This window comes from Dromiciops gliroides, chromosome 2 (genome assembly GCF_019393635.1).
Source record: "Dromiciops gliroides isolate mDroGli1 chromosome 2, mDroGli1.pri, whole genome shotgun sequence".
Classification (NCBI taxonomy): Eukaryota; Metazoa; Chordata; class Mammalia; order Microbiotheria; family Microbiotheriidae; genus Dromiciops; species Dromiciops gliroides.
The window spans coordinates 392,470,954-392,611,897 of NC_057862.1; the positions used below are offsets into that span (position 1 = coordinate 392,470,954).

General features: G+C 45.7%; 5 protein-coding genes across 10 annotated transcripts; 4 read left to right on the forward strand and 1 right to left on the reverse strand.

Moving 5' to 3' along the window:
* Nucleotides 1-13,989: 13,989 nt before the first annotated feature.
* Nucleotides 13,990-59,962, forward strand: FAM102A (family with sequence similarity 102 member A). 4 transcript variants are annotated; one of them, XM_043987846.1, is made up of 11 exons: nt 13,990-15,365; nt 44,762-44,882; nt 45,221-45,250; nt 48,445-48,561; nt 50,286-50,332; nt 50,849-50,922; nt 54,101-54,205; nt 54,395-54,752; nt 55,616-55,737; nt 56,051-56,120; nt 57,866-59,962. In XM_043987846.1, exons 1-11 carry the CDS (start codon nt 15,220-15,222, stop codon nt 57,909-57,911), a joined length of 1,236 nt encoding a protein of 411 aa, XP_043843781.1. In that variant the 5' UTR covers nt 13,990-15,219; the 3' UTR covers nt 57,912-59,962. The 4 variants fall into 4 exon arrangements, with proteins under 4 accessions (XP_043843781.1, XP_043843780.1, XP_043843782.1 ...); XM_043987845.1 differs by having other exon boundaries at nt 50,849-51,012; nt 57,866-59,961; XM_043987847.1 differs by having other exon boundaries at nt 50,849-51,012; nt 54,563-54,752; nt 57,866-59,958.
* Nucleotides 59,963-63,323: 3,361 nt separating this feature from the next.
* LOC122738961 lies at nt 63,324-66,012 on the reverse strand. Its single transcript, XM_043980840.1, has 4 exons — nt 65,723-66,012; nt 64,964-65,067; nt 63,582-63,791; nt 63,324-63,475 (listed from the first exon to the last, which is right to left on the reverse strand). Exons 1-4 carry the CDS (start codon nt 66,010-66,012, stop codon nt 63,324-63,326), a joined length of 756 nt encoding a protein of 251 aa, XP_043836775.1.
* Nucleotides 66,013-72,802: 6,790 nt separating this feature from the next.
* DPM2 (dolichyl-phosphate mannosyltransferase subunit 2, regulatory) lies at nt 72,803-80,814 on the forward strand. The gene is made up of 4 exons (XM_043980729.1): nt 72,803-72,902; nt 77,906-77,995; nt 78,699-78,801; nt 79,919-80,814. Exons 1-4 carry the CDS (start codon nt 72,900-72,902, stop codon nt 79,975-79,977), a joined length of 255 nt encoding a protein of 84 aa, XP_043836664.1. The 5' UTR covers nt 72,803-72,899; the 3' UTR covers nt 79,978-80,814.
* Nucleotides 80,815-84,031: 3,217 nt separating this feature from the next.
* Nucleotides 84,032-94,838, forward strand: PIP5KL1 (phosphatidylinositol-4-phosphate 5-kinase like 1). Its single transcript, XM_043988025.1, has 11 exons — nt 84,032-84,085; nt 84,828-84,899; nt 85,213-85,446; nt 86,196-86,246; nt 87,776-87,930; nt 88,379-88,503; nt 88,966-89,000; nt 89,085-89,140; nt 90,922-91,034; nt 91,434-91,587; nt 93,338-94,838. Exons 1-11 carry the CDS (start codon nt 84,056-84,058, stop codon nt 93,693-93,695), a joined length of 1,383 nt encoding a protein of 460 aa, XP_043843960.1. The 5' UTR covers nt 84,032-84,055; the 3' UTR covers nt 93,696-94,838.
* A 10,327-nt stretch (nt 94,839-105,165) lies between these two features.
* On the forward strand, nt 105,166-121,386 carry ST6GALNAC4 (ST6 N-acetylgalactosaminide alpha-2,6-sialyltransferase 4). Of its 3 annotated transcripts, none has more exons than XM_043989891.1 (6): nt 105,166-105,304; nt 106,020-106,083; nt 115,396-115,584; nt 116,439-116,851; nt 117,705-117,812; nt 118,674-121,386. In XM_043989891.1, the coding sequence occupies exons 2-6, from the start codon at nt 106,072-106,074 to the stop codon at nt 118,861-118,863; spliced, it is 912 nt and encodes a 303-aa protein (XP_043845826.1). In that variant the 5' UTR covers nt 105,166-105,304; nt 106,020-106,071; the 3' UTR covers nt 118,864-121,386. The 3 variants fall into 3 exon arrangements, with proteins under 3 accessions (XP_043845826.1, XP_043845824.1, XP_043845825.1); XM_043989889.1 differs by lacking the exon at nt 105,166-105,304 and adding an exon at nt 105,466-105,598; XM_043989890.1 differs by lacking the exon at nt 105,166-105,304 and having other exon boundaries at nt 105,670-106,083.
* Nucleotides 121,387-140,944: the final 19,558 nt, after the last annotated feature.

The window sequence follows — 140,944 nt, forward strand, 5'->3', positions numbered from 1 at the left end:
CTATATATAAATATAAACAACAACCCACTAGTAGTACAGATTGTTCAAGAGAGGGAGAGGCCATCGTGGGCTTGTGTCCTCAGAGCAGGGAAGATTTCATGGAGAAGATGAAATTGAAACTGGGCCTAAGAAGGTGGATAAAAGTAAGACAGAAAGAGAAAAGGGTGAATAGTTCAAGGAAGGAGGCACAGAAAGAACCAATTCTAGGGAGCATCTAGGTGGTGCAGTGGATAAAACACTGGCCCTGGATTCAGGAGGACCTGAGTTCAAATGTGACCTCAGACACTTGACACTTACTAGCTGTGTGACCCTGGGCAAGTCACTTAACCCCCATGGCCCCACCAAAAAAAAAAAAAAAGCTAAGCTGAGAAGTTTGTATTTTATACTATAGGGAAACAGGAAGCCTGAAAAAGTCTTAAGCAGGGAGTGACTTGGTCAGACCTGTGCATTGAGAAGATTAAAATGTGTGTAGAAGAGGAATTAGGGAGTGTGAATCCACTTTAATTCTATAGGCTCCCACTATTATATCTGTAAAATAAAGATAGTGATTTTAATTGCATTCAAGAAATAGTTGAATGTTTTTCTTATGGTGTGTCTAATACCATGGTGAGGACCTGGGGGGAGGGAGAGGCCTGAGGGAGGTACAAAAGAAACACATGATATGGTCCCTGCCAGCAAAGAGCTTATGATCTTTTTGAGAGGACAAGTCCTGGGGCAGCTAGATGGCACAATAGATAAAGCACTGGCCCTGGATTCAGGAGGACCTGAGTTCAAAATCGGCCTCAGACACTTGACACTTACTAGCTGTGTGACCCCTGGGCAAGTCACTTAACTCACTGTCCCGCAAAAAAAAAAGAGAGAGAGAGAGAGAGAGAGAGAGAGAGAGAGAGAGAGAGAGAGAGAGAAAGGACAAGTCTCACACACAGGACAATTGGAGAATGAATACTTCCAACATCTATAGTTTTTTGGGTATGGATACTTTCTCTACCAGTTGTTGTTGAGACTCTTTGTGAAGGGGTTCTACACTCCAGGCCCAACACTTAATTCACTGAGCCAATGCAGACCACAAACTCTCCATATCTCAGCATATGGTCTTCAAGAGTTAACTGTGAGGGGGCAGTTAGGTGGCACAGTGATAAAACACCAGCCCTGGATTCAGGAGGACCTGAGTTCAAATCCGGTCTCAGACACTTGACACTTACTAGCTGTGTGACCCTGGGCAAGTCACTTAACCCCCATAGCCTTCAAAAAAACCATTTGTTACCATTGCCTGAGGCCCACCTAAGTAATGAACCTCTCTCTTTTAACTAGGCTGGTGATACATTTAAATATCTAGAGCTGGAAAGATCTAGGAGCTTAGGGGCCATCCAATATCAATCCCTCATTTTACAGAGGAGAAAACTGAGTCCAGGAGAGGTTAAGTCACTTTCCCAGGGTTATATAGCTGAACAACTGGTAAGTCTCTAGGATAATATTTGTACCCAGGTTTTCTGGATTGCAAGTATAGCCCAGTAGCTCCTCAACTCTACAATCTCTTAGAAAAGAGATGTATAGTCTATAATTGGGCCCTCATTCAAAGTCTTTCCAGCTTGACCTTAGTGGGGAGAATAAACAATACAAGAGATAATATTAGTAAGGACTAAACTGAATATAATTATTATAATATAAAATATAAGGAGGAACAATAATTATGAAAGACACTTAGGATCCCAGATCTCAGAACATTAGATGGGTTAGAAGGGCCTGAAGAGATCAGCTAGTAAATGACAAGCATGAGGACTAGAACCTGTCCTGTGCTCTCCTTGTATCAGGAGAAAAGCCAGAATGATATCACACTCAGGGTGTCTCTGGGAACAAAGGAAGGTCCAGTTCTTAATGTGTCATAGAGTTCTAGAAACTTCAGGGGAGGCTATAAGAAGGCATATAAATATCTCTATTGAATATATTATATTGAATCACATCATATCATATCATATGTACCATATCTTGATTACAGACCTCTTGGTAAGTGTTGTGGCTAGATATAGAAAAGGGAAATTCATAACTGCTCCTTTAAAAATGGCTCGTTTCAAAGCACTGGCCCTGGATTCAGGAGGACCTGAATTTAAATCTGGCCTCAAACACTTGACACTTACTAGCTGTGTGACCCTGGGTAAGTCACTTAACCCTCAGTTCCCTGCTAAAACAAAAAAAATGGCTAATATCTTTTTTTCTTTATGACCTTCATTTCCTCCTCCCTACCCAAAGAGTCATCCCCTGTTATAAAGGATAAGAAAGAAAGAGGGGGGGAAAAGCAGTTCAGGATAATGAAATCAATACATCAAAAAAGGCTGACAATATATGTAATGTTACTCACCCCGAATCTTACTTCTAAAAAGAGAGAGGTGCATTTTTTTGTTTGTTTGTTTCTTCTTCAGGACCAAGTCTGGTCACTATAATTAGACGGCATTCAGTTTTGGTTTGGGTTCTTTCCAATTCCACTGTTGTAAGTCATTGTGTGTATCATTTTCCTGGTTCTGCTCACTTCACTTTGCATCAGTTTATAGAATTCTTCTCAAGTTTTTCTGAATTCTTATTCACTGGCTCTTGTAGCACAGTAATATTCTATTGCATTCTTCTTTTTTTTGTTTGTTTGTTTGTGGGGCAATGGGGGTTAAGTGACTTGCCCAGGGTCACACAGCTAGTAAGTGTCAAATATCTGAGGCTGGATTTGAACTCAGGTCCTCCTGAATCCAGGGCTGGTGCTTTCTCCACTTTACCACCTAGCTGCCCCAACAGTTCCTCTCTTTAGGTCTTTCTTTTAATCCCTTCTTACAATATAAATATAAACTCTTCCCTTTGCTGGCCAGGTTAGAAGTAGAAGACATTGGTAAGACACATCATCTTAGAGTAGGATATGGCATGGATCCCTTTGACAATCTGGTGAAATTGTCATCTACTGTGGTTTTTTGCTTAGTCAGAATTAAAGGAAATGCTAAATTTCAGTTAAAGGTTAGTGAAAATAAAAATGCAATTTTTTCCTCATTCAAGTTCATAGGTTCCCTGCAATCTATGTAGGTCCATGGATCCAAGGTTCCTGTTGTAGACACACACTGGTGAGATACAATATCAGTTTATAACTGGAAAGAGATCTAGAATCCAGTCCAACTCTCCTGTTTTACAGACAAGGAAGCCAAGGCCCAGAGAGGTGACATGTTTTGTCTAAACTCATAAAAGTAGCTAATGGTGGTACTAGGACTAGAACCCAGGCCCACTCCTGTGCTCTTTTCAAAGTAGTATTGAGTGCTCCCCAAGACTGTAAGCTTCTGTACTTACTGGTAAACCCCTTGGAGGCAAGAACTATGTCTCATTCATGCCTTTGAATCCCCAGCTAGCAAAGTGTTTTACATATGGCAGGTACTTATGCAATGTTTGTTGAATTGCATTACTTAGACAAAAAACCAAGCCAGAGTTAAGTGATGATGCTAGCTAACAAAAATGAGAAGGATGAAGAATTTAGAAAATGAATAGGGATGGGTTATGCAAATGAAACATTTTTACTCTACTTAGACTGTTTACTAGAATTTGCTCTACTTTCCATAATGCTATGGAAAGAATACTGGATTTGGAGTCAAAATCTGGGTTCAAATCTTGGTTATCCTACTTCCTACCTTGGACAAGTCACTGGGTCTCAGTTTCTTCATCTGCAGAATAAGGAGGTTGGACTGGATGGCCTCTATAATCCCTTCCATCTCGAATTCTACGACCCGACGGTAATGAGAAGTAGTAACAATGAAATGGGTGGTTAGGACACTGATTAGACGCAAATGTTGCACCAGTCATCCATCTGCCTTGCTTTGGATTTCTAGGTGAAAGGTCCAGTTGGCCAGAGGGAGTTATGTAAGTGTGAGTGAGTGAGCTAGTGTCCTTAACACTGACTTCTGACTGAGAAAGTTGGAGCTCATGGGTAGGGTTTGGAGTTTATTGCTGTTCAGGAGACAAAGTCTCAAGCCTCAGAACACCTTGTGCAATCAGATTTGCCACAGCCCAGTGTGTTTCTAGGGCTGAGTTATTTACCATTCTGGGAGAAAGATTCCCTGCCAAAGGATTGCTCAAGCTTAAACTGGTTTGCCACCCCCCAACTCCACCGTTTGTCCTTTGACCTCAGATTTACACCTCTGAGAGGAAAGTGAAAGACTTCCAGGCTATCTAGGGGCGGCTTCCCGCTCTACCCATATAAAAGGAAGGCAGGAGCCCATCTTTCATTCATTCATTCAACATTTGAATTAAGAGCCTACTGTGTTCAGAGCAGTGTGTAAGGGTGCCGGCGAGACACAACATTTAGGTAAGCCCCAGTCACTGCCCTTGTGAAACTTACAGCTTTTTTTCCCTTTGATCCAGACTTGTGACTTCACTGATGAATGGAACTCCAGGAGCAGAAACTCCCTCCACCAATACGGATCAACAACTGATCTGAAATTTTATAGGCTTAGAGATTCTAAAGGTACTGGGAGCTTAAATGACTCGCCTGTGGTCACACAACCACTAATGGGTTAGAGGAAGGACTTGAACCCACATCTTCCCAATCCCAAGGTCAGACCTCTGGCTATGCTATACTGCCTTCTCAGTTTACAATCCACTGGAAGAAAAGATAGAGCAATAATGATATTAGACACTATTATAGAATCATAAATTTAGAGATGAAAGGGATCAAGGAAGGCATCAAGTCAGCTCCTATTTTGATAGTTGAGGAAACAGAGGACCAGCGATTAAGGAACTTATCCAAATTCAAACTGGTGGTAAGGCAACCAAATCAGGATTTGAACCAAGATCCTTTGACTCTAAATCCACCATAAGGAAGGAACAAAATAAAGTGCTATTTGAAGTTACAGGGGATGTTATTACTGACCTGGAGGGATCAGGTAAGGAAGGGTTCATGGGGGAAATTGCATTATAGTTGGGCTTTAAAAGATAGACTAAAGGATAATTCAACAAGCTAATAAGGGGAAGAACCAGCATTTCGTACATAAGATACAGAGTGAATAAGGGCACAGCCGTGGAAAGCTAACTCTATGTTTGTGAGACAGATCCAACCAGTTTAGTTATAGCACAGTATGGATAGAAGGAAGTGATATAGAGCATCCTGGAAAGGCAGGCTGGTTTCAGAGTGTGCAGGGCCTTGAATGACAGGCAAAGGCTTGACTCAGTAGGCAACTGGAAGCCTTGAAAGTTTTTCGAGTAGAGGAATGATGACTATAAGTATAAGAAGGATTATTCTGGCAATGGTGTAAAGGATGAATTGAAAGGGGTTGAGAGTAAAAGCTGGAAAATCCTTTAGTAGTCAGGTCCTTGTGATTTAAGACAGGGATTCCAAAAAATGATGTGACCCCTTTAGATCCCAGACAAATCCTCAGGGTACCAAATGAATATTGGGTAGAAAAAACTTTTGTTGTTGTTTAGTTCAGTTGTGCCTGACTCTTCCTGACCCTGTGGACCACACTGTCCATGGGTTTTCTTGGCAAAGATGCTAGAGTGGTTTGCCATTTCCTTTTTCAGTGGATTAAGGCAAACAGAGGTTAAGTGACTTGCCCAGGGTCACATAGCTAAGTGTATGAGACTAGATGTGAACTCAGGTCTTCCTGACTCCAGGCCCAGCACTCTATCCACTGAGCCACCCAGCTGCCTCCTTTATTTTACCCCAAAGAAAATGCAAGATAAAAGGGACTCATTGGAGCCCATTAACAGAAAAAGAAACACATAAAGCCCCCAAATAACCCATTAGCTAACCTCAGGAAGGAATAGGATAACCACTGGGGCAACTCTGCCATTCCAGCTGATCTCTAGATCTCCCACTGGGAGTTCTATTAAATCACTCCCAGACACATATATCACCTAGTGGTTTAGATCAGAGGTGACACACAGCTCAACATTCTGTGGTTTCACAGAATCAGATTAAAATATAATTGGGAAATACTTAATAAAATAAAATACAATGTTAATGTGTGTTTTTCTTTTTAAAATTATATTTATTTTTATTATATTTTAAATTTTGAGCTGTCTCCCTCCCTTTCTCCTCAACCCTCTATTTATCAGTTCTTTCTCTGGAGGTGGATAGCATCTTCCTTCATAGGTCCTTTAGAGTTGATTTGAGTATTTATAATATTCAGAATAACTTAGTCGTTTTCACAGATATTCAAACCATATTGCTATTATTATATACAGTATATATTATTGTATAGTGTATACTCTTGGTTCAGCTCATTTCACGCTTCATTATTTCATGCAAATCTTTTTTTCCCCTTTTTTTGGCAGGGCAAAGGAGGTTAAGTGACTTGCTCAGGGTCACACAGCTAGTAAATGTCAAGTGTCTGAAGCCGGATTTGAACTGAGGTCCTCCTGAATCCAGGGCTGGTGCTTTATCCACTTCACCACCCAGTAGCCTTTTATGCAAATCTTTCTATGTTCTAAAATCAACCTGCTCATCAGTATTCCATCACAATCATATACCACAGCTAGTTTAGGCATTCTCCAATTGATGGGCATACCCTCAATTTCCAGTTCTTTGCTCCCACAAAAAGAGCTGCTATATTTTAGAACATATAGGTTCTTTTCCTTTTTCCCTGATCACCTTGGGAAATAGACCTAATAGTGCTATTGCTGGGTCAAAGGGTATATACATAGTTTTATGGGCATAATTCCAGATCGTTCTCCAAAATAGTTGGATCGGTTCACAGTTCCACCAACAGTTCCATTAGTGACCCAATTTTTTCATATTCCCTCCAATATTTGTCATTGTCCCCTTCTATCATTTTAGCCAACCTGATAGGTGTGAGATGATATATCAAAATTGTTTTAATTTTCATTTCTCTAATCAATAATAATTTAATGCATTTTTGTATAACTCCATATAGCTTTGATTTCTTCTGAAAGCTGCCTGTTCATATCCTTTGACTTTTTATCAATTGGGGAATGACTAATATTCTGTGGTGTGTGTGTGTGTGTGTGTGTGTGTGTGTGTGTGTGTGAGAGAGAGAGAGAGAGAGAGAGAGAGAGAGAGAGAGATTTGGGGTTAAGTGACTTGCCCAGGGTCACATAGCTAGTGTCAGGTGTCTGAGGCCAGATTTGAACTCAGGTCCTCCTGAATCCAGGGCTGGTGCTCTATCCACTGTGCCACGTAGTTGCCCCAAGATATAAAGTCTTTATCTGAGAAACTGTCTTTAAGATTTCCCCCCCAATTTTCTGCTTTCCTTTTAATCTTGGTTACATTGGTTTTATTTGTATAAAACCTCTTTAATTTAATGTAATCAAAATTATCTATTTTATACCTTGAAATGTTCTTTATTTCTTATTCCTTCATAAATTCTTCTCCTATCCATAAGTCTAATAGGCAATATGTTCCATACTCTTCAAATTTACTTATATCTCTCTTTATATCTAGGTCATGTATCCTTTTTGACTTTACCCTGGTAAATGGTGTGAAATATTGGTTTATACCCTATTTCTATCAGACTGCTTTCCAGTTTTCCCAATGATTTTTATCAAATAGTGAATTCTTATCACACAAGCTTAAATCTTTAGATTTGTTAAACAAAAGGTTGCTATAGTTATTTACTGCTGTGAATTGCATGTCTACTCTGTTCTATTGTTCTACCTTTCTATTTCTTAGCCAATACCACATAGTTTTGATAATTACCACGTTATAATAATGTTAAACTTCCTTCCTTTACTTTTTTTCCATAAAAATTCCTTTGATATTCTTGACCTTTTGTTCTTCCAAATGAATTTTGTTATTTTTTTCCGAGTCCAATAAAATACTTTGTTTTGGTAAATTTTATTGGGATGGCATTGAATAGATTAGTTTAGAATTGTCATTTTTATTGTATTAGCTCAGTCCACCCATGAACAATTGCTATTTCTTCAATTATTTAAGTCTGACTTTATATGTATGAAAAGTGTTTCATAATTATGTTCATGTAGTTCCTGGGTTTGTCTTGGCAGATATACTCTAAGGTATTTTATAGGTACCACATTATCTCTTCTTGCAGGATTTTGTTGGTGATATATAGAAATTCTGATGATTTATGTAGCTTTATTTTATATCCTGCTAATTTGCTAAAATTATTAATTATTTCAACTTACTTTTTAGTTGAATCTCTAGTATATTCCAAATATGTCATCACATCACCGGCAAAGAGAGAGTTTTATTATCTCATTGCCCATTCCGATCCCTTCAATTTCTTTTTCTTCTCTTATTGCTATTGCTAGCATTTCTAATACAATATGAATAATATTGGTGATGATGGGCATTCTTGTTTTGCCCCTGATCTGATTGGGAAGGTAATATGTGAGTTTTCTAAGTCAATATGTAGAGGCAGAGATCCTCATGTATTTGTCTAGTGACTCAGTTTCTATTTGAGTTTGACACCATTGGTTTTGCTTGTCATGAGGAGGCAAACCCATTTTTAGGGCTGCTGAACAAACGAGCAATCTCTTCATTGGAACTGTGTTGTCCAACTAACTCAGTGACTTTTGTCTGCAAGTAGGCTGCTGTTTAGCAACTATGAAGGTGAATTTCTTTCTGCAAGGAGCATGATGCCTGAGGGAATCCTTTTTTCTTTCTAGAAGGTCTGAACTCTCAAACTTGAGGCTACTGAAGAGGTAGGCTACAAGGTTGGGAGTCTCCTCTTGGGTTCAGTAGACATACACATGTTCACTCCTGCCATGTGCTTCTTCTATTGAAAATCTCTCAGTGTCTTGGCTGCTGCCATCCCTTGAGACAGAAAAGTTCATTTTCAGGATCCCTTTTCTCAGGCCCTCTGCAAATAAATTAACTTCCCTCATACTTCTACTGTTGTTCAGTCATTTCAGTTGTGATCGACTCTTTGCAACCCTATTTTGTGGCTTTCTTGGCAAAGATACTGGCATGGTTTGCCATTTCCTTCTCCAGCTCATTTTACAGATGAGGAAACTGAGGCAAACAGGGTTAACTGACCTGCCCAGGGTCACACAGCTACTAAGTGTCTGAGGTCAGATTTGAATTCAGGTTTTCCTGATTCCAGGCCCAGCACTAGGGTTCTCCTCAAAAAATGCTTATGTTCCAGTTTGATCAATCTTCTCACTATCCCTTGTATTTTCCTCCCATACTGCTTTTGCTTTTGTACTGGAAATTTCCTTCTTCCTGAGTCTCTGAATCTTATGATCTTTCCAGGCCAAGGTTGGGTCTAACTTTCTCCACAGAGCCTAATTGGACTACTCAGACAAGACTATGAGGGGGGCGGGGCAGGGGGGCCCTATGTCAAATCATGATTACCAGATGAAGGGATTGGGACTTTATGCTATGGGCAATAGTGAACCACCGAAGAATGAAGAAGTATGAGGATGAAAAAGAGTGCTTTAGGAAGTTTGCATGGTAGTGTGTTGGACTAGAAGTCAGAAAACCTGGGCTCCAGGCTCAACTCCAACACTTCCTAACCATTTAACTTTGGGCAAATCATTTGATCTGGAGTCAGAGGAGCTGCATTCCTTGGTCTGTTACTACTTCTTACTTGGGCAAGTAATGCAATTTCTCTGGCCTTGATTTCCTAGAAGAGGGGGTTGCCCTGGATTATCGTTAAGGTCTTTTTCAGCTGTAAATACTAAGATTCTATGACCCCCTTTGATCCATAGTTTCCCTTTTATGGAAAATGCTGATAATAATAGCTACACTATTCCTGTGAGGTAGGAGGTGCAAGAAAAGCTCACTGAATTGAATTGAAATGAAAGTAAAACCTAATAATGCTATTTCAGTGTGAACCATTACTGTCAACATGCAGAATGGAGGGACTTGAAGGCAGGCTGAGAAATGACACAAACGGACTCCTGAGGGTCTGTTCAGTCCAGCTGAACATTCTCCCTGGTTCTATTCCAAACATGCTAATGTCCGGAGAAGGGGGGTGGTGGAGGGGGAAAAGTCTTGGCTTTGGTTTTTTAGCTCATGAGTCTGAATCAGCAGGTTTACAGTGGAAGCAGCACTGGAGTCACCAGGCTTGGTTCAAAACCTGCCTCTGATGTTTACTACCTAGGTGACCATGAGCAATTTACAACCTCTCAGGCCTTCATCTATAAAACGAGAGGGTTCAGCTGGATGATCTTTATGGCCCTTCCTAACTCTAACTCTAGGCAGTACAGTGGTTAGAGCACTGGGCCTGAAGTTAGGAAGTCCTGAGTTCAAGTATTGGCTACTTACTAGCTGTGTGACCCTGGGACAGTCACTTAAGTTTTTCTGCCTCAGTTTCCTTAACTGTAAACTGAGGATAATAATAGTACCTACCTCTGTGAAGATCAAATGATGATACTTATAAAGCACTTAGCATGGTGTCTGTCACGTAGTAAATACTTAATAAATGCTTGTTTCTTTCCTAAATCTCTTATTACAACCTGACTTTTTGGGGGAGGGTTAAGTAACTTGCCCAGGGTCACACAGCTAGTAAGTATCAAGTGTCTGAGGTCAGATTTGAATTCAGGTCCTCCTGAATCCAGGGCTGGTGCTTTATCTACTGTGCCACCTAGCTGCCCCTAAGCCTGATTTAAATTCAGATGCTCCTGATTCCAGGACTGGTGCTCTATCCACTGTACCACATAGCTACCCCACAACCTGACTTCACAGGCAGAAGAAAGAATATCTCAAAGCTGAACATGGCTCCTCTTCATGGCATTCAAAGGCTAGAATTAACAATTGGGATTAGCAATTATTGACCTATTACAGGAGAATGTCTATATACTTTGCTCCCCAGAAAACTTTAACCTAATTTGATCTGGTCTCTTACTTAAATTTTACTGGGAAGTCTACTTTGAAATTCCTCAGACCTAGAGTTCAATAGAGTCCCTTGGAACCAATTCAACCACAGTGCCTCAACCTTTCCTCCACCAAATGGGGAAGTCATATATACAGTGCAGGGTAGAGGTGGGGGGCAGGGAGCCTTCTCTGCTTCGGCTCCCTGTGAGCTGAGTAAAGGTTAAGTAGCCCTAATGATGTTGGCACTGGCCCTGCCTGTTCTAAAAGAGGCACAAATGGCTGATTAATGGGAACTGGTACACACAGAGATGGGAGTCCTACATTCAATTAAGAATAGCTCTTTAAGAGTTATATGAAACCTTTATCTCCTGTTCAAATATTAGCAAGGTTCAGGCCACAAATCAATAGGTGTTTCAGCCTATGGGTGGATAGATCTATCTTGAACTTGAATGCTTCATCAGCTCTGTAAATAGTCTGAGTAACAACCATCAGTGATTCAGCACTGGAGAGCCTAGCCCCATCTTCACTAATGGGGGTGGGCAGGAAGAGAGACTGCTTGGTGTGGTTAGTGGAAAGACTAGAAACAATGATTTTCAAACTTTTTGGTCTCAGGTCTATTTATAATCTTAAAAATTAGTGAGGGGGCAGCTAGGTGGCACAGTGGATAAAACACTGGCCCTGGATTCAGGAGGACCTGAGTTCAAATCTGGCTTCAGACACTTGATACTTACTAGCTGTGTGACCTTGGGCAAGTCACTTAACCCCCATTGCCCTGTAAAAAAAAAATTAGTGAGGACTCCCCCTAACGAGCTTTTGTTTATATGGGTTACGTCTATCAATATTGATCACATTAGAAATTAAAACATTCTAGTATTATTATGAAAATAGTTTTCACTTCATGGACCCCCCTCAAAAGGTCCCAGGTCCCCCAGGGTCCCTGGATCAAACTTTGACAACCACTGGACTACAGTATTTGGAATCAAGAGCCCACCGTTTTAATCTCAGCTCTGTTACTAATTCCCCATATGACCTTAAACAAATCATTTCCCTTCTCTCAGTCTTATATGAATCAGATAATCTCTAGGAGCTCTTTCACCTCGAAAATCTTAGGATTTTATCTACTGAGCCAATGGAAGGACCAAATTTCTGAGCTCCCTTTTCTGATCCAATCAAACTGGAATACTAACTGTTCCTAGAACTCAGCATTTGTCTCCTACTTCTCTTCCCATGCCTGGAATATAGCCACTACTCTTCACTAGCTTTTGGAATTCTTCTCTGCCTTCAGCTCCCTAACCTCTCTTTCCAGGAGACTGCCTAGACTCTTCCAAGTGTCACTGTGTCCTCCCTCTTCAAATTCCTTCACATTTATGTATATGGTGTATGCAGCCAGTAGAATGGAAGATCTTTGAGAGCTGGGACTATTACCTTTTTTGGCCTCTGTATCCAACCAGCACAGTTCCTAACACTCAATAAATGATTAATAAATATTTATCAAATTGAATTGAATTGATCCACACTACCTCTCCCCCAACACACTGGTCACTTGGTTTCATTCCTGCTCTGTAAAAATATGGGAGTCTGACCATTTGACTTTTAAGACAGAACAGTCTAACTCAACCCTACCATCTTATGACTTCAAATTACTTAGTATCCTTGTGTGTGCTTGAAACAGCTTCAGAGAAAGATAACCAGGCCCTGGCCTTCACTTTGACTACAAGGACTGGAGGACAACAGCAAACTGAAACAGGGGGATGTTCTTTGTGAGGAGGGGGGGGGGGCTGCAGAGCCCTTTTGGCTGGGATGCTTCCAAACTGCTTTGGATCTTTAGGGGATGATCCCAGCTGGTGTTCGACTGCACTCATGAAAAGCCTTCCAATAGCTCACACAACCCTTGCCTGTACCAACCCTATTACATATTCAGATAGAAAGCAGTTACAATCAGAGTCCAAGAATCTATTCCCTCATTCCTCGGGGTCTGGGAAGTCAAACACCCTGATGAAACCTGCTGGCCCCCAGCTAGGAGCCCCAAAATGAAGGGGGAGGGGGGAAAGGCAGGGAAAGCATCCAAGAGCCCAACCCACATGCCATAGAAGGATATCTGGCAATCAGAACAGCTCTGTTCTGTTACTGTGGTTACATGTACAATCCTAGTGTTCACAGGCAAGAGGAGCCAGTTAGCCCAGGGATGGTCCTTGGCTATTATTTATCTCCTTACAAATCCCACTTCTGGGGTCAAGAACTGCAGGTTCCTTACTTTTAGCCAGGCGGAATTGAGCTGAACCTGATAGGTGGGGTGGGGAAGGGAAGGAGAAACAATCATTTGTGAAGTTTGAGGATTACTGTAGGAGAGGGATGTCCACCAGTGATTCTGCTTATGTAACAGATGGGAAAACAGCTTCAAATAAGAAATGGACAGACAGAAGGTCTCTGAGGAATAACTAAAGAGTCCATCTAGTGGCTCCTCTTCTTGTAAGATCCCAGGTGCCAGGGCCAATATCTTATCAAAATTAATTATACCAAATTAGCACCCATTTACACAACGTCTACTGTGGGGAAAAGTCAGCGCTAGGCCTGAAGAAGAAATAGGGTTAGCTGCAGTCAAGAAGCTGGAAAAAACCCGTAAAAATTTAATCACAACACAAGATTTAAAGACCCTTCATAAGAAGTACTAATTAATTACTAGAGTTCTTCAAGAACCGGGGGATGGGGAGGCGCTGAGGCTGGGGTAGTTATCCCCATCAGATGGGGTGGTCTAGGGATGCTCTGGGTGGAGAGGGTTTGGAGTCTTTCTGTTGATTTTGGCTTCCCGCACAGATCGGAACTTAGAATAGGCATTTATTTAACACTGAAGGCAGACTGAGTACATCCCAAAGTTGTTAGCCTCTTCATTCCTGCCCCTACTCCACTTTCTCTCCCATTGTCCCGTCTCCTTCTCCCGCTTCCCTGCCTGCCCACCTCCCCCAACTCGACCTCCCACATCACTCCTCTCCCTCAGCCTCTCCAGCTCGACTCCCTTTCTTTTCCACTGAGCTAAAGGGAAGGAGGCGGGCAAAGTCTCCTCCTCCAACCAATCACTCAAACCTAATCAACCTATTCCTCACCTGGGCCCTCCCACCCTGTCTCCATCCCACCAATCCCTGGCAGCGCTGCCCCTTCCCTCCCTCCCCTTCTGACCGGCCAATCCTGGGCTTATATTCGGGTCTCCTCCCCGCCCTCCCCTCCCTTCCCCACTTTCCTTCTGCTACGCGGGAGGCCACGGGGCCGGCATTCTGGAAGGGAAGCTGTCCGCCTCATCGCTTCTCCCGCGGGTGCCGGCACTGCGTAGGGAGCGCAGCGATTGCGGACGGCGGGGCGCTGCTGCGTGGGGGTGCCGCTGCTGCGTGGGGGCGCTGCTGCGTGGGACTCTGCTGCGTGGGGGCGCTGCTGCGCGGCGCTCGGCTGCTGGGCTAGCGCCTAGAGTTGCTTTGGTGCGAGCCCGCAGCTTGTCCCGGCCAAGGCCCGGGGGCAGGAGGGGTGGGCTGCTGGCGCGGGCCGTGGGGTGCGGTAAAGCTCCCCGGGTCCTTGCATTCTCTCGTCTCACCCGGGGCCCAGAGTGGCCTGCGGTCCGGGAAGAAGACTGCTGAGGCTGGACCCAGCTGTCCAAGGAGGAGACGCAGCCTCCGCCCCCCCGGGAGGAGGATTGGAACCTCGGTGCCGCCACATCCCCTACCCCAAGGCAGCTGCAAACGACCCCCTTCCTCTTGCCGTCGGGGCTCCCTCCCCTGACGATCTTGAAATCCCAGAAAGAAGGGCGAGCGTTGTAGGTGCCGTCGCCGCGCGCGGCCGTGAGCCGGGCCTCGCTCTCTCCATCCCAACAGGTTTGGGGGCGGGGGGCGGGGAGGAGGAGCTCAGAGCGGGCTGGACCCACATTCTCCCGATTTCTTCCTCCATGGGGCTGCAGAAGCCCTCCTGGAGCCCCTTCCGACAGATGAACTGAGCTCGGGGACGACTCTGGAATTGGCAGGGCATGGACTTGGGGACACTTGGTTAGACCCGATGCCGCGAAGTGCGCCCCTCGGGGGACTACCTCAGAGTCTCTGACCTGGGAAGCCTTAGGAGTTTTGTTTCTTTCTTCTCCCCTTGGAGATGCACAGATTGTTCCCTCCCTGCTCCTCCTCCTCCTCCTGCGAAGCTTTTGGAGGCTGTGAGCTCGCATCCAGGGCCAGCTCCACGAAAGTGAAGAGACCCAGGCATTTGAACTTGAGACTTTGTGCTTATTCAAACTGAGACTTCCCTACCCCCACTCTACTATACTAAGCACCCATTTCTCTGACTGTTTGCATTTGACTGACGACTTTTGGGCCTATTTGATCTCCTCTCTCCTTTTTAAGAAAAAGGGGTGGGGAAGGAGCCTTTTTTTTTTTGGTTTTGTGTTTTGTTTTGTTTTAAATCTACGGTACAGGGCTTAAGTCTCAGGGAATTTGCCCATGGCTTTCTTGATGAAGAAGAAGAAATTTAAATTTCAAACTACTTTTACTCTCGAGGAGCTGACTGCTGTCCCCTTCGTGAATGGCGTGCTGTTCTGCAAAATCCGGCTGTTGGATGGCGGAGATTTCGCCAGCTTGTCGTCCAGGTAGGAATTGCGTGCTTATTGTTCTCCTAAGCGTGCTGTACTGGGCTACAGTACAGTTCCGACCTGTCTGCCCCATTCTCGTGGAGGGAAAAGGGGGTACCTGTTTGGGGTCCCAGAGGTTCCGTCTTTTAGGGAACTAGAGGACACATCTGGAAATCCCCAACGCAGGGGTGTGTGGCTTCGGATAAGTGGGTCAGAGACTTGAGAAATTATTTTGTATTATTCCCAATTGCAGCAGCCAGGGGCAGATTTTTAAACGCCTTGATGTGCTTAATGAGAGGCTTGGGAGCATTTTGGGCCACATTGCCTTAGCGTTTTAAGAATCTTTGCTCACAACACCCTCAGAGGTGGGTAGTAGGGGTAGTTGCAAGTATTCTTATCCCCTTATTGCAGCTGACAAAACTTGAGGCTCTCACTCACTAGCAAATGTCAGAACCCAGTCTAGAACTCAAAGGCTCTTTCCACTGCTCCTTGATGGTCTCTGCTCATTTCAGGGCCTTTTGAAGGAACCTCTAACAGGAGCAAAGTGTTTAGCATTCATCGATTGTCAGTAGTAGTTCCAGTTAAACGGGATGTATTAAATATTTATTTCTACTTTTTTTCTTCCCTTGAGACTTTTAAAAGCACTTCACCAGTAGACACTGAATAAATATTGAGTAGATATAGATGGATCAGCTGGTTTGGGAGAGAATGGGAGGCCCCAGCTCCTCCATCTTGCTCTCATTCATCTCATCCTCCCCCTTCTGTATTTCCAGACTGGACTCTTGTTTTCAGAAACCCCTTCAGGTCCAAGTTTCCTGAAGCTTTCTTGAATTTAGAACATAGATGGAGCTTAATAAATGCTAGCTGGCTGACTTGCTGACTGAAATAATTTTGCTCAGTCCTCCTCTGCCCCAGAGAGTGTAAGGTTCCCAGATTGCTTCTGTCCCCCTCCCCCTTGGCATTACTGTCCTCTTAGGGCTGCAAAGGAGTTGTTTTGCATTGCAAATGGCCTTGTAAAAAAGGACTGCTTGTTGCCAGGATTTTAGGAGTCACGGATTAGCTTGGTGAATTATGCTCCCCACCTGTACTGATCCAGCTGACTAACCACCAGCTGGGAACAGTGTGTAAATGGGGGTGAGGCCTTTTGAAAATATATGGGCAGTCTCAACGCTGCACCTTGCTGTGCACTGTTACCTGGTGCTGGGCCCCAGCAGGACTGCCCTCACCCCAAGTGTTTCAGAGACCTTCCTTCTATTCTCCAGTAATTCAGCCCTCCCTCGAGTAGAACCTGCCCCAGATAATCCCCTAAACTCCTGATCCGTTCCATGATTGCCTACTTAAAGCAGTGTGGGAAGAACAGGACTGGGCGGCCTTGAAACCTGTTGCTCAGTTTTCCCAGAGGACAGTTTATCCTCCTTAGAGTCTGGGGCCCCTCTGCTTTAAGGCAAATCACAGAGCAGCAGCCCTTCACTGTTAGGGGAGTGTGGCCAGGGACCTTGTTTCAGAAAGAGTGTCCGGATTTACAAGGTGGAAGAGATTTGCACATCCAGAGAGGAATGTGTGGGTCTGTCTCCTCTCCCTCCCTCTCCTTCTCCCTCTCCCTCCCTCTCCCTCCCTCTCTCTCTGTCTCCCTCTGTCTCCCTCTGTCTCCCTCTGTCTCCCTCTGTCTCCCTCTGTCTCCCTCTGTCTCCCTCTCTCTCCTTCTCCCTCCCTCTCTCCCTCTCCCTCCCTCTCCCTCTTCTTCTCCCTCCCTCTCTCTCCCTCTTTCTCCCTCTCTCTCCCTCCCTCTCCTCTCTCTCCCTCCACCCTTCTAGCAGCAAAGCTATTGCCCAGATAGAAATCTGCTTTGGGAAGAGTCACATCACAACTTTTCCTTATAGTCTCCTTCCCTGGGGATTTGATTTCTCTTTCAGAGTGGTAGAAGCTGCTTATCTGAGGAATGCTTGTTGCTTGCCTGTGCTGCCTGGGGTTTAGGCTTGGGGGAGGGACGGAGATGTTTAAGGTCTGAGAAGGCTTGTGAGGACCACCCAGGCCTGGGCTGCAAGATTGCCGGCTAGGGTTAGCTAAAGTGGTGTTTCTTCCCTCCTAATCCTCCCAGTTGCAGAATGCAGGCAGACAGCAATCACTTGCATTGCTTGCCAGCCCTGGGGTCTGGCTGGCCCAGCTTCAGGCAGTGGCTCAGCAGGCGATGGGGTGCCGATTGCAGCTGGGCCCTGGTAGAGGACTTGGCTGTAATTTAAACCAAGCCCACGGCAGTGGTTTTTCAGCTGCCCGGGCCAGTCATAAAGCAGCCTCTGGAGCAGGGGGGTAGCTGGCTGGCTTGATGCTAGAGATTGCTCCAGCCCTCGTACCTGTCTGGCTTTTCTAGACGGCATGTAAACCTCCAGTCTGCGTCTGGAAAGTTACTGGTCTTGGCGAGAGCTGCCTGGATTTCACCTTTTCCTAACCTTTCTTCTCCTGGCAAGGCTCTGTGCCTTCCCAGAAACTGGCTGAGTTTTCACAGCTCTGTATCAGAACCTATTGTCTGATCTCTGATGTATCTTTTCTCTATTTGGTCACCTTGAGGGCAACAAGAGGTTGAAGAAAGCCTGGGGAGTTGGTCCTTTCCTTGGCTAAAGCAGGATTGCCCGGTCCCAGAGCAGGTTTAGGGCTGCGGGGAACCGGTGAGGGCCTTGCTAGAGGCAGTCAAAGTCCTTAGGAGGATGGTAGGATCTTGGAGGCCTCTACCCATGATTGTTTCAAAGGGTGTGGGAGAATTTGGAAGGGCCTGCTGCTTTGAGAGGGGTGGCCAGTGATAAGTGAGATAGTTAAAAAGGGAAATGATGACCCCACCTTTCCTCCTTAGGCGGCCTGCAATATCCCTGAACGCTCCATGTCACTTCAGTGCGATAGGTGGTTTTGCAACCAGGCCCATTTCTTCTCTGGAGGCAGATTCAGAGCCACACCTCTGCAGTGCCTGTCTTCCTAGCTCTCTCTAAGTCCGTTCAGCACCACAGCAACTCCCTGGGTACACAGCTTTCTTGCCTGACCCAATTTGAACAGGTAGAACAGGTGGTAGTGTTCTCATAGGATGGAGGCTGACTTGTTTGTCATCAGCCTGTTGGGCTTGGGAGGAGCAGTAGAGATGTCAGGTAGATACTGAAACAACACCTGCCTTCCTCTGCTCCGTAGGGGGGCTTTTAGGTGAGCTGCATTATGTAGCGATTCCCATACTTGGATGTTTCAGGGACATGTGAGTAGGTCAGAACTGGTCCAGAGAAGAGAATGAGCAACCAAGACCAGGAGGGGTTAGGGAGTTTGGGAGGTTGTGGGAGGCTGCTGTGGCACCAGACAGCACACTGGATTTGGAGTCAGGATCTGGGTTTGAATTCCTGGCTCTGCCACCAACGACCTGTGTGACCTGGTCTCTCCTGCCTCTCTGGGCCTTGGCTTTCTCATCAGTGAAGTGAGGGGGGTGGGCTCCGTGGCCTCTAGGCCCCTTCCATTTCTAAATCTCTGAGCCTATGATTTCCTTCCCCCTCCCACCTTACCCCCAGAGGGTCCAGAGCCCTAAATTAAGTTCGGAAGGTTGCCCTCAGTCAGCAGTCATTAATTTAGCACCTACTTTGTGCGTCAAGTACTGTGCTAAATTCTAGACACACCAAGGCAAACACCAGAGCGAGTCCCTGCCCTCAAGTTGCTGGAGGAGGACTTTGAGGGAAGGATTGGATCCTGGCCACCTCACCGGCAAGTTTCTAGGGCTTTGGAGCATTTTGAAAAGAGTGGGTCAGTCAGCAGCTTCCTTAATCAGCAACTGACTTAGCAAAAGCCAAGTTCCCGGACCTTGGAGGAAAGCCGTCCAAGTCTTTAAAAGCTCTTTAATGCATAGGCCATCTATCCCACATGTCCTGGAATGGGTTCCTGCCCTCTCAGCCAGGCTGGCTTGCCCTGTTCTGTGTAGCTGATGGTGCCTCACCCAGTTGAGAGAACCACCAGATGCCCAGTGGTGAGTGGTCAGGTGTGGAGAGCAGACTGGTTCTGGAATGTGTGTGCTGGTCTTTGTGGAGAGGGACAGGTGCCTGTCTGCTTTGGAAGGTGGTTCTTGCCCTTGTTTCTTTCTCTTCAGCTTTGACTCCTGAGCAGGTTTCTAATTATCCTTTGTCCAGGTGTTTTCTGGTCCCTTTCAAAGGGTCCTGATGATAGTTTTTGTTGTTCTAGTTGTTTTCAGCCTTGTCCGACTCTTTGTGATCCGTTTTGGGCATTTTCTTGGCAAAGATGCTGGGGTGGTTTGCCATTTCCTTCTCCAGTTCATTTTACAAATGGGAAAACCGAGGTAGACAGGGTTAAGTGACTTGCCCAGGGTCACACAGCTAGTAAGTGTCCAAGGCCACATTTGAACTCAGGTCTTCCTGATTCCAGGCCTGACACTCCATCCACTGTGCCACCTAGCTGTCCCAACCTAACAATAGTGCCCATCATTCTCATCTGGTTCGTGGTTCCTCAGGTCATTGAACTTGGTGTTTTGCACACGCATGCACGTGCACACACACACACACACACACACACACACACACACACACACACTACCCTATCCTACCCTACCCTAGGCCAGCAAGGCATACCTGGCTCCCCTCACCTGATGGACCATGACCTGACCTGAAATAACCCAACTTCATAGGCCAAAAGCATTGGCCTCTCACCCCCAAAGCATTCTGGTGGTTATTTTGTTGATCTGAAAAACATGATTGAGACCTTTTTGTCATAATTAGGGTAGTTCTTCTTATCATGGATTGGATAACGTGAGCGTATAATTACTGACAAGTATATTTAGTGCCCGGAAAAGCAGCATGGCATAGTAGGGAGCCGGCCTTGGAGCCAGCAGGGCCCTGGTTTCAGTGCTGCCTCTGACATATACTGGCTCTGAGCCCCATGGCAAGTCAGGGCTCTGGGCAGCTCTTCTAAGATGATAAATTGGTAGCAGCTAGATGGACACTTACTAGCTGTGTGACCCTGGGCAAGTCACTTAACTCTCATTCTCCTCCACCCCCCACCCCCCCGCCCCTCCCCCAAAAAGGGAAAAACATACCAGATCAGCTAAGATGATAAATTGCAGAGAAGGCACTGAAGTGCATCGGCAGGGGGAGTCTTCTCATATTAAGAGCTCCCTATTAGGCTAATGAAATCTCAGGTCCCATCCCTGCCTGACCAGTTAAGTTTGCCTAGTATTTCATGCAGGTTATCGTGTTATAATTACTCATTTGAGGTGTCTTAGCTCCAGGGGGTGGCAAGTCCTCATCCCTCTGGGTTATTCCTCTCTGGATCTGGAGGAAGGATTGCCTTTTGGTTTTAGGGTGCTGAGCTCCTGGCCTTGGGGCATCTCCACCTCCTCCTCCCAGCAGAACTACCTGACCAGGAGCAGGGAGAAGGAACTGTGTCCTCTAGCTGGACTCGTAGGCTGTGCTCTGATCAGTCATAAGGGAAGATTCAGTTCAGTTAGAGTATTTGTTAATGCCTGTGTGCTATGTATGCACTGTGCCCTCAGGGAGCTTACATTCTGTTTGGAGTGGGGTGGGGAGAAGATGTGAGTATGCCTAGCTGCTAAATCTAAGTAAATCCAAAGCAAGTAAATTACTAAGTTAAATGCAAAGTTTTGTAAGGTTTTACCCACTAAGAAAATACAAAATGAGGATAACAAGGACCGGCAGGAAAGACCTGAGTAGGACACCAGAGCTTTGCTTTGAAGAAAGCTAGGAATTCAGCAGAATGGAGGAGAGGGCATTCCAGATCCAGGGGACTTTGGACCATTTATACAAAGATACAGAGGTGAGAGGTAAGATGTCATGAATGAGAAACAGCTGGTCAGCCGGACTAGCACAGAGAGTGTATGAAGGAGAGTGATTGAGACAACATTGGAACAGGTAGATATGGCAGCCAGAATATGGAAGGTTTTAAATGCCAGGGTGAGGATTCTGTATTTTATCCTAGCAGCAATAGGGAGCCATTGAGGATTTTTGAGCAGGGGAAGTAACATTGTCAGAGCTTTGTGTTATGTCATATGATCATTTTTATAGCTCTATGGAGGATGGATTAGAGGGAGGAGAAGCTGGAAGATGAGATCCATTAGGAGGCTATCTAAATACTCTGGCTCTCATGTAATGCTCATGACAACCCTGTGAGGTAGATGCTATTATCTCCATTTTATAGTGGAGGAAACTGAGTGAGAAGTTAAGTGAAGTCAAGGATTAACTAGCTAGTGCCTGAAGCTATATTTGAACTCAGATCTTTCAGATTCCAGGCCCATGGCTCCTGATGGGTTTGATAACACTTGGTAACAGATTAGTTAGTAAATTCAGATTAGATATTGAGTGTGTGAGAGAGTGAACTCTAGGATGCTGCTGGGACAGGGATTTTATTTAAATTTGTTCTCTTTAAGGAAAATAACACCAGTGTTAAACTGAGCCACTTGGTGTGAGGCCTCTTGCCTTCTGCCTGGATTGCTTTAATATCTTTTTTTCTTTTCTTTCTTTCTTTTTTTTTGGTGGGGTAATGAGGGTTAAGTGACTTTCCCAGGGTTACACAGCTAGTAAGTGTCAAGTATCTGAGACCAGATTTGAACTCAGGTCCTTCTGAATCTAGGGCCAGTGCCTTATCCACTGTGCCACCTAGCTGCCCCGACCTTTAATAGCTTTTTTGTGTGTGTGTGTGTTTTTTTTAAGTGAGGCAATTGAGGTTAAGTGACTTGCCCAGGGTCACACAGCTAGTAAGTATTAAGTGTCTGAGGCCAGATTTGAACTCAGGTACTCCTGACTCCAGGGCCGGTTCTCTATCCACTGCGCCACCTAGCTGCCCCCCTTTAATAGCTTTTAATAGTGCTGTTCCAGGTTCAGTCCTTGGCTACAAATCCCTGTTACCTCATAGCTAGTAGGGACAGGTGGATGATGGACATTGGTGTCTGCATGCAAAGTAATGACTTGATGAAAACCTCACAGAGCCACAGATTAGACCTTGTAAGGTGCTAAATTTGCCTCCCCTCTTTCCTCTTGGGGCCTCTTTCTCATTATGGAGAATGGCAGCAAATCTTTCCTGTGTCCTCAGTCTAGTTTAGAAAGTCCAACAAACCCTCCCAGATGGCTGATTATGAGTGACATGAAGAGAGAATAATGTCTCTGGGAACCAGACACAGTTCAATCAGCCCAGACTGTACAGGTGCCTGGGGTGAGGCTCAGAACTGCTCAGGAGCCAGGGTGGATGGATGCCCTTTCTAGAGGGAAGGGTTGGTACTGGTTTTGTGCCTTGTGCTACCTTCAGTCCGCTTTAAACCTGTGTTGTATATGCTTATTTAGTGATATGTCATCTCCCCTGTTAGAATGTAAGCTCAATAAGGGCAGCATGGACTAGTTTCCCCTATTTTTTGGCACTGCTAGCACTTAGCACAGTGCCTGGCCCATAGTAATGGCTTAATAAATGCTGATGGGCTGACTGATAGAGGGGGAAGGGGTGGGGGCAGCAGTGGAACTGGGGACAATAAATGGTGGACCTAGATGGGTTTGGAATATCGCCATGGGTCTGAGTCACTGACTGTGGGCAAAAGTTGGTCATGGCTGGCAACAGCTAAGACCCCTCTGAGACAGTCTGACTCTCCTATTGGCTTCTGCCAGCTCCTTCAAGCTGGACCTGACTAAGTTGCTGACTCTCTGTCTTGTGATTTAAAAAAAAAAATCTTTTTGTGAGAAGGAAAGGGCACCCCCCCCCCCCCGACTGTCTTTGCACTGGACTCCGTAGAGAGAAGGAGAAAGGATCTATCGTTAGGTGCAGGTTTAATTTCTTGGGCCTGAGCCCCATCTGGGTCAGGGGCTCTCCATCTACCCCCTGCCTGGGACCTGTGGGGAGCCGGTAGCACAGAGAATTCTCTTACACGCTAGCCTGTGAAAGGCTATTAAAAAAAAAAAAAAGGCCTGCCCCATGTTGAGTGAGCCAGACAGAGGGTCCTTTGTATTGCGATCATGGTGCTCGGCTCAAAGAGGGTGAGAACTGGAGTTCTCCACTATAGACTAGGGGCCGGGAGGGAGGGGGACAGGGAGAGAGAAGAGGCATTTTCCATACTGTCTATTAGAAAGTGCTCTATGCTCCTGCTCCCTTTGGTTGTTACCTTGGCAAATGGGCTGGGAGCCCCCTAGAGGGTTAAACTATTGAGATGGAGCCAGAAAGAAAAGAAAAAAGGAGATCCTTAGCTGAGATTCCAAAGCAAGGGGGAAAGGGGCTTGGGTACCAGTTGGCCAAAGTGGAAACACATTTAAAAAAAATATATCAACTGGTATAGACAATCACCCTGAATATGAGAATGGGCATAGAGAAACCTACCCTGATATTTCAGGGCTGGCCTGCTGTCTTACACCTCATAGTTGTCCTGCATCTGCAGTCCTGGGTTAGGTTTCCATACCTGTATTTTTTGGTCTGTAGCTGGCATCTTGCTAAAGTCAAGTCAATGGCTTACTTGAAATTTGTTTTAAATTATTCCTTCTTCATGTCCTGCTGGGCACAAAAAGCCCAGTTCTCCCCATCCTTTTTTTTTTTGGAGGGGGGGGTGAGGCAGTTGGGGTTAAGTGACTTGCCTAGGGTCACACAGCTAGTAAGTGTCAAGTGTGAGGCCAAATTTGAACTCAGGTCCTCCTGAATCCAGGGCCGGTGCTTTATCCACTGCGCCATCTAGCTGCCCCTCCCCATCCTTTAAAAAAACAACAACAAACAACATCACTTCACGCTTCCATTCTGTTATGTCTCTTTTCATGGCCAAACTCCTAGAAAAAGCTATCTAACCTTATCTTCATTTCTTCTCTTCAAACTTCTCAACATGGATTTGGAGTCAGGAATAGCTACCAAGGTTCAAATCCCATTTCTGCCACCGGCTACCTGTGTGATTTCTTGTAAGGTATTTAACCTCCCTGAGCCTCGATTTCTTCATCTATAAAATGGGGCTGCTGGACTTGTTTGTTGTTGGGTCGTTTTTAGTTGTGTCCGATTCTTCATGACCACACTTGGGGCTTCTTGGCAGAGATACTGGAGTGGTTTGCTGTTTCCTTCTCCAGCTCATTTCACAGATGAAGACACAGAGGCCAACAGGGTTAAGTTACTTGCCCAGGGTCACAGAGCTAGTAAGTGTCTGAAGCCAGATTTGGCCTCAAAAAGAGGAGTCTTCCTGACTTTAGGCCCAATACTCTATCCACAGCAAAGCCTCTTCCAGTTCTAAATCTATGATCTGATGATCCTTTGAAATCTGGCTCCTGACCTCATCACTCAGCTGAAGCCTCTCTCTCCAAAATTACAAATGATCTCTTAATTGCCAAGTCCCATGGTCTTTTTTCCAGTCCTCATCCATTTCGACCTCTTGCTCAGCATTTAATGCTTGCTTTCTTCGCTGCTGCTGCTGCTGCTGCTGCTGCTGCTGCTGCTGCTGCTGCTGCTCCTCCTGGGTCTGCTTTATCTGAGTTTTTATGAGCCTGCTCTCCGGATTCTCCTGCCTGTCTGACCGCTCTTCTGTAGCCTTTATTGTTCCATCACCCTTATGCTGCACCCTGACTGTGGGTGGAACCTTTAGACTCTGGCCCGAGTCTCATCTTTCTCTCTCATGAGTTCAATGATCCTCTCCATGCAAGTGACTGTGTACTTAGATATGCATATCTCTGTGTATATCATCTCCATCTGTCCAACCCTGCTCTCTCTCCTGAGTTTGTCTCATATTACCAGCTGCCTAGTAAATGTTTCCCATTGGATGTCCCTTAGGCATCTCCACCTCAAGACCAAAACAGAGTTCATTAGCTTTTCCCCAGAAGCCACTTCTTTACTTTCTGATTTGAGCCCAGGGCATCCTTCCAGTCACCCAGCTTCACATCCCCCAGAGTCATCCTTGACTTTTCCCAATGCAATTTGTTGACAAGCTTTGTCAATTCTGCCTTAACAACATCTATTGCATCTGCCCCCTTGTCTCCACTTAAATAGTCATCCTCCTCTTGTAGGCCCTTATCACCTCTTTGTTATAAGGATTTTATCAAAAGGATTTAGAGTTGGGGCAGCTGGGTGCCCCAGTGGATAGAGCACCGGCCCTGGAGTCAGGAGGACCTGAGTTCAAATCCAGCCTTAGACACTTGACACATACTAGCTGTGTGACCCTGGGCAAGTCACTTAACCCCAATTGCCTCACCATTAAAAAAAAAAGGATTTAGAGTTAATAATCTATACATGTACAGGGATTAAAATTTACAGAAGAGACTTCTGGACTAATTTTTAATTTGTTCTTTTCCTAGCTTTTTTAGTTGCATGCCCAATTCATTGATCTCCTCTTTCTCTATTTTATTCATGTAGGCATTTAGAGTTAGAAAATTTCCCCTAAGAACTGCTTTGGCTGCATCCCATAAGTTTTGGTATGTTGTTTCATTGTCATCTTCTCCTGGACTATTGCAGTAGTCTTCTCCTTGCCTCCCATCTCTCCTGCCTCTATTCCATCTTCCACTCTGCGGCCAGAGTGATTTTCCTAAAGCATAGGTCTGTTCATGCCACTCCCTTGCTCAATAAACTCTTAGGGCTCCCTTTTATCAATAGGCTCAAATAAAAACTCTTTGATTTGATGTTTAAAGCCCTTCACAATCTGGCTCAAATCTACTATATTTCTTCCCATCTTGCTTTCTGTTTTCCAGACCCAAATGACCTTGCTGTTCCTTACACTTGCAATTCCTTCTCCTATCTTTCCTGAGGGCACCCCCTCCCCCCAAGCCTGGGAATACATTCTCTCCTCACCTCTACATGTTTGATTCCCTACTTTACATCAAAACTCACCTCAAGGGCTGCCTCTGACCAGCCGGTGATGCCTCTTCCTGGAATCTCCTTTTTCTGTATTTATTATGTATGGACTTATATGCATAGATGTAATCTTCCTGGATAGGCTATAAATTGCTCGAGAGTGGGGATTGTTTCGTTTCTGTCTCTTTATTCCCAGTGCCTGGCACATAGTAGGAACTTAATTGCTCACTTATAGATTGCTCTCTCTTTCCTCCCCAAAACTTTCAAGAGTATTGGTGGCTTATGTAGAATTGATATCATATGATGTGGTCTTTCAAGGGGTAGAGGAAGGGCCGGATGGAGGGAGAGATTTGGGAACTCAAAATTTTAAAAAATGAATGTTAGAAAATTTTAAAAATGTAATTGGGGGGGCAGCTAGGTGGCGCAGTGGATAGAGCACCGGCCCTGGATTCAGGAGGACCCAAGTTCAAATCCGGCCTCCAGCACTTAACACATACTAGCTGTGTGACCCTGGGCAAGTCACTTAACCCCAATTGCCTCACCAAAAAAAAAGAAAAAAGAAAAATGTAATTGGGAAATATTTAACTATATACATATACATATATGCACACACACATATATAGATATATATATGTGTATACATACATACATACACACACACACACTTTTTTTTTAATTAATAAAGTATTTTTTTTTCCGTTACATGTAAAGATAGTTCTCAACTTTTGTTTATACAAGCTTTACAATTTCAGATTTTTCTCCCTCCCTCCCCTCCCTCCCCCCTCCCCTAGACAGCAGGTAATCTGATATATGTGTTATATATATATAAAACATTAAACATATTTCTGCGTTAGTCATGTCATAAGAGAAAAAATCAGAGCAATGATGAAAAACCTCAAAATAGAAAAAAACAACAGCATCAAAAACAAAAGAAATAGTATGGTTCATTCAGCATCTATACTCTGCAGTTCTTTTTTTTTTTTTTTCTTGGATTTGGAAATCCTCTTCCATCACAAGTTCCCTGGAACTCTTCTGTGCCATTGCATTGGTGAGAAGAAAAAGTTCATTACAGTAGATCAACACTCAGTGTTGACACACACACTTTTAAAAAAAGGGTATTGGGGGGGCGGCTAGGTGGTACAGTGGATAGAGCACCAGCCCTGGAATCAGGAGTACCTGAGTTCAAATCTGAACTCAGACACTTAACACTTACTAGCTGTGTGATCCTGGGCAAGTCACTTAACCCCAATTGCCTCACTAAAAAAAAATAAATAAATAAAGGGTATTGGTGGTCACAGGACCTTATTTCCTGAAGTTAGGCCCATCTCACTCCAGAAAAAGGGAGATGTTGGCCCCCAAGAACAGGGTGGAACAGCTGCTGCTTATGATTGCTTTATAAAAAAGCAGGTGTTGGGATCTGGTCTTCTTCCTTCCCTTTTGCTTTTCTTCTTGGTACCCAGCTCTCTCTTCCCACATCTGTTGTGGGGTATTACCCGCCTCTCACCATTATCAGTCAGTGTCAGGAACAGCTCTTCCCCTTGTCCCAGGCAGCTGGGCTCCCACTCCCATCCCAGCCTCATCTCTGAGCTCCAAAAGCCCCTCCCCCTGCCACATAGGCAAGTTTGTGTTCTCCAGCCGTGAGCAATGATGCCCTCAGCCTGCTGGTTCATGGAGCAGAGAGGAGGGTGTGAGATGTGGATTGTTCTTCTTAGTGCTGACTTCCATCAAAGTTGCCTAGTCTCTTATATCCCAGCCTTTTGGGATCAGACTGGCCTCCGACAGTCAGAAACTGGGTGACTTCATTTGAAGTAAGCTTAGTCTGTGACCCTGAAAACCATTCTTGCTTCTGTTTCTTCATTAGAGAACTGTTTATATTGACATCGAGGGATTGAATTGAGTATCTGCGTGAGGACTTTATCACAAGGGAGAGTATGGAAATGGGCCTAAATAGTTGAGTGAGAATGGATCTAGAGCTCTGTGTGTGTGTGTCTTATGTTCATATAGCAATTTTATTGACAGTTCATATCTGTTGTCAAGACACCAAGAGATACGCATCTGGCTCTCAGTACATATATCTTAGGCAGACACTATAGATGAACCTCACCTGAATAGGAGGAAAAGTATGACTTGGATCATGTTTGAGAAATTCCCCCTCACTTTCAGCAAATGCATGTTCTCCTTGAGACAAAACCTCTTTTTTTTTTTTTTTTTAGTGAGGCAATTGGGGTTAAGTGACTTGCCCAGGGTCACACAACTAGTAAGTGTTAAGTGTCTGAGGCCAGATTTGAACTCAGGTACTCCTGACTCCAGGGCCGGTGCTCCATCCACTGCGCCACCTAGCTGCCCCATATTTTTTTTAAAGTAATTTAATTTAATTTTTTTAATGTAATATACCTTTTTATTTGTAGTACTATGTATTGTAGTACTTTTTATTTGTAGTTTTGGGTTCCAATTTTTATCTCTCCTTCCTTCCCTCCCTCCCTTCCCCCCTCCCTGAGGCGGCAGGCAATCAGATATGGGTTATAGATGTATGATTATGTAAAACATTACCATATTTATCATTTTGTACAAGAAAACTTGAATAAAAGAAAAAATGAAAGTGAAAAATAGCATGCTTCAGTCTGTTCCCTCAATATCAGTTCTTTCTTTGGAGGTGGATAGTATAAAACCCCATATTTTTTAATGTCACCATTCTTCCTGTTATCTTACATGGCTGTGAATTCTAGAATACCACTATCTGACAAATGAGAATTGTGGATCACCCATAGGGCAAGGGAGAGATTTATGGTAGGTATAAATGGGCTACCCCGTATGACTAATGCAGATTTGCCCAGGGAGATCTCAGCATTAAGAGATATCATCAAAGAGAAGATGAGAGAAGAAGCTGTAGACCAGTCATCATAGAGTGAGAAGGAGAAGTAATGGTAGGGCAGCCTGTGTCTTGCATGATAACTCTACAATGTTAAAAGGAATGTTACAAGAAGGTCCTTAGGACTGTTAAGGGCTAAAATTCTAGCTAAACTGTCTAAAATATCTAACGAGTGGTCGCCAATAAATTATAAGCTTTAGCAAGAGTTAGACTTTTAAGCATTTATTAAGGAGAATAAGAATTTGGTAAAGAGAGAGAAAGGCCTAGATTCCTATCTATTAAAGGGAGAGCACATTTCTAGCTCCACTCTCCACCAGAGTCCTCAGGAAAAAAAAAGCATCAGAGCGAGCGCCAGTCTCTTCCCTCCTCCTCCCACTAGCCCGCGTCACTTCCTGACGCCAAAGAAAAGACTCCTGGTCTTGCCCTCAAAGACCTTTGCTTCATGGGCGGAACTCTTCTACAGTAAGTCTCCAGCAGGTGGCGTCATTCCAATCGTTACAGGACATTGGGTAGGACCCCCCCATGAAGGATTATAGTGAAGTATGTGGAAGCCTAGGTATGCATGGGTTCTGACTTACAACATTGATAAGTTTTGACTTTCAACAGTGGAATGTTGCATGGTTACAAAGCACTTCAGGGAGATTCTCTCCCCCTCCCTCTTTCCTGACCTTCACCTTCCAATCCAGGGAGCTAGATAATGCTGATTGTGAAGGTCTTAGAAGGTCTGGCATGGCCAAGGTCACATAAATAAGTAGGGGCTTGGGAGGCCGGTGTATTTTCCACAAGAGCATCTTTTTAAAAAAAAGTTTTGTTGGTGCCATTTTAAAAAATATTGTCACTTCTCAGTGACTCCTCCCCACAACCCACCTTGCAGCCTCTCTAACAAATATGCACAGTCAAGTAAAACGTTGGCCATGTTTGAAAACGTATGCCTCATTCTGCTCTTTCTGCTCTTTCTGCTGACAGGTCAAAGGTTTGTTTCACTTTAGTTGTTCATTGTGGCTCCTTGAGACTGGGGAGTGTTTTGTCTTTGTAGCTCCAGAACCTGGCACATAGTAGGCACTTAAAAAATGTTAATAATAATCAATCAGACACACACACACACACACACACACAGTCTGTTTCAGCCATTACCTTCACTGGTGGGGGACCCATTTTCCTCCCAGTGCTTTGTTGCTACTACAAAAGAGTTGTAAATACTTTTTTTATACGTAGGAAAGCTTTTACTATTGTTGTTTAGTCATTTCAGTTGTATCAGACTCTTCACGAACCCTTTTTGGGGTTGGTTGATTTGTTTTTGGCAAAGAGAGTGGTTTGCCATTTTCTTCAGCTCATTTTACAGATGAGGAAATTGAGGCAAGCATGGTTAAGTGACTTGCCCAGGGTCGTGGAGCTAGTGAGTATCTGATGCTGGATTTGAACTTGGGTCTTCCTGACTCGTGGTCTGGCCCTCTATCTATCCACTCTGCTGCTTGGCTGCCCACTATAACCTATTGCATAAGACTATCTACTCTGTTCTTCTGAGGCAGAAGTTTGATCAGACATTTTCTAAGCCCCCTTTGGGTGAGAGGATGCCTTTGAACCAGGGTCCTGTTTTGTAAGTAGAAGATGGTTTGGAGGCATGGTGGCTCCAGTTGCATGAGAAGGGAGGAGGTGGGATCAAAGATTTGGGGAATTGGTGGTGGACTGTTCTGTTGTAAGAATGCAGTATTCTATGACAGGAGCTGGGGCTTGAGGTCCCTACACCTCTGGTCTTCACTGCCTTATCTCCTCCAGTTGCATGAGAATGTTCCATGATGTCTGTGCCTCATTGCATGAAAAACAAATTTGACTTTAGCTACTACTTCCTCTTCTATCCTCTTTGTGAACAACAGGAAATGTAGGTACTGAGCTGGTAAAGTAGCTTTTAAAAGCTCCTCTGAGAAGTCTATGGTTATTTGACTAAGGGATCTTAGACCTAATTCAGTTTTATTTATTTATTTATTTATTTTTGGGAAAACGAGTCAGAATGGGATGTTCCTAAACCCCCTATTATTTTGAAGTAGGCATGTGGTATGGTGCGGGGGAATTTGTGCTGTATTTGGAAGGCCTGGGTTCAGATCCCGACTCTGCTTATCACTCCCTAGGTGACCTTGGGTGAGTCATTTCTCTCCCTGGGCCTCAGTGTTCTCATCTCTAAAATGTGGAGATTGGATTAGATGACCTTGGGGTTCTTTCTAGCTGCACATCTGAGCCCAAGTTGATGTTTGAATGGGAGATGATTGAATGGACCAAGCCAGAAGCCACAGCAAGTAAGGATCTGCGATTGACAGCTAGCAGGGAACTCAGAGGCCATCTAGTGAGACCCCTAACATTTTACAGATGTGGGAACTGAGGCCCAGGGAGGCCGACTCACCCAAAGGTCATACAGGTGTCAGAGGCAGGAATTCGAATCTGGGGCCTCTGGCTCCAGAGCTGTGCTGAAATGAAAGTTCTTTCTGGATGGTGCTGGAGGAAATCAAAGGATAGTCATTTATCCCCTGTCTTGTGTAATTTTTTAAAACTGCTGAAACACACAGGGTCTGTGAACCTCAAAGCCTTTTGATAAAATCCTTGAATCATAAAACCCTTGGAAGACTTCACCAGGTTATGAGTTCACCTCCTCATTCTCAGGCAAGATGATACTTGAACAGTTTCTATTTTAACAGGCCTTATTTTTAATAACACGATTCAGGATCTGCCGGACGACAGCTGTCACTTCCTACAAAATCTTCCTCGTATCTAACCTAAGTGTCCCTCCTGTCAGTCATTGGTTGGTCCTGAATGCTAGTAGCCCCTAGGGCTCATGAGGCCTAGGGTAGGATGTAGTTGTCAGAGCTGTGGAGCAGAAAGGCCCAGCTAAGCCTGTAGCCTTTTTCCTCATTCAAATTCTGCTCTGTCACTACTGACTTGCTTTACCTGTAAAATGGAGCTATGAATACTTACTCTTCCCTTGCACTTCCTGCCTCGCAGGGTTGCACAGTGCTTACTAGCTGCTGCTTGACTGACTGACTGACTGGTTGGTTGTGAGGACAACCCTTTGTGCAAACCATTTAGAAATTGTAGATCTGCTCTGAGGCTGAAGGGGTTAGTGCTTTGGACATGGTAGCTCTCTCCCTCCTGTATGTTGCTTGTTTCCCTTGTTCCCCAGAATTTTTACCTTTCTTCCCTCCCTGTGGAGAAGCACCCCCCACCCCTCACCCATCATCTGTCTTCTGTTGGAGCTGGGCCTGCTTACTGGGGATAATCTGGTACTGTCTTTGAAAACTAGAGAGAGGAAAAGCTGTTGCTTTGTGGAGTTTTATCCTAAGGATGCCTGACATCTCTTAGTGCTCAGAAATCTCACTGGCTGTTTCCCATAGAGTCCCCAGCAGTATTGTAGGTTACAGGAAATCAAGGAAGGTCAAATCTCTCTCTCTTTTTTTTTTTTACTCTAATGTTTTTTAAAAATTTCTTTTAAAATTTAACATTCATTTTTTAAAATGTTGAGTTTTAATGGAGGGAAGGCTGAGGACCTGAGAATGGAAGGGATTTGTCTAGGATCACATGGTAAGTGAGCCGTGGAAGGAGGCCTTCTGTGGTGTGACTCTCAGCTGACTGATCTTGTCTCCTTCAGAGGATTAGCGTTTGGACCTCTGTTTTTCACTGATACAAAGAATTTCTGTATTCCAGTGACCAGTGCATGCTAGCGTGTGAGGGTTACGTGAGAGCCAGGATGTGTCAACGGCAAGACTTGAACCAAGGTCTTTGACGCTGAGGCCAGCTCTCTCTCCACTGCACACACCACTGGCTCTTCCTGTCTCTTCTGTGCAATTAGCGTGTGAGGGAGTTATCAAGAAGAAATGGGGGGCAGCTAGGTGGTGCAGTGGATAGAGCACTGGCCATGGAGTCAGGAGGACCTGAGTTCAAATCCGGCCTCAGACACTTAACACTTACTAGCTTAACCCCAATTGCCTAGAAGAAAAAAAAAAGAAGAAGAAGAAGAAATGGGAGAACTATGTGACTCTTGATCAGCACACAGAAGCGTCCTATCAATGGCCAGCATAAACAGGAGACCCCAGCCCAGAGAGGTCTTGGCTAGGACCTGAGGCTGGACGGTGATTGATTCAGTGTCCAAGAGATCTCAGTAGGTTGTCCCTTCTGTGGAGTGCATGTTTGGAAAGAGACTCAAAATGTGTTTTTCCATTTCTGTGGGGGAAGAAAAACACTCATCAGTATGATGATGGCCACCTGGTCTCCATGGGGAGACTTCAGGAAGAGCTTCTAGAGAAACAGGGCTTAGATTGCCTTGGGAGGGATTAGCATTACATCTGGGGAGCCACTGCATCTCTAAGAGATTATCTGACTTCAAGGCAAGCTGTAGAATCTCTTTTCCCAAATGTCTTTACTTTGTACAAGGAGAAAGGTACAGCTCTTTTCTTGAAACAGGGATGTGAGTCTGGGAGTTCCCAATTCCCAATTTTCATTCCCTTTCTGGAAAAAGAGAGGGAGGGGGCAGCTAGGTGGCACAGTGGATAGAGCACTGGCCCTGGATTCAGGAAGACCTGAGTTCAAATCTGGCTTCAGACACTTGACACTTACCAGCTCTGTGACCCTGGGCAAGTCACTTAACCCCAGTTGCCTCGCAAAAAAAAAAAGAAAGAAAGAAATAGGGAAAAAGAGAGGGAGGAGTAAATGAAGGGTATAAATAAGAATTCCTTTTCTCCAGCTTCTCCTTGGACTAACAAGTCTAGCAGTTGTTGGGGCTTCAGGATCTTGCCATATTCATTCTTTGCCCCCTGCCTCCACCCCTTTTGCTCCCTGGGTGGCCGGGTATTTGGCCAGTACTTCTTCCAGGTGCTGTGCCTGCCTGAGACTGGGGCACCACCTGGGAGTGACTCAGGAGGAAGCCTGCCTGGGCCTGTGGGTTGAGCCCCTCCTTCAGGAGCTGAGCTGTCTGCTTTCATGTCAGGCAAGGGGGCTCCTAAAACTTTTCTGGGGGTGAGGGGTGGGGCAGGAACAGCACTACATTCTTTATACCTCTGTGGCTACCTGGGAGTCTCCCGACTAACCTTTGGTCTTAGGAGACATTTTTGACAGTGTATAAGTAGTGGTTTGGAGGATTTTAAGGGGTCAGCTTCCTACATTACTCACCGCATACACTTTGGTCATTTAAGCAGTGTCAGGCAAAGTCTCTCCTTGTCCTGGTTGCAGTGATATGCTGGGGGTCCAGAATTGGCCTTTGTTGCTAGCTCCTTGTAAGTAGCTATCTAACCTGGCACATAGTAGAGGCTGTTGCTTGATTCCATAGGGTCATGTAGGCTCTTAAGATACTTTTCAGGCAGGAGTTTAAAAAAAATCTTTTCAAATGTTTTATTGAAGATCTTTTTTGTCACTTCCCGTGAGTTACCCCCATCATAGAACCCTCCCTTCCAACAAAATCAGTCTGTTCAGAAGCAAAACAAATTGGCACGTCTGAAAGTCTGTCTCATTCTGTGTTTTCTGGCCCACCACTTCTCTTCCAAGTGGAAGGGGGGCATGTTTCTCCATTGAAGTCACGATCATTGATCATAGTTCTGAACTTGAATGCCATTCCTTCCAGTGACATACTTCTCTGATGTATCACTAGCCTTACTCCTGTGAGAAAGATGAAGCACAGAAAGATGATGGGAGCACGAGGGGACTAATAGAGATGGAATCTCAAATCCACTGTCCGCCATGTCCCTGAAAGCCTGTGCAGTTAGGTTGACATTGCAAGAAGGGCTCTCTGGGAACACCAGGCAGCCAGGTTGGAAAAGGTAAACACCCCAAGTAGCCATAGCTAATACCTCTGCTCCTCTTTAGCAATAGTAGGCCGGCATTTCATTTTCTTACATTTCTATGGTCTGTGGAAAGGTAGAATCTCTTTCTCCTCTTCGGTTCATCTACCCTTGCGACAGCCCCCTCTAGCCTTGCTTTCTTGTTCTCTCGCTCTTTCTCATCCACCTAACAATTGGGCTGTTCAGACGTGAGCTAGAAACCAGGAGGGAATGTAGATTTTTCTCCCCTCCTTATCCCTAATATCCTTTCACTGAGACCCCAAGTCCTGACAGGTTTGACCTCAGTCTGTGATCTGTGATAACTCTACCTCCTGAATCTGGGGACGGATCCCCTAAATTCATGTCTCCCATTCCTGGAGCTAGTGTGTTTAGAAGTCAGCACCAGACATTCTGGAATCAAGATTCAGGCTGAAAGGTTCTTTGTTAAGTAAATTTAACTATATTGCCTGGTGGCTTTTTTTTTAATAGGTCCAGCAAATATTTATACAAATGCTAGGCTCTCAAGGGAAAAGTACTCCTATTTTTATTAATAAATCAGTGCTCTTTTCCAGCTTGTTAGAATCTGTAGCTTTCCATGAGTTAGGTATATTGATTTACTTTGGAATTTAAATGGATCTGGGCCCTGAATATCCAGAAGGGGTAGATCTTTACAAAGCCACCAGTTTCTCTTGGATCCTAGAAGTCTTAGCTCTGTCTGCAGAGCCAGAAGAATGAGTCACTGGCCCTGGTGTGAATGACATTTACGGGTACCATCATCTAAGGGTTGTCAAGTCAATCTTCATTTTTGGGAGGGCAGAGGAGCTGGTATTGCCTGTTACTCCCAAAGCAAGTTGTTGATGTAGACCCCATTTACACTCAACAGAGTGTCCATCATGGCAGGTATTGTAGGAAAGTGTTGATTTCCTTTCCCATGTAGGTATGGCTGCCCAGGGTCAGAGGCCTGGATCAGATATTCTACCCTTCCAGCTGTGATTCTCTCTAGATGAAATCACCTTACAAATGTGGGTTATTATCTTTCTCATCAAATTTAACATCACCTTTTTTTTGTTTGCAACTCTAATGCCCAACTATGGCTAACACCGCCCCCCCCCCCTTCCCCCAGACTCTACCTCTACCTCTAGTGAGAGGTTTTATAGGCTTCTCCAGGGCATGATTTGAGGATTGAAGAAAGCATTTATGTCTGGAATGGTAAGAAGTGCTTGTGTCTGGCAGCCCAGAAGAAGAAGTTCCCTCTCTGGAAGCATTATCTGTTGGAATCTCTGAATGCCACGCTTATCAGAGAACATAGTGACTTCCAGAGACTATTCACTGAACATTTTCCAATTGACATAATTTATGTTTTGGAGGATTGTCTGTGGGGCAGGGAACTGATAATGTCAGGTTCAGAGCACCACCCTACATTCCCGTCCCCTTCCTGACAATGCATAGCCAGGAGGAAGCAGATGTGGACTGTGGCTGCAGTGTTAACGCTTCAGCCCAGTGCTTTCTCAGCTCAAGCTTTAGTGAGCCCCTTGCTTAGGACCCCTATGGTAGCAGATGTTCTAGATTTAAATTGTTTCCTTATTAGACATTTGCATCTCTGGGCTGATCTGGCTTTCATCAGTCAGAAGCTCCTATTGCATCATCATTGCTGTGCTGAATTTGCCAGGGAGTTAACCAGCCAGCCCCTGTTCTTGGGAGAATTGAATTGGGGTTGTTGTTGTTATTTTGAGTATATGTTTGTGTGCATGTGTGCCCAAGAGCGCAGGCACACATGAGCTTATCAGAGGCTACAGAATAGAAGTTCCTTTTTTTTTTAATTTTTTTTTTTTCTAATTTAGTGAAGCAATTGGGGTTAAGTGACTTGCCTAGAGTCACACAGCTAGTGTTAAGTGTCTGAGGCCGGATTTGAACTCAGGTACTCCTGACTCCAGGGCCGGTGCTCTATCCACCGCGCCACCTAGCCACCCCAGAATAGAAGTTCTAATCCAGGCCCTTGATTGGATGAAAGGTTTTCCCAGACCCTTATTGACTGCGGTATTTTTTCAGCTCTTTGGTCCAGGGGAACTGAGGAGTGGCAGTTCAGTGGGGATAAAAAAATTGGAATCAGAGGACCCAGGTTCTGTTCCTTACTCCTTGTATAAACTTGGGCATCAAGTTGCATGGGCCTCAGTTTCCCCATCTGTAGGATGAGGGTGTGGGTGAGGGAAGGGAGGCTCGAGCACTGCTGAGATTCCTTCCAGCTTGAACATTTTCTAATCTGAGGCCTGAGGTTATTTTTATGCCATGCACAGGTGAAGAGTTTGAGAGTAAAATATGGTTGTTCTTTGCTCCTGACCCAGTGAACTTCACTCCCTAAATTCTTTATAAGATACAGGGGTAAAGGCAAGACCTTCCCATCAAAGACATTGGAGACTTTGTTACATTGAATTAACCCATTTGAAGCAAACCCCCTGTTAGCCGAAGTTGGCCAGCCCAGTGCAATTTAAACTGTGAGATTCTGTAATTAGAAAAAATGACTTTTCCCCTCCCTCCTGCGTGCCTGCTTCCAGCTTCCGTGGCTGGGTATATAACCAGTGGCTTTCTTTCAACCTGGTGGAAACCAGCTTGAAAAGGTGTGGGACTGAGAGAACAAAAAGCCACAAGCTTACACTTTGAAATGGAGCCCTTGTTGGTCATTTTTGGGGTGACTGATTATCTTTGGGGGTGCCCAAATTGAGGTCTTACCCTGCCCCCTTAAGATGGGGACCTGGAAGACACATGTTCACAATTTTACCCTCGGACACTTAGGCACCTTGACTTGAGCTTGCTCATCTATAAAAGGAGGATAATAATTGCAGTTGAGGGGATCAAATGAGATAACGTACGTAAAGTGCTTTGCCACCCCTAAGATGTCACATAAGTGCTGGCTCTTATTTTTCTGCACGCTCACCGGTTGGGCGAGAGAGAGTGCTTCAGGGTGTCTCCTTGTCACCCAAAGGCTTGTTCTCCTTTTCTACTGTCATAGGACCCAGAAAGGTATGCTCAGGAGCAGCCAGGTGCTGAGTGGCAGACGGTGTGGCTTCTGAATTCTCCAACTGTGGGGGTGTCGGGTCGGGGACAGCCACTCTTAAGGAAGGAATCCTGGCCTTTAAGAACAAGATTCCCTTCTCCCTTCTTCCACTAGGGTGAACCTATCAGAATGTGAACATGTGGCAGTAAAGATGGGTTTTCCTAAACGTTTTCAAAGTGTTTATGGGAAGGTTTGTTGGACAGGAGTCTCTCCAGCTTGGTGTAACTCTGTCTATTTCAGTAAGACCCAGAAATAGAGCTGGGTTTTGTCCCTGCCTCTCTGGTTTGGGTCAGGCCCATTGTGGCAAGAGGCCTGTGATTATTGAGGTGGGCTTGGGGGGGTGGTCCCCTGTGTGACTCTTGACCTCAGGCATCCTCGGCCTTACAGTCCTCACCTCCCTGGGGTTTGATCTGTCTAATTGTATATCCAGAGAATCTCAGAGTTGAAAATGAAACTCTTCTGAAGTCACTTGAAATACTGTCTATAATTACCTGCCCCGAGACAGCAGACAGGACATTTAGGCACCCAAAATATCAGGCTCTTGGGATAGCTAAAACAACCTCTCCCAAGCTCATAGAAGATCCCTTTCTTTCCTGTGTTATTTCTTTTTTTTTTTTAAAGATATTCTTATTACTTTTTAAAAAATTTTTTAGTATTTTATTTTTTTCCTGTTACATGTAAAGATAGTTCTCAACTTTTGTTTATACAAGCTTTCCAATTTCAGATTTTTCTCCCTCCTTCCCCTTCCTACCCCCTCCCCTATAGGTTATATATGTGTGTGTGTGTGTGTGTGTGTGTGTGTGTGTGTGTGTGTGTGTGTGTGTATAATTCTTATTACTTTTAGCATGTTAAAAACAATGACACAAAAAAGTATACAGTTAAAAACTGTTATAGGTGACATAAAATATTTCATATATATAAAATCTACAATATTTACCATTGTTGAGATACACACACACACACACACACACACACACACACACACACACACAAAATGTTGGGGGAGGCAACATAGGTGCTACTAGCATAAAGTAAATTGTCCTCTGTTTTATTTCTATTCTTCCATGCCCCATATACAGAAGAGACTTCTAGAGTATTAAGAGAAAAGATATTTAAAATTTAGGATGTCAGAATTTTTCTTTTTTTGTGTGTGTGTGGGGACAGGGCAATGGGGGTTAAGTGACTTGCCCAGAGTCACACAGCTAGTGTCAGGTCCTCCTGAATCCAAGACCGGTGCTTTATCCACTGCACCACCTAGCTGCCCCCTCAGAATTTTTTAAAAAATTAAATTACCTTCCCAAAAGATAGTTCCTAGCTCAGCTATCATATCAGTTGAATGAAAGGGAAATATCTGACATTTGGCTGAGGAGTTGCTTGCACCCCCCACAAGTTCTGCAAAGGAGCAGTCATTTGTCATTGTGCTGAGTTTCACAGACCCACTTTCAAAACTGGTGTCCTCCATATTGGCTGCCATTTCACTAAATAACCAACTCTCTTCAGTTCTTAGGATGACAGATCTAGAGTTGGCCATCATGTCCAACCCTTTCATTTTCTAGATAAGGAAACTGAGGCCCAGAGGGGCTGACTTGCCCAAAGTCATACAGGTTGTGTTGGGGAGGTAGGATTTGAATCTGGGTCCTCTGGCTCCAGAATCAGAGCTTTCCCCACTGTACCAACCTACTTTCTGGTTCCCTTTCACTTTTTTTTTTTTGCAGGGCAATGACTTGCCCAGGGTCACACAGCTAGTAAGTGTCAGGTGTCTTGAGGTCGGATTTGAACTCAGGTCCTCCTGAATCCAGGGCCAGTGTTTTACCACTGCAACATCTAGCTGCCCCCTCCCTTTCACTCTTAAAGTAATGCCTCTGATTTATTAATTATATACTTGAATGTAATATTCTACTTTCCTACATCCCTTAATCCTTTCATAGCACATTCTTTTTTAAAGTCTTATTTTATTGATACCTTGGTTTTTATATAGCCTTTGTTTCCTAATATGTCTTTCCCTTCTTCCTCAAGAAGGGAACCAAGAACCATTCCTTGTAACAAAGAATAAAAAAAGAGCATATTCAGTATTCCACACCCATAGCCCCCCACCTTGGCAAAGAAAGGAGGGGACCTTTTGTGATGGGAATCTTCCGGTTTAGGGAGGTCTCTTATCTCCCAGGATCACTGAGGCTATAGAGAGTTTTTCCTTGCCTCTTATTAACCTCATCACCAACCTTCCATTACTTTTCTCCACCCCAGTATTAATATCAACAGTGACAGCTCTTTTTTGTCTACCTTGCACCCCTGAGCGGCTGACAAATTACTCATTACTTCTCATCACATCTTGTGATGGGAGTGCCCACACTTCCTCTCTCATTTTTATAGGTGGAGAAACTGAGGCTGAGGCCTTCATAGCAAGTCAGAAATAGACCCGCTTTCATTACTCAAGAACCCAGGCTGTTCAGTCCAACAAATATTTACTGAACAAACATTTACTGGGTGAGCCGACTGAACTTGTACTGGTCAGGTCCACCCAGGATTATAGCTCAAGTCCTCCTGAGCACAGTTGGTAATTGTGCCCATGCCACAGACTGTGTGGCCTAGCTCCATGACCTTTTGGAAAAATAAAGATGGGCAGGCTATCTCCTTCCCAGGGGAGTGGTGATAAATGAGTGTTTATCAACTTGGTGGAAATGGGAAGGAAGTTACAGTGCTAAGCCAACAAACAACCTGCTTGTTCCATAGTGGGCAAAATCTGTACAATGATTTGGGTTCATTTTCCCAGGAAAGAAAGAGACTGTTACCTAAGCCTGGGGGACCCTCAGATGTCTTGAATCAATGTGCTTTAATCGGATCAGCCTTGGCAGGAGAGATTTGAATCATGTATAGGCCACCGCCTTACCTGCATTCAACCCAAAGCTAGTCCTTTACAAAGAAGGAGGAAAAAAAATCCCACAATTCTGTTAAGTGTTTTGTTCCAAGTGACTAATCTCTTTTGGGTGTTCCAGCATGTCTAACCTAGGATCCATTTAAGTCTTTTGGAGTCTGTCATCTGACTCTCCAGTGGGGAGGGCCAGGTTGGTAGGCTGAGGAAGAGGGGAGGAGGAGGTCGCACAGCTCAGTTGTGAATAGTCTCGGATTCCAATCTCAACACAGAGAAAATCCATCTGCAGCCTCCAAACAGTGTCGGCTTTCCAGCTTCTTATGAAGGGCTGAGCTGCAGGTTTCCATTGGTTGTTCTTAGCCATTGCTTTCAATGGTCCAGTTTCTGCCCCTCCTCTTCATTGCAGGGAGACCATCCTTGTATCTTCTGTAGCCTTTCTCCCCAGCCTCCATGCAGTCCTTGATTCACCTAAATGTCCTCAAGTTCTGAAAAATGTGTCATGTGAGTAAGGGAGTGTGAAGGGGAAGGACTGGAAAAAATTCAAGAGAGACCAGAAAGAACAGGTTCTTGGCTGCAGGTTGGATAGACATTGATAAGAAAGTTCAAAATACTGTGATAAGAAAAGAAAAAGTCATTGTATGTGTTGCTAAGACAAAGTTTAGTTGTCCAGTTGTGTGTGACTCTTGATGACCCCATTTGGGGTTTTCTTGGCAAAGATACTGAGTTATTTGCCATTTCCTTCTCCAGCTCATTTTACAGATAAGGAAATTGAGGCAAACTGGCTTAAGTGACTTGCCTAAGGTCATACAGCTAGTAAGTGTCTGAGGCCTGGTTTGAATGAAGGTCTTCCTGACTCTAGGCCCAGCACTCTATCCACTGTGCCACCTAGTTGCCCTAAGACAAAGTAGTCTAGTGGAAAGGGCACTGAAATTGGAACAAGGGGGTCTGGTTTTGTATCTATCATCAGCTAACTTACCTAGGTGACCATGGGGACTATGATCCTGATGAAAAGCCCAGCTTTAAAACACTGGGCTTGGAGTCAGGAAGACCTGAGGTCCAGTGCTGGCCTAGACACTTAGCAGCTGGGTGATCCTGTCTTAGGCCTCATTTTCCTCGTTGGTAAAATCACTATATTACCTTGAGATTTCTTCCATGTCAAGACCCTGTGATGATGCAGTGACACCCAAATAAAGGCTGTTCTCCTTCCCCTCTAGCATTCTGCCCACCCCACTGCCTTCTTGGAGTAGCTATAGATCAACCATCCACTATATTGAGGGCCCTGCCCTTGCTGAGGAATTCAAGTACGAAGCTCAGCTTCCTGTGGAAGTTAATAGCTGACTTAGTTTATCAGGCAGGTCATTTTCCAGGGAACAAAAAATGGATATGTGATAGTGAAACTCTGGGAAATCCTGACTGAGCAAAGACAAAGTAAGGGAGGGGTGAGCATGTAATTCACTGAGGGTGGAGTTAATCAGGGAAAACTTCTTAAAGGAAGTGGTGATTATGGACTGACCAAGAATTGTGACTAGGAGTGTTTAAATTCCATTTTAGACATGTCTCAGCTGAACTAGTCAATTAGCCTCGAAGCCTCAGTTTTCTCATCTGTAAAAATAAGAGAATTGGCCTTAGTTGCCTTTTCGGTCTCTTCCAGCCCTAAGTCTATGATTCCTTGAGATAAGCCTCCTTTGTACAGAATGGTTGAAAAAGACAGGCCCCACTTAGTCAGCAGGTCTTTATTAAGCATTTACTATAGGCCAGGCACTGTGTTTAGTGCTGGGATCATAAAGAAAGGCAAAAACACGGTCCCTGTCCAGTGAGGGAGACAACAGGCGGATGATCACACACACAAAAGGTCAATGCCCTGTAGTAGGTGGGAGATCATCTCAGAAGGAAAACACTAGAAATGGGGGGGGGGGGGAAGGGCCTGGTGTTTCCATGACTCATCAATAGATGAGAAGTTTTGAGTCACTCCCCAACTGCATCATCATCTGGGTCTATGCATGCCAATTTCCTAGAGAAGTAGAGGCACGGAGAGGGCCAGGGTCCTCGTCAGTGGTGGAATGGGAATTCACATCTGGTTCTTCGGGGTGCCTCTGACCCAGGAGCAGGATTAGGCCTTTGTTCATACTGGTCCCAACGTGCTCTAGCTGTGAAATTAATTGTGACGCCCTGAAGTTCTCCTGAGAGCCCAGAAGTGCTTGCACAACGGCCATATTTTCTACAATACTAACATAAATGGGAAAGAAAGATGAGTGGGAATGGAGGGCGTTTGACAAATATCCCCAGCTTAAAAAAGGGGGCCCAAGAGAGAATCCTCTAATGAATGTGTAAAGCTTAGGGGCTAGCTATATTGCCTGCTGGCTGCGGACCAGTTCTTCCCGGATGGTTGTTTTCTAAGGTGGCATTCCACAGAAGGGAGGGCAGAGGGTCCTTTCATCCTTACCATTATTTAAGCTGCTATGACAGTTGAAAAAAGGCTTGGTTTCTGAGTGTCGTTACTCTTCACTGGGTTCCATGGGATCCCCAGATGTTCCCTAAGGATCATCAGCTTCCCATCCCTGGGGATTTTCAGGGCATCTCCTAACCTGAAAACAGGCTGCTGGGAAAAAGCTCATTTGGTTATCTCCAAGGTCATCCTACCTGGGAGGAGGCCTTATCTTCTCTCCTCCCTGTGACCTGGCTGGTAACCTGGACTCCCTGTCCCGGTCACAGTGGGTGTGGAGACGTTCGTTTTCTCAGCTGCCCCAGCTCCTCTCCACCCTACCTTCTCTTCCCTTTCCTGTTGTGTTAGATGATCTAGAGATAGTTGTCCTCTAGCTGATCTTCCTGTTTGGATTCATGGGGCTTCAGGCATCCCTCCCTGCATATTCTTTTTTTTTTTAATTTCTTTTTGTTTTTTTTTTGCAGGCAATGGGGGTTAAGTGACTTGCCCAGGGTCACACAGCTAGTAAGTGTCAAGTGTCTAAGGCCGGATTTGAACTCAGGTACTCCTGAATCCAGGGCCGGTGCTTTAACCACTGCGCCATCTAGCTGCCCCCCTCCCTGCATACTCTTATCAGTCAGCTCCACTAAAAGGATAGGTTTGGTAATGTGAGCAGCTTCTCCCAGTAAGTACATATGAGCCTGGCACGCTTGCTTCTGCCCATACTGGGATCCAGCACCCTCCTTCTCTCACACAGGCAGATATATGGCTCAGCGCACGCCCTGCTCAATACTTCCAGGCCCAAGTACACGCGAGGCCCTTCACAGTGGGTATACTTGTTCTCATGTAACCCAGTCCACCCACAGAGCCTTCTCTCTGCATCTAGCCCACCCCCAGATCCCACTGCACGCTGCTGGGAGAATGTTCCATCAGCCTCCCCTGCCTTCTCCCCACACACCCTCCGCCCTACTCCCACGTCCTCTCTGAGTTTCCAACAGTCAGGAAATAAACTCCCTGACAGCTAAAATGGAGCTGATTTTCTCTGCTTTTGGCTTCCTAAGCATTCACCCCACCCTGCTGAAGAGTTCCCATGGACAAATGAGACTATGGGGACCATGGGGCTGAAAACTCCAACGGGTCTTGGAGTCGGGCAGACGTGAGGTCTGGTGCCTCCTCAAACACTTATTGACCGAGTGACCCTGGGCAAAGTTTCTTTATCTCTCCTGGTTGTAGCTTCCTCATCTGTAAAATGGGAATAATGATAGCACCTATCTCTGTCGCTTGTTGTGAGAATCAAATGAGATTATATATGTGGGAAGCACTTAGTACTTTAAGTTTGTCAGGGATTACCAGTATTCCCTTGGGTTGATCTGCTTTGTTCTGAAAGAAACACATTAGGGCAGCTAGGTGGTACATAGGATAAAGCAATGGCCCTGGATTCAGGAGGACCTGAGTTCAAATCCGACCTCAGACACTTGACACTTACTAGCTGTGTGACCCTGGGCAAGTCACTTAACCCCAACTGCCTCACTTAAAAAAAAAAAAAAGGAAACAAGTTGTACCTTTACTGCCCTCCCCCCCCACCTCCTCCCCCATCCTCTAGGCCTAATTTTGTCCATGTTCTTCACCCTCAGGGAGGAAGTGCAAGAGAACTGTGTCCGATGGAAGAAAAAGTTTACTTTTGTGTGTAAGATGAGTGCCAATCCAGCCACCGGCCTTCTGGATCCCTGCATCTGCAGAGTGTCTGTCCGAAAGGTGAGCTGCTTTTTGTGGGAGGCAGGGATAGTGCCTGTGACGAGGAGGTGTGAGGGCTCAGGTGCTGGTTAAGTTTAAATGAGACCCATTGAAGTCAAAGTTCGTAGGTTCTGGCTGAAGTTGTGCCCTCTGATTCACTGTGATTTTGGACCCTGGTTTTCCTAGATTGTCTGTGGAAGCCTAGTTCAGGCTTTCCTTTTTTGATCTCAAAGATGTTTCTGAGGGCAATCCAGTTGGGGGTGGTATGTTCCCAGGTGGGGGCCTGGGAGATAGCTGAGTGACAGGTTCTTTCAGTTGCCTTAGGAACCCCGCTAACATGTCCTCTCCTCTTTTTGTAGGAGCTGAAAGGTGGGAAGGCCTACTCCAAGGTAAGCAGTTTATAAAACAGTCCCCTAGGGCATGGTTTCCCTGGGAAGGAAATTCTAGAGGGAAAGAAAAAGAAATCCCCCTAAATATCCCAGATTAACTGCTTTTTCAAAGCCCTTTGCTTCCTTCCCCGCCCTCTTCTGGAGTTCCATTAGAAGGTTCTGGATTTCTCTGCTTTTCTCTACTTTTCAATTTGTTGTCCTTACTCAATAGTTTTCAGTCATATCTGATTCTCTGTGAGCCCATTTGGGGTTTTCTTGTCAAAGATACTGGAGTGGTTTGCTGTTTTCTTCTCCAGCTCATTTTTACGGATGAGGAAACTGAAACAAACAGGGGTTAAGTAACTTTCCCAGGGTCACACAACTTAGTAAATGGCTGAGGGGCAGCTAGGTGGTGCAGTGGATGAAACACAGGCCCTGGATTCAGGAGGACCTGAGTTCAAATCCTACCTCAGACACTTGACACTAGCTGTGTGACCTTGGGCAAGTCACTTAACTCTCACCGTCCCGCCAAAAAAAAAAAGAAAGAAAGAAAGTAAATGACTGAGGCTGGATTTGAACCCAGGAAAATGAGTTTTCTTGACTCCAGGTGTGGCACTCTATCCACAGTGCCACCTAACTTCCCCTCCTATTTAATAGCCCATTTTATTAGAGCTCTTCCTTATGTGTAAGAACTTAAATTCCTCTTCTTGTACTCAAAGCCTGCCATCTATTCTCAGTAGAGATGGAGGGTCTCTCTCCTGACTAGTGGGGGCATCCTTTTCTCTCACTCCTTGTTGAGGAGAGAGAAAGAGGCCAAGGTTCTTTCATCTATCTCTCTCTTTTTTTTTTTTTGGGTGAGGCAATTGGGGTTAAGTGACTTGCTCAGGGTCACACAGCTAGTAAGTGTCAAGTGTCTGAGGCCCGATTTGAACTCAGGTCCTCCTGAATCCACGGCCATTGCTTTATCCACTGTGCCACCTAGTTGCCCCTTCTCACTCCTTGTTAACAGACTAAACCTAGGTATCACTTTTTGGCAGTGCCAGGTAGGACCAGCTCTGTTCATCTCCATCATTCCTGTCCCAGTTTGAGTCAGAGAAATGGCTTTGCTGGTCTGTATTATGCCCTGGTGGACTTGGCTGGGTTAGACTTGGCTTTGGCTTTGACCTTCTCATCCCTACTCAGGAGTTGGGACGGTGTTGCCAAGGGTGCATCCTTCAGCTGGGCAGGCTGCCCATTCTGCTGATTCCCAGCTGGAGGTCAGGAAGGAGAGTGGGGCTGGGATCAGCTCTCTGCCCTCTCTCTGATGTCACTGGGAGTGGTGGTCTCTGGAACCCGGCTTTCAAAATGGACACTTTCCCTCCTGAGACCTCTGTAAGCTGGATGACAAGAGTAGTTCCTACCTGGTAAAGAAAGCCCTAGTCAGCTTGAGAGTTCAAGACTAAATAAATTGTATCCTTCTCCTTCCACCATCCAGTGCCTCCGGGCAGGCTTCTCCTTTGGGAAGCAGCTCTTTGAGCAAAACATTGGTCCCTGGAGCCCTAGAGAGAACAGTGCTTGATCAGAACAAGGGGGGCAGGGAGAATACAGGGGCTGCAGTGCTTTAGGTAGAGGGTCTGTACACACCAGCAGTAGTCAAGGTGAGCGCTACCTTGGATGTTCTGATAAACCTCTTTCCCCATGTGGTCCCTTTCACTGGAGCAAATTATACTCAGGAAGTGATGAAAAATGCTTCAAATACTGTATCTTATGCATGATAGAGGAACAATATTTTTTTTTTTGTCTTTAAGGTAATGGTACTGAGTTAACTCACTTAAATGTGACTAGCATCAAGAGAGCTTTTCAATTTGGAGACCCCACCCACTCTTCCTCTACCTAACTCAGAATGTGTGTGGGCTCTAAAAAAGGCTGTGTTCAATCCAATCCAAGGCACTACTTGACTAATTCCTCAGAATTCTCTTTCCATCTCTTGACTAAAATGGGAAACTGGGCATCAGCATAAAAGCCATTCTCTAACTTCCTCCCTAAGAGGGTATAGATTCAGCTTGAGTTGGTACCACCCTGCCTCATCACAGAGGGGCACTAATTCAGAACTAATTCATTTGGCTTCTTGGTAAAGGGAAATGATATTGTTTCGACTCAAGGGGGTTTTTCAGCTTGGGTTTTTCCCCGTGCTTCTACCTTCTTTCTATACCATCATCACTATCACTGCCACCCCCTTTCTGTTTTAACTCTTTTTCTTTACTCTCTAACTTGGTCTGGTTCATCTTGAGATGCCATCACCCAGTGACTGCTTCTAGGAGAAGGGGTTCTGCCTGCCTCTTCCTACTTTTGTTTCTTCAGACAGACAGGGTAGGCTGCTCTCCACAAGTTCCAAGAATGGCCTTAAAGAGCAGCATAGGACTCCGGATATTAGCACCTGATCTTGAACTGTCCCCTAGCCATATTCACGAATGAACTCTTAACTCTAATCAGTTATGAGGATAATCTATTGGAAACATTTAAACCTCCTTCCTTCCCTACCTGTTCAGACCAGTTTGCCCTTTTTATTCTCCGGTGGATACTTTTTTCCTAGCTGATCCTTATTTCTTGGGGATGGAAGGGGGATGTTGAGTTCTCAGGTGTGTCCAGCCCAGGAAACATTCCACCAAAAATCTCCTATTGGGACCTGCAGGCTTAAAGCTGATTCTTTTATTCCATGGGTCTCCCGCCCCCAGATTCAGTAGCTGCTTCTGCTACTACTGTTGGCTTCTGACAGACCCGAATTCTTGTTTCCAGGGAACAATGTGTCAGTTTCATCGACAACAATATCCTTTCATCTCTTGGCGTGAGGGCCAGGGTGCATGCTGGGAAGACTGAGGACAAAGAGGGCCTTATTATGTGGTGTGGATGTGTGATTCTTTTTTTTTTCACATCATTGACCTAGTGCCTTCCCTGTCCTTGGTTATGCAACAGCCCCAGGGCATTTTAACCCTTTCCTAGCTGGCTTGGAATTTGCATTTCTCCTTGTTCCTCCCAGCCTTCCAGATTAACCTAGCATCCAGGGCAGAGGTGCCCAGATATATCCTCCAAGTACACTGCTTCCTACTCACCACAGCTGAGTGTTAGTCTCTGCCCCTTTATTATCTCTTTCCAGGACACCTGCATTTTCCTTCATTGACTAACCATTTCCCTCCCCCCACCTGTCTCCCCTGCCCCCCTTCCTTCCTCCCTTTCAGCTAGGATTTGCCGACCTGAATCTGGCTGAGTTTGCTGGCTCTGGTTCCACTGTTCGATGTTGCTTGTTAGAAGGCTATGATACCAAGAATACACGGCAGGACAACTCGATCTTAAAGGTATCTCCAGTGACAGGAAGACCAGGTTCTTCCCTTTCTTTCCTCCACCTCCTCCTGCTCCCCCCCCCCCCCCCCAATTACCTCTTCCAGCTGCCGGTATGGCTGTAACAACGTCACCTACCACTGGAGCTGAAAGACTGAAAGAGAGCTTAGATTTGAAGCTAGAAGGGACCTTTGGAGATAAGCAAATTCATTTCCCTTACTTCATAGATGAGGAAACCGAGACCACAGAGGTTAAGCTAGACTTCCAAAGGACTCTTCCCATACCTTTTAACCCCCTTGGGTGGCAGCCTAGGAGTAAAACAAAGGAGAAATCCAGCTTTTCTGTTTCCCTGGCATAAATTGTGATTGCCCCCACTGCCCTTGCCCCCTGCCCGGAGTGATGGTTTTGAAGGTTGGCAGAGTCACCTAGTCTGTATCCACACACCCATCCCTCCCTGGCCCGGCCTTGTGCTGGCAGAGGTTTTTAAAGGAGGCAGGTTCCTCTGAACTCTGTTGTCTTGGCTGCCTCCCCCAGAGGAGCCCAGTCCCTCCTTGCCTAAGAAAACAATCTGGCCCCAACAACGTCCTCCTTGAGCAGATAAAATACGAGCGTCTTTGTCTCCCTGGAGAGTCTGGGGGATGTGTAGGAATAGGGAGCTCGCTGGCAGCCCTGGCTGCCGGAGTCAGACCACTGCCAGGCTCTCAGGAAAGGATGAAGGCCTCTTAGGGTCCTCTGTGCCTGGGCACAGAGATGAGTCAGGCTCTGCCGTCAGCATTTGGTTTCAGAAAACCCGATGTGGGGAGGGCGGTTTGGTCTTTGTTTCTGAACTGAGGAAATTAGTATTAAGAGGAAGGAAAAAGTAGATAGTAAAAGAACTCCAAAAATAGAGAACCAAACTTTCAGTATTCTGTGTACTTAGGAATATAGACAGATGCATTCCAAGGCTAGAGAAACTAAACAACCTGGTGAGCAGGACTGCCCCAGTGGAACATCTAGTGATGAGATGGGGGACGGCGGCTCCACAGTTCTAGAGCAAGATCTAGAGTGGGGCTTCATAACCTTTTTGTGGAATGGAACCCTTTGAGAGTCTAATGAGGCCTACTGATGATCCCTTCTCAGGGCATTGTTTTAAATGTACAAATTCTAAAGTATTTATGATTAAAAGGAAATCAACCATAATGAAATCATTATCAAAATATGTTTTAGAAACCAAGTTCACAGACACCAGGTTAAGAACTCCTGGTCTAGAGTTATGATCTGGGCTTGAAACTTCTAGGTCTTTGCCTTAGAGGAGGTTCAGATTGCTATTGATTAGTCATGATCGTGGTTAATAAACCTGTGAGGCCCGAGACATTTAAGAGAAAAGCATCGTGTAAACACAGAATTATAGATGTATGTGAATTAATATTTGAAGTGTTAGCTCCTTTAGGGAAACTAGGTGTCAGGAGTAAATAACAATCGCCTGCGTTTTCATATTAGTGCCTTTGCAGGGCATGGTGCATCCCCTCTGTGGGATAGATGTTCTCATTCCCATTTTACAGATGAACAAACTGAGGCCGAGAGACTCTCCCATGGTCACACAGCTAGTGATTGACTGAGCTGGGATTTGAACATCCAGCACTCTTACTCACTGCACCACCTCACTGCCTCAGGGAAATGAATTTATCCATAGTCAGTCACTCTTTCCATCTACCCTTCTTCCCTTGCTCTGATTCTGATGTCTTCGTTTTTCCCCTAACAGGTCACCATTGGGATGTCTTTGCTCTCTGGAGACCCCTGCTTTAAGACGTAAGTTTTTAACCCTTCTTTGGTGTCATGTCTTCTGTTCTGGGGGATAAAATATTGAAATGTGAAGGATGGAAGAGTCCATCAGTGGAAAAGGTGATGACTTGAGGATGGTCAGGCTGGAAAAAGAAGTGGGGGGGGGGCGGGGAATCTTGGAGGTGTGGATTAGAAGATGAATTACTTGAGAGCCTCAACTCTCTCTCCAGTGCTCAATACAGTGCTTGGCCCATAGTGAATGCTTAACAAATGCTTTTTCCTTCATTCATTTATTGTAGTCCTACCTGGAAGCATTAGAAAGTAGATGGGGGAGGTTATATCTTCTCTCAGTTTTGATCAGTCCCCATAGCTTAGGAAAATCCGGGGTTCTGCAGAGAAACTGGAAATTGAGTTTCCACTTAGCCTTTGGATGTTTTCTAGTTTCATGTTCCCTGGGGGTTCCCTTCAGACTAAGACTGATGGAGCCGTGTGTCAGCAGGAGTGACAGGGGGGCATTGATGCTCATCACCTCTTACCTTACAGGCCACCTTCCACAGCCAAGTCCATCATCATCCCCGGTCAGGACACGTCGCTGCAGCTGACCTGTAAGGGTGAGGGTACGTGCAGCAGTAGCAGTGTGGCCAGTGGGTCCGCTACCCTCACAGGGCCTCGGCAGGCCAAGGCGAGACCCACCATCCTTGGATCAGGTAGCAAGTCTGGCCTTTCTTCCTGAGCCTTTGCTCTGTGTCTTCTGGCACATGATTGACCCTCATTGGGTACTGGCTTTCCCAGGTGCCAGATGACGTAGTTGTCATGTGCTTCCTAGAGAACCCCTCCCTGTTCTCCAAAGGAAAGCGTATGACTTCTATTAAGTACTGGGTTGGATGATCACTATGCTAATTCAGTTCCACAAATAGTGAGTGGCTTCTCTGCTCAGGGCATGGTGTGAGGGGGAGATACAAAGATAGGCCAATACTCTGGGGTACCAAAGTAGTGTACAAGTGAGCCCCTGAAATTTCTCTTTACCTTCAGTGGCTTTTTACCTGCTTAACATTCAAACAGCTTCTTTGCCTGGCATTCAAAGCTTTCGACAGTCGGGTGCTACCTTGTTTTTCCAGTCTTATCTTATATTCTTCTTTTCTGTGTACAATATATTCTGTCCAAATTGTTTTTTTCTTTGGCTCCTGAATATGCCTCGTGCCTTCCTTCATACCATTTCCTGTTTCTGTAATGCCCTTCTCTTTCACCTGTTGAGTTCCATTCTCATTTTTACTTTAAAATATTATCTTTTATTTTTACATCACTTTCATTATGAACATATACCTTCCCCCACCCCTACCCAGTGTATCATCCCTTACAATGAAAACAAAGACAAAAAAACAGAAAAGGAAGAAAAGCAACTCAGCAAAATCAAAGTATCACTCAAGTCTGACGGTGTATTCACTGTCTCATACCCATAGTTGCTCTTCTCTGCAAAAAAGCCTACCCAACCTTTCCGGCCTAACTTTAAAATCCAAGAAACCTCTCCTGACCCCCAGAGGGTAATGATCTTGCCCCTCTTCTGCTCCACACAGCACTTGGTTTTGCAAATAGACTTAAGGCATAATATTGTACATCATAGTTGGAAGTGTCTCTGTTAGCCTGAGGCCTATAGCTAACTCCAGGAAACCAAGAGTTCTGAGTTTTGTATCTGCTCCAGCAATTAATAAACGTAGGGAATGAATAAATGACACACATTCCTTGTTAGAAAATCAAGGCACAGGCATATGTGAGACAGAGATATATGATAATGTTGAATAATGTGACAGTGACTAGAGAAAAAGACCCTAAAAATATAGGCACTTTCCAGCGGTTTGGGGAGTTAGTTGGCTTGGCCTGACCAGGTATATTCTGGGCCCTGTTAACCTCAGGGTTCCAAAGTTCTATAGCCCTTCCAGAGCTAATCCATTTCAGCAGTTTAAGGATATATAAAGTGGGGCAGCTAGGTGGCGCAGTGGATAGAGCACCAGCCCTGGATTCAGGAGGACCTGAGTTCAAATGCAGCCTCAGACACTTGACACTTACTAGCTGTGTGACCCTGGGCAAGTCACTTAACCCCAATTGCCTCACAAAAAAAAAAAAAAAGAATATATAAAGTGGGTGCTTATCTCCCCCTTTGTCCATTGACAAAGCTTTGCAAATGCTGCCTTTAAAAAATGGTGGATCACTCTGATTCCTGAGAGCACTGCTCACCCAGAGCTCCCTCCATTGGACCCATTGAGTTATTCCTGCACTTGCTGTTGGCCAGGCCCAGTTCAGTGTGGGAGCAAGTTCATAAGGAGCTGGCCCATCACTGGGAGTGTTGGCAGCTGCCATCTGTAATCTTAAATAGGAGGCAGTAGGGAGTACTAGATAGAGCATTGGCCTGGAGTTGAGAAGATGACCAGGGTTTGAATGCCACCTCCGAAGTACCAAGCTATGTGGGTACAGAGCTTCTTAACCTCAGTTTCCTTAGCTGTAAAACAAAGGAATAATAGCATCTTCCTTTGGGGCAGTTGTGAAGATGAAATGAGAAAATGTGTGAAGTGCTTTGAAACCCTCAGAGTGCTAGATGAATGTTGGTATTATATGTAAAAATGGTACATAAGAATGAGCTGGGGGGCAGCTAGGTGGTGCAGTGGATAAAGCACCAGCCCTGGATTCAGGAATACCCGAGTTCAAATCCCACCTCAGACACTTGACACTTACTACTAGCTGTGTGATCCTGGGCAAGTCACTTAACCCTCATTGCCCCACAAAAAAAAAAGAAAGAAAAAAGATGAGCTGTTCTTATTATTATAAAGTATGGGGGCAGCTAGGTGGTGCAGTGGATAAAGCACTGGCCCTGGATTCAAGAGTACCTGAGTTCAAATCTGGCCTCAGACACTTGACACTTACTAGCTGTGTGACCCTGGACAAGTCACTTAACCCCCATTGCCCCGCAAAAAAACAAAAAACAAACAAACAAAAAACCCACCAAAAAACAAAGTAGGCTGGGCAGGGATGCTGTTCTTTCAAACCTCCTATCTATTTCCTCCTTTCCAGACTAGATTTTCTTCCTTGGTTTGGCCAGACTTTTGCTCTGTTTTGTTCTTTCTCCCTTAAAATAAACCCTGACCTTTTCCCCATAGAAAATTCCTTCTGATAAGCTCTTACTGCCTCCTCCCCCAGCTCTCCCTGGGGGACCACATTTTCTGACCTCCAGAGGTAGAGTAGATTGGTGGACGGGGGAACCAGACCCTGGGGAGGGCAGGTCTTGGCTCTGCTCTCTCACTGGATGACCCTAGAGAAACAAACTCGGTGACCTTCAGTCTCCCTGTTTGTGCAGCGGAGAGGACTGGAGAGTCTTGACTTTAATATACTTCAGAATTCAGAGAAGCATTTTTTGTTCTGTCAGGAAAAGGGCTTTTTGGCTCTCTGAGTCCTTGTCACATTGGTCAGGATTCCCTATTGCCCAGAGAGCTTAGAAGCCTCAGGTTCCTGGTCCTGCTTGTACCTCTCGCAACGAGTGTGGACCCTTGAACGTGTGCTGGCAGGGAGTAGGGGTGCTGGCCAGACAGAGACAGAGACAAAAACAGAAACAGAGATGGACAGAAAGGGACAGAGGTAGAGAAAGAGGAATAGAGAGAGACAAGGACAGGGGGAGAGGGGGATAGAGATCTGAGACAGATAAAGAGGGACAGAAGGGGACAGAGAGAGAGAGAGAGAGAGAGAAGGGCAGAGGGGGAGAGACAGATGCACACAGTGTCATAATGAACGTGAATGCTTTCTTCCCAGGGGTCCCTGAAGAGCCAGATCAGAACTTGTCAAGTCCAGAGGAAGTGTTCCACTCTGGCCATTCCCGGAACTCCAGCTATGCCAGCCAGCAGTCCAAGATCTCTGGTGAGTGACTTAGCAGGGGCCTCACGCAGGCAGCCCCATGAGGTTATTGCTTTGGGATTGGTCTCAGAGAGGTTAAGGCCCACACAGCCTGTATGTGGCAAGGGTGGACCTGGACCCCTGGTGTTTCTGACCCCTGAGGCCAGCTCTTTGCCCACTGTTCCTTGCCCCTTTTCTTTTCCTATTTCATAGGCACTCAAGAATCAGATTCCGAGCTGGGACTGAGCCCTTCTACCCACTTCCTTAAGTTTGGGGCTTCCTGTTCTGTCTGCCCCCAGCCAAGGAGTCCCCACCCTAGCACGACCATAGGGAGTGGTGGTCACCGCTGCTTCTCTGTCCCCTCCCCTGCCCTCCTCCCAGGTTACAGCACTGAACACTCCCGATCCTCCAGCCTGTCAGACTTGACTCACCGTAGAAACACCTCCACCAGCAGTAGTGCCTCGGGGGGCCTCAGCATGACCGTGGAGTGCCCTGACGGTGAGAGGGAGCACAAACCAGAAAAGCCCCCTCGGCCCCCCAGACCTCTGCATTTATCAGACCGATCATTCAGGTAGGCTGGGGAGGGGCATGGCAAAGGTGAAGGGACCCTTGGGTTTCTTCCCAGAGGTCATTCTTGGTTCTGGATGGTAAACCAAGTTCAAGGGTTGTCCCAGAAGGGTGGTCTGCGTGTCTGTGGTAGTCCACATGAGGACATGACAGCTCCTCTGAGGTAGGAGTGTTATTATCCCCATTTTACAAGTGAAGAAACTGAGGCCAAGAGCTATGAGGTGGCTTCCTTTAGGGTCACACAGCTAGTGAGAATCAGAGCTCAGATGAATGGGATCATGGGATTTAGTGCTGAAGGGGCCCCAGAGATCATTCGGTCCAACACCATCCTGTAATAGATGAGGGACTTGAGGGCCTCAAAGCGGTCAATGACCTGTCCCCTGATGCCAAAGGGCTATAATGGAAGGAATACTGGACTTGTGTTCGGAGGACTTCCATCTGCTGCTGTGATATCAGACAAGTCCTTTCCCTTCCCTGGACCTCAGTCTTTTCTTCTAAAGAATGAGGAGACTGGACAGGAGGCCCCAGTTCTAGATTGCTACAGGTCCCACAATCCCTATTCCTGCCACTCCAGCACCACACCTCTTTTTTTTAAATTAAAAAAAATTTTTTTTGTGGGGCAATGAGGGTTAAGTGACTTGCCCAGGGTCACACAGCTAGTAAGTGTCAAGTGTCTGAGGCTGGTTTTGAACTCATCCTTCTGAATCCAGGGCCAGTGTTTTATCTACTGTGCCACCTAGCTGCCCACCATGCCTCTCTTAAAGGAGGTGAGCATCAGCAGCATTTCCCATTCAGCTCCTGAGTTTTCTCAGCTGGCTTTATTAGTGTTTGGGGTTGTATGCCATCATTTACCCCTTCTCCCCCAAGGAGGAAGAAGGATTCAGTGGAAAGTCACCCAACGTGGGTAGATGACACAAGAATTGATGCAGACGACATTGTGGAGAAGATCATGCAGAGCCAAGACTTTACGGATGTCAGCAACAATGAGGGTGAGTTACCCTCGAGGAGAGAGCTTGTCCCTGCCTGACTTTGGCCTTCTACCTAACTTGGGCTGGTGTTGACGTTGAGTGGGGTTTGAGGCATGAGGAACAGCATCTCCCAGCTGCCTTACAGAACCCCTAGAGCTACTGCCCAATCCCCTTCTCCTCTTGGGTGGCATGGGAGAGCTGGGGGGTGGGGGTGGGATGGGAGAGTTGAGTGGGGATAGAGTGTGGAATGAGATGGATGGGTGGATAGAATGGGATGGATAGGCAGGCTCCCTCTGGAGGCCAACCCTAACTGGCCTTCCCTTTCTCTCCACAGACAGTAACCTGAGGTTGTTTGTGAGCAGGGACGGCACCACCACCTTGAGTGGTATTCAGCTGGCAAACAGGTACAGTGGCTCTTTGCTTGCCCAGGCTGTGTGCAGGCACCTGTTAGGCAGGCCACGGGTGGTTTTCCTTCACTGGGGAGGAGAATGCATCAATAGAAGAGGTAGATGGGGCGAAGGGAATCACTAATGAAATTGATGAATTTAATTGCAAATCCCGGGACGACTGTGCAAAATACCACATCAAGCTTTTATAGTACTGTGAATTAGACCGGCCCTCCAGCAGAAAGGCCTTCCACAGGTGTTGGGGAGGGCCTTGATGGGGCTCTGGTGGGTCCCATTCCTCCACAGGTCAGACTGAGAGAAAGACTAGACACCACAGTGGAAGGAACAGAGGATAGATTTCAGCAAGGACCCTTAGGTGGCAGGGCATGCAGGCAGGCACCAGAGGAGATTCTAAAATCTCCTTTCCAGCATTCCAGCAGAATGGACTGTGCTCAGGGACGTGGAAGCAGCTGTAAGACGAGACTGGTAACAGGTTCCTTGGCCTTTATGTCTCCGGATGAACAAATCGACTTACCATATGCAAAACAGTGTGTTGGAGTAAAAAGAAACTAGATTTAGGGTCAGGAAGAACTGCTTTCAATCTTGACTCACTCTCAGTCTGATCTTGGATGAGTCATTTCTCCCTCTGGGCCTCAGTTTTCCAACTTGTTAAATGGGGGGGGGGGGCGGTGTTTGGAATGTATGGCCTCTCGGGGTCCTGTGGCCAGGGCTGGGCCTAGGCCTGGGAGAAGCTGCAGGGAGGATTTGAGTGATGTGCTTGGGAAGGACTTGGGTGCCCTCTTTTGGTCAGAGATGGAACTGCAGTCCTCTTAGAAACAGGAATGGAGAGCCAAGCTTGAGCCCAACTCCCATTTCTGTAGTGCTTTAAGGCTTAGAAAGGGCATTCTGGGGGCAGCTAGGTGGCGCAGTGGATAGAGCACTGGCCCTGGAGTCAGGAGTACCTGAGTTCAAATCTGGCCTCAGACACTTAACACTTACTAACTGTGTGACCCTGGGCAAGTCACTTAATCCCAATTGCCTCACTAAAAAAAAAAAAAGAAAAAGAAAGGGCATTCTTCATAAGAATCCTGAGGTCTGGTAGTACAAATATCATGGCCCCATTTTATAGATGTCAATGCAAATTTGCCAGAGTAGAGATACAACCTCAATCAGTGCTGAAACTGGGACCTAAACCAGATCCTCCAGCTTCAAATCCAGGGGTCTTTCCACGGTGCTGTGTTTGCCTCTTAGTCTTTAGGGCTGGAAGGAACTTAAGAGATCATCTAGTCCAGCCCCGCCCTAAATTTTACAGATGGGGAAAATGAGGCACAGAGAAAAAGTCAAACTCTAAATTGGTGGCACAGCCAGGATTAGAATTCAGTTTGGAGGGAAGCTAGGTGGCACCGGCCCTGGAGTCAGGAGTACCTGAGTTCAAATCCAGCTTCAGACACTTGACACTTACTAGCTGTGTGACCCTGGGCAAGTCACTTAACCCTCATTGCCCTGCAAAACAAATTCAATTTGGCTAACATTGATGGAGCCCCTAGTTTGTGTAAGGCCTTGTTGGGTACTGGGGATACCAAGACTGTCCCTGCCTATAAGGGCCTTGCCTCAGTCACCATGTCTTCTTTATGATAACCTGCCAAAATGTGGTTCTGCTATTCCCCCCCCTCCCCCAACCCCCCCATCAGCTTCTTGCATTGTCACTGGCACAGTCTTTGGATTTGATGACTAACCAGTTTTTCTCCACTTCCCTCCTACAGAGTCTCCTCTGGAGTTTTTGAGCCTGTAGTGATTGAAAGCCATTGACCGCCATGACCCTCTGACCTGAGTCATTCCAGAAGGGAGGGTCCCTTCTTTTCCTGGGGACCACTTCTCCATCCATCTCAATTTCTGTCAATGTTCTCATCTAATTTTTGCACTCCGGACCAGTCCTGAGGCCGGGCTGCCCCAAGCTGGCATTGGGCCCCGCCCCCCTCATCATTATCTCTCCTCCATCCACCACTCTTTATCTTCTCCCCAGAGCTGGACCTCATTCCATGGTGTTCTCAAGAGTATTTCCCAGGACTCTGGATGCAGTCTGATTGTACCACTGTGAATATTCTCCAAACCACTAAAGAGCAGACATCCAGACAGGAAGAAGAGCCCCAAGGCAGCCTGACCTTCTAGGGAACCCTGCTTGTACACTCCAGAGCACCCCATAAACAGATCCTTCCTCGTCATAGGAAACTATTGGCCCAAGTGCCAGTTTAGAAGGCAAAGGGAATAGGTAGAGTCTGGTTAGGGAGCTAACTCCTGCAGGACTATAGGCCCACTGCTGGGCAGGGTTGTGGCCTCTTGGATTTTGGATGTGGGCAGGCACGATTCTCTAAAAGCAGGAGAAAAGGACTCTGTTTGGTGTGGCCTACCTCCTTGTCCTGCCCTGCAGCGCTGGTGCTTCTGACTTCTCTGGAGTTAGTGTGTGGAGGCAAGGATCTTCCTGCCCCATCTTCCTCCCCACCTGGAAGTTGTACAGACCAGCCACCCTGGTTCCAGCAGCACCTTGGAGGCGTCTCAGATTCCTGCCACCACCAACTCTTCAGGGGAGGAGAGATGGGCCTCTTGGAGAAACTGGAGCTGCCTCCAAGAGCTAGCTGGGAAACTTTGCTATTCTCGGTCCGAGCTGAAGACTGGCTTCCCTCTTGAGCTCCCTGCCTCCTGCTCATAATCTTGCTCATCTTTTTGAGAACTTTTGAGCCCTGAATTCCTGCCTCTAGGAATTCAAGGGCTCTTCGATGGACTTGCTAGGTGGCCTTCGGTAGACCTGCCTTCCCCATCCCTAGCTTGTCCTGTACCACATCCTTTCAGCTTATAAGCTATTCCTTTCGCCTCCCTCTTCCCTTTTGAATTTGCCTGCCTCTGTTTCTCACAGCGGCTCTCTGCACTTTGCACATATTTCCCTAGCAGAGCCTCGGGGGGTTGGCGGTTGGCCACCCCTCTCCCTACCCTAACAACGCACACAAATCCTTCTGCCAGCCCCGCCCCCCCCCAATTGCCTTGAACCTTTTTGAAAGCTATGCTTCTGCCTGCTGGCCAGGTTAGTCAAGCATCATCACCATCGCCTGCCCCCCCCCAAATCCTCTCATCTGTCCAGAGATGGGGAGACCACCTAAGTAAGGTGGGAGAGCAGACTGCCCAGGTGGTAACTGCTACCCCTAAACTTCCCACCTACTTTGACTTTGTTTCAGCCCTCTTGGGTAAGGCCTGTGACAGGATCACGTCCCCAGTTGGGGACTCTCTCCTTCTCTACCTTGGTGTACTCTCTGCTTGGGGCTGGGTCTTAGGCAGTTGACGCAACAGAGAAATTAAGGGAAAAAAAATAGTAAGTTGGACAGGGAAGGAGGGAGAAGTGTCTACAAACTCCAAGAGGCTGGAGGTGTTGGAGGAAGGATATTTGTCTCCTTCAGGAACAGGAGGAAAGAACTCGTCTCCTTTCAGCAGGGCCGGCCTAGGGGGGCCATAGAGCCTTCACAGTTGGTGATGGGGAAGGGGCAGAATGAGAGGTGCTCACTCCATCCGTTACAGCCTGGAGCTGTGTTCCCACAGGACAGAGCCCCTTCATCAGCTCATGCCTTTAGTGTCTGTGTGTCACCTCCTGCCACTGCCAAAGCTTCTGTTCTTAGCACTTTCTCTCCCCACGGCAAAGGCCCAGGCCACCAGATACAGAGCCTGCGACCTCCTCACTCAAACCACTGGTTTAACTTTTTTTTTTTAAATTTCAGTTGCCAAGTTGTAATTTTTAATAAACCCAGCAGGCTGGTGTTTGGTTTTGGGAGGGGTGGGAGGGTTGTTTTTTTTTTTAAGTTGATAATGGTTTGGGTTTTTTGTTTGTTTGTTTGTTTTTGACTATTTTATTCCCCGAAAGAGAGAAATAATTTCCCTGGTTTCCTTCCTTCTCTTCCTTCTCTTCCCCAGGGGAGCTGTCTGGTCAGGACCGGGCATGCAGAGAGCTGGCCCTCTCTCTTAGGTGGGGAATATGGGGAGAAATGGTTTTTCTGAGCAGCGGGAATGGAGCTGGGCTCTAGTCTCCACCCTACCTTCCCCTGGTCCCAGAAGGACTCAGTTGCCCTTTTTGTCCTACATCTTAGTTTCTGGAACCCTGCTGGGGTGGGAGTTGGAGGGGAGGGGGTTGGATCCAGGTTGATACCTTTCATTTTTCTTTTTTGTTTTTTTACTAACCTTTTAGAAAACACTCATCATACCTTGCCTGCCAAATCAGGACCGAAAATTTGTTGAGTAGAATTGTCCTAGGTTCAGGAAGGCACCAGACTCAGCGCTGAGGGAGCTCTCCCTCCCCTCCCCTTCAGTGAATGACTAGCACTTTAACTGGGAGCCGACACTGGGGGGGGGGTCTTTAAGTGGGTGGGGGTGCCCTACCTCCCCTCGAATTCCTTTCTTCTTTCAACAGTTGGATCTAAGATCTTAAAAACAAAAACAAAAACTTGATGAAGGAGGAGGAGGGATCTGTGGTATTTGAATGTTTTGTTTTGCTTTGGGTTTTTTGAGTGTGCAGCTGGCCTCCACACTTGCTGGGAAATCCCAGGGGGGCCTGTGAGGTGGGGGCATGCCAGTCCCTCTGGGAGAGCTCCCTTAAACCTGTCATCCACAAAGGCCTCTCCCATCTCTACCTCTCTCAGTTGGCAGCTTCAAGACTGGGCTCCTCTTTTTTCCTTCCCATTCCCCTGTCATCTAGCACGGGCTATTGCCGTGTGCCTAAATGCTGCAGAATGAATGGAGTCCGGGATAGGAAAAGTCCCTTAGACTCCCCACAAGTCTTCGCCTTGATGGACCTGTAGCTGATGACGCTTCTGGGAGAAGTAAGAACCCAGGCAGCCAGAATGCAGTTTCAGACCGGAGGACAACCTGAGGGATTAGGTCTTTAGGGAACAGGAAATTAGATGAAATTTGCACTGGTCTTTTTCAAACTTTTTAGTGAAATAACCCCCCCACCCCCACCCCACCCCTACTCGGTCTCTCCTCTTAAGGGTAGTGTCCTTTCTGATACCTGGACCTTGGTGGTTCTAACTAGTGCTGTCAAAGCTTTAGATTCAAATTCTATATAGAGAGAGATTATATTAGAGATATTTTTGGAAAGGGCATAGGTCTATGCAAAACAGTTTGGAAATCTGCAAGAGAGTTTTATCTTTTTTTACACAGAGATCTAAAAAAGAGTTAACAAAAGTTCTAGGTCCTCAGCCCACCCCCACTTTCCTTTCAATCATGAGTCCCATTCCCATGAGGAACTACCTTGGGGCAGGTGTCTGGTTGGGTTTGGGTGATTCTCAGCTTCCTGAGATGGAGTGATCTGCTCCAACTTTTTTAAAAATGGGTGGGAGGAGGGAGGGAGACAGGGAGCTAAATTCTTTTTCCTCTTTTTTTTTTTAAACCCCCTCCCCTTATGGAATATCATCTCCATCTTTGATTCAACCAACGGTATTTGTATTTCTGTATCTTGTTCCTATTATAGAAAACTACAATGTAAGGGGAAATTCAGTCGTTTGTCAAATTGGCATTATGATTTGGGGCCAATTAAAAGTTATGGGGTTTTGTTTTTTGGGTTCTTTTGTGTGTTATTGAGTGTACTGCATTCCTAGAGGGGGGAGGTGTTAAAGACATTGGGAGGGGGTGGCTAGGTGGCACAGTGTATAAAGCACAGGCCCTGGATTCAGGAGTACCTGAGTTCAAATCCAGCCTCAGACACTCGACACTTACTAGCTGTGTGACCCTGGGCATTGCCCTGCAAAAGACATTGGGAGATGTTGGGCTTCAGTTGATCTGGGTTTCTTACCAGTAGGAATAGAGAGCTATGGAAGAAGCTAGGGTGAGTTCAGGAGTGTCAGACAGACTCTCCCCTCCCCATCCAAGCATCATCTCTAGACTTGGGACAGAGCTAGTCCTTTTGTCCAGGTGTGTTGTAGGGGTGAATTCACATCCAGGTGCAATTTGGACCAGACATCCAGTGAAGCCCTTCTGTGTGGTCAGCCTTCCACATGGTTTTGTCTCCTATTCCTTCTTTCTTGGTCCCAGGTCCTAAGGGAATCTGGCTTCTGCACAATGTTTTTCCTATCTGGTGGGCCAGGAATGTGGGTATTGAGCAATAGCTTTTTGCTGACAAGGCTCAGGTTTAGCTTCTCCCTTCCCTCCCACTTGCTATCAGTTTTCAAGACAGACACCTAGGAACTGATCAGGGACTAGAAGGAACCTCCAAAGAACGTTGGGTCCTTCCTCCCCCGTGCTTTACACAGGACCCTATCTTGGATGTTTAAGAACCCTCTGTCAATAAACATCAGTAATTCAAGATTATCTGCCCTTTACTACCCTACTTTTGTTGTTGTTGTTTACTACCCTACTGAGCAGCGTGGCTCAGTGTTGGATCTGGAGTCAGGAAGACCTGAGTTCAAATCCAGCCTTAGACACTGTGTGACCCTGGGCAAATCACTTGACCCTGTTTGCCTCAGTTTCCTCATCTGTAAAATTAACTGTAGAAGGAAATAGACCACTCCAGTATCTTTGCCAAGAAAACAACAAATAGGGTCACACAGAGTCAGACACAACTGAAATGACTGAACGACAACACATCTCTCCACTCCCTTCCCCAGTTCTATTCACCTTGGTTTGTGTCTTATCTGCCCTCCCAGTAGGATTACTTTACTTTCTCATTCCCCTCCCCATCTTGTTCCCCTTCCTGCTTCTACTTCCTTCTCCCCTGATGCTTACTTGCACCTCTCCCTCTGTTGCTAGGTAGCCAGATGTTAGGTAGTTCTTAAGGATATGAAAATGTCTCCCTTGCTGGGTGCTGCTGTCTTCCTAATCTCTCACTATGACCCAGAAGGTGACTTGAGTCAGGAGGGAAGATGATTTATTCAAGGTCACCTCAGCGCCCAGTTCTCCAGCCCTTTTATCCCAGTGTCTTATGAGGGTGCTGTGGTACGTGGGCTGGCTGTGAGCCAAGGATCCTGGCCCAGCGGGACTGGACAGCAGCCAAGGCCGAAGGAGGCGTAACTTGTGACTTCAGAATTCTGAGGCAAAGCTAAGACCACCCAAGGGAAGTTTAGTAAGGAAATGACAAGTTGTCCTTTAAAGTCAGGCACATCTAGTTCCCCATCCCCTGCCTTCAGCCACGGCCTACACATCTCCTTTACGTTGCAGAGGAGATCCAGGCCGGGAGGGTTCCAGAGAGTTCTAAGTCCCAGAACCTAGGCTTATAAGAGGGATGTTTTCTTTGTTTTCCTCTGACTTCCCACAGCAAGAGGAACAGGGGCTGCACCAGAGCTGGTCTTGAGGGATGAGCTGGCTTCCTCTTTTGATGTGGATGGCCTGCAGCCCACAAACACCTGCAATGAGATAGGAAAGGGTGGTTAACTACCTCAGCCTTCCCAGCTACCCTCCCTCTCTCCCCCAAAGAAGCTCCTCCCAGGCTGAAGAATCCCGAGAATTTACCCCAGAGAAGGTAGATGCCAAGGGTCACAAAGAATGAAATGGCGATGAGGAGGCTAGGTTCTGGGCTCCACGGTTGGCAGTGGTCTGGGCAGGCACAGGGAGTCTGGATGAAGACCTCCAGGTGGGTGGGCAGGAGGGACACATGGGCTACCGTCCTCATTGGGCTGCAGTTAAAATGGACCAGGGTGTTCAGGGAGCTGCTAGGCCAGGCTAGAAAAGATAAAGGGCCCAAGTTGGGGCATGGGGAGCTCTCAAGATTCCAGCCTTCTGATTCTAAGTATGCTCATTTTCTAACCCCTCAATAGGCTTCTCTCAATAATTACCCACATGGCAGATCCCAACCCTTTTCCTAACAATAACAGAATTTATGTAACATTTTGTTTTCTAAGCACTTTATGTATCTCCTTTTATCCACACAACAACCCTACGAAGTAGGTGTTGTCCCCATTTTCATATAGGGAAACTGAGGCAGACAAGTTAAGGGACTTGTCCAGGGTTACACAGCTAGTGTCTGAGGCTGGATTTAATCTCATCTTCCTGACTCCAGGTCCAGCGCTCTATCCACCTTGCTGTCAAGGTGGCTTCTGATTTCCCAGAGTCTCATCATCTACTCTACTTTCAGTACAAAAGATTAATCCACCCTTAAGCCCAGAAATACAACCCTAGGCTTCTACCAGCCCCTGAAATAGGCATCTCCCACCTGGACTCCCACTCCCAAATCAGATCTTCCAAAAAGATCCTTGGGTGCGTACAGTAAGCATTTAATATATGCCTTTTCATTAATTCTTAGAAGCATTTCCCACATCCCTTTTCTCTCTTAGGTTTCTGACTCACATCATGGAACCAGATAGTGTTAGGAACAACCAAAGTCTTACCCTCCAAATTTAACAATTGAAGAAAGTGGTGGCTTAGAGGGAAGGACACGTGCCAGGAACTATGCTAAACATTTTTATAAATATTGTCTTGCATGATCTTCAAAACAATCCTGAGAGGTGAGTTCCATTATCCCCATTTTACAGATAAAGAAACTGAGACTGATAGGTTAAAGTGACTTGCCCAAGGTCACAGCCATTTAAGTGTCTGAAGTTGGATTTGAACTCAGGCCTTCCAGACTTGAAGCCTGGTGCTCTATTCCCTTCAACACCTAATTGCTTCGAGAAACTTGCCCAGGGTCACACAATGGCAGGGCCAAACCTATAACCATCACAGATCACATTTATATAGTACTTTGTAGTTAACTCTTCACAAAAATCCTATGCGGTAGATAATGCCCACTATCATTCCCATTCTGAAGAGGGGCTGGTGGAAAGCTAAGACTCAAAAATGGTAAATGATTTACAGTTCCCATGGGTCCTAGCATAGGCCAGCCAGTCCCTCCTCACCGGGGTATGAGATAGTCAAGACACGGGTGCTGTTGTCATAACGAAGTTCGCTCCTCTGGTGCCTGCCGTAGGCAGTGTGGTGAAGATCCCCTGAGCCTGCCTGCCTGGAGGAGGGAGACAAAGACAGTGCCTTGTTTAGCAAATGAGACTGAGCTGGAAGCTCCCTTTATCATGGGTGGGGAAACCGAGGCAGAGAGAAGCGTTAGGCTCAGTCTCATAGTCGAGGCATGGTGAAGGTAGCTGGCAAGCCCCTGGCATTCTGGGAACCCTCCCAATCCCCCTTGTCAATATGAAAGGAATAAAGTCTTGAGTTTGCCATGCCCGTAAGCAGAAGAAATAAAGATAAGGGATCTGTTTGTGTTTTTTTTTTCATAAAGAAAAGGAGCTAGACTTCTCCAAGGGCTCTTAGAGAAAAAGTATAACCGCTCTGAAAATCAAATCATGTTCCCTCTGCCCCCTGCTAACCTCGTAGCTCAGCTCAAGAACTCTTGCTCTAGAGAGAAAAGGGGTACTCCCGTCTCCCGGGGGAGGAGGGAGCCCGGACAGCCTGAGGCAGAATTCAAACTTGGGGTCTTCCTGACTCCAAGTCCTCACTCCACCCCCTTCATTTTATGAGATCACATCACACAGGAACCTCAGCGGAAGAGGGACTTGAACCCGGGCCTTTTAAATTCCAAAGCTAATCCTTTTTACCCTCTGCCGCAACGCGTACGATTTCTACGCAGGATGAGGAGGCAGGCGAGGTGAAGGTCTCCTTACCTCAGGGTCACACACGCAGCCACCTGGACACAGTCCGTGGCGGTGAGGTTAGCGGGTTCGCTGAATGGCTGGCAAGGGCTGAATTGAACATACCCTCCAGGCTCCTTGTCGGGGGCCAAGGGGATGGTCAGGGGTCCCATGGCGGCCAGGTTGATCATCTGGTGACTCTCCTGCAGGAGGCACCTGCAAGGGTGGAGCTGGACACAGTCTAGGTCCTGGGACAGAACCCCTGGCCCCCAGGGCAAGAAGCTCAGCAGAAGCTGCAGCTGCAGGGGCCCCCCATCCTTCATTCTGAACAGGGGCCGACAGAAACTGGCTCCTGCCACCAGGGTGAGAGAAATAGTAGGTGAGGGTGAACCAGTCCCTAGGGAGGAGGCTGGGTGGGGAGGGGAGCAGGAGGGGCCACTCAGAGGGTGGGGTTGGAACGCTCTGTCCTTTTTCTGTCTTTCCAAATTCTATCCATTCTTCAAGATCCTCTTCTCCCTCCTCCGCTGCCCGGACCACCCCAGCCTTCAGTCATCTCTCCCTAGTCCTAAATCCTCCGAAGGCTCTGGGGGCTTCTCCCTGCGCACCAGTTAAACACTGCCTGGCTTGGGGAATTTTCTTCATCAGTTCTAGATTCATGGGTCAGTTCTTGTCCCTTCTCTGCTCAAAAGTTGTCGGTGGCACCTTCTCATCTCCCTAGCCTGACATGCTAGACCTAGCTGGAACGGGCTCCCAGTGGTAGGAAAACCAGAAGGTGAAAGGTGGGATGGAGGGGTCGGGGCCGGGGTGTGCTTAGAATAAGGCCCGGAGTGGTTCAAGCTTTTCCACCTTGGAAATGCTACCACCAGGGTCTGGTTTATTGTCTTGTTCATTGTCTAGTCACACGAAAGTGATGGAGAGTGTGCTAATAATGCCGACTAAGCTAGAAAGTGTGTCGATTGTACAATTTCTGTGTGTTGTTAGACAATTGTTCCGTTGTATCCCACTCCCTGTGACCTCATTTGGGGTTTTCATGGCAGAGATACTGGAGTGGTTTGTCACTTCCTTCTCCCGCTCATCTTACAGATGAAGAAACTGAGGCAAAGGGGGGAAGTAACTTGCCCAGGGTCACATAGCTGGAAAATGTCCGAGGCTGGCTTTGTACTAATGAAGGTGATTCTTCCTGAATCCAAGCCTAATGCTCTGTCTACTGCGCCACCTAGCGGTCCTGTTAAACAACTACCAGCAGCCATTTAAGGCTTTCCACAGTGTGGTTCCAGTCTATCTTTCCAATCATATTTTATACTACTGACCTTCACATACACTCCATTCCAACTAAACTGAATTACTGGCTGCTTCCTGGTCTTTGGGGGTTTCCTGGTATTTGCACAGGACATTCCATATAATAATAGCTAACATGGGGGGCAGCTAGATGGCGCAGTGGATAGAGCACCGGCCCTGGAGTCAGGAGTACCTGAGTTCAAATCCGGCCTCAGACACTTAATACTTAACTAGCTGTGTGACCCTGGGCAAGTCACTTAACCCCAATTGCCTCACTAAAAAAAAAAATAGCTAACAATGTATATAGTGTCAGACACTGCTAAACACTACAAATATTATCTTGGTTGAGCCTCACAACAGCCCTGGGAGATAGGTGTTATTACTACCCCTTTTTTGTAGATGAGGAAACTGAGGCAGACAGGTTGAATGACTTGCCCACAATCACACATCTAGTGAGTATCTGAGGCCAGATTTGAACTCAGGTGTTCCTGACCCTCAGCTTTATCCTCCGAGCTACCTCACTGCCTCTAGTATGTCTCATCTTGGGGACAGGGATTGGGCCTGGGATTTCACTGGAAGATGGATTTCCCTCAGTGCCTTTCTAGCTTGTGTAGTCTTAAGGAGTTAGGTAGGGCCCTGAGAGATAAGCTAGTACATGAACCTGTGTCTTTTTGGTTGTCAGAAAAAATTATTAAGCACTTACTATGTACCAAGCTAAATGCTAGGGAAACAGGAAAAGGCAAAAAACCCCAAACCCCAACCCTCAAGGAACTCATCCTAATTGGGAGATGGAAATATTCAGGTACCACGAGAGATGTACAAGGTAGGTGGGAAGCTAACAGAGGGTGTAGGGTCAGTGGCTGGAGGGACCAGGAAAAGCCTCAGCCAGAGCAAAGGAAGAGAGAAGCAAGATGGACAGCCATGTCCAGGGAACAGTGTAGCTGAATTAGAGACTTAGTGAAGGAGATGCAAGTGTAAGAGACCAGAAAGGTTGGTGGGAGCTAGGAAGAGTTTTAAATGCCAAACAGGAGCATTTCTCTTTGATCCTAAAGGTAAAATAGGGAATCCCTGGAAGTCATTAAGCTAGGGAGAGAGTTAACATGGTCTGACACTTTATTTATTTATTTTTATTTAGGATTTTATTTTTCCCCAATTCCATGTAAAAACCATTTTCTTCTTATGTATTTTTTTGGGTGGGGCAATGAGGGTTAAGTGACTTGCCCAGGGTCACACAGTGTAAAAACCATTTTTAATATTTGTTTGTTTTTATTTTGAGTTCCGGGGCAGCTAGGTGGCACAATGGATAAAGCACCAGCCCTGGATTCAGGAGAACCTGAGTTCAAATCCAGCCTCAGACACTTGACAAAAGAGAACTTATGTTGGGGGGGTCCCCCCCATCTCTCCCCCAACCCCACCCCCTCCCCTCTTCCCAACTTTTCTATTACTGTCAAGGGTGGTTACCTGGGCTTGCAACCTTGCAGCCATCCTCAGCACCTCACTCTCACCCCACATATGTAATTCTCTGCTAAATCTTGTCATTTCTCCTCCCCCAACTTCTCTCATGTCCAGCCCCTTCTCTCCACTCCAAGAGCCACCACCACCCCCTTGGTTCAGCCTTCCTCATTTCTTAGCTGTATTATTGCAATAATTCTAGTCTTTTTCCATCTCAATCCATCCTCCATGCAGCTGCTAAAGCAACTTTTCTAAAGTCTAAGACTGAAAGCAAATCAAAGCATGCTTTTAAAATTTTGTTTTTTTAGTGAGGCAGTTGGGGTTAAGTGACTTGCCCAGGGTCACACAGCTAGTAAGTGTCAAGGGTCTGAGGTCAGATTTGAACTCAGGTCCTCCTGAATCCAGGGCTGGTGCTCTATCCACTGCGCCACCTAGCTGCCCCGATCAACAGTGTCAAATGCTGCAGAGAGAGGTCAAGAGGAGGATGAGAAAAGACCATTAGATTTGGCAATTAACAGGTCACTGGAAATGGAAAATAATTCTTCCTCAACCAGACGGTTTAAATTTCAATATTAGTTATATTGCTATTTTCAGAATCTCTAACCCTCAGTTTCTCTAAAAGTAAAATGGACACAGCAACACTCTAGGGGAAATCTGGGTAAGAAAATCGGCCTTCGATCTCTGCAATTTGTGCCTGTTCGAATGCGTCGGTTTTATGTTCTGATGTTTGGTGTAAACTATAGTGAGGAGTCTCCTCTCTTTGAATGTACCTTGAAAGATGAATACATGTGTATTTGTAATATTGTGGATAGCAGTTTCAGTTGAATGGTAAGGTCCAAGTAGAGAATTTGGAGGAGAGGCACAAGATATGAAGGAGACATCTACCGTGAATAGCCTTTTTTTTTTTCTTGCTAGGGCAGTGGGGGTTAAGTGACTTGCCCAGGGTCACACAGCTAGTAAGTGTCAAGTGTCTGAGGCTGGATTTGAACTCAGGTCCTCCTGAATCCAGGTCAGGTGCTTTATCCACTGCGCCACCTAGCCACCCCTACGAATCGCTTTCTAAAGGAGTTTGACTGTGAAGGAGAGATAGAGGATGAATAGGAAGGAGGGATGGTTTGATCAAGTGAGGATTTTTAAAGGATGGGGTCAAGAAATGGGTTGGTTTGTTTGGTTTTTTAGAGTCTTGGCAAAGATACTGGAGTGGTTTACCATTTCCTTCTCCAGCTCATTTTATAGATGAGGAAAGTGAGGCAAACAGGGTTAAGTGACTTGCACAGGGTTAGTGTCTGAGGCTGGATTTGAACTCAAGAAGAGGAGCCTTTCTGACTTCAGGTCCAGCACTCTATCCACTGCTCTATAACTCCCATAACTTTGCCTCCTACCTTCCTATTCATGTGCTACTTAAAAGAGCTGGAGAAAATCACAAAACCCATGTTGATTCAGTACACTTCGAATTTATCATATTTAATCTTATCTGGACCTTACTGCCACAAAGCAAACATTCTTTCCCTTCCTAATCGACTTACTAGCTTGCTCTCCCATAGCATCATCTCTTTCTACCTTCTCAGCTGAGGACTGTGCCTCCAAAAAATTGAAACCAATCCCAGAGAGCTCCCCCTTCTCCCCTTCTCATCTCACATCGTTTCCACACATCTCCATTGAAGAGGCAGCTCTTCTCTTTGCCAAGGTTAGCCTTCTACATGTACCCTGGATCCCAGCCCCTCCTGACTTGTCCTGCATGTTGTCCCTACTATCATTCCCACTTTTTCTTTTTTTTTGGAGGGGCAATGAGGGTTAAGTGACTTGCCCAGGGTCACACGGCTAGTAAGTGTTAAGTGTCTGAGGCTGGACTTGAACTCAGGTCCTCCTGAATCTAGGGCCGGTGCTCTATCCACTGCGCCACCTAGCTACCCATTCCCACTCTTTTCAATCTTTTCCTAAGTACTGTTTCTCTACCACCTACAATTGGGCAAGTCACTTCACCTTGTCTGCCTCAGTTTCCTCATCTGTAAAATGAGCTGGAGAAAGAAATGGCAAGCCACTCCAGTATCTCTGCCAAGAAGACCCCAAATGGGGTCACAAAGAGTCCAACATGGCCCAAATAAACAATCACAAGGTCTAAGTGCCTGAAAATTTAACAGTGAGCTCATGAGAGCTGGCTCCAATGTACCCCTGGGTGAGAGAATTTATATCATCAGGAGGGAGCTAGTTATTAGTAAGGGCCAGAAAATGGAAGGAGTGAGACAGGAAGATGTTTAAGATAAAAGGAAGATTGTTAATTATGGAGTAGGCATTCCAGAGGGCACAGAAAGGTCAGGCAGATCTGGAAGAAGATGTTGGAGGGGTAGTGTTGAGGTAGACAGGAGTAAGGGAGCAGCCAAGTGGGGATAGGATGGCCTGGGGCTCAGAATAGTTGGGATGGGTGAGTATAAGAGGTTGGAATTATGTTATCCATTGAGGAGTGAGTCTAGGCAGAGCTTCTGAGATGCTTTGAGGCAGGTATCTGATGATACTATTTGAGGGTATCAGTCTAAAGGAGTACTATTATTTTAATTTTTTTTCTCTGTGGGGCAGTGAGGGTTAAGTGACTTGCCCAAGGTCACACAGTTAGTAAGTGTCAAGTGTCTGAGTTCGGATTTGAACTCAGGTCCTCCTGAATCCAGGGCCTGTGCTTTATCCACTGCGCCACCTAGCTGCCCGGAGACTGTGTTTTTAATCTTTGTAGTTCCAGCATGGTGCACAGGGTCTTTCACGTAATAGACACTTATTAAAGGTTTGTTCAAGGAATGGATCTTAGAACTGGAAAGGATCTCAGTTTAAGAGGTCAGCCCTTAGTAACACCCCCACCCCCAGAACTGTTGATTTTACTGCAGGCACCTGGTAAATGCTTGTTGCTACTCCTAGGGAGGGGCTTGGTGACTTGAGCCCAGCTTGTGTAGGAGAGCATAATGTACTCCTAGGGGCACACTCTAGGTGGCACAGTGGATATAGTGCAGTACTTGGAGCCCCCAATACCTCAGATACTTATTAGCTGTGTGACCTTGAGCAAGTCACTTAACCTCTCTTAGAATCAGTTTCTTCATTTGTAAAATGGGGATAATAATAGCATCTACCCCTAGAGCAATGTTGTTATTAACATATATAAATTGCTTTGCCAATTTTAAAGTGCTATATTGTTCATTTTTATTTAATTTTTAATTTTCCCCAATTACATATAAAAACAATTTTTAGCATCCATTTTTAAAACTTTGAGTTCCAAATGCCCTCCCCTCCCTTTGAGAAGGCAAGCAGTTTGAAATAGGTTATAATGTGTAGTCATGCAAAACATTTCCATATTAGTCATGAAAAGTGCTATCGCATTAAGTCATGTCAGACTCTTTGTGACCCAATTTGAGGTTTTCTTGGCAGAGATACTGGAGTGATTTGCCATTTTCTTCTCCAGCCCATTTTACAGATGAGGAAACTGAGGCCAGCAGAGTTAAGCCCAGGGTCACACAGCCAGGAAGTATCTAAGGCCACATTTGAACTCAGGGAGATGAGTCTTCCTGACTCTAGACCTGGCACCCTATTCACTGTGTCACCTCGTTGCCCTTAAAGTGCTCTATAAATGGTAGCTATCATTATGCAATGGGAAAAGCTAGTACTGGAAGTTATGAGACCCAAGCACTCCTATTTCTAAACTAAGTTGCTGAGTGACCTTGGGCAAATTACTTCTCACTTCTGAATCTTGAGCTTCCTCTTTATAAAATGAAAGGTTGGATTAGATGAGTTCTTAGCCTGGAGTCCATGTACCCCCAGATTTCAGGGGGTCTGTGAATTTCTATGAGGGGAAAAATCACATCTTTATTTTCACTAACTCCTAACTAAAATTGAGTATTTCCTTCAGTTATGATTTTTTTGGGGGTGGGACAATGAGGGTTAAGTGACTTGCCGAGGGTCTCACAGCTAGTGTCAAGTGTCTGAGTTGGGATTTGAACTCAGGTCCACCTGAATCCAGAGCCAGTGCTTTATCCACTGCACCACCTAGCTGCCCCCTCATTTATGAATTTTTTAAAAATTACTCAGAGAAAGGGGTCCATAGACTTCACCAGACTATTAAAGGAGTGCATGACACAAAAAAGACTGAGAGTCTCTGGACAAGATGATCTTCCTCTTAAGGTCCCTTCCAGCTCTAACATTCTACATAGCAATATACCTAGCCCTCCCCTTGACTCTGTTTCGCTTTACCTATCCAAGGAAACTACATTTCCCACAACGCAACGCTCTTCGAGTGGGTGGGACTCGCTAATCATCTACTGTCAAGCGCTGCTTGAGACCGGCCAACTCTGGGAGGTGGAATTTCAGCATCCAATGATACGTGTATGATTTCCACATGAGAAGGTGAGAAACTACGACTCCCAGAATACATCGCGCCTGGGCACCGGAAAATCGACTAATCCGGAAGTGGCATGTGTCCTGCTCCAACTAGGATCCGGCAGAAATGGTGAGCCCGGGGTGGGGGGTTGGCATCTTGGGTGGGGGTGTTCAGCAATCTTGGTGTCAAAACGAGAAGGGTACGTGAAAGAAGTGGCATTTGAACTGGGCCTTAAATATCACCTAGTCCTGCCGCTCCATTTTACCGAGGAAGAAACTGAGGCCCAGAGAGGGGTAGTGATTTGCAGCAAGTTCACACGGCGAGTTTGCGGCATTGCTAGAACTCCCAGGTCTCCTAATTAACCCCCTAACTACATCGGAGGCAGTCTCTCTGGCCCTGAGGTATCCCTTTCAGCTCACAGCCTCACGGCTTTTTTCTGATGGTACATTAGGATGGTCGGGGCCTCCAACAGGCTGTGCTGGCCCAGAGAGGATTAGGAACTTTTCCCCCAGTCATGCTGCCGTCCGGTTGGGAAGGTTTTTTTGTTTTGTTTTGGTTTTTTTGCGCAAGGCAATGGGGGTTAAGTGACTTGACCAGGGTCACATAGCTAGTAAGGGTCAAGTGTCCGAGGCTGGATTTGAACTCAGGTCCTCCTGAATCCAGGGCCGGTGCTTTATCCACTGTGACACCTAGCTGGCCCCCCTCCCCCCATTGGGAAGTTTTTCTTTTAAAGGATAACCTTTCTTAATAAACATCCCGCCGCCCCCCCAACCCAGCAAATTCTCAATTGAGTCTCCTACGATGCATAACGGCATAATAATTGACAGTGTAGGCATCATAACTTTTAGTAGGTTTCTTTTCCTTAAAAAATGAGCGGGTGTGGGGGCAGCTAGGTGGCGCAGTGGATAAAGCACCAGCCCTGGATTCAGAAGGATCTGATTTCAAATCCCGCCTCTGATACTTGACACTAGCTGTGTCACCTTGGACAAGTCACTTAACCCTCAATGCCCTGCGGGGCCCCCCCCCCCCCAAAAAAAGAAAGAATGAGCAGGTGTATGCTTTACAAGTAAAGATCTGTGTTGTCCAGTGTTTTTGGTCATGACTTTGTTTGCCATTTAGTTGGTCTTCATTTACAATTTAAAATTCAACTTTTTGTTAAGGAGGGAGAGGTGAAGGAAAGGTTTTGACCCTCTGCAGGCAAGCAGGCCTCAGGGCACAGTGGTAAAACACACTGACTCTGAAATCATGAGGACCTGGATTCAAATTCTGGGTCAAACACTATGGCTTGTGATCTGGGGCAAGTTATCGGACCTCTGTAGACTTACTTCAGTTTCCTCATCTGCAAAATGAGCGGGTTGGATGAGAGAGCTTGTGAGGGAGGACCCATTCAGCTCTAGTTGGATGAACCTTTAATTTCACCTATTTATTTACATATTCAGCCATTCATTTATGTCTATCCACTCATTTATTTACTTGTCTATTTACTCATTTATCTATTCATTCATTCATGTATTTATTTTTGTGTCCTATGATTTTAGTAGATAGAAACTTGGGAAAAGATGTGATGGGTAGAGGGAATAGTATGTGAATTTTAGGGGCCTCAGAGACGATCCAATTCAGCTCTCATTTGCAACTAGAAGACCAGAGGGCCCTGAGACAAGAAGTGTTTTAGAGTCAAAAGCTTTGGAATTACTCACAGGCTGCTATCTCTTCTTTCAAAGTAGCCATGAGAAGAGATGAAGTGTGCCTCCCTCCTTTTGGTGTCTAGGGGTGAAATGTTGCTTGCATAGTCAAATGCCATGATTCTCATTTTAACTGTTTTTCTTTGTTACTAGGGAGATAACTTATTTTTCCCCAAAACATGGGAGAGCTATATCAAGAAATGATTTTGATATATTTTTATTTGTGTTGTTAAATATTTTTCAATTACATTTTAAAAAATTATTTTTGTGGGGCAATGAGGCCTAAGTGACTTGCCCAAGGTCACAAAGCTAATAAGTGTCAAGTGTCTGAGGTTGGATTTGAACTCAGGTCCTCCTAAATCCAGGGGCCAGTGCTTTATCCACTGTACCACCTAGCTGCCCCTTCAATTACATTTAAAAAAACAATTTTAACATTTTTTTTTTAAATTTTAGTTCCAATGGCCAAAGGGCTATAAAACCATGTATACTTTTTGACCTAGTAATACCATTACTAAGTTGGTATCCAAAAAAAGATAAAAAACAAAAAGTTGAATTTGAAATTGAGGAGATACCCATCAATTTGGGAATGGCTGAATGAATTGTGGGATGTGAACACTATTGTGCCATAAGAAATGATGAGCAGGATGCTATCAGAAAAACCTGGAAAGACTTGCTTGAGCTGATGCAAAGTGAAATGTACTGTACAAATTAACAGCAATGTTGTATGTAAGATGATCAGCTGTGAATGACTTGGCTATTTTCAGCAATACAATGATCCAAGACAACTCTGAAGGACTTATGAAAAATGCAGTCCATTTTCAGAGAAAGAACTGATGGTATCTGAATACAGATTGAAGCATAATTTTTTTTAGTTCCTTTTTCTTGTTTGTTTGTTTTTTTGTCTGTTTTTGTTCACAACCTGACTAATGTGGAAATGTTTTGCATGACCACACATGTATAACTTATATTGAATTGTTTACATTCTTAAAGGGGGGTGGGGAGGGAGGAAGAGAATTTGGAACACAAAGTTTTAAAAATTGATGTTAAAAATTGTTTTAACATGTAATTTGGGAAAAAATTCTAAATAAATGGGAAAAAAAGAGAAAAGAAACAACAATAAAAAATTTGAGTCCTAAATTCTTTCCATTCCTCTCAACCCTCTCCCACCCCTTAGAAGGCAAGCAATAGGATATGGATTACGAAATGGTTTTGATGTAAAAACAAAAGGCATCCGTAAAACTTATATTTAATAAGTGCCTCCCACCTTTCAGTCCTCTATTCTATCATTTATCCCTGAGTGGCCTCTCCCTTGAAGAAAAGGAGAAGGCCAAGATGGAGGGTGACGTTTCCCTGAACTATCTTCTTGGTTCCAAGGTTTAATGTTGCTCTGTTTTGCAGCTGTGTTGTGCCTGGGGAATGGAGTCCCTGGAGCCCATGTGGTTAGGAGAGATTGTCAGAGATAAAGCTTGAGAGCCAGCTCCCTCTCTCTGGAGTGAAACTGGGCCCACTGGGCACCAAGGAGGACTCAGGCCTGGCTTTGTTCTTCTGGGCGAGAAAGTGATTGGATAACCTCCGGTGGGGTTGGGTGAGGTGGGAAAATCAGCATCCTGGGTGCTGTGAGAGGAAAGGGAGTGGGGGTTTTTACTACTGGGGCTCTGTGAGAGCCATGGCTTTCTGTGGGCTTCTATCTCTTTGTCTTACAAAGGTCACTGTGGGTGGGTATGGGGCTGTCTCATCTCCCCGGGGCACAGAGCTGCGATAATGCTTTGTTGACACTCTCTGGTCAGACCATGGGTCAGATCATGTGACTCTGATGCATAGAATCCAGAATTTTAGCCTTCCTTATGACAACAATCACATTCTGCCTTGTGATCATGATTTAGAACGTGGAACCCCAGGGAACCTCAGAAAATGGATTGTTCAAATACGGGGACCATAGAGCACGGACTGTTCAGCTGAAAAGGACTTGAGAAGGCTTTTTTTTTTTTTTAAGTGGGGCAATGAGGGTTAAGTGACTTGCCCAGGGTCACATAGCTAGTGTCAAGTGTCTGAGGTCTGAGACTGGATTTGAACTTAGATCCTCCTGAATCCAGGGCCAGTGCCTTATCCACTGCACTACCTAGCTGCCCCTTGAGAAGGCTCTTAAGACCAAGAAGGATGTTTCCCTAGTCAGTTTTAGTTAGGGGCCTCGCCTCGGGGTTGAGGTTGGACCGGATCACTTCCAGAAGGCCCAGTCTTTATAGGATCATGGGATCCAAAGCTAGCAGTGATCATTTAGCCCGGCTCCCTCGTTTTTTTTTTTTTGTTTGTTTGTTTGGTTGGTTTTTTTTTTGGTGAGGCAATTGGGGTTAAGTGACTTGCCCAGGGTCACAAGTAAGTGTTAAGTCAGGTACTCCTGACTCCAGGGGCGGTACTTATCCACTGCACCACCTAGCTGCCCCCCGGCTCCCTCGTTTTACCGACAAAGCTGTGGAGGCCCAGGCTTGCTCAGGATCACAGAGGTGGTAAGAAGCAGAGCTAGAATACAAATCCAGATTCTTTGACTCTAAGCCCAGTACTCCTGCTAGGGTGAAGATGGAGTGCTTTGGGTGGGACACTTGGATTCCTTGGTGATTTTCCCAGTGCTTTGCCTTGAGGCAGAAATTGGGCCTTAGTTTTCCCATCTGAAAAATGGAAAGATTGCTCCCTTTATCTCTCTCTCTTTTTTTTTTAGTGAGGCAATTGGGGTTAAGTGACTTGCCCAGGGTCACACAGCTAGTAAGTGTTAAGTGTCTGAGGCCGGATTTGAACTCAGGTCCTCCTGAATCCAGGGCCGGTGCTCTATCCACTGCGCCACCTAGCTGCCCCTGCTCCCTTTATCTCTTCATCTGTAATCAGTGCTTTGAATCATGAGACATCCATTTAGCCCGCCTTGAATCTGGAGCTACCCTACCTCACACTGAGATTGGAAACAGAATGTAGGAGGGAGTGTGTGAATGAGGTTTAGCCTGGAGAAGACCAGCCTTGGGGAGCAAAAGAGTCCTGTTCAGGCATCTGCAGGGCCTTGTGGAAAAGGGATTAGATGTGTTCTCTTTGACCTCGGAAGACAGAACCAGGCACAATGAATGGGGAGTTTCTGAAAGCAGAAAAATGAGGCTTGATGTGAGGAAAAACTTATTCACCATTACAGCCATCCCGAATGGTGTGGGCCAGCTTCCCCTTCTTTGGAGGTATTAAATAGCACGGATGATGTTGGTCCAGTATGTTCTAGTGGGGATTCCTTTCAGGCGGGGGTTGGTCTAGGCGGCTGCCAAAGTGCTCAAATGCTCTGATTTTGTGGTAGTCTCAAGATTCTCTTGGGTTATCAGAGTCCCAGGCCTCCCCTCACCCTCCCCTGCCTTGAAGTACATCCGTGCGTGCCCTCAGGTAAGCAATTGTTCAATAACACCTTCCCTTTTCTCTCCCTTGCAGGCCACAGGAACAGACCAGGTGGTTGGATTTGGCCTGGTGGTGTTCAGTCTTGTGACCTTCACCTACTACACAATTTGGGTGATCATTCTGGTACGCTCCTTCCCCATCCTTCAGTGGGCATAGCCTCTCCCTTAGACTTCACAGAGCCCTTTGCTTCCTCACTTCGGATAGACTTAACAGTCATGTGAATTTATCTGCATTTGCATCTCATCCCTCTTCTAGAGGGCAGCCCTGGGAGTAGGGGCTCTGTCCTGGTCCCAGGAAGTGCTCAGTAATCCTTTGTTGAATGAATATGAATGACTGACCCGCCTTGTTATCAGTGATGGGCACTTTGATTGCTGGAATGGATTCAAGGAGGAGTGACTAAGTCCCTTCCAGGACTTCTTTCTCATGGCTACCCGGCCCAGCTTCCAGTCTTTCTTTTTCTTTCTTTTTTTTTTTTTTAGTGAGGCAATTGGGGTTAAGTGACTTGCCCAGGGTCACACAGCTAGTAAGTGTTAAGTGTCCGAGGCTGGATTTGAACTCAGGTACTCCTGACTCCAGGGCCAGTGCTCTCCACTGCGCCATCTAGCTGCCCCGCCAGTCTTTCTTGAGCTCTTCCATAGGTTCTGTCAGCGGGGCCATGCAGACTGAGCAGCGGCTGGGGAGTGGGAGGGTGGGTGGCCCCAGGGAGGCCTTGAGTGGAGGCTGCCAAGAGAGCCCGGGTTACCTAGTGCCCCCAGATGTGGATCCTGCTGGCTTCTGCTGGTGGTGGGGCTTAGCTGAGTGTGTGTGTCTCTCTCTCACCCTGCAGCCCTTCATAGACGGCGATCACGTCATCCACAAGTACTTCCTGCCCAGAGAGTACGCCATTATCATCCCTCTAGCAGCTGGCCTGTTCCTATTGCTGTTTGTGGGTAAGTAACCTTCCTCCTTCCCTCAAGAATGGGGAGAACATTTCAGGAGTGGTTTCCAGGACAGCAGCAGTTTGAGCTTCTTCATTACTGTGGATAATGATTTCATAGGATACTCACCACTTCATCCAAGTGGCCTCAAGGTGGTGCAATGGATAGAATACTAGGCTTCAAGTCAGGAAGACCTGAGTTCAAATCTTGCTTAAGATTGCGATGTGTACCTCAGTTTCCTTACCTGTAAAATGAGAGAATTGGACGTCATGACCTTCTGTGGTCCTTTTCAGCTCTAAATTGATGATCTTGGAGCATCTAGGTGGTTCAGTGGATAAAGCACTGGCCCTGGATTCAGGAAGATCTGAGTTCAAATTCAGCCCCAGACAATTGACACTTACTAGCTGTGTGACCAGCTGTGTAACCAATGAGTTAACCCTCATTGCCCCACCAAAAAAAAATTTTTTATGATCTTAGGAAATGACTTGGCCAAAGTCTCTTGTTAGTGGTACTGAGCTTGGAATGAGGAAGACTTAGGTTTAAATCCCGCCTTTGACATTTACTGTGTGCCCCTAAACAAGTCACTTAACCATAACCTCTCTCCTGGGAAAATATCACCCATAAAAGTGCCCCACAGCACTGATTTGCAACAAGGACCAAATGTGAGAATGTATTTAAAGCACTTTGCAAATTTTAGAAGTGCCATATCCTTGTCACTTCTTATTGTGGTCATTAGTGGAAGATCCAGGACCAGGACCTAACTCTCCTGATCTTCTGGACCTTCCCACTGTCTGCTACCTGTCTAAGTAGAAGAAGTTGTAGTCTCCACTAGAAAGGACCCATTTTTAGTTCAGTGCCAGCTGAAGCCTGGCTCTTCTCTCGGACATGTGACTGACCATTGAGCCTTTGCTTAAAGACTTCCCAGATGGCCAGGGAAGGCATTCCTGCCTGGAGTGGGAGGCTAAGGTCCTCCTGTCTTCCTGTCTGGGAGGTTCTTCTTTTGCTCAGTTTCAATCACTCTCATCTTCAGGGACTGTTGTCCTTGCCCTTGCTTCCAGCCCTCCACTGGCCTGCTCTGTAGGTGGTGACCTTGGTTCATGAAAGGGCATTTCTGGGTTTTCTGTTCCAGGGCTATTCATCACTTACGTAATGCTGAAGAATCGGAAGCCAGCCAAGAAGACAAACTGAAGGTGGAGGTGTAGCCAGACGTCTGTAGGGAGGAAGCTGGAGGTCAGATCTTGGACCCTGTGTGCTGCATCTCAGCGGGGACTGGAAGAGACTCTGGGGGCAGGAATTAGAGAGGATTCCCATGCCCCTCACCTCACCACCTCCTCTCAGGCTAGGGTGCACTGGGGCAGGGGTGTAGTCCTGCTCTCAGGACACAGCTGATGAGCCTCAGCATCCCAGATACCCCCAAAGCTGTACATGTTGGTGCTCTGGGACTGACCCGAAGTGAGTTCCATCTGTGACTGCCTGCCTCCTTCATCCTGGCATTGGGCCCATGTGGGAGGAGCAAGAGGAGGGCATTTAGCTCTTCTCCCTGGGCCCCTCTCCCAGTTTGATGGGTGAAAGAGACACCGACCCCCTTCCCTCTGTCCTGCCCTCCCAGGCTCTGCAGACGAGCTTCCATTCACATTCCTCTGGGTCTCTTCCCTTCTCTACCTCTTGCTTGGTGGAAAGTCAGCTTTTCAGAGGCTGACAGAACCTTGGGCTTATCCAGGGGCACAGGCTCTACTAGACGAACCCCTGGCCCTAAATTCGTTTTCCTGGGAACAAGACCGGACCCCGGCCCAGTGAAGGGGCCAAAGAGAGGGAGATGCTCAGTTCAGGCTGTGAAAACTGTAAAAACTTGGTGGACCAAACTCCTGGCACTGCCAGGTACAAAGCCCTGACTGATCTTTGTCCAATGTGCTGTGTCACACCCCATACCCATCTGACCTCCATGTGGTCCCTACACCTGCTGCAGCCCCTGTGCTAATGAGCTTCCAGCTTCATCTGTGTGTGTCAATAAATATTTAATATGTGTCTGTCTCGGTCATCCCTCCACACCTTCCACATCCCTGGCCAGTGTGCTCAGCAGGCTGAGGTTGGGAGTGGTATAAGTAGAGTCTGAACCCAGCTGGACTTTGTTTTGCTTTTTGTTTTTTTGTTTTTTGTAGGGCAGTGGGGGTTAAGTGACTTTCCCAGGGTCACACAGCTAGTAAGTGTCAAGTGTCTGAGGCCACATTTGAACTCAGGTCCTCCTGAGTGCTGGCTGGTGCTTTATCCACTGCACCACCTAGCTGCCCCTCCAGCTGGACTTTGTAGCTCAGATGGGTGAAGGGTGGTCAAGAGGTGGATGGTGAAGCTCGGTAATTTGGAGATTCTTCTCATCCTAGAATCTTCTCCCCACCCCAGCCTTTACAAGCAGTCCAAGATGTGTTGGGGTGGGACTCAGCTGGTCAAGGTGCCACATGACATCCCCAGACAGGATCTCTCTAGGAAAGTGGTGGAGGTACTTTCATTGATCTTGACGATAGGCATCATCAGAGGCTTGGCATTTTTTTTTCAATTTTTTCAATTAACTAAAACCAGGCCTCCCTCCCTCCTACCTTCTCCCAAGTTAAAAAAAAAACAGAAAAACAAAACCCTGGTAATATGTTTATTTAAGCAAAACAAATTCCCAAATTGGCCATGTCCAAAAATCTGTTTCACACTATGCCTCTCTCAGAAAATGGATAGCATGTTTTATCATGAGTCCTCTGGAATTAATGCAATTAGCATTTTTTGGGGGGTGGTGACTTGCCCTGGGCCACACAGCTAGTAAGTGTCAAGTGACTGAGGTCAGATTTGAACTCAGGTCCTCCTGGGTCCAGGGCCAGCACTTTATCCACTGTGCCACCTAGCTGCCCCCTCAATAAGCATTTATTAAGCACTTGTGAGGTGCTTGCCTTGTGCAAAACACTGGGAAGACCTCTCAAGGAGATTAGACATTCTTTTCAAAAGACTTTATTTTTTTCAATTAACAAGTATTAGAAATTCTATCTTTTCTGCCCAACTTGAGGTGGGGGGGCGGGGAAGAAAACCAAAACCTTGCAATAAATATGCTTAGTCAGCAAAACAAATTTATTTGTTGGCCATGTCCAAAAATATGCATCTCAATCTTTATCTTGAATCCATCACATCTCCAGGAGATGAGTGGCTTGCTTCCTAATCAGTCCTCTGGAATTGGGGTTGGTCCTGTGTTGATCACTTTTTGTAAGTCCTTGAAGTCCTTACAGTTGTTATATAAATTGTTCTGGGTTTGCTTATAGCACTCACTGCAACAGTTCAGACAAGTCTTCATAGGTTTCTCTGAAATTTGTCTCCATCGTTTCTTTTTTTTCCTTTTTTTTAGTGAGACAATTGGGGTTAAGTGACTTGCCCAGGGTCACTTAAGTGTCTGAGGCCGGATTTGAACTCAGGTACTCCTGACTCCAGGGTCGGTGCTCTATCCACTGCACCATCTCCATCGTTTCTTATAGCACAATAGTCTTTCATATACCATAAATTGTTCAGCCCTGCCTCAACTGACAGGTGGCCTTTCAGTTTCCATTTATTTGGTGGGGGGGGACTGCTTTGAATATTTTTGTACATAAAAGTTCTTTTCCTCTGATTTCAGTTAAGGCTTAGTAGCAGTATTACTGGGTGAAAGGTACACACGGTAGTAACTTTTGGGGGGGGGGCGGTGTAATTCCAAGTTTCTTTGCAGAATGCTTGGATCAGTTCACAGCTCTGCTAACAGTGCATTCATTTGCCTGCTTCCCCATAACCCCTTCAACATTTGTCATTTTCCTTTTTTGTCAAATTTGTCAAATTTGCCCTTCTGATGAGTGTGAAGTGGAACCACATAGTTTTAATTTTCATTTCTCCAATTATTGGTGATTTAGAGCATTTTGTTCACATAGCTATTGATTTATAGATTTGCTCCTCTGAAAATTGCCTGTTCATCTCCTTTGACTATTTACCAATCTGCCCAGCTTTTGGGGGCAGCTGGAACTCCCTAAACCCTCCAAGCCTGCTACTAATTTGCCCCTGGGCCAGTCCTAACTCTCCTGGCCTTCAGAATCTCCCTATAAAAGTGTATTGTAGGGCAGCTAGGTAGTGCAGTGGATAGAGCACTGGCCCTGGGTTCAGGAGGACCTGAGTTCAAATCCAGCCTCAGACACTTGACACTAGCTGTGTGACCCTGGGCAAGTCACTTAATCCCCATTGCCCAGCAAAAAACAAAAAAAAAATTGTATTGTAGAATATAAATTCTCTGAAGTTCTTTCCAGTTCCACAATACTATGGTATCTTCAGTCCCTTTTGCTAAAGAAATTGATGTTGATCTCTGCATCAATCCTAAATTTGACCAAAGGACCCTTGCCCACCAAGATTTGAACTCTTTGGATCTCACACATGCTCCATTTACTTCCTAACCCTCCAGTTCCCAGATTGAGACCCAAAATACTGAACTCATTCCCCTTCCCCTAGGTCCTTTGGGTATGCCCCACAATTCCACCAAGGGGCAGCTTGAGGCCCTGGTCCTGAGCAGGGAACCCTACATCAGGTGAGTGGGGGAGGGCAAGGAGAGGAAGCAGAAACACCTCAGCACCCTGGAATCTTCAAATACTGGCCATGTAAGGGACTAGTCCGAGAGGTTTCCCAGCGTGAAGTGTGAAACGGTCAATTTGAACCTGGTCAGGTGCCCTGAGTTCAAGTCCCAGTCATGTTCAGTTCTCCATGACCTCTCTGAGAGTCATTTTTGTCATCTGTAAAATGATGGGGCTGGTTTAACTAAGTGATCTATAAGAACCCTTCCAACTCTAGGCCTCTAATCCCACGGGATCTATCATTTAATCGAGTGGGAGGGACGGTTTGGGGAAACTGAGGCCCGGGAAAGTGATGAGACTAGAGCAGGTTCAGACAGCCCCAGGATTCCACCCCAGATCGTTTGATTCCCAATCCAGCCCCCAGGGAGCAGGACAGAACTCAGGAATCCGGCCTCCTAGCCTTTGCCCACCGCCACCCCCGTGTCCAGCGATCCGTTTCCCTAGTGCCTGGAGCCAATCAGGGCCTCTCGCGCGGATGCTCGAGGGTAGGCATGACCAGCCCGAGGCGTCGAGGTGGGGCGGTGGGGGCGGGGCGGCGGGGCGGGGGCGTGGCCTGAGGGCCGAGGGGCGGGACAAAGGAGCCGGGCGAGGCCGGGAGCCCGTGCTCTTGTGGGGCAGAGGCGGCGAGAGCGGCAGCAGCGTCTGCGGGGGCGATGGAGGAGAAACCCTCGAAGCGCAAAGAGGTAGGTCCGGGCGGACGTACGGGTGGCCGGCAGGATGACTGCACTCTGGTCAGCCTGGCCTCCTGCTAAACTCCCGCTCCTGCCCGGTGCCTTCGAGCCTCTTGCAAGAGCCCCTCGCCCCTAGCTCTGCCCCTCGGAGCCCCCCCGGGGGCTCGTGGGCCCCCTCCTGGGACGGACAGGACGGGACGGGGATGGCCCTTCACAGTCGCCGCTGGGGCTCGTGTGACGTGTAGTCCACCACCCACCCACAACTCTCTGGGTGCAGGGCACACGCGTGCCGGGGCAGGGGTCTTCTGCTCTTCCTGGGATTTGCAAGGGTTTCGAGGTGACATTCCTATGCAGGAACATCTATAACTCTTGGGCACGTGTTCCTGCGTGAGTAGCGTGTGTCCTGTTGAATGATCATCTGCCCCTGATCCCCAGGCTTGTTCCTCACCCCCTCCCCTTCCCCCTCCGCCCAAGATCGAGCCCGTCTGACAGCCCAGGAGGGCTGACCGCGTGCTGTGTCCCTCCAAGGAAGGCTGTCCCTACCCCTCTCTCATCCCACCCCAACACGGGTTGCCCCTGACCCTGCATGCCCCCCTCCCTGGGAGTGCTGCTCTTGCCCCTGGAGGCACACCCCAGACTCGTAACTAGCAGTCCTGAAGCCTGTGCCGGCAAACAGCCGTTCGTGGAGTGCGAGGCAGCTGCCGAGGAAGTTTGAGGGTACAAGACCCTGACATTCTGAGTCTTCTCTGGACAGGTGCAACGCCACAGAGGACGAAAGTGGCCGGTTCTCCAGCAAGTCCAATCCAAACCCCTACCCTTTAGACTGGTGAGGAAGGTGACCACCGAGGGGCGGGGGGCGGGAAAATGGTCATCTCCAAACCCCGGTGTCTAAAGCGTAGCAGGAGTGACCGGCGCGGGGGGGGGGGGGTTGAGGAAGGAAGTTTGAGGCCACCAGAGGCGGAGGTCTGGGCTGGGGGGTGGGAGCAGTTGTGCCCCAAACGTGAGGGGCTGTGGCGCGGGGCTATTGGAAGATGTGAGGTGCAGGAACGCTTGGGTGCGGGACCACTAGGGAAGTACCCTGAAATAACCCCCCAGGCGCCCCATTTTTCCTCCGCCTTAAGTGTATCTCCCTCCCCCAGGTGGCCCGTCCCTGCGTCTGCCCACAGGAGGCTGGCGCCACACGCAGGCCCGGCCGCCCCTTCGGCTCCCAAGGCAACTCCCTCTTGCAGCGATTCCTGTGGCACATAAGAGAGAGGTGGAAATTGCTCGGCCTTTTTGAGATTAATGCCCAACATGAGTATTACGGCCTGACGTGCATGATTAAGACAGGGCTTCGGGAAGCCATCCAGGTCTCCATAGACTGCCCTTATGGGGTGAGCCGCCTTGTGAAGAGGACCCAGCAGGACGACAGCTTTGGGGTGGCACTCAGTGGGGGAGACAGCACAAAAAACTGACGCCAGGGGACCTTAGGGTCCAGCCCCCGGGCTCTGCTGCTTACTTGTTGGAAAATCACTTTCCTTCCCCCAACCTAAATTCCCTCATTCGAGGTCAGACTCGAATTGAGATGGTTTCAGAGATCTATTCTAGCGCCAGCCCCCCCAGGTTCTGTGGCTCTTCCCAATTTCAACGGCCTGTGATTCTTTGAATAAAAAACATATACGTACTCCCACCTCCGGTCTGACCCTGCCCTCTGGCCGCCCGAGAACCAACTGTGCCCCATCCTTCTGGCCTGCGCCCCCCGCCCCCAGCCCCCCCCCCCAAATCGTGCCTGAGTGTGCTCAGAAAATCCCAGAGCTCACAGACTGGTCCAGAAGCTGAGCCGGGCAATTGGGTGAGGCAGCGTGGGGGAGAGGAACTGTCCTCTCCTGGGATTGCTGAAAGAGAAGAGGAAGAAAGCGGGAGAGAGGGCTGGGAAAGGTTGTTGGAGGCGGGAAGTAGGAGAGGCAGGATGCTGAGGTTCACTAGCTGTATGTAGCCCCCCCCCCTTCCAGTTTTCCCAGCCACCCTCTATTGATACTCTGGGGGCAGGAAACGGGATTAAATTGAGAGTGGGTTTGAAAGTCCTTAAGGGATGGAGCAGGAGAGAATTTCACCGAAGCCGTTGTCTGTCTCCCCCTTCCAGCAATCCCTAAAGAAGGAAGATTATACATCTGTATTGATCCAGCCCCACAAGGTAGGAGCATCAGGAATCCTTGGAGCTGGAGGGAGGGAGGGGCTCTAGCCACTGCCTTAAATTTGGTTTTGGAAATAACCCGGGACTAGTCTAGTGGGTGCCCCTAGTGTCCTCATTTTTCAAATGGTTACAATAATCCCTGCCCTGTCTCCATCATAGACTTGTTAGGAAGGTCAAGGTACATAATGGATGGGAAAGCTGTATTTAACCCTCACAGGCCTGGCTTACACAGGGAACCCTCAGGACAGATCTCTGGCCTAAACACTTCCCTGTTAGAATTTCTGATATATGTCACCGCCCCAGGAGATAACATGTGTGTGCAAATGGGCACGTGTCCTCCACCACCGATACATTGTAGGGGCTATCCCAAGAACGCACAAATGCGTTTCCACACGCCGGTGTGCATGTGTACAGTATTTACGGTCATACAATGCTTATATGTGTTTTATAAATGGGCATGATTTTGTGGTGTGTCATGATAAGAAAGGGGAAATAAACATTTATTAAGGGCCTGCTATGGACCAGCCACTGTGCTTTAGCATTTTACAAATATAATTTCACATAATAATAATAACAGCAGTAATAATTAGCTCTATATAGGGTTTAATCTGTGTCAGGCACTTAACATTTTTTTTTCCTTATTTGATCCTCACAATAGCCCTGGGGGGGGTGCTATTATTATCCCCATTTTACAGTTGAGAAAACTGAGGCAAACAGAGGCTAAGTGACTGGGTCAGGGTCACACAGCTAGTAAGTGTCTGAGGCCGGGTTTGAATGTAGGTCTTCCTGATCCCAGGCATGATGCTCTATTTGCTGCACCACCTGCTTGGCTTCCCTGTAGTTTTCATAAAAAAACACTTGATTCATTCAGACCTGAAATTATATAAACTCTCACATGTGAGTGCTAATATAGTATGCCCTGTACAGCGTACACAGTATGTACGCCCCATATACATACATGTTCACATTTCATGTGTACATGTCTGTACCAAGTATACCAGCTACTGGAGAAACAGACAAAAAAACCAAACACATGAATGAGTCTCTGTCCTCAGGGAGCTTACATTCTTTGGGATACAACATATACTCATATAAAGATGGAGGGGCCTGTGATTTCATTGGTATAAGGAGTGACTGGGGGAGGATATCCTACAAGCATGTTGGCATCTTTTCTGCTTATAGCTTTAGAACGTTGCTTGGGGCACAGAGAGGTTCAACACTTTGCCCCAAATCATACAGCCAATATTGTAAATCTGGCTTCAGACACTGTCTAGCTGTGTGACTTTGAGCAAGTCACTTCACTCTATTGCCTCAGTTTCCTCATCTGTCAAATGAGCTGGAGAAGGAAATGGCAAACTTCTCCAGTATCTTTGCCAAGAAGACCCCAAACGGGGTCATGAGGAGTCAGACACAACTGAAATGGCTTGAAACCAAGGTCTTCTTGACTTCCAAACCAGACCTACATCCATTAGACAGCTAGGTGGTAGAGTAGATAGAGCTATGTTGTTTCATTGGCCCTCCCCCCTTAGGGCTTTGAAATGGGCACCCTCGCAGCCCCTGTCTTTGCCCACCTTCGCCACTTCCTGGGCCTGGCAGAAAAGGATTACCAGAACTCCTTGAGTTCCAGCCGCTGCTTCTTACAGTTTATCAGTAATTCCAAGAGCAAAGCGAACTTCTTTTTGACGTGAGTGTCACATGAAAGGCGGGAAACAGTTGAGGAATGGGGGGCCCTGGGAAGAAATATAGTGGGGAACCACCTAGGGGCAGGCAGACAGGCTGGTCCCAGTAGTTCTCAGTCATCTGTGTGCAGTGCTAGATGGGGAGAGAGCAGAAATCTGAGTGCTGGAGATCTGTGAGGAACTCTGGCCAGGGGGACCTTGAATGGAGGTTTTGTGTGTGTGTGTGTGTGTGTGTGTGTGTGTGTGTGTGTGTTAAAATATAAGGGCTGGGATTAGAGGAAATCCAGGGATTAGAGAGGCCAGAGAATGATGGAGAAAACAAGGGAGGAGAGTGGGAAGGGAGGGAGAAAGTGGTGGGGGGGGGGCGGGGAGAAGAGATGGTTAACCTGGCTAACCCTCCAGGCTGGCCTTAACCTGACCCTCTGACTCTTCTTGGCCTTTCCCCGATCCCAGAAATGACAAGCGCTTCTTCTTGAAGACCCAAGATAAGTGGGAGGTCCAGTTTCTGCTCTCCAAACTGGCCCTCTACATTCATCACCTCCATGAATACCCCCATTCCCTGCTTGTCAAGTTTCTAGGTAGGCCCCAGGCCTGTCTGAGGACACTGCTCTGAGGCCTAGCTTCTTAAACTGTGGGTTGGACCCCATATAGGGTCAAGTAACTAAATGTGGGGGGTCACGAAAAATTAGGCAACAGTAAAAGGTTGTGTATACTTATTTTTATACCAATATACCTGGGGTGGAGTAAAAATTTCTGGGGCAAAAAGGGATCGAAAGTGGAAAAAATTGGGGGCAGCTAGGTGGTGCAGTAGATAGAGCACCAGCCCTGGAGTCAGGAGGACCTGAGTTCAAATCCGGTCTCAGACACTTAACACTTACTGGCTCTGTGACCCTGGGCAAGTCACTTAACCCTCATTGCCCTGCAAAAAAAACAAAAACAAAAACAAAAAACAGAAAGTGGAAAAAATTGAAGGGGTTAGGGATGTGGTTTTGGCTCCTTATATCTCCTTCTTCTTCTGATCTCTTTCTCTTTCCTGCTAGGTATCTATAGCATCAAGGTGGCTCAGGAGAAGAAGGTAGGAGATGTTTGGGGTATGGGAGATTCTGAATGTGAAAAGGAGGACAGAGGATGACCCTTCTTCCCTTTCTCCTTCCTCCAGAAGTACTTCATCATCATGCAGAGCATCTTCTACCCTGATGATCGAATTTCTGAAAGGTTGGTTGGGAGACAGGGAGCTTCCCATCCCTGCAAGCCTCTCAGCAGGCCCCTAAGGAAGGGATGATTAAGGTCTTGGTACTAGCCATTTACATTTCTGTTGTATTTTAAGGGTTGGAAAACACTTTCCTTATAACAACCCTGGGAGGTAGGGAGTGCAAGTCTTGTTACTCCCATTTTCCAAATGGGTAAGCTGAGACCCTGAGAAGCTAAATGACCTGTCCTTGTCTTACAATGAGTGTCAAAGCTTGAATTGGAACTCAGGTCTCAGGAGTCCTGGCATAGCATTCCTCTACTGAACCATGCTGCCTCCAGTGGTCCCAGAATGTCCCAACTGGAGGAAACCTAAGAACACAGAAATGGTAGAGCTCAGAGACCCTCCCTATAGGTCATTTACTTGAACTCTCTTAATATCTTTAGAATCCCCTTCATTTTAGACAGAAGGAAACTGAGGCCCAAAGATTCTAAATGTGGCAGCAGGATGACAGCTAGTCATGCATTTATTAGGCACTTACTGTGTGCCAGGCAGTGTGTTAAGTGCTGAGGGGACAGAGACAAAACCAATAATAACCCCTCCCCTCTAAGAGCTCACTCTGGGAAACAACATGTAAATAACACAGTCGATAGAAGGTAATAGAAGAGGAGAAGGTGCTAGCAGCTGAAAGGGGGACCAAGAAAGGCTTCCTGCAGGAGGGAGACTTGTACCTGAGTCAGGGAAGGTAAGAGGCAATGGTGACGGAACTGATAGAGCAAACGGGGAAACCTGGGCCGGAATCTTGCCCCTGCCACTTCATTACCAGCATCAAATCAGCCTCTTTCTATCTCAGGTTCCCCAATCATCCGTCACAGGATAGAATGAAGTGAGGGACAGGGAATGGGAAAGTGCTTTGTCCAGCTCTGCGGAGATGAGGGAGGGTTAGCATTCCTTCACTGAGCCTGATTGAGCATTTTTGTGGGTCGGCCCTGCCACAGACACCTCACTGGGATTCAGACAAAGAAGGAAATGCCTCGGTTTCTCCCTGGAGCTTTTCTCTTGGTCTTTGCTATTAGCCAGACTCCCTGAGGGGCTCTTGGGAAAGGTCATATGAAGGGGAGCCACTGTTTCCTTGAGTCTCTGTGAATTGTCCACTGAACCCTTGAAGCTGTGCTCTCTCTCTCTCTCTCTCTCTCTCTCTCTCTGGGATTCACTCACCTCCCCTCAGCCAATTTGTTAAATGTTTAACATAATGCCTTACTCAGAGTTGTTGCCTAATAAATATTTCTTCCCTCCCTTCTTCTTTCTTCCCTCTCTCCCTTCCTTCTTCCCTCCCTCCCTTTCTTCTTTGCTCCCTCTCTTCCTTCCTCCCTTCCTTCCTCCCTCCTTCCCTCTTCCCTCCCTCCCTTCCTTCTTTGTTCCCTCCCTTCCTTCTTTGCTCCCTCCCCTCCTCCCTCTCTTCCTGCTTTCCTTCATCCCTCCCTCCCTTCTTTCCTTCCTCCCTCCCTTCCTTCCTCCCTCCCTTCCTTCTTCCCTCCCCTCCTCCTTCCCTCCCTTCTTTGCTCCCTCCTTTCCTTCTTTCCTCCCTCCTTCCTTCTTCCCTCCCTCCTTCCTTTTTCCCTCCTTTCCTTCCTTCTTCCCTCCTTTCCTTCCTTCTTTCTTCCTTCCTTCTTTCCTTCCTCCCTCCCTTCCTTCTTCCCTCCTTTCCTCCTTTCCTTCCTTCCTTTCCTCCCTCCCTTCCTTCTTTGCTCCCTCCCTTTCTTCTTCCCTCCCTTCCTTCTATCCTTCCATCCACTTGCCTGATCAGGTATGATATTAAAGGCTGCCGACTGAGCCGCTGGACGGAACCTTTGCCTAAGGACAGCAACATTATCATGGTGCTAAAGGATCTCAACTTTGAGGGACACACCATCTCCCTGGGTGAGCCAGCCCCTCGTCTTGGAGCTGCCTCTAGGGTACTTGCTGCTTGCTGCTCCTGAGTATGTGTGCCCACAGCCTCAGCCTCTCAGCCCTCTTAGAAGCCCAGTTCTGCTTGGGAGGGCAGGGGGTCAGAGTCATCAGATACCAGCTGGGGTAAAATCTACCCCTGCCACTGGGGCAGGAGGCTGCTATGGGAGAGAAAACAGCAGCAGAGCCGCCATTCTGGGCCTAATGTTGAGCCCGGTGAAATGCTGGTGAATGCTATGCCTTCTCTGTGTGTTCCCCGTGCTCTTCTTTGTCTTGAATGCCCCCCCAAGACACCAGGCCTAGGGTCTCTCCCATGCTTCCTCTTCACCCACACTGCCCACCCTGCTCTGTGATCCTAACCCACTTCCACAGGGTCCCAGCGGAACTGGTTTCTCAAGCAGATGGAGCTGGACACGGCCTTCCTGCGTAACCTCAACGTCTTGGACTACAGCCTCCTGGTGGCCTTCCAGAAGCTGCACGTGGATGAGAAGAACTCAAGCAGGAACATCGTGACCCGTATAGCCCAGTAAGTCACCTTGGGGAGAACCTGGAGAAGACAGGACTTGAGAGTGGGATGGGGGGTGCAGAGGGGAACGTGACCTCTGGAATCAAGGAATTCAAGGGCCGGAATGTGAGAACCACACTGCACATATTCTGCTTGGCCCCAGAGGACAGAACTAAGAAAATGGGTGGAAATTGCCGAGAGACAGATTGAGGCTCGGTGTTAGGGGACACTTGGGAATGATGAGAGCTGTGTGGAAGGGGGATGGGCTTCTCTGGACACAGTGGGTCCCCCCTCCTTAGCAGGCTCCAGGCAGGGGCTGGGTCACCACTTGTGGAGTATACAATGCTGGGGATTCCTTTCAGGGGGTAGCTTTGACTAGGTGGCTGCCTTCCAACTCCATGATTGTGTGATTATTTGAGGGTGGGAGCAGGTTGCAAGGGAATAAGAGTAAGGAATTGAAATCATACAGGCAGGGGCCACATGGCAGCCCTTGCTTGAGGTACGATGAGGACCTAGAGGACCACTATCAGATCAGTGAAGGGACATGAACCCAATGCACACAAGTATCAGCTAAAGGGACTCAACTTTGTACCAGCTCTATGACGTTAGGCACCAAATCATTTTACTTCTTCTAGCCTCAGTTTCCTTGTCTAGAAAATGGGTAGAATGTTAATGAATTTTGAAGGTCTCTTCTAGCTTTAGAATGAGTCCTATGAGTCTATGAACTACATGTTTAGCATGGGAAATGATGGTGATGACGACGATGATGATGGTGGCCTAACATTTTCATCATGCTTTAAGGTTTGCAAAATGCTTATGACAATCCTGGGCAGTAGGTGCTCTTCTTATGCCCTTTGTACAAATGAACAGATCTCTGTTAAGTGACCTGCCCATAGCTAGTAACTTCCTGAGGCCGTAATTGACCCGCACGTCTTCCTCACTCCAAGTCCTGTGCTCCATTCTCTGTATCTCATAGCCACCCCAAAGGAAAAAGATAACAAGAAGACTTGTAGCTACAGCAATATTCAGATGTTTTGTAATGGGTTTCCTAAGGAAGTTTAAGAAGAAGTCATGTAGGGAGGGAATGAGCTCCCCATTATTGGAGATCTCCAAGTGGAGGCTGATTGATCAGTCGTGAAAGACATTTTGGCACGGGTGAGACTAGATGATTTCTGAGGATGTGTCCAGCTTGGAAATTCTATGGTTCTAGGGTTAAAATTGTGGGAATGAAGCAGATGAGATGGATATAAGAGGCTGGGGTGGGGCAGCTAGGTGACACAGTGGATAAAGCCCAGGCCCTGTATTCAGGAGGACCTGAGTTCAAATCTGTCCTCAGACACTTGACCACTTACTAGCTGTGTGACCCTGGGCAAGTCACTTAACCCCCATTGCCCTGCAAAAAAAAAAAAATTAAAAAAAAAAAATAAGAGGCTGGGAAGGGAGAGTGGAAAGGATGTGATGGGAGATATAAGGGAGGAACTGTTTGTTGGGAAAGCTTCCTTGAGAAGGGAACATAGGCCTCCCAGGGGAGAGGGACGGGAGGAACAAGTATTGATCAAGTGCTGAGCCCTTTACAAATATTATCTCATTTGATGAACTTTGGAAAGCAGCTGAGGAAACTGAGGCAGGCAGCAGTTAAGTGACTCACCCCGGGTCATGTAGCTAGGGAGTTTCTGAGGCCATGTTTGGACTCGAGTCTCCCTGATGTCTAGCATCCTGTCTCTCCACTGCTTTACCCAGCTTTTAATTTGCCCCTCTGTTTTCCTTTTAGGTCTGCGCATGGGGCATGGGGCGAGGCTTCATCAGTAACTTACTTGGCTTCGGACATGCTAGCCAAGCATCTGCGGAAGTACCCCACCCTGGCTTCCCTGAGCAAGAGCAAGTCTTACAACCTGGCTGCCCACAACTGCCGGCTCCTGCCCGATGTGCCCAATGCCTTCCACACCCTGGATGGCCCAGAACATCGCTACTTTGTAGGGATCATAGACTTTTTTACTGTCTACAATCTCCGCAAACGGATAGAGTTCTTTTGGAAATCCCTTCTTCACCCCGGCCGTTCCATCTCCACCGTCAGCCCCACCCACTATGCCAGCCGCCTCTGCCGTTGGGTGGATACTCACACCGTGTGACAGGGTGTCCTCAGAAAAGTCCCACCCTGGGTTGCTCCCTTGCACCACGAGGGGGCAGCCTTGGCTCAAAAGAATCAGACTCCTTCATGGTAGGCTATGCACTTGGGATGACGTTATGACTCCATTCCCTACTCCTATCCCATTCTTCCCAGACATCCCGGGATGCTGGGGAGATAAAGTTGGGGTCAGAAAATAATCTGATGTAGCAGGAAGAGCACTGGACTGAACATTAGGATACCAGCAGTTCTGGTCCCATCTCTGCCTCTAATTTACTATGCTTCCTTCATCTGGGCCTTGGTTTCCTTCTCTGTAAAATGAGTGTGTTGGATTTAATAGACTCAAAGGTCATTCCAGCTCTACGATGTTGTGGTCTGGTGAGGAGAACATTCAGGGGCTTAACATACATCTCCTTCTTCTCTACTCATGGTCTGAATGCTGGGTCTGAGCCATCCATGAGAAGAGAATGACTTCTGGGCAAACCCTTGGTCTCTGTTCAACCACCACCATGGCAAGTGACTCTTGGGAGAGGGCCACACCCTCCCGATCCATCTGCCGATTCCCAGAGCCCATAGCCTAGGGAATAGAAGAGAAATTATAATAGAGTGTTTCACCAAGTGCAGGGAACAGGGTTCTTGTTGGGGGTGCTTATGAAAATTATTCTTTTATGAAGAAGTATGTGGAGCCAAGGTGGCGGCAGTGGGGTGGTGATTCACATTAAGGCATCTGCACCCTGTCTTGTGTAACCCTGAACAAATTGTTCAGCTCTTGATGCCTTCATTTCCCCCTCAGTAAAGTGGGGAAAATAATCATAATTGCTCCCTCTATCTCTTGGGAGAGAAATGTAAGTTGAGATAACTGGAGGATAGATGTTATAGCAATATACCAAATATTCTGCTATATCAGGGATCTGTCATTTCTTTGGGATGGGTACTTCCTTCACTGTTGTGGTTTAGCAACGTTTCTCTGATGCAGTAGATGATCTTTAAGAGTTCTGTCCAAAAAAAAATGCATCACGTTATGGTTAGTTGATCAATAAACAAGCATTTATTAAGCACTTAATGTGTGTCAGATGCTGGGGATAGAAAGACAAAAATGAGACAGTCCTTGACCTCCCACAGCCTACTTTACTATTCCCCAGCTAGGTGGTGCAGTGACTAGAACCCCGGGCCTGGCATCAGCAAGCCCTGAGTTCAAATTCAGCCTCAGACACTTCCTAGCTGTGTGACCCTGGGCAAGTCACTTCACCCCATTTGCCTCAGTTTCCTCATCCATAAAGTGATCTGTAAAGGGAGAAGGAAATGGCAAACCACTCTAGTATCTTTGCCAAGAAAACCCTAAATGAAGAGTTGGACACCACTGAACAGCCACAGCCATTCTCCTGGAGGATTCCTTATTATGCCAATCTGCAGTACCCTAAGCAAAATTCCATTCGGCACAAATCCACTCCCCCCTAAAAAAGATCTTAATTTCTCCTATGTCAGTAATATCAGGGAATTGGGGCAATAGAGAGTCTATTGGCACTCATGTGCCTTGCCAGTCTCCAAAATGAGCTGTGCCTTTCAGGTACTACTCATACTTCTCACCAGCTACCCAGTGGGAGAGACGGGTTCCCAAAGGTCTGTCAATGAAGGGGCTGGGCTGGTTGGGTTACTCCAGGGAGTGGGGGTGGGACTTCTTGCCCTCTCTGATGCTTGCTCCAAACTGGGCTGATGAAACTGGGAACCCACCCCTGCACAAGATTCCAAGGCAAGCAGCCATCTGTGGTTCTGGATGATCATCCTGGTGATGAACCTCTCCAAACTTAGTGGAGGTACTCCAGGGATAACAGACATGCTGTCCACCACTGGTCCACATCTTTCTCTGGCTTGGCAGGAGCCTCCAGAACTTGGGCTCTACTTTCAGAAACCTTGGGCTGTCTCTACGCTTTGATGAGTCATTGGAGTAGACCTTTAGTCCTACGCCAGATATTAGTTGGTGTGGTGTGTAAAGAGAGCAAGGTGGCCTCTGGTTACACCACCCAAGGATAGGGAGGGCCCAGCAATTCTAAAGGCTGTTTAAAAAAGAGGAGGGCGGGTCTAAGTTCAGCTTCAAAAAAAGGAAAGTAATTTCCTTACTTTAAGCCCTCCACTTAATTTTTTTGGGGGGGTGGGGCAAGGAGGGTTAAGTGACTTGCCCAGGATCACACAGCTAGTAAGTGTCAAGTGTCTGAGGCCGGATTTGAATTCAGGTCCTCCTGAATCCAGGGTCAGTGCTTTTATCTACTGCGCCACCTAGCTGCCCCCCTCCACTTAATTTTGATCCTGATGAGAAAGATTATAGAACAGGGAGAAGATAGAGTTATCCCTTACACATCAAGGGGTATGCAGTGGGGGTGGGGGTGTTTGGAGGTTGGGTAGGGGCACAGAGACCCCCTGGACCTGGAAAATCCACATAAAATATTTTGGCCCTCCTCTTGTACCAGAGAAGTCTGAATTATGGTATTAAAAGATAAGATATGTTGATATTACATAATACTATATCTATTTTATGCATTTCTGAGTTCCTAAACTTTTTCTGTGTCATCTGCTGGCCTTTGTCATCTGCGGTTTCCACAAAACTCCCCCCAAATTCCCATTTAATTTCTTATGCTGACCTGTGATATATCAAAACTGCGATGGAGAAAGTAGAGATGTGGAAGGGATACTATAATTGGAGGGAGTCTATGGTAAGAATTCTGGGATTTCTCTCAGCATTACTGTTAGCTCATTGTGTGACCCTGGATGACTCTTCAGCCTTTCCTTCTTAGTGCTTTTTGTTAGATCAGTCAATCGAGTATTTTCTGAACCTACTATGTGCCAATCACTGTACTATCCACTAAGGCTATAAGCACAAAAGTGAAATAAAGAGTTCCTAATCTTAAGAAGCTTGTGGAGACATGACAACATAGAAATATATATATATATATACACATATATATATTTTAAATATGTATATATACATATACATGTATATGCAAAATAGATACAAGGTAATATTGGTAGGAAGGAGACCAGCAAAAAGTGGGGGGTGCTTTATGTAGAAGACAGCACCAGAGATGGGCAGTTAGGTGGCACAGTGGATAAAACACTGACCCTGGATTTAGGAGGAACTGAGTCCAAATCCAGCCTCAGACACTTGACATTTACTTACTAGCTGTGTGACCCTGGGCAAGTCACTTAACCCTCATTGCCCTGCAAAAAAGAAAGGAAAGGAAAAAAAAGAAAGGAAGAAATAAAGAAACTAGGAATTCTAAGAGGCAGACATAAGGATCATATTTCATGTCCCTACTCTGTAGCAAGCATATATACCTCAAGATTCTATGCAGGGTCCTTTTCTCTCTCTGTCTCTTTCTGTCTCTGTCTGTCTGTCTGTCTGTCTCTGTCTCTCTCTGTCTCTCTCTTCATCCTCTCTCTTTGTGAACTAGCTAGCTTTTATGGATTTAATGATGATCTTTATGCAGGTAACTCCCTGATCTATTTGTACAGACTGGGCACTTCCCTCTTCACTTCACGTTCCACGTCACCAACTGCTATTGGCCATCCCCCACTGGATGTCCTTTAGACATCTTAAATTTAACATGTCCAGATTTGGATTATTTCCTTCCTACTCCACCTTCTTTTCTAACTTCCCCATTTCTATCAAAGGTATCACCATCCTTCCAGTCACCCAGGTTCACAACCTTTGAGTCATCCTCAACTCTCCTTTGTGTCACTCCCACAATCAATTAATTGTTCAGTCTTGTCTGCTCCACCTCTGAGTATATCTTGTATCTGTCTCCTTCTCTATATCCATATCCTCATCACTCTAATTCAGGGCTTTATCATCTCTCACTTGGACTATTGGAATTATTTCCTAATCGATCTCCTTGCTTCATTCTCTCTTCTGTCCAATTCATCCTCCACACAGCTGTAAAATTGAGATTCCTAATTCATAGGTCTGAGTATCTCCCTCTCTTATCCAAAAAACTCTAGTGACTCCATACTTCTTCTGAGAGAGAAAATATAAATTCTTTTTTTTTTTTTTAGTGAGGCAATTGGGGTTAAGTGACTTGCTCAGGGTCACACAGCTAGTAAGTGTCAAGTGTCTGAGGCCGGATTTAAACTCAGGTACTCCTGAATCCAGGGCTGGTGTTTTATCCACTGTACCACCTAGCCGCCCCGAAAATATAAACTCTTATTGGTCACCCAAAGCCCTTCACAATTTGGGCCCGGTCTTTTCCAGGTTCAATGCACATTACTCCATATAATGAGGATGAGGATTGAGAAAAGCTCATTGGATCTGGCAACTAAGATCATTGCAAACTTTAGAGACATCAGAGGAGAAAGCACTTTGCTCACTCAATGATCAGGCCCAACAGCCTAGCATACTGGCTCTTTCTAGTACATGACATTCTATCTCCTATCTCCCTGGCTTTGCCCAGGCTCTCCCCCTATGTTTGGGATGCATTCCAGCCTCACCTCCACCTCCTAGAATCCATAGCTCCCTTCAAAGCTCAGTTCAAATGACCACTTCTTACATGAAGTCCTGCTCTCACTACCCCCCCCAAATTACTCTATTTATTTACTATGTGTAAAGTTGGCATTTATTTATATGTATACACATTATTTTCCCCAATCAAATATAAAGTGCTTGAAGAAGACTCTTTCATTTTTATCTCTGTGACACCAGCGCATAGTAGCTATTCAATAAATGTTGGTTGGTCTGTTGACTGGACAGCCTAGTGAGCTCAGTAATGCAAGAATGATTATGTCTGTTTTATAGGTGAAGAAACAGAGCCTCAATCGTGTTAAGACTTGTCCTGGGGGCAGCTAGATGGTGCAGTGGATAGAGCACTGGCCCTGGATTCAGGAGTTCTTGAGTTCAAATCCGGCCTCAGACACTTAACACTTACTAGCTGTGTGACCCTGGGCAAGTCACTTAACCCCAATTGCCTTACTGAAAAAAAAAAAAAAGACTTGTCCTGGATATGAAGCCAGGCATCCTGATTTGGTAGCCAGCCCACTTTTTATTACACTCTGCTTCCTCTTCACTACTGGGGACTTAGATATTTATTTCTTCAGATTTAGAAAAGAATTTTTGAGATTTCTCAATCCATGAATCTGAAACCTCTTGCCTTGTTGTTGTCGTTTTGGGGTGGTTTTTTTTTTGGGAGGGGGGAAGCTAATTAAAAATAATCGTGGGGCAGCTAGGTGGCCCAGTGGATAAAGCACTGGCCCTGGATTCAGGAGGACATGAGTTTAAATCTGACCTCAGACACTTGACATTTACTAGCTGTGTGACCCTGGGCAAGTCACTTAACCTTCATTGTCCCACCAAAAAAAAAAAGAAAGAAAGGAAGAAAGAAAGGAAGGAAGGAAGGAAGAATGAATGAAAAATAATTGTAGCTAGCATTTATATAGCACTTTAAGGTTTGCAAAACACCAGATATATGCTATCTCATTTGATCCTCATAATGACCCTAGGAGGCAGGTGCTATTATTATCATCACCATTTTACAGATGGGGAAACTGAGGCAGATAGAGGTTAAGTGACTTGCCCAGGACCACACAGCTAATAAATGTCTGAAACTAGATTTGAACTCAGGTCTTCCTAACTCCAACTCCAGCACTTGACCCACTGAGCTACTTGGCTGGTGACTGGAGGGCAACCAGGATGGTGAAGTGTTAGGATTCAGCTATATAAGGATCATCTGAAAGAAATTATTATGTTTAATGTAGAAAGAACATGATATGATGGAAAATGTTCTCCACATCCAGAAAAAAGAACTGTGATTCTGAATGCAGATTGAACCATACTGTTTCTACTTTTTGGTTGTTGTTGTTTTTCTTTATTGATGTTTTTTCCCTTGTGTTCTGATTCTTTTTTCACAACATGACTAATGCAGAAATTAAAAAAAATTTAAAAACAAAAAAAGGGAAAGAACATGATAACTATATTCAAAGAAAATATGTATCAGGGGTGTGCTGGTAAATGTTGAACAACCATCTCTCAGGGAAAAAAAGTACACAGGACACAGTTTCATCTGTATCATTAACACTTTCTCCATCACTTTTTTGGAATTTTTTTTGAGGTATTTGGCGTTAAGTGACTTGCCCAGGGTAACACAGCTAGTAAGTGTCTGAGGCTGGATTTGAACTCAGATCTTCCCAACTCCAGGGCTGGTGACCTATCCACTGTGTCCCCAGCTGCCTATCTCCATCATTTTCTTAAATGTAGGTGAGCAACAAAACAATAGTTCAAGTCCTGGGTTACAGCATTTACTGATTTTCTCTTTCTTTCTTTCTTTCTTTCTTTCTTTCTTTCTTTCTTTCTTTCTTTCTTTCTTTCTTTCTTTCTTTCTTTCTTTCTTTCTTTCTTTCTTTCTTTCTTTCTTTCTTTCTTTCTTTCTTTCTTTCTTTCTTCCTTCCTTCCTTCCTTCCTTCCTTCCTTCCTTCCTTCCTTTCTTTCTTTCTTTCTTTCTTTCTTTCTTTCTTTCTTTCTTTCTTCTTTCTTTCTTTCTGCATTTACTGATTTTCAAGGGGAAAATGCTGCCACTGAAAATGGCAGTCCTCTCTGTTGAGCCCTCTGCTGGCTCTAACACACCTGATTTTATCTTTGTACTCCTGAAAATGCCCCAAGGATAAGCTATCTGGACTGACCAGGACAGGATATGGAAGCCCCCAAAGTTGATATGATCTTGAGCTCCATTACGAGAGGCATCATGTCCAGGGTGATAGTCCTCTGTCCTCTTCTGGACAGATCACATCTGTCAGATGTGGTCAGATCACATGTGTTCAGATCGAACCGAACTCAGTTGTAGGTGTCCCATTTTTGGAAGAATGTTGCTCCCCTAAGGGGTAACCAGGATGGTAAAGAATCTGAGGCTCCTGCCAAGTAAGGAGGACTAGCAGAAGGAACTGAGGATGCTTAACTTAGAGTGGAAAAACTTGAAGCAGCATGAGAGCTATCTTCAGGTATTTGAAGAATTGCTACGGGGAGGATTAGACAGGTCCTGTTTGACAGCAGAAGGTAGAAGGAGGAGTAATGGGCGAAGGTTGCAAAGAGGAAAATTTAGGCTTGATCAGGAGAAAAGCATTAATGAGTATTAGTCTCATCCCAAAGTGGAATTCGTGGGCTGCTTCAAGAGCTAGTGGATTGGGGCAGCAGGGTAGCACAATGGATAGAGCACTGGCTCTGGATTCAGGAGGACCTGGGTTCAAATTTGGCCTCAGACACTTGACACTTACTAGCTGTGTGACCCTGGGCAAGTCACTTAACCCCAATTACCTCACCAAAAAAAAAAAAAGAGCTAGTGGATTTCCTCTCACTGGAGGGAGGCCTTCAATGGAGACCAGGGGAGCCCTGGTCAATTATGTTCTGGAAAGGCTTCTCATTCCTGTATGAGTTAGATTGAGATGGTGCCTGAAGTCGTTCCTGATTCTGAGAGGTTGTGAATTGTTGAAAAGTGATCTGGGCAGAGGAAAATGAGAAGAAGCCTTTGGAAAGGGCTCAGACCCCTAGACCCCACCTTGAAAAAGGAAGATACTTGACTGATGTGGTAACCTTTAGTTAATTCTCACGAATGAGGACATGCTGAGGGTGTGGCTGGTATGGTCACCTCACAAGCGTTTTGGGGAGAGAGGAGGGGAGGATTTTCTTTTGCCAAAGGGTTTAGGGGTTAGTCTCAGCCCTCAAAGTCATTTTAAAATGCACTAAGCCTCTTTTCTATGCTCCAGTAACTGTGGATTAGGTTGGGAGAGGCCAATGAGAAGGCATGACTTTTCACCGAAATGTAGACATGAATACCTCTTGAGAAACCATCCTATGCCCCCCTTCTCCCCCCTCCCCGCCCCTATATAGGCCTGCTCTATCCCTTTGGGGTGTGGCCAGAGCCTCTGTCCCCAGGATCTTCAGCTGTTACCCAGTCTGAGGTCAAAGGTGGAATAGGATAGAAAAGCTCTTATTAAACACAGTGCTAAGTGTTTAGGATCCAATCAGAAAATGGAGACAGTCCTTGAGATGAGATATAAAGGTCTGTTCGTGCTCATGATGGATGGAAAGACCAGATAGGATTAATCAGAGAAAGCATCAGAGCTGACGGAAAGGCTCTGGGGACTTTGGAGAATAGGACAAATGGTCTCATCAAGAAGATAGTGAGGGGCAGCTAGGTGGCGCAGTGGATAGAGCACTGGCTCTGGATTCAGGAGGAACTAGGGTCAAATCTGACTTCAGACACTTAACACTTACTAGCTGTGTGACCCTGGGCAAGTCACTTAACCCCAATTGCCTCACCAAAAAAAAACACCAAACCAAACCAAAACAAAACAAAAAAAGAAGATAGTTCAAGGGTGAAAATGGGGTGGAGTTCTCCTGCAGAGAGAATCGGGGTCAGCATCCAGGTGACAGTGGGCCTAATGGGAACCGAACAACTGAGCAACAAAGATCTGTTTGGTAAGGCAATGGGGTTAAGTGACTTGCCCAGGGTCACATGGCTAGTAAATGTCAAGTGTCTGAGGCTGGATTTGAACTCAGGTCCCCCTGACTCCAGAGCCAGTACTCTATCCACTGAGCCACCTAGATGCCCCAAGGATCTGTTTGGAAAGGTAGGGACCAGAAGGGGCCTTATAGCTTATCTTGTCTAAACTTCTCATTTTACAAATTAGTTAAAACAGTGGCTAGAGTGCTGGGCTGGGAGTCAGGAAGCCCTGAATTAAAATCCTACTTCCTTTTTTTTGTTTTGTTTTGTTTTGTTTTGTTGGGCAATGGGGGTTAAGTGACTTGCCCAGGGTCACACAGCTAGTAAGTGTCAAGTGTCTGAGGCTGGATTTGAACTCAGGTACTCTTGAATCCAGGGCTGGTGCTGTATCTACTGCACCACCTAGCTGCCCCCAAAATCCTACTTCCTAAACTTATTGACTATGTGACCCTGGGCAAGCTTGTTTAACCTCAGTCTCAGTTTCCTCAATCTGTAAAATGATAATGGGAAAGGAAGGAGAGTTGGATTTGATGTTCCCCATAGGTCCTTTCCAGCTCTAAATTTAGGATCCTATGAAACTGGGACAAAACATGGCCAAGGTGACACAGGCCTGCCAGGATAGGCGTTCAAAGACAAATCAATGCCTTGTTCTTGCCACAGCAACACAACCAAATTTGGCCCTTCTCTAGTCTAAACACCCCCAGTGCCTTAAACCAATTCTCCTTAAGCCTAGTTTAAGAGATAATATTAAAGAGACAGCGCTGATTGGGAAGAACACTGGCCTTGTAATCCGAAGACCTGAGTTTGAGTCTCTTTCAGTATTTGCCCGCTTGTGGGCAAGTCACATGGCATTCTCTGAGCCTCAGTTTCCTTAGCTGCTAAGATGGACCTCCAAAAACAATGGAGGAAATCACTTTGTAAACCATATGGTGCTACAGAAATGTGAGATGCTGTGTGATCCTAGGCAAATCATTATTCTTCTCTAGGACCCAGTTGATTTGTACAATGAGGAAGTTGAACTAAATAGTCAGTGTTGCCCTTGGATTCTGTACTATCAAAGGAAGTGGTGGAGTGTTTGCTGAGACTCACAGGTGGCTGAGACAGCTTTGACCAACCCCTGTGAGAGTATAGGGAGAAGCCCAGCTCTGTCCAGGGGAATTCAGGCTAAAAAAGTTTTTTGAGGGATAGATTTGGCAAACCCCCTGGCCCAGGATGGGGGTGGGGGGCTGTCACATGGTTAGGAGACATCTTGGCCTCACTTTCCTCATCTTTATGTTATGTGGTTAGGATTAAACTTTAAACTGGCCAGCTAAACTGAAGGACAGACTTGAGAAGCAAGAGGGTTAAGCCTATTAGACATGGCTGCTCCTTGAATGGCACCAAGCAGACAGATAACTCCAGAAGTCAGGAACACCTCCCTCATTCCAGCTTCCCCCACCCCCAAAGGGAACTTTCCACAGTCAGATGACTGCCCCATCTGTCCCTCCACCATCCGTCCTCTATTAAAGCTTTTGCCTTTCTCCTGTTGGAGGAGATAGGTATCTCAGACAACCATGTCTCTGAACCATCTCCTCCTTGGTCAACTTTCTCTAGCACCTAAATAAAAGATTATTTTATTCTAATTGGATTTGTGTATGAGAGGGTATAATTCTTTAAAGTGGAATACCTCATCAACATTGTGTGTTGATCAACTGTGATAGACTAGATTCTTCTCACCAATCCAATAGAACAAGAGTGTTCCAAGGGACTCATGATGGAAAAGGCTCTCCAAATCCAGGGGAAAAAAAAAAGGAAACATGGAATATGGATGTTAATTGGATCATACTATTTCTTTTGTTTTTGATGCTATTGGTTTTCTGATTTGAGGTTTTTCCTTTGTGCTCTGATCCTTCTCGTATGACATAACTAATGAAGAAATGTTTAATGTTATTATGTATATATAACCTATATCAGATTGCCTGCTGTCTGGGGGGGGAGGGAGGGGAGGGAGGGAGAAAAATTTGAAATTGGAAATCTTATATAAACAAATGTTGAAAACTATTTCTACATGTAACTGGAAAATAATAAAATATAAAATATGAAAATAAAAAAGAGGAATACCTAAGGACCCCCTCCCCTCACCACCACCACCAATTTCCCTGGTGACATTTAAATGGTGGTAATTCCTACTCTGCTTAATTCGAATAAGCAGAAGGTAAGGTAGAAAGGGGTATATGGGTAGATAGGTGGGGATAGAGTACTGGGCGTGGAGTCAGGAAGTTTCATCTTTGTGAGTTCAAATGTGACCTCAGACACTTCCTAGCTGTGTGACCCTGGGCAAGTCACTTCACCCTGTTTGCCTCAGTTTCCTCATCTGTAAAATGATCCGGAGAAGGAAATGGCAAACCACTCAAGTATCTTTGTCAAGAAAACCCCAAATGGGGTCAGAGGAGTCGGAAAGGACTGAACGACAACAAAGAAGGGGAATATTGATAGGTCGGTGTGATGTAGGGGAAAGAACCTGGTTCTCAGGCGGCTTTAGGTCCCGTTAGCCCCCCTAACTGGCTCACAGCGTCAGCGTGGCCTCGGGCCACTCACTGAGCGCTAGCCGCCTCCTTGGCAAGTCCCCTTGCAGCTCTGACAGTCCAAGCCGGCCTCGTGGTGGGTTCGGGCTGGGCCGGGACTGAGTACGTGAGAGGCAGGCGGGGGCGGCTGCGGCCACCTCGGCTCGCTGGCTACTTAATGCAGGACCGAGAGCAGAGCAGGGGCACGGCGAGGGCGGGGAGGCGGCCAGAAAGCCAGAAGGAATGCCTAGCCCGGCTGCCGCAACAGGAAATGCCGAGAAGCCTCGAGCTATGCTCTCCGTGATGGGGGGAGGGGGTGTCAAAAGGGGAAGGGAGGAGGGGAGGGGAGGGGAGGGGGGGCGGCTGCTGACACCCAGCTTCATCAGCTTCCTGCCCCGCTTGCTCAGGAGTGGAGAGGGGTGGGGGGAGAGGAGGGGAGCGGAATTGGAGATAGGCGGGGCAGAGCCTCAGGAAACCGGACCGGATGGCGGCAGGCTGGGGAAAGCCAGAGCCCGCCGGGCCGGTGACCTCACAATTATTCAGTGAGCCGAGGGATGTTTACGGCCCAGAGGAGGAACCTGGGGCCCGGAGAGGTAAAGCGACCAGCCCAAGGTCACACAGCTGAGCCGCGTTGCGGGGCGGGGGGAGGAAGGACCCCGGGGGCGGGAGCAGGGGGCGGGGCGGGGCCCGCGCGGGACCCGGCCTCCCTCCGCCCCTCCCCCTCTCGGCGCTGCTGCAGGCCCCGGCCCCGCGGCTCCGCTGCTCCCCCAGCCCCCCGGGTCCCGAGGACGCCTTCCCCGGCTGCGGAGCGGCCCCGGCGATGGAGCTGCGTCCAGGAGCCGATGCCCAGCGGCCGGCGCGCTGCCCTCCTCCAGCCTCCCTGCCGGGTACGCGCCTGGAGGATGGAGATGGGGATAGGGATGGAGATGGAGACGGGGTTCCCTCCTCCCGGGGGCGGGGGTGGCCTCTTCTCCGGCTCCAGCTCCAGCTCCCGGTGGGCCGGCACAGCATGGGGCGAGGGGGAACAGATGGGGGGGTGCAGAGCTAGACTCCCTCCTTCCCCCCTCCCCCCGCTCCCGGACCCAGGCTCCGGGAGCCGCCCTTCATCCCGCGCCCTTCATCTCACGCCCTTCATCCATCCCGGATGATCCCATCCCCAGAGCGGGCAGGGGAGGAGCCCCGGGCCCTCGAGAAGGCGCCCCCCGTGCTTTCTCCCTGCCCTCTCCCCCCCACCCCGAAGCCCTGAGGCCTCACAGGAGGCGGGGGCGTGGCCGCCGAGCACCGACTTTCCCTCGGGATCCCTTTCAGGCCGATTGTCTCCGTGGAAAAGGAGGAGCTGCCGCGGCTAAGAGGTTAAAGAATGAAGACGGTGGTGAGTGAAGAAGGGGAAGGCGAGGAGGAGGAGGAGGACGGGGGCTTTCCGTGGCTGGCGCCGCCCGTGGGGCCTCAGTGTTGCCCCCTGGAAAATGGGAACGAGAAGGGGGGGGGATAGGGGAGAGGGAGAGAGAGAGAGAGAGAGAGAGAGAGAGAGAGAGAGAGAGAGAGAGAGAGAGAGAGAGAGGGAGAGAGAGAGGGAGAGAGGGAGGGAGGGAGGGAGGGAGGGAGGGAGAGAGATGGGGTCAGGATCCTAGAGCAGAAGTTCTTAACCTTCCATCTGTCAACTCGGATGTGAAAAAAATTTTTTTTTCCATTTTCATTTCCACTAACTTCTAGCTGAAATTTTAGCATTTCCTTCCCTTAGGGATAAAAAAAAATCCCAAAGAGTACACAAGCTTCACCATACTTCCAAAAAGGGATCCCTCGAAGACCTCTGGTCTAGGGAATGTGTGGAATCACATAGATTTGGAGCTTAGGGACCGTCTAGTCCAGAGCCCCTTATTTTACAGACAAGAGAACTGAGGCCCAGATTGTGGGGATGCTCACAAAGGAGGGGAGTAGCAGAGCCAGGACCTAGCTTTTCCCATAGACCACCCAAGCTCCATCTTTGGGGAGGGTGGTGGTGGTGGGAATGGTGCCCAGCTAGCAGGAGAAGCAAGGGCAATAGCTACTATCATTGCTGTTGTTATTAATAACAGAAGCTCACATTTCTATTGTGCTTTAGGTTACAGAATACTTGGACATATGTTGTCATTTGATTCTCACAATGACCCCTGGAAGGGAATCAGGGCAAGGATTTTATGGGTACCTGAGCTCAGTGAGGCTCAGAGAGGGTGAAAGATTTTTCTCAAAGTCACACAGCCAGTAAGTGGTAGACGGGTATCTGAAGTTCTGGCTTTTCACTCCAGGGACAGAGCTCTCCATCATGAAGCAGGGGGTGGCCCTAGAATGATTAATTTAAATCTGCCAGTCAGACTCCAGCTTTTCCTTAGACTACCTTAGACAATGGAGTGGCACAGGGGATAGAGTGCCAGGCCTGGAGTCAGGATGACTCCCAAAACAGGCCTCAAACCCTTACTCGCTCTCTGACCAGGCCAATCACTTAATCTCTGTCTTCATTTCCTTAACTATTAAATGAGTATGATAGGGACATTTATAGCTTTGTTAATATCAAGTAAGATAATATTTGTAAAAGCACTTCGCTTAGTGCCTGGAATAGAGGAGTCACTTAATAAATACCAGCCTGCCTGCTTCCTTTCTTCCTTCTTTCCTTCTTAACTAGATGGGGTTATCAGGCTATTTCCTTACTGTGGCTTTTCAGTGGGAATTTTCTTTTCTTTTTTTTAATTTTTATTTATTTATTTATTGTGTGGGGCAGTGAAGATTAAGTGATCTGCCCAGGATCACACAGCTAGTTAAGTGTCAAGTGTTTGAGGCTAGATTTGAACTCAGGTCCTCCTGAATCCAAGGCCATTGCTTTATCTACTGCGCCATCTAGCTGTCCCTCAGTGGGGATTTTCAGTGGGAAGGGGAACATAGCTAGCACCTTGTCTTGGTCATTAACTTCTCTTAACCCCTCTTCCAGCCAGGTACTTAGAAAGTCATGATAACTAGTCCATGATCTCAATGATTATAAGACATTAGACAAAACAGATGTAACTGATCAGGACTTATTTATTACCTTTTCAGAAAATTAAAAGCAGGAATAATCACAGGAACCTGTATCTTATAGGATTTAGAGTTGGAAAAGGAGCTAAGAGATCATTTAGTTGAAATCAGCAGCAGCCACCAAAGGTTTGGGAACACCTGATCCTCAGTGACTACATGTGGTATCTTGGATATGGTAGCTTGTTCATGAATGAGGTGGCTTCGGGGATATGGCCTGGAGTCCCACAAACTGGAGGCTATCATGACAACCTGACATGTTGACTCAAAATTGGCCATTTACTAAGTCACACAGTACAGTGACACTTTGCTTGGAGGGAATGGGCCTTTCTGAGTTAAAACTAATATTTTCTGGGGCAGCTAGGGGGCGCAGTGGATAAAGCACCAGCCTTGGATTCAGGAGGACCTGAGTTCAAATCCAGCCTCAGACATTTAACACTTATTAGCTGTGTGACCCTGGGCAAGTCACTTAACCCTCATTGCCCCGCAAAAATAAGTAAGTAAGTCAATAAATAAATATAACTAATCTTTCCTTCAATCAGACTTTCCTGAATTCCCCTAAGACTCAGAGAAAAGTCACTTACCTAGTTTCATGGAGTAAGGATTAGAATTTATCCTTTTGAGCTCTTATTTTTTTATGGGACTAAATGTCAGTTTATGATTATAAACAGTAATGTAATAAACATTTATTTGGAGGCTTTATCTACATCTAGATCTGTCATACCTGTTCTTTATAGCGATATATATGTACAGATGCAATATTTGTAATATATATGTTTGTGTATATTTGTGTGTATACATATGTGTATGTATATACACACATATATACATATATATTATATGTATGTATACCCTGCTTTCTAGAAGATTATGGTCCATTTGGGGAATTTAGGACATATGCATAACAGGTAAAATGATTTAGTACCCACTGATTAATCCAACCAGTCAGTGCTACAGGAACTCAGGAGATGTATCCGGGGCAATCTGGGAAGGTTTCCCAGAAGAGGTGAGACAGAACTGTTCATAGAGGAGATGGTGACTTCAGAGGGGTGAAGAGTCAGAAAAAAGGAATGAAGGATTCTGCTAGCTAAAGAGTAAAGGGCCCAGCATGTGCCAGTTCTGTTCAGGGGGACAGTGAAGGGACCTGTGTGGTAGCACCTGCAGCATAATGGATAGAGACCCTCCCTCAGAGTCAGGAAGCCCTGGGTTGGTTATGGGACCCTGGTCAAGCCTTCCTCTCCAGGCAATTCCTCAAGACCATAAAAAAGACCTTGTTCCTGAGGAGTCAGTGGGAGGGTGACTTGCAGAGGTCACAGGGAAGTCCCTCTGTTCTCCAGGAAAATGTTTCCCAGTAGAGAAGGCACACTCACAAAAGGGCTTTGTTCTGCTCTCAACCTTACATAAATGCATTATTTAGACTCTTAGAACCTCAGAGTTTGAAAGTCTCCTCAGAGATCACGGAAGAAGGGGCAGCTAGGTGGTGCAGCGGATAAAGCACCAGCCCTGGATTCAGGAGGACCCGAGTTCAAAGCCAGCCTCAGACACTTAACACTTACTAGCTGTGTGACCCTGGGAAAGTCACTTAACTCCTATTGCCTCTCAAAAAAAAAGAAAAGAAAAGAAAAAAAGAGATCATGGAAGTAATTTTCATGTGTCTAGAACATGTCTGTGTAATCCAGGGTTAGGTAGATTGGAAGAGGAATCATTGTTTCCTATATATTGGTCACATCTGGAGTTGGAAGACCTCTATATTTTTCTTTTTTTCTTTTTTTTTTCCCTTAGTACTATTCTAACCTTGGGCAGGTCAATTCCTTCTCAGGGGCTGTTTTTGCCTCTGGAAAATCAAGGGGGTTGGCTTGATCAAGGGTTCATTACCTGGGGTGTGTGAACTTTTTAAAAAATTAAATGCCCCAGTGACTATATATATTTCAAACAAAATTGGTTTCCTTTTCAATGCTAGGTATTTTATTTTATGCATTTATGAACATTATCCTGAGAAGGTATCTATAGGGTTCATCATAATGCACATGACCCCTCTCCCAAATTAATTTCCTTGTAAATAATAATAATAATAGATAAGATTTATATAGCACTTACCATGTGCAAGGCACTGTGTTAAATGTTTTATAGTTATCATCTCATTTGAATCTCACAACAGTTAACCCCACTTTACAGATGAGGAAACTGAAGCAAACAGAAATTAAGTGACTTGCCTAGGGTTTACCTATCTAGTAAATGTCTGAGTCTGGATTTTAACTGAAGTCTTCCTGACTCCCAGCCTGGTCCCTTCCACCTCTGACATTCCAGGTTTTGTGATTCTCAAAGAGCCCAGGTCCGATCCCCAAAGCAGGCTATCTCTACAGAGTTAAGGGATCCTGGGAAGAAATGTGGTATAGGGGATACAGCATTGGATTTGAACTCAGGATCTGAGTTCAAATTCTGATTTTGTTTCCAGGACTACTGCCTCTCTGCACCTCAGTTTCTTCCTCTGTAAAATGAGGGGTTTGGACTAGAGATAATCTTTCAGGGCAGGCCTCTTCTAGTTCTGAATGCTCCCTCCAAGATCCCTCCCTGGAGGGAGGAGGGGGAGGTTGGGGAAGGTTATTTTTAGGTGTAGTCTGAGAGGAGGGAGAGGTCACCGATCTTATTTTGTGGCCTGCAGCTGGCTTGTCTGTACAACTAGTAGTTTAGCTAAAGGGACACACCCCTGGGTAGAAAGGCAAGTGGTTTTTATCCCTCTTCCCTACTGTGGGAGTTGAGGAGGGAGGGTGGGAAGCTTCAGTTTACTTCCTTTGCAGATAATAACAGGAATACTTCTAGGGGCATAGGCTTTAGAGCTGGAGGGGACTTTAGGGATCATATAGTCTAACGCCCTCATTTTACAAAAGTGGAGACAAAGAGTACCAGACTTGGCATCCGAGGACCTGGGTTCAAGTCCCAGCTTATCTGTGTGACCTTAGTCAAGTCCCTTAACTTTTCTGAGGTTCAGTTCCCTCATTCATAAAATGAGAGAGGACTAGACTAGAATGACCTCTAAGACTCCTTCCAGCTCATAATCCTTCTAGTAGTAGTAGTAGTTATTGTTGTTGTTGAGTCCTATTTGACTCTTCACGAACCCGTTTGGGGTTTTCTTGGCAAAGTTACTGGAGGGGTTTACCATTTCCTTCTCCAGTGGATTAAGGCAAACAGAGTTGTTGAGTGACTTGCCCAGGGTCATATAGCTAGTAAGTGTCTGAGGTCAGATTTGAACTCAGGTTTTTCTGACTCCAGGCCCAGCCTTCAATGTGTTGGACCATCAAGCTGTCCTATGAACCTTCATTGAAGTCCTCTTCCCATGCCACTGGTGCAGTGATCTGATTTGATTTGCCTAAGGTCACACAAGGAGTAAGAAGCAGAGCCAGGATTTGAACCCAGGCCTCTTGACTCCAGATCCTGTACCTTTCCACTATACCAATTTAATTAATCTATGCGTTCAGCGGATATTTATTGCCTATTGTAGCCCTGCAAAAATTTCAAAATCATTTGCTTTCCACATGTAGTCATGGACAAGACCAGCAGGTTTCAATTATTCAAGCCATTTCTTGATGTTCGTTGTGCTTCCCTCTCCATCCTTCTGGCCTTCTCACCCATTTCCTATCACTGACCTAGATCTCAGCCTTCTGGTAAGTGTAGAGATAAGGGTTGGCAGAGGAGTGGAGGCCCAAAGAGCCAGGGACACTGGCCCCAAAGGACAAAAGAACAGATTATTCACATTAAGTTCAACAAACATTGATTCTTTTATAAATTAATAAGTTTTATTGATCCCTTTTATTTTTAAAATCATTGTAATTTCTAGATTTAGGCTCCCCCTTCTTAGTAACAAAACACTGATGTTATATATATATATATATATATATATATATATATATATATGCCCTATTCTGCCCTTGACTTCCCTAATTCTCTTTGTTGTTGGATTTGGTTGGGGTTTTTTTGTGAAGCAATGGGGTTGTGACTTGCCCAGAGTCATACAGCTAGTACTGTCATGTCAAGTGGCGTCAAGTGTCTGGGGTAGGATTTGAACTCAGATCCTCCTGACTCTAGGGCCTGTGCTCTTTCCACTATGCCACCTAGTTACACCTGCCCTTCCATGCCACCCCCTTCCCCTTTGAAGAGAAGCAAGAGATGTTTTATCATCCTCGTCTCCAGGACTGTTAGGGATTTTTTTCTATTATGCTGTGATAGTCATTGTGTGTGTTTCATTTCTCATTGGTTCATAAAAATCTTTTTATATTTCTCTGAATTCCTCATTTTCATTTTTTTCACAGTAATAATCCATTCCCTAATGGGATGGCTGCCTACCTTTTTTCTTTTCTTTTTTTTTTTAGTGAGGCAATTGGGGTTAAGTGACTTGCCCAGGGTCACACAGCTAGTAAGTGTTAAGTGTCTGAGGCCAGCTTTGAACTCAGGTACTCCTGACTCCAGGGCGGGTGCTCTATCCACTGCGCCACCTAGCTGCCCCAAAATATTTTGCTTTTTTGAGTTTACTCTTTTTTTTTTTGAGGGGCAATGGGGGTTAAGTGACTTGCCCAGGGTCACACAGCTAGTAAGTGTCAAGTGTCTGAGGCTGGATTTGAACTCAGGTCCTCCTGAATCCAGGGCCGGTACTCTATCCACTGCACCACCTAGCTGCCCCCGGCTGCCTACCTTTTTTCCAGCTCTTTGCTAGCATGATAAGGGTTATATGAATATTTTGGTGTGTATATATATATGACCTTGTTTTCTGCTTTTGGGCCTACTTTGGATAAGTACCTGAGAGTGGAATCATTGACTCAATATAGTAGCAATAGTTTCATCAGTTTTCTAGCAGAGTTCCAAATTATTTTCTCTGTTCATGCTTATCACTACCTCATAGATTCTCCCTCTTCCTTCAAGATGCGTGCATCTCAGGCTCCACCTTCATTGTCATTGTTGTTGTTCAGTCATTTTGGTCATGTCAAACTCTTCGTGACCCCATTTGGGGTTTTCTTGGCAAAGATACAGGAGTGGTTTGCTATTTCCTTCCCCAGCTCATTTGACAGATGAAGAAACTGAGGCAAACAAGGTGAAGTGACTTGTCCAGGGTCACACAGCTAATACATGTCTGAGGCAGGATTTGAATTCAGGTCTTCCTGATTCCAGGCCGAGCACTCTATATATGCACTTTGCTACTTAACTATTGAAGCCTTTCTTTATCCTCCCTTCCAAATGACCTCTTAGTTGAACTTTTTATTTATTCTCTTTATGTTTATTCGGTATTTTATGCATTTCTTGTTTCTCCCATTGGAATGTAAATTCTTTGAGTGGAGGATTATTTCATTCATTATCTTTTCATCCCCAGTAGGTGGGTGTTTAATAAATACTTGGTGGATTCATGATTGGACCAATCTGGGAGAACTCTATGACCAGCATATTAGATAGAGTACCTACTTGTCTTTTTGCAGTCCCTCCAACTTGAGGAGTTTTGAGGTCATCTTTGCCAGTTTGCAGGGAGTGAGGTGAAACCTCAGCCTCTCAGAAAGCATTTAGTGAGCCCCTTGGGTGTGTACAAGGCCTGCTGCTAGACTTTGAGGTTTCCAAGACAGAGAAGACAGTTTTTGAGGTATGTGTTTTTTACTGAAGAGATATGGCATGTCCGTAGATAAGGAAATTTTAAGTAATTAAGAGGGAGAGAGCATTGAAAGTTGGGGGTGCTTTCAAGATAGGCCTTGTGTATGGGGGCGGCTCGGTAGCGCCCTGGATTCAGGAGTACCTGAGTTCAAATCCGGCCTCAGACACTTAACACTTACTAGCTGTGTGATCCTGGGCAAGTCACTTAATCCCCATTGCCCCGCAAAAAAAAAAAAAAAGATAGGCCTTGTATAAAAAGGCAACTTTTAAAAAATTTGAATTGATTTTTCAATTAATCAATATTTATTTCCTCTCCCACCCCCTCCGCATTTTGAAGATTAAAGAAAAAAAAAACCCTCCTAATAAATGTGCAGAAAATCAAGCAAAACAAATACCCACATAGTCCATGCCCCAAAATATACATGACTCATCCCACGTCCTGAATGTGCGCAGCCCATGGCTCATGGAAGGCAGCTTCTGAGTTGTGTTTTGGAGGAAGGAATTCCACATGTGGAGGACCCTGAGTGAGCCTTGGAGGTAGCTAGGCCTTTTAAGAGGAAGAGAGGTTGCATTCCAGGTAAAGGGGACAACCTATGAAAAGAGATGATGAGGACAGTGATGGAAAGTGGAATGGCATGTCTGGGGAACAGGGTCGGGCTAGTTTGGCTGCAGTGGACAGGGCTGGAAAGGAAAGTGATGCACAAGGAGCCTGGAAAGGTAGGCCAGAAGCCAGCTTGCTGGATTTGGAGTCAAGAAGACCTGAGTGTGTATTTAAAAGTACAAGTGCTAAGCCAGTAATCAAGGATGATTACATAACTATTCCTGGGCTTATCAGCTACCTGAAGAAGAGGAGACATAGAGAGGGCAATTGTGGAGGAGAAGGCATACACTTTGTAGTACCAGAGGCGGTGAGGTCATGAAGGAGAGTGCAAATATCAGGAACACTTGAGTTCAGATCTGGCCTTAGACCCTGACTGGACTTTAAAACCTCTGTCTGCCTCAGTTTCCTCAAATGTGAAATGGGGAGAATAATGGTGCAGTGGTTAGAGTGCTGGGCCTAGAGTCAAGGAGACCCTGCTTCCTGAGTTCAAATCCAGGCTTAGATACTTACTAGCCATGTGACCATGGGCAGGTCACTTAGCCCTGTTTGCCTCAGTTTCCTTATCTGTAAAGTGAGCTGGAGAAGGAAATGGCAAACCACTCTAGTATCTGCCAAGAAAATCGTAAATGGTGTCACAAAGAGTCAGACACAACTGAAAAACAACTGAACAACAAATAGCACTTATCTCTCAGGGTTGCTGTAAAGTGCTTGTTATGCTCAGGTACTTGTTTCCTTTCCTCCCTACTTCCATCCTTCCTTTCTTCCCTTCCTCTTTCACTCTCTTTCTCCTTTTCCCCTTCCTTCCTTCCTTCCTTGGGTAGTACTAGGACTAGTCAAGGGATGTTCTGAGGAGGTAGACTTTGACTTGATAGAAGATGTTAACCATACCAAACTAAGGCTAACAGAGGAATAGACTAATTTTTGTTTTGTGAGGCAGTTGGGGTTAAGTGACTTGCCCAGGGGCACACAGCTAGTAAGTGTTAAGTGTCTGAGGCTGGATTTGAACTCAGGTACTCCTGAATCCAGGGTCAGTGCTCTATCCACTGCGCCACCTAGCTACCCCGGAATAGACTAATTTTTAAGGTCGGGGGTTCCTTGTCTATGGAAGTATTCAGAAAGAGTCTGCTTAATTACCCAAAAGGGAAATTTAGCATAGAGGATAATCCCATAGTGGGCTAGAGCTTTAGACAAGATGACCTCTGAGGCCTTTTCCAAAGGAAATAATGTGTGATTCTAAGATTCTGTGCTGCTCACATTCAGCGACACTAAAATCTTGTGAGACAGTGATTCCATGATCTTGTGATTCTTACACTCTCTCTGATCTCGAGCTTGGAAAGTCTTAGGAGAACTCGAGTAGGGGATTGCCTCGGTACCGCCTCCTGCTGACTGCTACTTCCTTTTTCCCCCCTCCAGGGCCGACTCTTTTCGATCCCACTGTGCCTCTTGGTTCTCATCGTCTTGTATGTGCTCTTCTGCAATCAGTCGTGTATGCAGCTGTGTTGGAAGGCATGCCTAGCCTCAAGTCAACCTCGAGCGAGACTCTGGCCCACAGTTCCTGGCCCCCTGCACTTTCAGGGTTACAGCAGTGTGCCCGATGGCAAGGTGGGTTGATTCCATGGGTTTGTTTCCATGCCTCTTTAAGAAAACCCAGGGCTGGGGTGAGCGATAAGATTCTTAGCCCTCCTGCCTCAGGATCCCCTTCTCCAACACCCATTGAGAAGCTTATACTCCAATGAAAATAAGACAGATGAAAGGTTTAATTCAATCCAATAGATAGGACTTCTGGATACCTCCTGTTTGCCCATTCCTCTGTCAGACACTCTGAGAAGGGCTATCAGAGAAAGAGGAGTGGTGGAATGTTTTGGTTGTTTACTATAAAGAAATACAATGATCCCTATTATGGGATTATTTAAGTATGAGCACTCTCTTCTTGGAAATAGTGAAATACAGTATCTCTATTGCTAGATATAGCTAAATGTGATGCTTCTTCACCCGAGGGATGAAGGTTGACAGATGGGAGAAATCTCTTGGTGCTAAACTGACATAATTATCTGAGGTCTCTGGAGATAGCACTCACCCAATAAGTATTTTATGAGTGTGGGGGACTGAGGAGGCAAGGAGGCTTGAATTCTGGCTGTCCATATTACCCGTGATATAATTCCAAAAGAATTCAAGAAAATAAGGTTCCTTTGGGTATTTCACAATGGTGATGTGGGGCAGAAGGCCTTGGCTGAGGATATGGAAGTAAGAGAGGGATTGAGAAAGGTGTCCTGGCCCATGAGGCCAGGTCACTGGTCAGATTGAGGGTGGGAGGTCATACAGGCCTCCGCTCCTTGTTACAAGTCGTCCTCCTTAGTGTTCACCTCCCTCCAAGTGTCCAGAGGGTCATCAGCCCTGGACAGACACCAGATGAAATCCTGGGAGATCCTTCAGCCCTATGAATCTTTCTTCTGCAGCCTCTGGTCCACAGCCTGTGTCGTCGCTGTGCCCTGGTATCTAGCTCTGGTCAGATGCTCGGCTCTCGCTGGGGACCGGAGATTGATGGAACGGAATGTGTGCTGCGCATGAACCAGGCACCCACGGCGGGCTACGAGGCAGATGTGGGGCACCGGAGCACCTTACGCATGGTGTCCCACACCAGCGTTCCCCTGTTGCTACGCAACCAGTCCTACTTCTTCCAGCAAGCAAAGGACACTGTGTACGTGGTCTGGGGTCCTGGGAAGCGCATGAACCGGGACCAGGGTGGCTCCACCTACCGAACCCTGCTGAAAGTCAAGGAGATGTACCCTGGGCTGCAGATCTACACCCTCACTGACCGCATGATGGCCTACTGTGATGAGGTTTTCCAGAATGAGACCGGCAAGAACCGGTGAGCAAAATGGCCGCTTGCTCCAAGTTCCCCGATCTCTGCTTGTAAGAACATCATCACCTCAGTGTGGAGGGGTTTGGGATTAGACTAAGTTTACAAAGCACCAGAGGAGAGAACCAGGACTGATTTATTAGGAGTTCAACCAAAGATGATGGGTTGAGTGGGAAGTCAGCTGGCCTGGAACCTTGGCTCTGACTAGTTGTGTGACCATGGTCAAGTCACTCATTTTCTTAGTTTTCCTCATTCGTAAAGTGGGGCTTATAAGACTGCTGCTACTACCAAGGTCTCCCAGGATTGGTAAGAGGGAAGTGCTTTGTAAATCCTACAGTGCTTTATCAATGTGACTTACTTACTACAGGGAGGCAGACTGTGACCAGTGCTTTTGACTCACAGTGTAGTGGGTAGTGATAAAAATAAGAATGTGACCGCCCAGTGAGGGAGGTTTGTGTCGGTGTTGCTGTCCCCATTTAACAGACCATGAGCCCGAGGCCCGGAGAATGGAAGCGATTTGCCCAGGGTTGCCCCATTGTCAGAGTTGGGATTTGAGCACAGGTTTCCTGGCTTCAGGCCCAGGCCTCTTGCCCTGGCACCCTGAATCCATGCTTGAGGCCTGCTTGTCGAGGGGTGGCCTGGGAGGCTGGAATCAGTGACCTCTAGGGTCCTTTCTGAGACTTTACTTCTCTGAGGTCTGTAGGAGCCATAAAAATCGGCAGAGGGAGGTAACGACCCCTGGAGAGGTGGGCTGTGGTAGAGAAGGACGTGGGGTCAGTTCAAGTGGAATAGGTTGACTTGGAACCTTGGGTTTGGGAGGATGAACAGCACTGATGGGTGGCCTGGTTTTTGCCTTCTTCAGAATGAAGTCGGGCTCCTTCCTGAGCACGGGGTGGTTCACCATGATCCTAGCCATGGAGCTGTGTGAGGAGATTGTAGTCTATGGCATGGTTAGCGACAGCTACTGCAGGTATTGTTGGGAGGCTGGGGTTGGGGGAGGTAGTGTCAGCAATGGGAGTGGGGGAGCCTTGCCCAGAAGTCCCATTGGCATGTCCCAGGCTTCCTGCTTGGTACCTGAAATTTTGAGTGAAGGCTGATTTGGGCTGGGATTCCCGCTCAGCAGAAAAATTGTGCCTTTCCCAGGAATATGAGGGTACCCAGGTGGAGGGTGGGGGATAGGGAGACCTCTTAGGGTCCCCCAGGTAGGGGCAGCTGAACTGTGTTATTGCCCAGCATCCTTGGAATGCTATTCATGTCACTCACAAGCCTTTATTGAGTCCATTAGTTTGGGGACTAGAGCAAAAAAGAAGGCATCCCCCGACCCCCCTGCTTTTTATCTCTCTAGGTTCTTTCAAGGTTCAGGGAAAGGGATTGTTCATTCTCTATACTCCTCAGAAGGGTGGAGTTGAGCATGGAGATAGTAGAGCAGGTTTACGTAGGTATTTGAGCCCTCCCTATCATCCATTCTGCTACTTCTTGGGCCCCAGGATATTTTTTTCCTAGGGATCAAAGCAGACTTAATCCCTTGGAGTGGAATTCAGGGTCGAGTAGCCCACTTCTCCTTCGTTGTCCCTCTGTGACCATACTCTCCTAGAGCAGGGATCCTTAATCTGCTCAGCGTCATGAACCCATTTGACGGCCTCTGGAAGCCTTAGATTTCGGAGTATCCCTGAGAACACTGAGGCAAGGCCCCTGAACACAGTGAGCAGCTTAGCAAATGTTTGTTCATAATGATGAGGGTGGTGGCAGCCAAGGCAGGGAGGGAGGCAAGCTTCCGCCTCAGCCAGAGCTTGAATCAAGCCTGGTGACAAGACTTTCCCCTCCCTTGCAGAGAGAAGAGCCCTCCCTCCGTGCCTTACCACTACTTTGAGAAGGGCAAGCTGGATGAGTGCCGCACTTACCTGGTTCATGAGAAGGCACCTCGGGGTGCCCATCGATTTATCACTGAGAAGGCGATTTTCTCCCGCTGGGCCAAAAAGAAGTCCATCATCTTCACCCATCCTTCCTGGCAGAGTGAGTAGGCCCCCTGAAGGACCGAGTCATCCTCGATCCAGACAGCAGGCCTGGGCTGGCCCATCGCACTGCCTATCTCAGAGCACAGCAGAGCCTGGCATCCTGCACTGCCCCACTGGCCAAGGGAGTAGGAGGCTCTCGTGCTCCGTGGGATAGACGGACTGGAGGGTTTCTGATTTATGACATTCCTCCAGTCTCTGAACTCTGAACCAAACTGGGAGAAATAAGGGAGGCTTTTGCCCCCTCTCCCACAGTAATTTTTTTTTCCTGTTTTTAAGGAAACCTACCTTGAACTTTTGGAAGTTGGTCATTTACTTGAACTTGGAATCCACTGGGATCCCAAGGGGACTTGTGGACACTACTGGGGTCTAGAGGAGGCCGGTGCTTTGGTGTTAGGGCCTGGTCTGGACCCTCCCTACTCTCTCCCAGCGTCCCAGAGGTCCTGAGGGCAGGGAATTGGGCTTCTGAGATGGGGTGGCTATTAACTTGAGTGAACAAGCATTCTGCAGCAGAAGGAGCTGGCGGGGGTGGGGCCAAGGAGACAGAGTCCCCTCTTCTCACTGGCTTCTTCTCCCATCTCCATCTCCCTTCATCAAGAGGGGCATCAGGAAACCTTAGTGTGACCTTGAATCTGGGTCAGGCAGAGGTCAAAATGGGCACTTTTTTGTGTCTCTTCACCAGCATAGTGGGATTTGACTCCAACCAGGAGAAAACTCAAGGGTTATCTCCTCTAGGAAGCCTGCTTTGGTGCCCCCACGTTCCCCCTACTCCCCAAGTCTCCTCAGCTCTTGCTTCGTGTCCCCCTTTGTCCTGGAAAGCAGAGTAATTAGCATTAGGCCTACTGGCTTTCCTTGATGGGCAATTCAGATAGGTGGCTGGAAGGTCCAATAAGAGCAGGTTACCGGATGTTGAGAATGCTCACTAGGGAGCAAAACTCTGTAGGTAGCAAGACAGGCAGCTTTAAAAACTTCTCTCCCTCCCCTCCCCAGGGTCATAAGGTCACAGGACTTAGAGCTGGAAGGAACTTAGATCTTCTAGTGCAGCCCTCTCCTTTTATAGCTAAGGAACTAAAAAAGCTTAGTGTGACTTTTCTAAGGTCACACAGCTAGTAAATGGCAAGAGGCAGGATTCAAACCCAGGACTTCTGACTTTATCATGGGACCTCAAGGAATCCAGCATTCCCCTCAGACTGCCCAGTGGTCAGAGAGGCACAGGGGATAAAAATTCTTCAGTTGAGGGCACCTCCTTCCTGATGAATAATTCCTGTAATGACGATAGCTGATACCTGTGTCATGCTGCAAAGCACTTGACACTCATCATCTTGTTGGGTTTTTGTTGTTGTTGTTGTTTGTTTTGTTTTATTTCTTTCTTTTTTTTTTTTCATCGTCATATTGTCGCCTCACAACAGCCCTGTGAGGTAGGTGCTGTGAGCTAGGTCTCCATTTTACAGATGGGGGAACAGAGGCTCAGAGGAATACAGATAAGGCCCCACACCAGCCTCACATCATCCAGCTCCCACAGCCAGTAAGTTTCAGGGATGGGGCTTTGAACCAAAGTCAGTCTGACTGCAAGTCAACCATTCAGCTCATTCTACCAGCCAGTCTCTTTGGGAAAGCTCCTAACCCCTGGGGCCAGCATACCTGTCTCTGGAGGTATCATAGGATTGAAGCTAGCAGGGCTCTGAGGTATGGTCTGGTCCCACCCTCTCATTTCATACATGAAGAAAGTTGGCATCATACAGGGGAAATGACTTTCCCAAGGTCCCACAGCAGAACAGCAGGTCAAGCCCAGTGCTCTTCCTCCCACAACTCACTATGGACCATCAAGGCTTCCCGGGCTGTTGTCCCCTGGGAACTACACAGTCAGGGCTGCTTTGTTTGGCCAAGCATCCCGACATCCTGATGTTGCTGCTGTTTAGACTTGTTGTTTCCCTTGCTGTGGGCCTGTAACTGCACCCCAGACTGTGTGGGTCAAGGGGTACCACATAGCATTTGGGGTTCAGATTCCTAGTATGAAGAGCCCAGTTCCCTGCGGTGAAAATGAGGCCTCAAAACCCCATGATAAAGAATTCAGTCCCTGACATGACACTGCTAAAAAGGACCTTAGAGATCATCTAATTCAACCATCCCTCATTTGACAGATGAGGAAACTGAGGCCCGAAGTGACTTGCCCAAAGCCACACGGGCAATGTGTAGCAGAGCCAGAATTTAAACCCAGGTTCTTAGACTTCAAAGCTAGTGTTCTTTCCAGTGTATACCACAGCTGCCTCCACCTCCTCACCCGTGTTGACCCAGGAAGTGCTATTCAAATTCAGAAGCTCTCTCAAACACGTGTATGTCCCAGACAGGGGCTAAACTCCAGCCACCTCCCATGAAGGGGAAAACTCTGGAAACTTCCCAGAAGCTGACTTCGTCAGTCAATCAGACCAAGAGCTGAAAGGATCCCTTTGATTTACCAGTGTCCCCTCCCTTGAGTTACAAAGTGTCCTTGGATCAAATACCAAAGCGATTTGTCAATAAAGTCACTTTGAATGCTGTATGGTCTTGGTCTTGGTGAAGAAAGGGGTGGAGAAGGGATCTGAGTGCCAGCCCCTGAGGGGATAAGGCCCAGGTAGAGGATTCTTCGGGTGGTGAGGGAGGCAGGCCCTGGTGGCTCAGACAGTCAGTTAACAAGCAGGCAGTGTGCCAGGTAGGAACAGAAGGCACGAAGACAAATAGGAAACAATCCCTGTCCTCATAGACAAAATAAATACAAGGTAAAGGGTTTTTTTTTGGGGGGGAGAGTCAGAGAGAACAGAAGGTGTTATTGGGGAAAATTCCTCCACAGATACTGTGCAGGGATGGAAGAAAGATCCAGAGGAAGGTGAGGGAGTGGGGTGTAGGGTTCTGTCTGGAGGGAAAAGTCGCCATTGGGGTTTGAGCAGCAATCTGTAGCCCTCCAGATGTCCTGGCATCTCTGAGCAGAGGGGCAGCGGGTGGGCCGATGAGGCAGATAAGACTGGAGCTAACCCTTATTCTAGGGTTACATTGTTTTCTCCCACTACCTAAGCAGAGGAGAGGAATGGCCCTGGGGTTTTACTGGTACCAGGAACTCAGCACTGTAAGAGTCCTGGGAAGCTAAATCATTTGCCCAGGGTCCCAGGCAGGATCAGAGATTTTCACAGTGCTAATACCAAATCTCTCCCCAAGTCCTGGGCCTTTCCTAATAGTTCCCATTTGTATGGTGCTCAAGGGTTTGCAAAGTGCCTTTTGTTTGGACCTGTTCTGGGGTCCAGATCCATCTGACTTGCATTGGACTTACATTAAGGCCAGCAATCAGAACAATAACACGGCCATGTGTGGGGCTTTCAGGTCTGTAAGGCGTTTTACAGACATTGCCTTATTTCGTTCTGTGAGGCGAATGGTAGTTATTCCACCCGCCACCCACCAATAATATTTTTTTTTTTTTAATTTTTTTAGTGAGGCAATTGGGGTTAAGTGACTTGCCCAGGGTCACACAGCTAGTAAGTGTTAAGTGTCTGAGGCCAGATTTGAACTCAGGTACTCCTGACTCCAGGGCCAGTGCTCTATCCACTGCGCCACCTAGCCGCCCCTACCACCAATAATATTTTATAGACAAGGAAACAGGCTGAGCTGAGTAAGGTGACTTGTGTCAATTGGGATTTGAAACCCGGTCTTCCTGACGTCACCAGTCACTTGGGAGGCAGCTTGGTGTAGTGGACAGAGTGATGGACTCAGAATCAGGAAGACCTGTGTTCATACCCTGGACACCAGTTGTGCAATCTTTAAAAAAAAAAAATTCTTTTAAATTTTAATTTTTTTTCAGTTGTGCAATCTTAAGGAAGTAGCAACTTCCCTAGCCTCTCATAACCATGGGGTTGTAACAACCTCTACTTCCCAGAGGTGTGAGAATCAAGTGAGAGAAAAATTGTAAAGCACTTCTGCACGGTGCCTGGTGAATAGTAGGTGCTATATAAATGTTATTATTACTTAACCTCTTTTTTATTTTTTTATTTTATTTTTTTTGTGGGGCAATTGGGGTTAAGTGACTTGCCTAGGGTCACACAGTTAGTAAGTGTTAAGTGTCTGAGGCCGGATTTGAACTCAGGTACTCCTGAATCCAGGGCTGGTGCTCTATCCACTGCGCCATCTAGCTGCCCCTCTTTTTAAATTTTTTTCTGAATAAAAGTATTTTATTATTTTCCAGTTACATGTAGAGATTCTTCCTTCCTTCCTTCCTTCCTTCCTTCCTTCCTTCCTTCCTTCCTTCCTTCCTTCCTTCCTTCCTTCCTTCCTTCCTTCCTTCCTTCCTTCCTTCCTTTCTTTCTTCCTTTCTTCCTTTCTTCCTTTCTTCCTTTCTTCCTTTCTTCCTTTCTTCCTTTCTTCCTTCCTTCCTTCCTTCCTTCCTTCCTTCCTTCCTTCCTTCCTTCCTTCCTTCCTTCCTTCCTTCCTTCCTTCCTTCCTTCCTTCCTTCCTTCCTTCCTTCCTTCCTTCCTTCCTTCCTTCCTTCCTTCCTTCCTTTCTTTCTTTCTTTCTTTCTTTCTTTCTTTCTTTCTTTCTTTCTTTCTTTCTTTCTTTCTTTCTTTCTTTCTTTGCCAGGCAATGAGGGTTAAGTAACTTGCCCAGGGTCACACAGCTAGTTAGAGATAGTTTTAAACATTTGTTTATATAGGATTTCCAATTTCAAATTTTTCTCCTTCCCTCCTCTCTCTCCCCCCCTCCCCTAGACAGCAGGTAATCTGATATAGGTATATATATATCTATATATATATCTATATATCTATATATATATAATAACATTAAACATATTTCTGTATTAGTCATGTTATAAGAGAAGAATCAGAGCAAAAAGGAAAGACCTCAAAAAAGAAAAAACAACAGCACCAAAAACAAAAGAAATAGTATGGTTCAATCAGCATCCATATTCCACAGTTTCTTTTTTTTTTTCTGGATTTGGAGAGCCTTTTCCATGATGAGTCCTTTGGAACTTTCTTGTACCGTTGAATTGGTGAGAAGAATCTAATCTATCACAGTTGATCAACACATAATGTTGATGATACTATGTACTTCTGGTTCTGCTCATTGCACTCATCATCAGTTCATGCAAGTCCTTCCAGGTTTCTCTGAATTCCTCCTGCTCATCGTTTCTTAAAGCACAATAGTATTCCATATACCACAACTTGTTCAGCCATTCCCCAATTGATGGGCAACCCCTCAACTTCCAATTCCTTGCCACCACAAAAAGAGCAGCTATACATATTTTTGTACATGTGGGTCCTTTTCCCTTTTTTATGATCTCTTTGGGAAAAAGATCCAAAAGTGGTATTGCTGGGTCAAAGGGTATGCACAGCTTTATAGCCTTTTAGGCATAATTCCAAATTGGTCTCCAGTAATGGTTGGATCAGTTCACAGCTCCACCAACAATGCATTAGTGTTCCAATTTTCCCACAGCTTCTCCAACATTTATTATTTTCCTTTTTTGTCATATTAGCCAATCTGATAGATGTCAGCTGGTACCTCGGAGTTGTACTTAACCTCTTTTTGCCTCAGTTACCTTATATGTAAAATGGGGATAATGATAGTACGTACTTCCCAGGATTGTTTTAAGGGTCAAATGAGATCACAACTGCAAAGCACTGGGGCAGCTAGATGGCGCAGTGGATAGAGCACTGGCCCTGGATTCAGGAGTACCTGAATTCAAATCTGGCCTCAGATACTTAACACTTATTAGCTGTGTGACCCTGGGCAAGTCACTTAACCCCAATTGCCTTACTAAAAAAACAAAACCAAAAAAAAAACAAAACCAAAAAAACAAAAACAACTGCAAAGCACTTAGTACAGTGCCTGGCACATAGTAAGCATGATCTAAATGTTAACTATTATTGTTTTCACTACACCAAACTAGTCCCACCAAGAGCTGTGACTAGAAATTCAGAGGGCACTGAATTGAAGGGAAGCCAAAAGCAGTTGCCATCCCACAGGAGCCTGAAAGCAATAGAGTTTAGCACCTTGTTAGCAAGAGCCATTAGTTAAAAATGGAAGCTACCAGATGGCGCATTGTGGCATCTCTTCATCCCTCCCGGCACCGTGTCCTGAAAGGGGTATGTCAGTGCGTCCATGGTCTTTGCTACCCCGCTCATCTGTAGCTGAGAATGCTCTTTGACACTCTTTCCTGGGTGAGGTTTATGGTACTTGCCTGTGGGCACAGTTTCCTAGTTACAGCTCTCCCCACTGCCTCCCCACTCTACCAGGCTCCCTGGCACATTAGCTTACCCTCAGGGGTTAGCTTTGCCTTTTTGCTCTGACTCATCATAGTGAGCCCGATAGCTCAGTGAAAAGCTTGTTGATGACAATGATAATGAAAAGTTGGCAATTTCTCTCCCATCCAACCTTCCTTGCCAACACACACACACTAAAGTTCAGGCACCAGAGGCTGTTCTAGTCTTCTCTATGCCAAACTAAGCCACTCAAAAGGCTGCCACATCATAGGAAGACCTACCATCAAGTCTACTTGTTGCAGCTGAAGCCTGGCCTGGGGTTAAGATTAGGATGGTGGGGGAGAACTATTGGGGATGCTGTGGGGGTGGCAACCAGAGGCTAGAGGGAATGATCCCTGGGGACAGGGAGGGAAAGGGGAAGGCGTAGGATCGCAGGAGGGGCAGGGGTGGTGGTGGGGAGAGTCACCGAATCTAAGCAGCTAGGGTTCATTGATTCCTAAACTAAGGTCCTTTCTGACTCCCATACTGTGTTTCAACATTCTGTGCTAGGGGTTAAGTGACTTGACTAAAGTCACACAGATATTAAGATCTAGGACTTGAACTCAGGTCCTTTGACTTCAAAGCCAGCTTTCTGCTCTGAGGTTCCTTTCAGCTCTAACAGGTATTTCCTCAATTTAGTCCTATTCCTCTAATTTGGAGGTGGGCTTGTCCCTCACCATTCCTTACCAATGAGCAATATTCCCATTTCTCCACTTCATTTCTCCACTTATTCTGCAGTGCAGTGACACACGGCCTCCTCCTCGCTGATCCCTGAACAAGGCACTCCATTGCTCAGCCCTGGACCTTTCCCCTGGCTGTCCCCATGCCTAGAATGCACTCCCTCTTCATCTCTTCTCATCTCTCCCTCCTGGCTTCTCTAGCATCCTTTAAGTCCCGGTTAAAATCCTACCTTTCTGGGGTAGCTAGGTGGCTCAGTGGCACTGGCTTTGGATTCAGGAGGACCTGAGTTCAAATGCGGCCTCAGACACTTGACACTTACTAGCTGTGTGACCCTGGGCAAGTCACTTAACCCATTGCTCCGCCAAAAAAAAAAAAAAAGATATTATAAAATCCTATCTTTCTACAGGGAGCCTTTCCTGATACCCCTTAATTCCAGGGCCTTCCCTCAGTTGATAGTTTCCTATTTATCATATCATATATCATATATCATAATGATATATCATATCCATCCATCCATCTATCTATCTGTCCTGTTTGTCCATTCTTATTTTCATGTCTCCTTATTAGATTGTGAGATCCTTGAGGGCAGGGACTGTCTTTTAGCTTTCTTTGTATCCTCAGCACTTATCACAGTGGCTGGCGAATAGTAGGTATTTAATAAAGGTTTATTGGCTGACCGACTTCCCACTCTAAAGTCCTCAGGCCCTGGACTCCTGTGAAATGGCCTGGCTTGCTCCCTCTGTATTCTGTGCCTTTGCCTCAGTTCTCTCCAGTTCACTGGGAACTTTGGATGGCATTCTTCACATCCTCTTCCCCTTCAGGGACCTTGAAACAACTCTGGCTGTGGGAGAGGAGGGGGAAGTAAGGGGTTCTGGCCATATGGACAGAATTGTGAGACCAGGATGGTGAGTTAAGGAACACTGGTCTCCCTTCTCCACTGGAAGTCTCTTAGGGTCTTGATTTCTGTCTTTGGCACTTCACCCTTCAAGGACTGGTGTGTCATGTTTGCCATTGGCTATGAGATGCAGGGGAAGGGAACAAGCATTGATTAAGCATCTACTATGTACCAGGAGCTGTGCTGAGTGCTAGAGATACAAAGAAAGGTAAAAGACAGTCTCTGTGCTCTGCTAAGAGCCTTACAAATATCTCATTTGATCCTCATAACAACCCTGGTGCTACTATATTCTCCATTTTACAATTGAGGAAACTGAGGCAGAGATTAAGTGACTTGCCCGTGGTCACAAAGTAAGTGTCCAAAGCCAGATTTGAACTCCAGGGACTGGATTTGAACTCAGGTCTTCTTGACTCCAGGCTTAGCATTCTATTCATATGTCTACACCTAGCCAGGGGACAAATGCATCCTGAAGAAAGAGGCTTCTTCTTCTCTACCATGTGGGACTTCTGGGTTTAGCCAGAAGAGCCTCCCTGCTGCTTCCTGCCACCTTGTGGATCTGGTTGGTACTGTACTGGCACAGTTAAAGGGAGAGGCCTGAGACCACCCATTTAGAGCTGGGAGGGGCCTTAGTGGCCACGTAGTCCAACTTCTTCATTTCATGGAAAAATTACAAATCTTTTTTTGTTTGTTTTGTTTTGTTTTAGTGAGGCAATTGGGGTTAAGTGACTTGCCCAGGGTCACACAGCTAGTAAGTGTTAAGTGTCTGAGGCCAGATTTGAACTCATGTACTCCTGACTCCAGGGCCGGTGCTCTATCCACTGCACCACCTAGGTGCCCCGTTTGTTTTGTTTTGATGTTTTTATTTTTGGTGGGGTAATGAGGGTTAAGTGTCTTGCCCAGGGTCACACAGCTAGTAAGTGTCAAGTGTCTGAGGTTGGATTTGAACTCAGGTCCTCCTGTTGAATCCAGGGCTTTATCCACTGTGCCACCTAGCTGCCCCCTTCTTCATTTCATGGACCAGGAAACTGAGGCACAGACCATTGAAATGACTTGTTCAAGGTTACATAAGTAGCAAGCATCAGAACTGGGATTTGAACCCAGTTGACTTCAAACCCAACACTTTCCCTTTTACTCTGTACACTGAGTCGTGGACTCTGGCCACAGGTTTCTGGCCCTGGGTCACCCTTCGTTGTTGGAATCTTCACTGGAAACTTCTTTCAGACCCATTTCAGAAGCCATAGGGTTGGAGATGGAGGTAGGGGTGGGGAATGGAAAAAAGTTTTAAGCCTTTCCAGAAACATCTAAAAAAGTTAGATTGGGGTGGGGGGCAGCTAGGTGGCGCAGTAGATAGAGTACTGGCCCTGGAGTCAGGAGTACCTGAGTTCAAATCCAGCCTCAGACACTTGACACTTACTAGCTGTGTGACCCTGGGCAAGTCACTTAACCCCAATTGCCTCACTAAAAAAAAAAAAAAAGCTTCTCTACCGTCCTCACCCAAGAGGTTACATGGGTTGTATCAGAAGAGAGATTTGAACCCAGCTCCTCTGACTTCAGATCCAGCACTCTCTCCACTCCACCCTTAACCAAACTCCCTCCTCCTTTGTCTCATAGGAACAGACACCGGCTGTCCTTGAACCGCCTTCCATCTTGTTTCCCTTTGCGTGACAGCAAAGAGATGCCAATAGTTGGGAGTGTGTTGTAGTGGGAAGAGTGTTGGATATTGAATCAAAGAGCCCACGTTCTCATCCTGGCTCTCCTACTTATTTCCCAAGTGTCTTAAACCCTCTGGGCCTTGGTTTCCTCATTTGTAAGATGAAGGGGTTGTACCCCTTATGGTTCTGAATCTATATGTTCTACATGTGGGAAAACCTTGGGTAGAACTTCACCCTTTGCTGCTGTTCCCACCGGTGAGCTTGGGTACCTTACAACCTAGTATTTCCTGGCATATTGATGTGCCCTTGGTTCCCTACCGTGCCTACCTCATGTTCCCCTAGGTTTGGAGGAAGAGACAGAGGGTGACTTGGAGCCCTCCAATCCCAGTCAGGAATGGATGGGTCCTCTCCATCCCTGGTAGTGCCCCTTTTACTCTCAGTGGCTGACGGAGCACCCTGCCCACCAGAGGCCTCAGAATTGGGAAATGCCACTTCTATATTAGAAACATAACTCCAGAATGAGAAGGAGGAAGACCTGGGGTCCTCAGGGGTCCTCTGCCAGGCTTGAGCCAGGTGGGGAGAAAGGAAACGTTGCTGCTGGGGAGCAAGAGCTTGGTTGTTGCCTCTGCCCTGGTTCAGCCCCAGTCCTGCCCTTTTATAGAATTGGGTCGAGAGGCTTCCCCCCCACAGGGTTCTCCAAGCTGCCATCAGCATGAATCTTCTTCCGTGACCCAATAACCTGAGTCCTCTGATTACTGCACTTGGCCTGTTGATCACCCACTCTATCCTAAGTCCTTGCATACTGTCTACTACTGTCTGAGAAACAAGGTATACAAGACCAGCAAAAATGGTGAAGGAAGAGGAAGTCACAGAGTCTTGCTCTCTCCCACACCTAATGCAACGAGAATCAAGAGCACTAGACCAAGAACTGACTGAAAAATTCAAGGAGAAACCTCAGCAGGTCGTTTTTTCCAGCTCAGGACAGCACAAGGAGACAGCCAGAGGCCTGTGGGCCCCGGGAAGGGTAATCCATCCAAGAAAGCGCACACAGAGCCTTCCAGCACAGGAACTGGGCTGTGTGTGGGCAGGGAACAGGCAAAAGAGAGTGCAGGCAGCTGTGTCTCTGAGTCTGGACTGAGGCCACGGGGCTAGCACATTTTGACTGAGGCTGGTACCTGAGACTGAGTAACCAAGGCAGGGACTGTAGATTAACTGTGGTCCTACAGCTTGGTCCCTCTGACATTGGAGCAGGATTTTGGACTCAGGCCTGCAGCTGATTATCCAGGGCAGAAAGTACCAACCAGGGGTTGGTATCACTCTGAACCTGCAGAGTATTCCAGCTGGCTGACAGGGGCTGAGGCCAACAACTGTTGACTGGATAGTCAGTTAGAGGCAAACCTACAGACATATTGCCCAGACCAGAGTTGGAAGCCTACATAATTCAGACCAGGAAGGCAGCAGACCGTGCCCTAGTTCAGCCTGCTTAGGAGCCACTGAAAGCTGGCAGCTCCCTGGCCTGAGCCAAGGAATTCTAAAATGAAAATATCACAGCCAAAATTTAAAAATTCTGGGTCAAAGATAAAATACTAAGAGCAGCCAGAAATTTTGAAAAAGTTCAAGTTCCAAGTCAGGTCATGCAAGAGCCACAGTCAGGATGATACAGGATTTGGCAGCTACCCAGGTTGTGCTGGTAAGTGTTTAACAACCAGATCTCTAAGGGCAGCTAGGTAGCACAGTGGATAAAGCACCGGCTTTGGCTTCAGGAGGACCTGAGTTCAAATCCAGCCTCAGACACTGGACACTTACTAGCTGTGTGACCCTGGGCAAGTCACTTAACCCTAATTGCCCCACAAAAAACTAAAAAACAACAACAACAACAAAACCCAACCAGATCTCTGAAGGGGGAAATGTATATATAATACACTTATAAATTTATTCACCATTATTAACATTTTCATTACTTTCCTAAGTCTATAGACAATCAACAAAACCATAAGTCAAACCCTGATCTGTAGCATTCAATGATTTCTGAGATGTAATACTCATATGAAATGTTTAACAATTGGCTCTCACAAAGCTCGCTCCAGCACATCCTTGCAGCTACTACTTTAAAGGAGTAGAGAGCTTGGAATACAATATTCCAAAAGGCTAAAGATATAGGTTAACAACCAAGAATAACTTTCCTAGAAAAACTGAATATTATTCTCCAGAGGAAAAGCAAATCTTGAATGAAATAGAGAACATTCAACATTCCTGATGAAAAGACTCCAGAGCTGAATAGGAATTTTGAAATACAAACACTGGGGTCAAATGAAACATAAAAAGGTAAAATAATTTGAGCAATTAAGAGGGACTATACAAGGATGAAGAGTTAATGGTCTAGTAGGAGAGATGAAACAACTGTCACAGGGAGTCATAGAAGGAATTATATAAGACAGAGGCCTAAATTTGTCTTTATTATGTTTTAAACATCTTAAAAGAAGAAAAGAGAAAGAGGTGAAAAAGGAATACATTGGGGAAGAAAGGAGGAAGAAGGGTAGAGGAACTTCCTATGTCACATGACTTGGGTATTGAAACTGAACACTACAGAGAAGAAGTGGAAGGAGCTGATGTCACTTGAACCTCACTTTTATCTGAATCAGACAAAGGCTCATTTAACCACCCTGCCCGCCCCATACAAACGGTTTGGTGTAGAAATACATTCAACTCAACAAAGAAATAGGAGGGAAGGAGACAGGGAGAACAGGGGGAGAATAAAATTCAGGGAAGGACCAGTTAGAACCAAGCAAATTCTAACGTTGGAGGGTGGATCATGAAGAGATGTTTAAAGGGAAAGAAAGAAAGGGTGTGAACCTGTGACTGGAGTTTGAGTGAGGAGAGGAAAAGAGGAGGACAGGAGCAAAAGAAGATTGCATCAAGCATGAAGTACTATACTGAGCATCCTCCTCTCTCACCACCCTCTTGTTTATAAAGAGTAGAGCAGGAGGCAAATAGAAGAAAAGGCAGAAGAAAATAGGATGGAGGGAAATACACAAGTGACAATCATAGCTATGAATATAAGTGGATGAACTCAGCTTAAAATGGAAGAGGACAGTAAAATGGATTAGAAAGCAGAATTTTACAATATGTTATTTACAAGTAACACACTTGGTGTTTTGATGATATTAAAAGAAGAATGAAAAGAGAGGGGAAGAGGAATACAGTGGGGGGGAGGAGAAGAAGAATGGGAAAAATTATCTCACATAAATGGGGTGAATAAGTAGAAGTTTAAATAATGCGGAGAAAGTAGTGTGTGTGAAGGGAGGGAGTGACACGAACATTACTGTCATCTGAACAGGTCAAAGGAGGGAAGAATACTCACAAATACATAGTTGGGTATAGAAATGCATTTTACCCAAAGGAAAATAGGAGGGAAAGAGGTTAATGTAAAGGGGGGGCAGCTAGATGGTACAGTGGATAGAGCACCGGCCCCGGAGTCAGGAGGACCTGAGTTCAAATCTGGCCTCAGACACTTAACACTTACTGGCTGTGTGACCCTGGGCAAGTCACTTAACCCCAATTGCCTCACAAAAAAAAAAGAAAGAAAAAAGAAAAGGGGGGAAATAAGGAAGATAGATTAAGGATGAGATTAGTCAGAAGCAAAACAAACTCTTAAAGAGAGAGAGGGAAACAGAGAAGGAAAAATGTAGGAAAATAGGATGGAGGTAAGTACACAATTAACAATCCCAATTGTGAATGTAAATGAAATGAACTCATCCATAAAACAGGAAAGGATAAATAAATCTAATTTAAAAAGAAAAAGAAAAGAAATAGAGGACCTGAATAGAATTTTTGAAAAGCTAGATATGATAGACATCTGGAGAATATTGAATCGTAATAGAAACAAATGTATGGATAGCTCAGCTATGAATGACACCTTCACAAAGATTGGCCATTTATTAGGACATAAAGACTTGTAGACAAATTTAGAGAAGCAGAAATATCAAATGTATATTTTATCAATCACAGCACAATAAAATTTCTTCAATAAAGGGCCCATAAAGCAAAGATAAAAAAATTAATTGGAAACTAAATAACAACCATAATGAATAGATCAAAGAACAAATAAAAACAATCAATAATTTCATTAAAGATAATGAAAACAATGAGACAACATGCTAAAATTTTTGGGATGTGATTCTGGCAGTCCTTATGAGAATTTTTACATTTCTTAACATTTTCCATCAATAAGAGAAAGAGTAGCTCAATGAATTGAGCATAAAATTAAAAACAAACAACCTAGAAAATCCACAAATTAAAACTCCTAATTAAACATCAAGATAGAAATCCTGAAAATTAATGGATTAACAAAACTAAAAGCAAACACCCACTGAATTAATAAATAAAGCAACTAACGCCAATTATTGAATTATTGAATTGTCTTATTTAATGATTTATTTTAATTATTTAATTTTTAAAGAGAAAGTAAAAGCAAATTACCAATGTAAAAAAAAACCACAAAAGGTAAATTTCACAATCAGTGAAGAAAAGATAAAAGAAATTATTAGGAGCTATTTTGTCCAATTATATGCCATTAAGACTGACAATCTAAGGGGGGCAGCTAGGTGTTGCAGTGGGTAAAGCACCGGCCCTGGATTCAGGAGGACCTGAGTTCAAATCTGGCCTCAGACACTTGACACTTACTAGCTGTGTGACCCTGGGCAAGTCACTTAACCCCCCACTTCCCCCCCCCCCACAAAAAAAGACTGACAATCTAAATGTAATGAATGAATATTTAAAAAAACATAAATTGCCCAGGTTAATAGAACAGGAAAATACATAGATAGTTCTATCTTTAGCCATAAATGAATCCCTAAAGGAAACAAAACAGAACAAAACCCAAGACCACATGGATTTGTGAACATTTTTTAAAAAAGTTTTAAAATATATTTTATTTCATTAAATATTTTCCAATTACATAAAAATTTTAATATTTATTTTTGAAAATGTTGAGTTTCAAACTCTTTTCCTCCCTCCTACCCTTCCTCCATCCCCTTGAGAAGAGAATCAGTATGATATTGATTATACCTGTAAAGTCATGCAAATCATATTTTCATATTAGCCATGTTGGAAAAGAAAATACATATTAAAAAGCCCAAGAAAAATAAAGAAACATTTAAAAGTATGCTTCTATCTGTACTCCCAGTTTGTCAGTTTTCTCTCTAAAGACAGCATTTTTCATCATGGGTCCTTTGGAATTGTCTTTACAAGCAAATTCTATCAAACATTTAAATAACGATAGATTCTAATATTACATAAACTGGAAAAAATAAGAAAAGAAGTCCCAGAAAATTCCTTCTATTCCTTCTATCAAGACAAATAAACTAAGGAGAGTCAAAACAGAAAAAGAAAACTGTAGAAGATAATATCCCTAATGAATATTTGATATAAAAAATTTAAATAAAATACTAGCAAGGAGACTACAGTAACATATTACAAATATTATACACTAAGATCAGCCTGAATTTATAGCAGGAATTCAGGACTAATTCAATATTTTAAAAACCACAAACATAGGGGGCAGCTGGGTGTTGCAGTGGATAGAGCACCAGCCCTGGATTCAGGAGTACCTGAGTTCAAATCCAGCCTCAGACACTTGACACTTACTAGCTGTGTGACCCTGGGCAAGTCACTTAACCCCAATTGCCTTATCAAGAAAAAAACAAAAACAAAAAACCCCAAACCAAACAACAACAAAAACCCCACAAACGTAACTGATCATATGAATAACAAAACAAAAACATATAATTATATTAATAGATACAGAAAAGGCTTTTGACAAGATATAATATTCATTCCCATTTAAAAAACGAAACAAAACAAAACATTAGGAAGCACAGTAATAAAAGGAGATAAGCCTGAGCCTAATTTTTTCCAGAGACAGATGGTATAGGTGAGAGTGTGCCTTTTGTAAAAGCTAATTGATGTTAAATGGTTAAATAGAACTGAGGTACTGGTCACTGATGGTTAATGGGGAGGGTTTGAGTAGAGAAGAAACAACCCAGTCCTTTCAAGGTTACACTTAGAACCTTGAAGAGAAATTGCAGCAGATCCTACTCTGGGGGAGTAAGGCCAGAACATACTTGCCATATATTTGCTATGTAATAGGGATAAGCTAGAGGCCTTTCCAATAGGATCACTGGTAAAGCAAGGCTGTCCATTATTAGCAAACAAGCAATCATCACTATTATTTAATGTAATGTTAGAAATGCTAGCTATAGCAATAAGACAGGAAAAAGAAATTGAGAGAATAAGCATAGGTAAAGAGGAAACAAAATTATCCCTTTTTGCAGATGATATAATGGTTTCTTAAAGAACCCATAGTCAATAAAAAAAATAATTGAAATAAGTTCAGTAATGTTGAAAGATATACAGTAAATACATGTAAGTCATTAGCATTTCTTTGTATTTCCAACAAAACCCAGAAGGAAGATAAAGAGAAATTATATATATACATATACATATATACACATACATACATACATATATATATATATATATATATATATTTTGGGGGGGCAGGGCAATGAGGGTAAAGTGACTTGCCCAGAGTCACACAGCTAGTGTCAAGTGTCTGAGGCTGGATTTGAACTCAGGTCCTCCTGAATCCAGGGCCGGTGCTTTATCCACTGCACCACCTAGCTGCCCCAAGAAATTATATTTAATAGAATTCCATTCAATTCTATTTCATTTTATATAGAATATATTACATACTTGGGAGTCTTAATTACAAAGACTCACATAGAATCTATATGAATGCAATTTCAAAACACTCTTTACAAAATATAGACAGACCAAAACAATTGGAGAAATACCGATTGCTCATGGGAAGGTTGAGCTAATTTAATAAAAATAACAAAACTATTTAATTTACTTATTCAGCACCTTACTGAGCTACTACTTTATAGAGCTAGAAAAAACAATAATAAAATTCATCTGGAGGAGCAAAAGGTCAAGAATCTCAAGAGAAATAATCATTTTTTTAAGTGGGAAGGAAGGGGGCGGTATTAGAAGTACCAAATCTCAAATTATACTATTCATCAAAACAGTTTGGTAGTGGTAAAACAATAGAGAGGTTGATCAATGGGACAGATTAGTTATATAACATGAAGAACCAAAAGAACCTAGTAGGAACCTTGAGTCTGATAAACCCAAATATCCTAATTATTGGGATAAAGACTCACTATTTGACAAAAACTGATAGAAAAATTGGAAAGTTGTCTGGTAAAAATTTGGTATACACCACTATTTCATAATATGTCAAGATAAGTTCTAAATGAATATGTGACTTCTATATAAAAGGGCACATTATAAACAAATTAGAGGAACAAAAAAAAATCACCAGTCAGACTTACAGATAGGAGAAGAATTTATCACTAGACAAAGGTAAGAGCTGACATCGAAGAAGATAAAATGGACAATTATGATTTGTTCTTTGACCAACTTGTTTTTTAGGATCAGATTATTTAATTTCTCCAATTGTTTATTTATTTAAATTCTCAACCTTTGTTTAGATAAGATTTCCAATTTCAAATTTTTCTCTCTCCCTCCCCCGCCCCAGACAGCAGGTAATCTGATATATAACATTAAACATATTTTTGCATTAGTCATGTTATACAAGAAGAATGAGAGCAAGAAGGAAAAACCTCAAAAAAGAAAAACAACAGCACCAAAAACAAAAGAAATAGCATGGTTCGATCAGCATCCATATTCCACAGTTCCTTTTCCATCATGAGTCCTTTGGAACTTTCTTGTACCATTGGATTGGTGAGAAGAATCTAGTCTATCACTGTTGATCAACACACAATGTTGATGATACTGTGCACAATGTTCTCCTGGTTCTGCTCATCTCACTCATCATCAGCCCATGCAAGACCCTCCAGGTTTCTCTGAACTCCTGCTCATCATTTCTTACAGCACAATAGTATTCCATTACATTCATATACCACAACTTGTCCAGCCATTCCCCAATTGATGGGCATCCCCTCAACTTCCAATTCCTTGCCACCACATAATGAGCAGCTATAAATATTTTCATACATGTGGGTCCTTTTCCCTTTTCCATGATCTCTTTGGGAAAAAGACCCAAAAGTTCTCCAATTGGTTTTTAATCTCTCAATTGTCCATTAGTGAATGTAATTTTTATTGCATTATGATATGAAAAGGATGTGTTTACTATTTCTGCTTTTCTGCATCTGGTTGTAAGGTTTTTATGCTCTAATACATGGTCAATTTTCATGTAGGTCCCATGTACTGCTGAGAAGAAGGTATATTTCTTTCTATTCCCATTCAATTTTCTCCAGAGATTTATCATATCTAACTTTTCAAGAATTTTATTCATTTACTTAACTTCTTTATTGTTTATTTTTTATATTTTTTAAGTGTGGCAATTGAGGTTATGTGACTTGCCCAGGGTCACACAGCTAGTAAGTGTTAAGTGTCTGAGGCCGGATTTGAACTCAGGTATTCCTGACTCCAGGGCCGGTGCTCTATCCACTGCACCACCTAGCTGCCCCTGTTTATTTTTTTAATTAAATTTATCCAGTTCTGAGAGGGGAAGGTTAAAGTCCCCCACTAGGATAGTTTGGGGTTTTTTGGGGGGGAGGGGTTGTGGAGCAATGAGGGTTAAGTGACTTGCCCAGGGTCACACAGCCAGTAAGTGTCAAGTGTCTGAGGCTGGATTTGAACTCAGGTCCTTCTGAATCCAAGGCCAGTGCTTTATCCACTGTGCCACCTAGCTGCCTCATAATAGTTTTATTATCTATTTCCCCCTGGAACTCATTCAACTTCTCCTTCAAAAATTTAGATGCTATACCATTTGGTGCATATATGTTAAATACTGATATGACTTCATTGTCTATGGTACCTTTTAGCAAGATATAGTTTCCTTGTTTATCTCTTTTAACTGTGATGTTTAAAATCTATCCTTAAATTAGAAGCTTCAGCACCAGTCTTTGGGCATTAAACATTTATTAAAGCACACAGGTATTAACATGGAATTCAGAAAGTTAAGAAAAGGTCTATCTAGCCTAGAGTTCCAGCCTGGTTGGGTTCTTCCTCCAGTCCTCCTCCATGAGCCTGCTTTAATCAGGAACTCACCAGCAAGCTGATTGTGGAAGCTTGTTATAGGTCTGGAACAGAGGCGGTCCTTACACACTGCTTCAAGCTGATTGGTTGGCATCATCCAAACCATTGGTTTTGAAGGTGTTCTCATTCTGAAAACAATACCTTCTTAAGGGCTAGTCAGGTGTGATTACAATCCAGTTAACTTGAAGTAGGCTAATCAGCAATCAATCACTCTCAATTGATTCAATCAGTCTAGATTAATCTCCAGGTGGGTCTTTGAGTATCTGCTAAATCCCATTATTTCATCACATAACTACATCTCTTTTTGCTTTGACTGAAATAATTGCTACCCCTGCTTTCTTTGCTTCAGCTGAAGCATGATAGATTCTGTTCCAGTTCCTTACATGTACCCTGTGTGTATCTCTCTACTTTAAATGTGTTTCTTGTAAACAAGGTATTGTAGGATTTGGGTTTTTAATCCATTCTGCTATCCACTTTTTTTTAATGGGTGAGTTCATCCCACTCACAGTTATAGTTATGATGACTATTTATTTCTCTCCATGCCATTTTTCACCTGTTTATCCCCCCCCTCTGATCCCCCTTCTCAAAAGGGTTTTACTTATGATCACCGTCTTTCCCAATATCCCCTCCTTTGTATCAGTCCCCCCTCCCCCTTCTATTATCACTGTCCCTTTTTAAACTTCCTTATAGGGTAAGACAGATTTCTATATCCAACTGAGTGTGTTTGTTATTCCCTCTTTGAACTAACTTTGATGAGAGTAAGGTTTAATCTTTGTCCATGCCCCCCATCTTCCTCTCCATTACGATAGCTCTTTTGTGCCTCTTTTTGTATGTGTGTGTGTGACAATTCACCCCATTCAATTTCTCCCCTCCTTCTTCCATATAATTTCTTTTTACCCCTTTATTTTGTTTTCTGGGGTGTCATTCAACCAATGCCACCTTATGACCATACCCTCTGTCTACATATATTCCTTGTAATTATTCTTTTTTTGTGTGGGGGGCAGTGAGGGTTAAGTGACTTGCCCAGGGTCACACAGCTAGTAAGTGTCAAGAGTCTGAGGCCAGATTTAAACTCAGGTCCTCCTGAATACAGGACCAGTGCTTTATCCACCGCACCACCTAGCTACCCCCTAATTATTCTTACAGTAAAGTTGTTAAGACTTACAAATATTATCATCCCCTCAATATTACCTTATGACCACATCCTCTTAACATATACTCCTAAGTGCTCTAATAATTGCTCTCATAATAAAGTTATTAAGACTTACAAATATCATATAGAACTACAAACAGTTTAACCTTATTAAATTTCTTATAATTTTTCTTTCTTGTTTCTTTTTTACCTTTTTATGTTTCTGTTGAGTCTTGTATTTGGAAGTCAAATTTTTAATTCAATTCTGGCCTATTATTCAGAAATCCTTGAAAGTCCTCTATTTTGTTAAATATCCATTTTTTCCCCTGAAAGAATATATTCAATTTTGTTGGGTAGGTGATTCTTGGTTGCAAACCTAACTTCTTTGCCCTCTGGTATATTATATTCCAAGCCCTGCAATTCTTTAATGTGGAAGCTGCCAAATCCTGTGTAATTCTGACTGTAGCTCCATGGTATTTAAATTGTTTCTTTTTGGCTGCTTGCAATACTTTTTATTTGATCTTTGATCTTTGAAATTTGGCTATGATGTTCCTGGGAGTTTTCATTTTGGGATGTCTTTCAGGTGGTGATTGGAGAATTCTTTTAGTTTCTACTCTGCCCTCTGGTTCTAATATTTCAGGGCAGGTTTCTTTGATAATTTCTTGAAAGAAATTTTTTTTTTGTCATGGCTTTCAGGTAGTCCAATAATTCTTGTATTATCTCTCCTGGATTTGTTTTCTAGGTCAGTTGTTTTTCCAATGAGAAATTTAACATTTTTTTCTATTTTTTTTTACTTCTTTAATTTTGTTGATTGTATCTTGGTGTCTCATAGAGTCATTAGTTTCTGTTTGTTCAACTTTAATTTTTAAATAATTATTTTCTTCAGTGACCTTTTGTACTTCCTTTTCCATTTGGCTAAATCTATTTGTTTTTTTAAAAATTTATTTTATTTTATTTTTTTTGTTTTTTATTCATTTATTTATTTGTTTGTTTGTTCATTTTTGCAGGGCAATGGGGGTTAAGTGACTTGCCCAGGGTCACACAGCTAGTGTCAAGTGTCTGAGGCCAGGGATTTGAACTCAGGTCCTCCTGAATCCAGGGCCAGTGCTTTATCCCCTGCTCCACCTAGCTGCCCCCGGCTAAATCTGTTTTAAGGGAGTTCTTTTCCTTAGTAAATTTTTGTATTTCTTCTTCATGGTTCTCTTGCATGATTTTTAATTCTTTCCCCAATTTTTCTTCTACTTCTCTAAATTGATTTTTTTTTTAAGTGAGGCAATTGGGGTCAAGTGACTTGCCCAGGGTCACACAGCTAGTAAGTGTCAAGTGTCTGAGGCCGGATCCAAACTCAGGCACCCCTGATTCCAGGGCCGGTGCTCTACCCACTGCGACACCTAGCTGCCCCTAAATTGATTTTTAAAGTTCTTTTTAAGCTCTTCCAGGAATTCTTTTTTGGGCCTGAGACCAATTTGCATTTTTCTTTGAAGCTTCACATGTAGCCATTTTGTTACAATTGTTTATGCCTTGATTTTCCCTATCACCATAGTAACTGTCAATAGTCAAGCTTTTGTTGTTGTTGTTGTTGCTCATTTTTGTGCCTTGATATTTTTATTTAAGTTAGACTCTCTTCCTAAACTGTCCCAGGATTTGTGCTGAGGCTCAGGGTCTTATTGGTGTTTTTCATTGAGCTTCAGGGCTTAACCGCTTGCTTTTGCTGGGTTGCTAAAGTTAACAAAGTCTTTCTGGTGGCTGCCCCTGGAAGAGTGATCTTGTTGTTGGTCTGCCCCAGGGGTGGTGCCTTGCTGCTGGGTTACTCTGTTAGCAGGGCCTCTCTGTTAGCAGGCCCTGGAGGAGTAATTTTGTTTTCAATCTGCCCAAGTGTGTGTGTGTGTGTGTGTGTGTGTGTCCTGCTGCTGGGTGGCTATGGTAACCAGTCACTTTGCTAACAGGCCCTGGAAAGGCAATTTTATTGCAATCTTCTGAGTCCTTGGTACTAGTTTTCCCTGGAAACAGTCTCTCTGTTGGGAGGTCACAGAGGTGGGAACTTGCTGTTGACCTGTTTGGGCGGGGCTTCACTACTGATCAGTAGTGGGATCAAAGCCTCCCTGGTGGTCTGTGCTAGCTTTGGGGTACCTAGTGAGGGTCCCTGCTATGGTGCCCAGACTGCTGACCTGCTCAGGGCGCTGCTGGTTTGCAGGTAGGTGGAGCCTCATTGGTGGATTGCCCTAGGCCCAGAGCCCTGCTTCAGGCCCCCTACTGTGAGCCCAGATGCTGCTGCTGCTGCTGCTGCTCCTGGACCTCACTTCCCTCCCACCCAGGTAAGACAGACCTTTCCTGCCTGGCTGGTAGG

Bases quoted from the DNA above. Each gene is read 5' to 3' on its own strand.
- FAM102A (XM_043987845.1), top strand. From the start codon at position 15,220: ATGGCTTTCTTGATGAAGAAGAAGAAATTTAAATTTCAAACTACTTTT. The intron at 48,562-50,285 runs GTATCTCCAGTG...TTCCCCTAACAG, and splicing joins AGGACAACTCGATCTTAAAG to GTCACCATTGGGATGTCTTT. The intron at 55,738-56,050 runs GTGAGTTACCCT...TTCTCTCCACAG, and splicing joins GGATGTCAGCAACAATGAGG to ACAGTAACCTGAGGTTGTTT.
- LOC122738961 (XM_043980840.1), bottom strand. From the start codon at position 66,012: ATGAAGGATGGGGGGCCCCTGCAGCTGCAGCTTCTGCTGAGCTTCTTG. The intron at 63,792-64,963 runs GTGAGGAGGGAC...TATCTTTTCTAG, and splicing joins CTTGACTATCTCATACCCCG to CCTGGCCTAGCAGCTCCCTG. The intron at 63,476-63,581 runs GTAAATTCTCGG...ATCTCATTGCAG, and splicing joins TGGCATCTACCTTCTCTGGG to GTGTTTGTGGGCTGCAGGCC.
- DPM2 (XM_043980729.1), top strand. The intron at 77,996-78,698 runs GTACGCTCCTTC...CTCACCCTGCAG, and splicing joins CAATTTGGGTGATCATTCTG to CCCTTCATAGACGGCGATCA. The intron at 78,802-79,918 runs GTAAGTAACCTT...TTTCTGTTCCAG, and splicing joins GTTCCTATTGCTGTTTGTGG to GGCTATTCATCACTTACGTA.
- PIP5KL1 (XM_043988025.1), top strand. From the start codon at position 84,056: ATGGAGGAGAAACCCTCGAAGCGCAAAGAG. The intron at 85,447-86,195 runs GTGAGCCGCCTT...TCCCCCTTCCAG, and splicing joins CCATAGACTGCCCTTATGGG to CAATCCCTAAAGAAGGAAGA. The intron at 91,588-93,337 runs GTAAGTCACCTT...TTTTCCTTTTAG, and splicing joins ATCGTGACCCGTATAGCCCA to GTCTGCGCATGGGGCATGGG.
- ST6GALNAC4 (XM_043989891.1), top strand. The intron at 115,585-116,438 runs GTGGGTTGATTC...TTTCTTCTGCAG, and splicing joins GCAGTGTGCCCGATGGCAAG to CCTCTGGTCCACAGCCTGTG. The intron at 116,852-117,704 runs GTGAGCAAAATG...TGCCTTCTTCAG, and splicing joins AATGAGACCGGCAAGAACCG to AATGAAGTCGGGCTCCTTCC.